Below are 144,179 nucleotides of genomic sequence, written 5' to 3'. Positions count from 1 at the left end.
GTATAGGTATATGTATTATATTTACATTTATTTGGATATTGTAAAAGATTTAAGCTTCATTATTAAAATACTATGTTTAATCCTAATCTGTTCGTATCCTTTTATATAATAAAATAATAATGATAAACTTATTATTATAGATATTGTATTTTAATTCAAATATATGAGATTAACTAAAATAATAAACAATTAAATAGATTTTTTATTGAATATATAATTAAAAGGACACTTGTCTTTTTAATACAGCGACATGTGTCGATTAAAGACACTACAATCTTGTTTTAGTTTATTAGTAAATATAAAAATTAGTAAGTGTAGTATTACTTTAAAATCGTGACTTTTAAGATAAGGTTTAATGCATCATTATTCTTAATGGAATGAGTAGGTTGGTATCTTAAATTATCACTTTCTAAAATTCAATCTGCACCGACAAACATAACTTTTACTCTTTTAGAAATCTAACTATGAATTAATGTATTATCTTTTTATGAGTTACTTGTAAATGAACTTAAGATTTAACATATTTTGTATTAGCTTTAGCTAGGTGATAATAATATAAAATTAGTTGTATGAATCTTAGTTACAAATAATCTATAGATCTACCATGAACATAAAATTTCATTGAGATCGTATTTATGTATCGATTCAATTATGTGCACTGTATGCATTCAAATCTCGTGCGTTATATGTAATGAATTTTTAAATTTTGTGCATTTTATGTATTCGACCAATAAAAAATTTACAAGTGGCACTTGATATGGTTGCCACATATGTCTAGATACATTCAGGATTTGAAAGTTCATTACATCCAATGCACGAAATTAAAGTTCAATACACACTATGACACTTCGTGTAAAGTTGTTTACATTTAAAATACTAATCCCTATCTGGACACATACAAGTATACAACGTACAACATTTGCAAATTAATCACATACAATGCGCATAGATTTTGTAATTGCGTGAGTGATCATATAAACTGCAGTTGAGGGTGATTAGCCTCTTAAAAGGTGTTTGGGTTAGGCATAATTAAAATTTCGTACATACTATGACAATTCATATAAAATTATTTATATTTTGAAGTATTAATCCCAATTTCATAATGTGCACTTTCTCATTTATAATAACAAAAACGTACCATTGTCATAATAATATTTGTGATCATTTACCAACTATAAGGTAATTTACTGCATATACAAAATATGTTTGGATGTGTATAAAAATTAAAAAGATGGTCTATTAATTACCATATTTCTTGTGTACATGGTCTTTTTATTTATTATTAGCTAAGCAACCCGGGTTCAACCTGGGATTTCAATAAAACTTTTGTTAATAATTTCATGATTCGTTCGTGTAATCCAAATAGACCTAATATTGAGTAAATCGGTTGCCGTTAACATCTCTAGGACTCTAACCATCTTTTCTAATAATTTTAAAAGAAAGTTATATGAAAATGTTATAAATTCTTTTGAAGGATAAATATTCAAATCTAGCAAGTTAAATGAGAAAGATAAACCTTATAGCAAGTGAGTCTTAGAAATATTAAATCAAATTTTAATTACACAAAACCGAAATGAAAACTTTAATGTTTAAAATAAGTAAACAAACCCATGAAAAAATAAATTACTTCGAATAGAACATTTATAGCCAATTAAAAACAACATAAATTTTTTCTTACTATTTATAACAATGAACCGAGTTTGTATATGAATGAAATCTATTATAAATATAAATGAAGGTAACATGAAACAAATATTAAAAAAACCTTACCAATTTTCAATCAATAGATTTCTATGAATAAAAAAATTATATGAAAATATTATAGATTCATTTGAAATGTGAAAAGATAAGTAGAATATTAAAAAATAAATAGAAAGAAAAATTAAAACACATGATGTCATAATTTTTATAAGGTAACTTAAGAATAGGATGTTAGCTTGCCACATAGGTTTTTTTCTAAAAATATCTTCTAAAAACAATTTTGTTTTATTAATATAAGAGATTATACATTTATTGGGTATAAACCCTCATAAATATATTATTTACAATTTTACATTCTTATTAATTTATATATATGGGGGAATTTTAATTCATAAAAAACATAGGGTCCATTATTTATTCATTATATATTAAGATATAATTAGTTTTCTATATTATTAGTTTCCATAATAATAATTTCCATGTATTAGGTTAATAAACTCTATAAATACAACCTCTTGTAATTCTCATAATCATAATCAAATACAATAACCTACAAGGTTCATAATCAAATTAAACAAAATCTTCTTTCCGTTCAAAAGTTTTGCATAGACAACAATGTGTTTTTTGAATTTCACGCAACTTTTTAATCTGTGAAGGACAAGGTCACCCGTTCTACCCTTCTCATTGGTCCAAGTAATGGAGGTCTCTACTCCTTTTGTCTACCAAGTTATCAACCTATCCAAAAATCTGTGTTCACCACTGTACAAGTCTCTCCGGACGTGTGGCATCAAAGACTGGGTCACCCTCATTCCAAATTATTTTCTTCAATGTTATCTCGATTTAATTTACCGCTTTCTAGTAATAGTTCTTTAAGTCATCGTACTGCTTGCTCTATTGGCAAGTCTTCCAAACTGCATTTACCATTATCTCGCAATAAAGCTTCGAATATTCTTGATCTTATATATTGTGATGTTTGGGGTCCTTCACCCGTCCCTTCTTTTGACGGTCATTCTTATTTTTTTGCTGTGTGTTGATGCCTTTTCACGTTACATGTGGTTCTTTCCCTTGAAACGAAAATCTAATGTCTATCATATATTTACTCAGTTTGTTGCTATGTCAGAACGTCAATTTAAAACAAAACTGAAATCAGTCCAAACCGATGGTGGGGTGAATTTCGCAAATTATCTCCTTTTTTCTCAAATCCAGGCATCATCCATAGATTTTCTTGTCCCCACACAAGTGAACAAAATGGCCTTGTTGAAAGACGACACCGACATGTCGTTGAAACTGGTCTCACTCTACTTTTTTAACTTGGTGTCCCATCTAAATTCTGGCACTTTGCTTTTGACACTGCAGTCTACCTTATCAATCGCATGCCCTCTTCAAACACAGCACGCACCTCTCCCTTTGAGTTTTTGTTCAAGCGAACACCCAATTACACTTTTCTCCGTGTTTTTGGTTGTCAATGATTTCCTCACCTACGACCCTATAATCCATACAAAATATTGCTCGTTATGTCCGCTTTAATGAACACTTCTTCCCATTTCGTCAACCCACCTCACCACCGACACCTACCTCCCAACCAGACGAATACATCTCATCTTATCCATCACCTCCACCTCCTACGTTCAACCCAGTTTCCGATGAGTCAGCTGCAAATGTTGATTCACCTCCTCCACCTGAGCCCACAACTACGCTCAATTCTCATGTCCAACCTGTACAACATTCATCATAACCTGCACAACTCGTCCATCCTATTCCCTCCTCTTTACCATCATCACCACCCTAGCCCACTACACGTACACGTCCTTCAAATCTTTGCCAAAATCCTCCTAAAACAAAATTTTTTGATCCATCTGCGAATCATACCTCCACATCTCTTTCCGAATCTGAACACCCTACCTTTGCTATTGCTAACAAGAACCCTCTTTGGCGCAAAGCCATAGAGGATGAATAGTCACTCGTGAGAAACGACACATGGTCATTAGTGCCACGTGCACCTGGAAAAAATGTAGTTGATTGCAAGTGGGTATACAAAGTTAAACGTGATCAACGAGGAATTATCACTCACTATAAAGCGAGACTTGTTGCTAAGGGATTTTACCAGCAGTCGGGCATTGACTACACCGACACCTTTAGCCCTGTTGTCAAGGCTACCACTATCCGGGTTGTTTTATCTATTGCTACAGCTAACCATTGGCCATTGAGACAATTGGATGTCCAGAATGCTTTCTTACATGGTGATCTAAAGGAAACAGTGTATCTACAGCAACCGCCAGGTTTTGTTGATAGGTCAAAAACCTGATCATGTGTGTTTATTGCACAAATCATTGTACGGTCTAAAGCAAGCACCGAAAACGTGGTTTCATCGGCTCTCTCAGGCAATTGGGTTTAGGGGATCCAAAACCGATCCCTCGCTTTTTATCTATTATGCTTGTGGTACAGTGCTCTATATGCTAGTGTACGTTGATGATATTATTTTGACAGGTAACAACCCTTTGGTGCTTGATCAGGTTGTTCATCAGCTTAGCCGTGCCTTTGCCATTCAAGACATGGGGCATCTGTCCTATTTTCTGGGTGTGGAAATCACACGCACAGGTTCAGATTTGTTTCTATCTCAATCAAAATATATTATAGATCTCTTGGAACGCGCAAATTTGTCCAATGCTAGACCAGTTCCATCTCTACTTTCTACATCTGTGGTTTTATCTAATGGTAATAGCACTGCTTTCTCGGATCCAGTAAAATACCGAAGTATTGTTGGGGGTCTCCAGTATGCTACTCTTTCTAGGCCTGATATCGCATTTGCTGTGAACAAAGTGTGTCAATACATGCATTCCCCGACTGAGAATCATTGGTTAGCTGTTAAGCGTATTCTTTGTTACTTACAAGGGACATCTAGTTACGGATTACGCATCTCTAGCAACTCCTCAACTCAGTTACATGCTTATGTTGATGCCTTCTTCAATGCTATTAATGCCTACTCTGATGCTGATTGGGCTGGTTGCCCAGATGACCGTCGATCCACAGGGGGATTTGCTATATATCAAGGATCTAATCTTGTCTCTTGGTCTGCTAGAAAACACGTTGGTTTGACACTGTCGCCGAACTACATGGCTTCAATCTCTACTTCAAGAATTTCACATTCCTATACAGACTACTCCAACATTGTGGTGTGACAATCTAAGCGCTACTTATTTGTCAGTTAATCCCGTCTTTCATGCATGCACAAAGCATGTGGAAATTGATTTTCATTTTGTACGAGAGAAGGTTGCTCAAGGAAATTTGTCAGTAAAGTTCATATCTTCACATGATCAGATTGCGGATGTTTTACAAAGGCCTTATCTTCAGATCGGTTCATGCTGTTGCGATCCAAGCTAAGAGTCGCACAATGGCCTTAGCTTGAGGGGGGCGTATTAAGATATAACTAGTTTTTTATATTATTAGTTTCCATAATAATAGTTTTCATGTATTAGGTTAATAGACTCTATAAATATAACCTTTTGTAATTCTCATAATCATAATCAAATACAATAACCTACAAGGTTTTTAATTATATATTTATGGATTAAAAATTTAGTATGTAAGAAGGATTTCACCAAACTTAAATGTGTGACAACACCACCTTCACTTTTCCCTTTTTATATATCTATAACATTATTTAAAATATTAAATTAAATTCTTTACGGTTTTGATATGTAATGTTTATGAAGATGAACAGATATTTAAAATGAGTGGGACATACACTCTGCAAATGTTCCTTTTCAGGGAAATTTAGAGGACTCCCACCAATATGGAATGAGAATGAATAGCATGAACATGTGTTTGTGATTGATACAACATACTCGTAATATACTTGGTTATTGAGTACAACCGCATGCAATTCTAACCTCATATGGTATCTTTGCACAATTGCACTTGTGTGCACTTTTAAAGTATCCGTGTGTAAATTTATTGAGATTTGAAGAATTTATGAACAGATCATAAATGTTTGATAAAAAATTATTCATTAATTAAATAAACAATAAACATAGTGTCCGTTATTAATTTATGTTTGTAAACGTTCAATAATATGTTCGTGAGCGTTCATTCATTTGGGTAAATAGAATAACAAACCCTAAAATATTATGTTCATTTCGTTTTTTTTCACTTTTTTTAATCGTTCATTAAAATAAATTTCTAATTATCTCAAGATGATTTTTATGTTTGTAAACGTTCAATAATATGTTCTTGAGCCTTCGTTTATTTGGGTAAATAGTCATTTTGACAACAAACTCAAGATATTGTGTTCATTTAGTTTTTTCACTTTCTTTAATCGTTCATTAAAAAAAGTTTCTAACTATCTCAGGATGATTGGATGGTAAAAAAAATTGCCGTGAGATATTTGACTCAAGAATCAAGATTGAAGTATTAGTTATCTTGGAAATGACCTTTAGAATATTAGCCATTTTTTTTTATTACATGAATGTCTAATATTGAAATCATTATTCAGAATGTCAGCTTAATAGTTTTAGGAGATGAATATTTGAAAATATAGAACTTAGATCGTAATGCTTATAATTATACGAGTACTTTGTTCATTGGCGTTGATGTCGCTCCTGTAATAAACTAAAAACACATTCTAAAAAGATGCCAATGTAAATATGTAATATTGAAATCATTATTCAGAATGTCAGCTTAATAGTTTTAGGAGATGAATATTTGAAAATATAGAACTTAGATCCTAATGCTTATAATTATACTTTGTTCATTGGTGTTGGTGTCGCTTCTGTGATAAACTATGAACACATTCTAAAAAGATGCCAATTTATAACTACAAGCGGCCTGAAATCTCCTAACCCGGAAATAAAAACAATTTCATTACAATTTTATTATCAAAGATTTATTCACCCCATCACGTTAAAGTAAATGTCAGTACACAAACTTCAAGCATAATTCGCATAGTGTGACAGACAACCAAATACATACATATTACAATGACTTGTGGAATATTTCGCTTGAACTCAGAACTCCCTATCGGGAAAGAGGTGAGGGGCAATCATTGACCAAATGAACAAACCTGCAGTTGCCCATGAGGTTATAATCCGGACCCACACTGAAGGCCACCCAACATCCACCAACCTGCCACTCTCACCAACTGAGGTTGACCACCCTGTAAGAAGCATTGCCGAGTACATGCTAGCAAGGGAGAAGATGATGTGGAAGAAAGAGTATGAATATGTGACAGGCTTGTTGTTCTCTTTCTCTTCATGTTCGTCTCTCTTGTCTAGTGGTAGCAACGGTTTCTCACCACCTGAAATATGGAAAGCAAAGCTCAGTTTCTGGTGCAACGAAGGGTAGTTCAAAAGAATCATTTCTGGTGCAACCATACCCTTTACGGTTGGATGTTTAATCCAACAGGAAAAATAGATAATATTTACAATTTAACAAATTTAGCTAAAAGGGAAGACGACAAAAGTTGCCCACAAAGTGCTACATACAACCTCCAAAATACTTTATGAAACAATTTCGAATATCATTGTAATAACACAGTTTCTATATTCATATGACACATCATAATTACTTATAAATATCAAAACAAAACAAAACAATAAAAGAGAAGAGAAAAGTGTATGTCAATGAACCAGATCACACCTTATCCAACCCTCCTAGTTGCAACTTGCAACCTCTAATGCCACATGATCTGTAGGGTGTTTCATGTTTCACCTTGTTCTTCAAGAGGACAACAATAGAAGCAGATAAACACCCCTTGACACTAAGAAATTTAAATAGATGGCAAAATGGGTGTGTTGGGAAGGCTGGGAGACCAATAAATACAGGTCTTTTCTTAGCACAGATCGAAAGCGAACAGGTTAATCCGCAAACACTGATAGTTGCAAAAATTTTAAAAGGTTTACGAGTTGTGAAATGAACCTAGATTATCTTCACAAGAGGTCATAAATTATTTTGTGCCCCCTTAAGATAACGAGTTTTGCAGCCAGTGTAAAAGTATCTTTTGACCCTTAAATAATCATACAAGCTTAAGCAGGCACCATATGTTAAGTAACCATTAAAAACTGATAATTGTGCCCACAGCTTGAAGTTACCGAAATCAGATGATCAGTTCCAAAACACAAATCCAAACACTGAGATTATGCATTCAAAACTACTTTTGACTTGCAACCATTTTGACCAAAGATGTAATTATACACAATTGACCTCTACTTATAGACATAACTATATGTGTTGACACTGCCATCTTATAAAAATATGCACAGCTAACAGAAGACTCTGAGGATGTGGAGAACGAAAAACTTTACCTGCACGGGGTGAGTCTGGCGGGGAAAGCAAAGCGGTAGAAGATCCAGCTCTCACGGCAGAGTAGACCACCGAGAGCACAGTTGTGAGCAACCCAACAGTAAGTGTTCCAGTGTTAACAGCTTTAGAATGATTGTGGAGACCATTGCAAGCATAATCCCTCGGTTCACTTGCAAGCCCACTATAGCAAAGATACATGCAGTAAAAAGAAATAACGGATGCTGGAAGAATGCTGCCACATACCTAATGTACACCAAAAGAATTTGTAAGATGACCATTACTAAATCAATATGAAAGAGACATACAAGCCATATCATATTGTAGACACGAACAAAAAGGGCAACTTCAGGGCTAACATGATACGAGGTAGCAACATGGGTGGGGTTGGGTAAAGGTTCAATACATGTATTTTTCGTGCGCGTCACTTTTGCCTAAGTTGCTTAAAATATGGATCTAGCGTGTTTGATGAGATCACAAAACCTATATTTATGCAGTTACATTATGCACTCAAGAGGTTGGTGATTAAAAATACACTTTGGGTGACTTTTTAACCAGTTAAACCCATTTGATCTGATTCATTATAGATAAAAGATATCCAATCAACTCACTCGTAAGTAAATGTGTTAAAATTGCCACCTCTACTCACAGTCTCACACTACTAATAGGGAATAAATGAGAACTTAATTATTATCTAAGTTATCTAACATACTGCACTGAAGTGTAGTAAATGAAAGAAAAAGAAACTATTTAGCAATAGAACAGAAAGGGGTTCAGAAACTCACTGTGGGATGTAATGTGATTATAGCAAACACGAACACAAGAATGAGGGTCATTACAATAAAGAACGTATTGAGACCACAGTCCTGCCCAGATGGGGTAAACAAATAGAACAGAAGTCCGGAGAACGAGAATGTTGCCACATAACACACGAGTGAAACAACAAGCAAGGCTGCATACCTGTATCATATACAAAATAGATTTAGGAATGAAAACAGATAAGATTAAGGGGACAACATAACTTGTTTCACTGTCCTTGTATGTGTAAAAGTAGATGCGGCAAGATAAGCAGATTGGTAACGGGTTCAAATAGGTTATTGCCAAACCATCGGTTCTTTTTGCAGGTCCATTCGGGACGTGTCAGTTTGGGCCAAAGCATTTTTGTATGAAGATTTTTACAAACATCAGATATAATATTTATATCAATAGTAGCTTAAGTTTTGTAAACATATAAACATCTAAGGAGATTTTTTGCATTAAAAATACACCCAACGTGACGTTAGATCATTTTGATTTCAGGTTTACCATTGTGAACCATTAGAAAAAAAAATTAGCCAAATCAACCCATTCATAAGTAAATGGGTCAATATGGCCACATCGATGTCAAAACATAGGATAAGTGTACTTTGACAGAAAATAGTAGGAACGAACCAGAACTGCTCATCATAGCCAACCCATTTGTCATTCCAGCTATGTACAAAGTCCAGCAAGAGCACCACTTGAACAAGGAGAAATAGCCCAGAGCCAATTTTCGATGTAGACTCTGCATTCAAATGGACAGGATCATACATACTAAAATCAAACAGATAAATGCCCAACTAAGATACTTGGTGGCTCCACAACTAGGTCCTATGACTTACAAGACATCAGTCACTACGAGGCTGTAGTGACTGGAAACTTCAGTACAGTTTTAATTATTCTTTCCCTATGAATTGCTCATAAAATATATTCTGGGCTAATGCCTAAATTCTGAGGGACATACTGGTTTAAGGGGGTTTTCGATGTGTGTTTTTTCGATAGTTAAAGATATTAAACGATCATCATATTAATCAACAGTTTATAAAACGGACGGCGCTACAAAATAGTGTTTGGATCTCATATTGCTTGAGATTGTAATAATCATACTCAGATGTTCAAATGTTTATCAAATTCTAACTATTTAAGAAACTACTAAACAAAATGACTGAAAATGTTATTTTCCTAAAATCAACAAGCAGTTAGTAAAAAGAAAATAATAGTGTCTCCGACTAAGATAAAGAAGGCGTAAGCAATTAAACGTATATTAGCTGTACGTAATCAGGTCTGATCATTCCACCCATTAATAGTCAGACAAGGAGACTTTGTTTCTCCAGACATCAGAAACTGACTATCAAACAATCAGTTCCAGAATGCATATCCAACTACACTCTTATACACTACACTGCACACAACCCCGACACTCAAATTGTACGAAAAGAATGACATATCCATGCATGTTTTTAAAAGATACATGAATAGAACAACATCAAGCTTATTACTAGAAAATATTTTAGCGATGCAATTACCAAAAACCAAGGGGTAACAGAGCAGCTGAAAAGGATAACGATAAAAAAAAACACTTTGTATCTCAGAGAGAGAACGGCTTACCATAAAAGCTGATGATCTCATTTGGAAGGAAAAACATAAGGATTACCAAAAGACACCAGCAAATGACTTTCATCATCCATCCACCATGGTGCAAACTATCTCGTGGGTCTTTTTGGGTTTTCACCCCAACCATTAGAAGGGATAGGATCGAGAAAAACAAAAAGTTCCCCAAACTAACTCGTAAAACAGCATCTGTCTCGAACCACTCCCTATCAGGAGTTTCATAAAAGTGGTTAATCCCTGCATAATGAACACCAAATAAGTTCACTGACATAACAAGAAATTTGTTCAGAACAAAAATGCAAAGGGTTCAGCTTATGTTGAATATTATCCTGTTTTGGCATATTTGTATCGACATGTTCTTAGAATGCTTAACAAATGAAATAATAAGTTTCTTTTGTATCTAATTACATCAATGGCCTAACACTGATGAAAACTGCCATGATTATATGTAATATAAAGATAGAGAATAAAAGGTCTTACAAGGGATCTTCTCCATTAGCGGTGCAGCAACTTCTCTTAGAATCCAAGCGACAATCAAAGAGAGAGCAAAGAGACCACAATATGCAATACGAGCAGACCGACGACTAATCCCGGACACAACAGTTTGGCATGCACTGCATGCGCATGATGCGCAGCAAGAAGCCAGGCAACCAGCTGCCCACATCTTTCCCTATCAACTCTATACAGCAACCAATATTCACTGAAACTGATCATTTAACAACAATCACCACACCCATCAAAGACCGTAAAAAATATTCCACATAAACAAGAAAGACAAACCCCTCAATAAATAGTAAGCTTAAGTTTGAAGTAGCTCCATGATGCACAAATACGTATCATATGTGTGTATCAGTATATGTAATGCAACACATTGTCAATATCTGATATGTACTAAAATTTTGGTATTCAACATCAGTCAATAATCGCAAAGATTAAATCGTCAGGTTACCGAAGAACATGTAAGAAAACTTAAGCATACAAATTTTACTCGAAAAAAAAAGACACGACAGAAATAAAACCGAAAACATCATAAAAATAAGTGCTTTAAGGAATATAATTGCACAAATATGAACTAAAAACCGCAACGCAGCTTGAAGTATCTAGCGCTACAAGGCTGCAATTTATTTTTCATTCAAATGGTAATGCAGTAATTAATTCAACATTAAAACAAGTCTCCCTGACGACGGATCATCGAGAACATGTCCGGTGAGTGAAAATCTTATTACTAATTTTTTCGAAAGCTAAAACACAGTTTCAAGTGTTCGGTTAGGCAATTACGCCTGTTTTAGTTTAATTTCACTAGAACAACACAGTTATTTTTTAACAACCCCAATTATTCAATTAAAATTACCTAATTATTCAAAAGTTTCAACTACAATTAAACTTTTAAAACATAATCTGCTTAGTATACAACACACAGATAATACACAATATATATAATTAGATTAGATATAAGGATCATGATGAAAACCCTAACCTTAGTAAAGCCTAAAACCTAATAAATAAAATAAAATAAAAGGAGAACTAAAAAGAAAGTACAGATTAATTAATGATTGATAATAATAATAAAGATAATAATGATACCTATTTGTTGATCTTGAGAACGAAATAATGAAGGATTATTGAGAGGATGGTCGGATTTCAGATGAGATTACCGCGTAAAAAAGGAAGTATATTTGACGAAGTAAAGAAGGTCTTTTTTTTTTTATTTTTAGATAGTGAGAATGCTTTTTTAACCAAGTTGGTTAAGGATAAGGTTAAGAAAGAACTAGCGGAAAAGAATAAAGGGGGTGGAATGGTAAGTGTTGCTAATTTCAAGGGGCGATTTCGTATACTCTGACTAAGCAGATGTTAGTTGGTGGATCCAACGGCTCGTGATGTTACAATCTAGGTTGTAGTTTTAAACGTATTTACACGGAAATAATTAATCCTCTTAACCAAATAGCTTAATAATAGGCCTAACTATGAGATGATAACATGTGAAAAGGGCAAGAATAGAAAAAAAGAATTAGTGGAGGATTATTAAACTATTTAGTTAACGGGATTTATCATTTTCCGTCTTTAAATTGTGATACAAAAAGAATTAATGGTGTAGCTCGTTAATAGTTTGTATATGATGATTCTATTTAGGGAAGTGATCTGTGCACCATCTGAATTTGACCATACACCATCAAACATGTTATATAGTATTGTACTGTACAACACTCTAAAGCACATTTGGTGGTGTACAGTTAAAAATAAATTGTGTATAGATTATCTCCCTTTTATTTAATATGTTATTTTAAGTGATGATTGGAATAAGTTTTAAATCTTTACCACCCTTAGCTAGTTTTGATGGTTCATGTTTTCAAGTATCAAATCCCAATGTTATCGGCGAACGAGTTTGATGGGAATGAAATTAATGCATTTATTTATTTATTATGGCTAGAAAGATCGACGATGTGGTAGTGACAGTTACCTGTGAAGATGACGACGAGTGGTGATGACAGCGAGTTGTGATAATAATTGATGTAAAGATAAATCTAAGTAGTAAAGATATTTTGAAGATTAGAAATAACAATTTAAGTTAATTTATTAAGAGCAGAACGGTCATTTCGTAATTTTTTTTTACCTTTCAACGAGATATGTAGTAGTATTGAAGTACAGATAGATATAGATACCATTATCAAACGGCTATCTATATTGTATCATCTTTGATTTTTTTATCTTTTAAAAGCATCGTCCCAATACACGTGAAGTAAAGTACTCGTATCATGCAATGTATATGATGAGTTTAACAGTTCCTTTTAACAGTAAAATTTAATGATATCGAATGTGAGAAAGTTCCGAATAAAGGTTTATCCTTGGTTACTTTGAAAACTAAAGGATCAGACGTGCAATGTGTTTTCAATGTAACCACAAAAGACCATCTAGTTAAGTTGACTTCATTCTTTAATTAATTACTACGGAGTATAAGGTCTGTTTGACAATGGGTTTTAGTGGTTTTTTAGTAACTTAAAAGCCTCAAATTTTTAAATATAAGTCTCTTTTACATGATAGCCTTATTTGGATATAAATTTAAGATGAAAAACATCAACCCAAAAAGTTCCTGAATAGTGTGACAATTGCATACAATAATTGAACTTTTGGGCCTTCCGTCAAGTTCATTAATACGAGTAATTTTTTTGAGATGTCCTTAGGAAAAAAGTATTTTCTTTACTACATAGTTTAACAGTTTTCTAATGATTTTTATATGAAGTTACTTGTGCACAAAAAGTTAACACCACTGATTTTGCACTCAACTCAATAATCCACTAATCCAACGGCCTTATAATGTACCAACCTACTAGCAAAAACATGTTCGATCTTTACAGTGAAAACATGCGGTGTTTCTAAAATCATCACTTATGGCGACGATGATATAACAAGAGACGAAGATGATATCCCTAGCGACGAAGCAAATGTTGCAGTTGTGTCACCACTAAGGTACCTTTTGAGTCGATCCAAATCATCCGCGGCATCAAGCATTGTTGGTCTAATGGATGGTGAATCTTGTGTGCACAAAATGCCCAATTTTAACAACTCCCCAATAGCTACTTCCCACATTTTCATCACGTCAACCGATTGGTCTCTAGTGGTTCGCACCAATGAAGAGTCGACCACATGTTCCATGTGTCGATGGTAGTTGCTTTTGACCCATTTGTGAAGGCTAAGCCCTTCGCAGAACATATCGTCCGTTGGTCTTTTTCTAGTCACTATCTCAAGGACTAGGATGCCAAAACTATAAACGTCTCCCTTTGTTGATGTGCTTGATCCATACCCATATTCTATACAAAAACATGGCAACATGTGAGCCTTTGGTGATCATTTTATGTATTTATTCATGCGGCTAAATGCCTAAATCTTTTTGTAACCAACGGTTTAATTAAAATGAGATGTAATGAGTCGAGTGAAGCTGAGCTAACTTGTTTGTGAAAAAGGACCATTGGAAGTACATGACCATGTCTTAAATTTTTCTTCTTTTACTATTATATAAAGTTTTATGTTTTGGTAACTTGACACCGGTCTTGATGATAACACAACTTATATAACATCACTAGAGAAAACTTTTAGTTGATTATGAAATAACTTAACTGCCACACGAAAGATGATGCAACGAGTTTAATGTTGGATATTTTTGTGAATTTGGACTAACTTGTTTAATATTTTGGAGTAAACCACATTACTGATTCAATCTGAAAGTGGTTCTTGTTTTCAGAAATTAAATTTGTATCCTATTCGTTTTGCAATATACCCCCAACATTTAATACATTTTTATGCACTCGTCCCATGTTATAAAAGACGAGCATGGTACCCGCGCAATGCGGCGACAATGATGGGGAAGACGGTCTAGTAGTGTCAGAGATAGTATAATTAGTAGCGGTGTCAAGTGGTGTAGGTTGATAATTGTGATAGTGAAATTTTTTGAAATATATGGGCTTAAAATGTTAATTAATTATTAAAATAAAGGTTTAGAGTGTAAATTAATTCATTGAGGGCAAACTTGGTATTTTAAAAAAACTCTTTCCATAGTGGATGTTTATTAAGGGTAATATAGTAATTTCGTATGTAACTATTTCTAAAAGTGAGAGGTGTAATAATTTTTATAAGGAAGTATAGATAAATTACACGTATCAAAGTGGATGATTTCCTTTAAAATGACGAGCGAAAGTATCCGCGTGTTGCGGCGGTGAGATAGTGGGGGTGATAGGTCGTGGAGTGATGTGATAAGTCATAGAGTGTGATAGTCAAATGCCTTAACCGTACGGGTTCTGCCATCAGATTTAAAATTTGCCGAAATTATATCGAATGACATATCTAATGAAAGAACATCAAAATTTTAGAAACACCCATATAATTTCTATAATTTATCGATGTACGCTTTTTAAGATAAAAGATTTTTAATGAATTAGAGAAATAAAATGCTTTATGAAGGGAGACAAATAAGTGGTTGAAATTTGAGGAGAGAGAGAAAAATGAGTGTTTGAGATTTATTCTATATTTGTGGGTTTTTAAGTACTTAAAGTTTGAAAAATGAAAGGAGTAAATGTTTTATAATGTAGTATAGATTTAGAGAGGTTGGTTATTGTAAAACAAATATTAAAGTAAAACAAAATCTTGACCCTTTGATCATTATTAAATTGATGCACGAAGATTCATGAAAGTATATATATGATACACGATAATTTTCATGATGCCCGCAGTTAAGAAAAAACATATTGTTTTACTTTAATACTTGTTTTATTTTACCCTAACACTTAGATATAGATTTAGATTACACAACTTAGTACAAAACATACAATTTATACCTGGTGGAATGTAGCCAATGGAACCACAAAGCATATATGCAGTAGAATTTCCTAAGTTTTCAGTCTCACCTCCAATGGTCATAACCAATCTTGCAATCCCAAAATCAGAAACCAAAGCGGTCATATCATCGTTTAACAGAATATTGCTGGGCTTTAGATCACAGTGTATCACCTTCACTGGAGAATGATGATGAAGATAGGCCATTCCTTCAGCAATATCACTACATATATTCACTCTTTGAATAAGACTTAAATCTGACGAAGCTGGCCCTAACCCTAGTCCAGAATTTGGATATAAATGACCGTCTAAACTTCCATTCGTCATAAATGGAAGAATAAAAGCTTTAAAATCAGGTAAACTACATGTTGTTATGATTCGTATTAAATTCCTGTTACAAGAAAATGTCTAATGTGTTAGCACTAGATTATATCCCGCGTATTACGCGCCTAACATATATATATATATAACTAATAAAAAACTAATGTTTCATGATATCTTACATTGACAAATTATAAATAAAAAATATTAAAATAATAATAATACTATATTTGTTTACATATAATTAAATGAGTTAAAGTACATGTAAAAAAATAATTGCATGATATAGATTAAAAATAAAAAATAAAAAATTTGGTGATCAATTATCCACACACTTAATCTTCATATTACATTTGTATCATTTTATTAACTAAAAAGTATTAAATAAAATATGTTGAAAATCATTTTTATAAGTTGTTTTATTTTTTGATTATTCTAAACATTATGTACAGATCAAAAATATCGTTTATTTAAATATCATAAGATATTAACGATGTAAAATTAGATACTTATAAATATAATTAATATATTTATTACGTTATATTATAAAACATATATAAAGTCATAATTTGATAGAAAAAAATAAACAAAAAGTGACTTTCAGAAATAATATAAAGTTTAGGATTACTTTTTATAATTATATCATTAAATTATTTACTTTCCATAATTATAAAATGTAGGAAATTACTTTCCATAATTAATTACAATATTTAAATTTATTATATTAAATTAAATTTAAAAAAGTTAAAAAAAAAATATATGGCATCAGCATTTTGATTTTCTAATTAAAAGTTGAGTTTTATTTAAGGGTCCAAACTTCCTTATTTTTAAACTAAGGATTCTTGATTATAATACTTTGGGAAAATGTAGTTAATATTAAGGTCTTTTAATATATTAAAACTACTTTAGAGGGCACCCAAGTCTAAAATACCTGTGACGAATTCGTTTGAGGACTTGACATTCTCTGTTGAAAGTTTTTGTGGAGTTTCGTGTTTGCAATTGAAGTACTTTTACTGCAATCTGTGTTCCATCAGGTAATGATCCTTTGTAAACTCGTCCAAAACCTCCTGACCTGAGTAGTCTCTGATTATCAAATCCATTTGTAGCCAATACGAGCTCCTTATATGTAATTCGTGGAAAACTATGTGTGGGTTCTGGTGGAGTTCTCATTATCTCTGGTTGGGTGTTAGAGCTCATGAATCGTTTCAAGTACTTCCATCCGATCAAACAACCGATTGCTGCGAGCAGGATCAATATTACCACACCAACATAGAAAAAGACTAAAAAAGTTGGCGAATTGAAGTACTTCTTCTTGTGAGAGCAAGTTTGGAGGTTTGACATGTGGCCACAGAGACGTCGGTTTCCTAAAAAGGAAAGACTTGTAACTGAATTGAAAATGCCACCAATGGGAACGGTACCTTGAAAGTCATTGAAAGAAAGATTCAAGAATTTGAGGGTATGTACATTGCTTAAACCTACTGGTATCTTTCCTGATAGACTGTTGTTAGATGCGTCAAACGCTTCAAGGCTTGTAAGCTTGCTCAAGTAGTCTGGCAGCTCACCTTGAAAAGAATTGCTCGACATATCTAGAATCTCTAAAGCCATGTAGTTAGAAACTCTAGGAAATATGGTTCCGGTGAGGTTATTGTGTGAAAAATTCATCTCCCTGATTGTTTCTAGCTGGCTAAGTTCACGGGGTAGTGGTCCTTGTAGGTGATTATGAGAAAGTTTCAAGAATATTGCATTTCGTCTCATGGCTGATAATAATTCGGGAGGTATGTCTCCAGATAATCTGTTGTGTGACATATCTACATTGGATAGACCTATACATTTTCCTAAACTAGAAGGTATTTTTCCGGAAAGCTGGTTATTATTAAGGGAGAGTGAACTTAGACCAACCAAATTCCCTAAGCTTTCCGGGATTTTGCCTGTGAAGTTGTTATGTGACAATTCAAGCTCACCCAAATGAAGAAGTTGCCCAAACTCTTCCGGGATCTCTCCTATCAAAAGATTGTGAGATAACCAAAGTCTATCTAGTCTTGACAATCGACTGATTTCTGGTGAAATTGTTCCGTTGAGATAATTGGAATTCAAGTTCAGATAAATTAAGCGTGAAAGGTTAGCAATGACTGGTGGAACTGAACCATAGATTCTGTTTTCGTGTAGCAAAATGTAACGTAAATCGGTACTTAGTCTCCCAATCGAATCAGGAAGGGTTCCTCCTAGGCCCATACCTCCTAACTCAAGCTCATTTAGCATACTACAGTTTGAAAGGGCAGTAAAAAAGATGTCAAGATTATTGTTTCTGTCATGGCTGACCATATTGTTATACGATAAATGAAGAAACAGAAGTTCTGTGAGCTTAGAGACTAGCATAGATGGAATTTCGCCCGAAAGATTGTTGAACTCGACATCAAGATTGTACATATATGAAGCATTTGACAAAGAAAATGGTATTTTACCAGTGAACCGATTGTTATACAAATTTAGATTCCATAGTTTTGGACAGTTGCCTATTTCTGGTGGAATATGTCCGATAAGAAGATTGAACGAAAGGTCTAAGTTTGAAAACAAAGTGCAGTTTGAGAATAACGAAGGTGGCATATGACCGTGTAATTTGTTGCTACCAAGATCAAGAACGGTGAGATTTGATAAAGAAGATAAAGATTCTGGAATCACACCGTTTATATAATTGACGTCAAGAAGAAGAACTCTAAGATGCCTTAAGGATGAGATGCCATAAGGAATGTTCCCATATAGCCCATTATCCGAAAGATTTATCGTTCTAAGGCCTGTAAGATTTGTGATAAAAGGTGACAACAGGCCAACGAGTCCCCCTCCAGCGAGGTCTATTCTTCTGACACGGTCTCCATTATGTCAATGGATTCCATTAAAACTGCAGACTTCAGTAGTCTCATTCCAATTTGAAAGCATTGACTTCGGGTCAATCTTTATAGCCTTCTTGAATTCCAGCAGTGTATCTTTATCCGTCTGAAGGGAATGTTGATGACTCATTTGGTCTCCCAGGACCACAACTAGATTTTCAAGAACAAAGAACATGAAAAAGAAGATATTTTTACGGAAGGACATTTTGAAAAGGTGCAAATATTTTGTGTTTATGCCTACATTCGATATAGTGGAAAGTACTTGAATTGCCACACTGTGGTTTGTGGGTGTCTATGTTAAAGTCCCGTTTAGTATAAATAGTTGATTTGGGCATGATTCTTACTATAGTTTTGTTGATGGTGGTGCATATATGTATGATGAGTAGATCTACACTATAATAGTTGGTGGAGAATGATAGCAACTGTGGAAATATGTTTACCTTTCAAATTTGAAGTCCATATTGGTTGGCTAACCACTATATGCATGCTTCAAATATGTCAATATGTGATTTTCACAATTCATATATTCATTATATGAATTAGACGTGGAGCCTCTTGTATTTGTCAAAAGGAGTAGAGGAAAAGAGAAACATGGAAAATGTGTTTTCAAAGTTTACAAGCTAGCCTATGGTGTAGTCAGGAGACTTTGACAAACACTACGCGCTATATAATAATACATGCATGTAAAGAATATATATCACATAGCACGAACACAAAACACCATCAAACATAATATATATTATAGATACAAAATTCTCTATCTATTTTTCCTTTCCTCCAAACTCTGTAAACACTGCAAAATTATAGTGGATTGTTTCTCGGCTTCTGTCACCCATGGTTTTTTCCCGTTTTGGGTTTTCCACGTAAATCCTTGTGTCTCTATTACTTTATTTCTATTTGGTGCTTGATTACATTTGATATATTAATTTCATTCCGCGTCAAACTAATATTACTATAAGCTTTTCTCGGATTCTTGGGTGTGTTATCACACACACGTTTACTACAATTGGCATCAGAGCATCCGGGTTTTGATATTAGTTACTGGATATAGTTTAACGAGTGGAAAATCATGTCTACAATGAAATTCGATATTCTATTGTTAGATCGAAACACCATTCAGATAGATTTACACAAGGCACTTGTGGGTTCTGCAAAGATGCCCACATCATGGACCGAAAAAGAAAAAAAGATGAAATATCTAAAAGCTCTATCCCAAATTCATTTGCACCTGTCAAAGGATGTTTTGCAAGATGTTTTGAAAGAAACTTTAACGGCTTCTTTATGGCTAAAATTGGAGCAATTGTTGATGACTAAGAGCTTACCGAACAAGTTGCATTAAAAGCAACTGTTGTTCAATCTTAAAATGATTGAAGGAGGTTCTTTAGCTGAACGTATTTCCACATTCAAGGAGGTTCTTTAGCTAAACAGGATCATACATATTACAATATTAGAATTAAACATATAAATGCCCGACTAAGATACTTGGTGGCTTCACAACTAGTTCATATAATTCACAAGACATCAACAACCACCAGGTTGTAGTGACTCGAAGCTTCAGTACAACTTTAATTATCCTTTCCCAAGGAATGGCTCTTCATAAAATATATTATGGGCTAATGCCTAAGTTAAATACTGGTTTAAGGGGGTGTCTCAATGTGTTTTGTTGATTGTTATATATATATATATATATATATACTAAGCGATCATCATATTAATCAACAGTTTATAAAACGGGCATTACAAAATAGCTTTTGGATCTCATATTGTTTGAGATTGTAATAATCATACTCTAGCAAATTCTAACTATTTAAGAAACTACTAGACAAAATGACTCTACATGTTATTTTCCTATAAGGCTATAAGCACCAAGCAGTTAGTGAAAAGAAATTAATAGTGTGATACAAATCCAATAGTTGAACTAAGTCACACTAAGTCAGAACTGGCGCAATCGAAGATAGGGCCAATTGAAGATGGCTGGTTTGGATTAGACCCATAATAAGGCCCATTTGAAGCTGAACGAGGGAAATCAAGGAGGGAACAAAATGGAGGGAAAAGAGAAGTGATGGGGAGTCATCCACAGACAAGTGGTGGAGGAGTTGGGTTTAATAACGGTTAGTTAATTGCTTATTAGGATTAGTATTAATATTAGGTTTATTTTCTGTTTTGGAGTCACAATGGTTTATATCTTAAGTTAGGGTTTAATTACCTTGTAATTGGAAATCTTTCCTTCTTGAATTGGGACTTTATTTCCAGTAATTGAATCTTTTGTTTGAATCTAATACTCAGTAACTATTAATTCGTTCCATTGTCGGAAAACCTTCAATCCTCACCATTTCAAATCCACACAAGTTATCTCATATCAACCCATCATTAATTGTTGAGCAACAATGACACCTTCTACCCGTAATAACCCAAATCCAAACAGTACCAATCCAAACAACCCAGACCCCGTGGCTGCTCAATTGGCAGCCATGGCATCGTCTATGGACTCACTACAACAAGAAGTACAACAATCAAAACGCAACAAGCCAAACAAAAAGAGAAATCAAGCAATTTTAATTGATTTGAAGATGAGGGTTCATCTGGTGGTAACCACCGTTACTACAGACCCACGCGGTTGGATTCTCAAAGCAGAAAAATATTTCCGATATTACAATGTACCGGATGAGGAACATGTGGATGTTGCAGCTATGCATCAAGAGGGTGATGCTATGGATCTCTACTCATGGCTCTCTACTAACGAGAATATTGAGTATTGGGAAGAGTTAGTTCGTACTCTCCAAAAGAACTTTGGTCCTGCCGAGTTCCAAAACCCCGACGAACATTTGTGTAGCATCCGATAAACAGGTACAATACAAGAGTACCGGCAAGAGTTTGCCAAGCGGTCCTCCTGGGTTACTAACTGGCCCGAACACTGCCTATTGGGGGTATTCCTCAATGGTCTTAAAGATGATCTCAAAGCTGATGTTAGAATCCACAAACTGAGAACTGTGTACAAGGCTATGAGTATCGCCATCGAGTTTGAATCCAAGGTTGTTCAACAAAATTTGGGAAAAGTCATCCTTCTGCCGCCAAAACAGAACAGGTACCTTCACAACAAGTGTTGCAGGCCAGAAATGAACTGAAGCCCGTCTTTATGATGTGGAAACATGGCCGGTACATACGAGGGGAATGTTTCCGATGTGGGGATAAATATGGCCCCGGACATCGTTGCAAAACAGGAACATTCAAACTTCTTGAGATCACTTAAGGGGGAGAAGCTGCGGAAAATGAACACGAATTTACTGGCAAACTAGCCAAGATCAACCTCCATGCACTATTTGACCAGTCTTCTCCAACAACTATGAAACTTCGTCGCATTTTAGACAAGGCAGAAGTTCTAGGTTTGATTGATAGCGGGTCCACACACTTCATATCTGATAAGTTGGTTAGTGATCTGAAGCTCATCACCCACTTTACTGCTCCTTTCGGTGTCCAAATTGGGAATGGTGATGTCCTCAGATGCAACCTCCTGATTTGCAAAGATGTTGTACTACAGGTGGCGGACCTACCGGTAAAACAAAACTTCTATGAATTTTCTTTGCTCTGGGAGCAGATGTGGTACTTGGTATTCAATGGTTAGCAACACTTAACACACTATGAATGGTAAGGAGTATAAGCTACACGGACTTCCACCAGATTGTCAACCAGTTGCAACATTTAGCCACCTAAGTATTGAACCATTCCAGATGCACACAACAAGACTAGGGGCCTCGTTTTATGTTGCTCGACTTGAGGACAGGCCGATTCTCCGGGCAGGATGCATTGATACAAACCCAATTGTAGATGCAGATTTGTGTGATAGTAGCAACCTAGATTTGATTAACTTTTTTGTTCTTAGGAATATCTATGTAATTGTTGAATAATAAGTCGTTAGGACTTACGTTTGTGTTTAATGATTACGTTTGAACTTCAATGTGACATCTGTTTATGTTTATTGTTATGTTTGTGAGTTATATTCTTGTTTTGGAGGTACAAGAATGTAGAGCCAAGGTTATAAGTGTCGTAAAACACTTAAACAATGGCTGGACGTTATGTACAAGTAAGACAAAGGACCAAAAGGGACGCTCCTCGTGCTAACGTCATCAACACTTTGAGTTGCCCTCGTGCTGACGTTAGCACGAGCTCAAAAGGGTTTTGGTGAATTAGGCTTATGGACTTCGTAATTAGGTCCAAGCCCACACGAATTGAACAAGTACAACTATAAATACACACCCTAGTTATGAATTAAGTAACGAACCGAAGATTGAAAGTCGAATTGTTGCTCCTGAATAATCCTACACGAAGAACAAATTCGTGTGACACCTTAGGTTGATTACTTACTCATTAATTGATCGTTCTATTTGGGGTATTGTCAGGAAAGCTTCTCGGGTTTTGGACTGTTGGCAAGTAATGACATTGGATTTAGGGATTAGACCATTATGTATAAACTTTGTTTAATGTTGTGTTATTTCCTTTTAACACCATTTGTTACCCCAAATTTCCATACCCTTTTAAATACCCTGTTCAACACAGAATTCATTACAACCCTCTAAGACCTCTTATGGTAGACGTTATGGTGCTTGCGTCATGGCGGTGAAGGAACGATTCTAGTACAAGCCTATGGTAAAAGATTATGCATCACGACTAGACTTTGAGTGATCATCCAAATATTCAACCCCAATAGTAAGTTAGTTGGAGTAGGATAGATGAAATATCATTGATTCGATTCTTCTGTGCTTAGTCGTGTTTTTAAGGCTTGTGTATTAATCAATTATTTTCAAACATTCCAGTTTTCATTTAAGAATAAAACTGCCTAACTATCTCTTTTCATTTTCATTAATGGTTGAACTTTTTTTTTTATTACTGAAATGTTGTTTCCATGTGAGTACCAAGGTAATTTGTGTTTTTAAGCTTGGAATTGCTCGAGGACAAGCAAAACTTAAGTGTGTGTGTGGGTGGGGGGGTGGGTGGGGATTTGATATGTCTTATTTTATACACATTTCCACAATGTATTTAGTTGTTTTTAAATGGATTTTGAGTCGTTTTCGTATACATTTGGTACGTTTATGGTATTTGTTAGTGTTTCAGGTTACTATGAGTATAATTCTGGAAGAAACGACAATTTTGAGGTGAAAGAAGTACTTACAGATGTTTTTTGAGACGCGTGGATAAAGATTGAACTCAAGTCAAAAGTCAATAATCAAAGATCAATAGTCAAAGGTCAACAACCAAGAATTAATTACTATTCCATAATTGGTTTTCATATTTCATGTATAAATAGGGTTGATTTCTCACTCTAATTGATACAACAATTCAATACAAATTACCTCTTTTTTCCAGCCGTTTTTAAGACCATTTTGGAGATATTTTCATTTATTGAATCATCTTTGAAGATCTCAATCACGATTGGATTATTTCGTTCATTGCTTTCGATTTCTTTCATTCGGTACAATGTTTTTTTAAAGATAAAAAAAGACTTTTAAAGTTTTATGAAAAACTATAATTTAATTGCGTTTTTACTTTCATTTTTAAAAAAAAAAAAAAAATTTGAAAACAAGGATTGTTTTCCTACTAAATACCCCTTGGTTTCTTTGCAACCACAAACTCACAAAGTCATCAAGTGAAATTAACTTTAATTTTTTAATTATGATTATGAGACAGTATTTAGCAAGTGTAGCAATTGCCGACAATAATTAAACTTTTGGGGTTCACATCAAGCTCATTATAATTATCATTTTTAGACATCGTTTGAAAAAAAAAAATTAGAAAAGAAAAAAAAACACCTAGTTTAACAATTTTCAAAGGGCGGCTTTCGAGTTGTAGCTTTACAAAAAATGCTAAATAAAACCCCTAGGGCTTCACTTAACGTGCATAAGTATAAGTTGTACATTTCCATATTAAAAACTCATCCCTGAATTTTATGGTAAATGTATAACTAATTAATACACCTTAACGAAAGCTCTTAGGGCTTCGTTTAGCCAAATGTATATAGGGAGTATGTAGTTACTAGTTACTTGTGCAAAAAATGTTAACACCTAACACCACTGATTTTGCAATCAACTCAATGAAAAGATAGTGTTTCTAAAATCATCACTTATGGCGACGACGGTATACCAAGAGACGAAGATGATATCCCTAGCGACGAAGCAAATGTTGCAGTCGTATCACCACTAAGGTACCTTTTGAGTCGATCCAAATCATCCGCAGCATCAAGCATTGTTGGTCTAGTGGATGGTGAATCTTGTGTGCACAAATTGCCCAATTCTAACAACTCCCCAATAGCTACTTCCCACATTTTCATCACATCAACCGATTGGTCTCTAGTCGTTCGCACCAATGAAGAGTCAACCACATGTTCCATGTGTCGATAATAGTTGCTTTTGACCCATTTGTGAAGGCTAAGCCCTTCTGAGAACATATCGTCCGTTGGTCTTTTTCTAGTCACCATTTCAAGAACTAAGATGCCAAAACTATAAACGTCTCCTTTTGTTGATATGCTTGATCCATACCCATATTCTATACAAAAAGAAATGGTTACATGTGAGCCTTTTGTGATCATTTTATGTATTTGTGCATATTGTGACCAATTATTTAAAAAACATGAGATGTAACCAGTCGAGTCAAGCTGAACTGAATAGAATTAGGTTGCTATTTTAGAAATAAAAGTTAGAGCCAAGTAAAATTTGTGAAAAGGACAATCAAAAGTACATGGTTATGTACTAAATTTGTTTTGTTTTACTATTATCATAAAGTTTTATGTTTTGCTAATGTGACACCCATTGTAATGATGCAACAACTTATATAACGTCACTAGAAAAAACTTGTGGTTGATTACAAGATAACTTAATTGCAACGTGACAGTTGATGGGATGCGTTTAATACGTTTTTATGCACTTGTCCTGTGTTATAAAAGACTATGATGCAAGATTGCAAGTTGTTACTTGTAAAAATATACAGTAGTTTAGTACAAAACTAACAATTTATACCTGGTGCAATGTAGCCAATGGAACCACAAAGCATATTTGCAGTAGAATTTCCTAAGTTTTCAGTCTCACCTCCAATGGTCATAACCAATCTTGCAATCCCAAAATCAGAAACCAAAGCTGTCATATCATCATTTAAAAGAACATTGCTCGGTTTTAGATCACAATGTATCACCTTCACTGGAGAATGATGATGAAGATAGGCCATTCCTTCAGCAATATCACTACATATATTCACTCTTTGAATAAGATTTAAATCTGTCGAACCTGATCCCAACCCTGGTCCTGAATTTGGATATAAATGACCGTCTAAACTTCCATTCGCCATAAATGGAAGAACAAGAGCTTTAAAATCAGGTAAACTACACGCTGTTATGATTCTTATCAAATTCCTGTTATAAGAAAATGTAGAATGTATTAGCATTCTGGATTATACTACTTTGGGATAATGTAGATAATATTAAGGCATTTGAATCTTTTAAATATACTTTAGAGGGCACCTAAGTCTATAATACCTGTGACGAATTCGTTTGAGGACTTGACATTCTCTGTTGAAAGTTTTTGTGGAATTTCGTGTTTGTAACTGAAGTACTTTTACTGCTATCTGTGTTCCATCGGGTAATGATCCTTTATAAACTCGTCCAAAACCTCCTGACCCGAGTAGTCTCTGATCATCAAATACATTTGTAGCCACTGCAAGCTCCTTATATGTGATTCGTGGAAATTTATGTGTGGGTTCTGGTGGAGTTTTCATTATCTCTGGTTGAGTGTTAGACCTCATGAATCGTTTCAAGTACTTCCAACCGATCAAACAACTGATTGTTGTGATCAGGATCAATATTACTACACCAACATAGAAAAAGACTAAAAAAGTTGACGACTTGAAGTACTTCTTCTTGTGAGAACAAGTTTGGAGGTTTGATATGTGGCCACAGAGACGTCGGTTTCCTAAAAAGGAAAGACTTGTAACTGAATTGAAAATGCCACCAATGGGAACGGTACCTTGGAAGTCATTGAAAGAAAGATTCAAGAATTTGAGGGTATGTACATTGCTTAAACCTACTGGTATCTTTCCTGATAGACTGTTGTTAGATGCGTCAAACGCTTCAAGACTTGTAAGCTTGCTCAAGTAGTCTGGCAGCTCACCTTGAAAAGAATTGCTCGACATATCTAGAATCTCTAAAGCCATGTAGTTAGAAACTCTAGGAAATATGGTTCCGGTGAGGTTATTGAATGAAAGATTTATCTCTTTGATTGTTTCTAGCTGGCTAAGTTCACGGGGTAGTGGTCCTTCTAGGTGATTATGAGAAAGTTTCAAAAATATTGCGTTTCGTCTCATGGCTGATAATAATTCGGGAGGTATGTCTCCAGATAATCTGTTGTAGGACATATCTACATTGGATAGACCTATACATTTTCCTAAACTAGAAGGTATTTTTCCGGAAAGCTGGTTATTATTAAGAGAGAGTGAACTTAGACCAACCAAATTCCCTAAGCTTTCCGGGATTTTGCCTGTGAATTTGTTATGTGACAATTCAAGCTCACCCAAATGAAGAAGTTGCCCAAACTCTTCCGGGATCTCTCCTGTCAAAAGATTGTGGGATAACCAAAGAGTATCTAGCCTTGACAATCGACTGATTTCTGGAGAGATTGTTCCGTTGAAATAATTGGAAGTCAAGTTCAGATAAATTAAGCGTGAAAGGTTAGCAATGACTGGTGGAACTGAACCATAGATTCTGTTTTCATGTAGCAATATGTAACTTAAATCGGTACTTAGTTTCCCGATGGAATTAGGAAGGGTTCCTCCTAGGCCCATACCTCCTAACTCAAGCTCATTTAGCATACTACAGTTTGAAAGTGCAGTAAAAAAGATGTCAAGATTGTTGTTTTGATCATGGCTGACCATATTGTTATATGACAAATGAAGAAACAGAAGTTTTGTGAGCTTGGAGATTAGCATAGATGGAATTTCGCCAGAAAGATTGTTGTACTCGACATCAAGATTGTACATACTTGAAGCATTTGACAAAGAAAATGGTATTTCACCAGTGAACTGATTGTTATACAAATTCAGATTCCAAAGGTTCGGACAGTTCCCTATCTCTGGTGGAATATGCCCGATAAGAAGATTGAAAGAAAGGTCTAAGTTTGAAAACAAAGTACAGTTTGAGAATAAAGAAGGTGGAATCTGACCGTGTAATTCATTGCTACCCAAATCAAGAAGAGTGAGATTTGATAAAGAAGACAAAGATTTTGGAATCAAACCATCTACATTATTGAAGTCTAGAAGAAGATTCCTAAGATGCCTTAAGGATGAGATGCCATAAGGAATGTTCCCATATAGCCCATTATTCGAAAGATTTATCGTTCTAAGGCCTGTAAGGTTTGTGATAAAAGGTGACAACAGGCCAACGAGTCCCCCTCCAGCGAGGTTTATTCTTCTGACACGATCTCCATTCTGGCAATGGATTCCATTGAAATTGCAAACTTCAGTAGTCTCATTCCAATTTGAAAGCATTGACTTCGGGTCAATCTTTATAGCCTTCTTGAATTCCAGCAGCGAATCTTTATCCGTTTGAAGGGAATGTTGATGACTCATTTGGTCTCCCAAGACCACAACTAAATTTTCAAGAACAAAGAACACGAAAAAGAAGATATTTCTACGGAAGGACATTTTGGAAAGGTGCATGTGTTTCGTGTTTATGCCTACATTCGATATAGTGGAAAGTAGTTAAAATGCCACACTGTGGTTTGTGGGTGTCTATGTTAAAGTCCTGTTTAGTATAAATAGTTGATTTGGGCATGGTTCTTACTATAGTTTTGTTGATGGTGGTGGATATATATATATGATGAGTAGATCCACACTATAATAGTTGGTGGAGAATGATAGCAACAAAACCGGAACATAAGAAGTTGACCCAATATTTTTTGATGTCAAATTGTAGCCACTTTTAGAGCTTTCATGAGGTTGAAACCATTTGTTGAGGAATTTTTGAAGATCTTTTGTGGCCATTGGAGTATTGGGTAAAAGGGATATATTCTCAAAGGACATTGTGATATGATGTGTTTATGGGAACAGGGTTAGCCCATTTGGCTAGCTAAACGGCATTTTCTCGGTCCTAAGGACATAGCTAAGAAGGGTGACTCAAGCCAAACAAACTGAGTCCAATTCAATGAATTGTTTGTGTGGCTGTGTAATAACTTTGTAGCTCGTTTGGAAGCTTTTTAAAAACTTTGTACCATACACCGGGTGAGCAAAACCTAACCCATTGACCAGAATAGTGAATGATTCGAGCAGGTCAACAGACTCAACAATAATCAACGCCTCAGGAACATGATTCCATCGACTTGTTAAAACTCACTTTTACTAAGCTAAAATCATTGATTAGACACAAAACTTGTAAAATTTGGCAAGTTATAATACCAAGAATCAGAACAATTGGCAACTTGAGGCTATCAATATCAGTATTCGCATTAGTAAAAACTTGCCTACCCAAGAAAAGGTCGAAATAATTAGCCAATTAGTGATTAAAATGGTAAATATATGTGGAAAAATGATACCATGGCAAGTTGTAAGATACTTTAAAGGCACTTGGTGCTTATAGATGACCTTATCAACATTCAGTGCTTGTTTAAATGCATATGCTTATATCTGTTTATTAGGTTAATTTGTCATTTAAAACTAAAAAGTATGTTAAGTATATAATCAAGAATCGATATAAACGTGCACAAATGGTGATTAATGGTTAATAATTTTATCGAAGTGGGCTTCTCTTTCTCACAACAAAAGGAAGAAGATGCAATGTATCCTCTGTTAATAAAACGGGCATTATTATTTGTTTTAAACAAAGCAAGGACAAACTCGATCACTACCGTAACAATAATACAATATCATTTGCGGATTGAGATCCTCTAAAGTTAAAACCCAACTTTATTGGTAAAGTTTGCATCTTAACCTTTGGATTAAAATCAAAGATCAAGATTCAAAAGTCATATTTGAATCTTGACCTTTGATTTTAATCTAAAAGTCAAAATATGCTCAACTTACCTATAAAGTTGAATACAACTTTAAAGGATATTCATCATTTGCAGCCTTAAAGAAACACCATATCGACGTAGTCTTGTCCTTCAGTAGATGTAATAAAGAATTAGTATATATTAACCAAAACTATACTCTCAATAGTATCACAACATTCATACAAGGTTGGAAAAAATAAACACAAAGAAAGAAAATTACAAGGCAATGCTAGTTTTACTAATGACACAATTTATACTGCAATCCCTATTTCGGGTCAATAATTTCTTTGTATTTTAGGTGAGTCCTGTAAAGAACCCTAAATAAACATGTGGACCACTATAGAATTTTCAGCTTTCCTTTGGAAACTGTTTGTTTTACATGTTGTGCATGACACAGTGCCTTTTGAGTTCCAGTCAAGCCAGAACATGAGTCATCTTCCCCTAGGGTTACGGCAAAGTAAAGATAAACGGTGCATAAGAAAGCAAGGAGTGCAAGGGCTGTAAGTAGAAATTGATGACGCCTAACAACTGTTGAAAAGTTGCCCAACTCGTCGCTTTTTGAGAGCTTTCTAAATGAAGGCGAAGAAAATGCTGTTTGTGGCCTTCTGTGGGGTGAATTTATTACACCGTCTATAACCATAGTTGTGCAACTGAGAATTTGATAGCAACAACACCAGAAACCAATGCCCTAGTTTGATCAAGTTGACAAGATGAGGCAAGATTCAGTTAGATTTTCAAATGGACAACATATAACACCAATAAGAGAAACATATTTTTGGTTATAGTTTATCTTTAACGGTTCAAAAGTTTTTTTTTTAAAAATAGCTTAGATGAAAATGGGCCAAATGGGTTGAGCAGGTTAATAGTTCCCCAAGTGTACTTTTACCGTATAAAACCTTCTAAATCATTTTAGTTAAGAAAGCTAGATTATTGCTGAAAAAATATCACTTTTGGAATCAGAACCAACCATTAACTAGTTATATAAGATTTATATATTTTGGACAGCATGTATATATCAGGTCAACCAGATCCAAACTTCAACTCGTATAACTTTCTCATCTTGACCCCTTACCCAACCCACTTGACCCGCCCATGTTGCCATCTCTAAAAAATATATAAATTTGGCTTGTAACTTGGTGCGAATATCCAAACAAGAATAAGATATTCAATGATTCAAAGGGACCAAAAGAATATAACAAGTTGCAATTAAGTAAAGGGCACCAAGAATGCAACTAGACAAGTCATCATTGAACTTAAAACAAAGCAGTTATATAAATTTCAGAAAGTAGATGGATTTTATGGCTAGAAAGTAGATCTATGAAAGGGAAATGACAAAAAGTGCAACAAAATATAGTAAAAGAACCTATAACAGTTAGGTATACTCTATGCCATACTAGAGTTTTAGGCTCGTTTTTGAGGCATTGTTCACGTTTAAGGTGGAGAAACATGGAAGACACGATCTACAAAATCTGGAAAATACTTAAATACATGTTTAATGCAAAAACTTTAGTTTATAATTGCGAAATCACTAAAGTAGACAAGATCTACTTTGATGGAAGCCTTCCTATTGAAAGAAATGATCAGTTTCTAGTGTTTTAATTTTTTTTTTAATAATTTAGGTCCGAAACAACCAGACATTGAGAATATTAAAGTCCATGGTCGCATTTTTGAACTTGAAAACCACTCATTTGACTTTGGCAAAGTACACAACTGATTTCTTCCGGTGTAATAACTAAAGAATGCAATGCACTACATGAGATGCCAATGTAAAATCGGCCAAATATTTGGGGAAATAATCCAAACGAGTGTTGTAAAAGTCGGCCAACTTAGCAGATTCCTAGTCGAGTAATTTTACCTTGAAGGTCGGCCGATTCAAGTTGGGCAAAATCCGAGTAGAAAATCAGTCAACATCAGAAAAAAGGGGTCAAAATCCATAAAAATTGGTCAAGATTGTTGAATCTGCTGCTTGATCTCTTAGATATTACACAAACTACCACCATCACCATGTTTCCTAATTTACAATTCTTAATAAACTATCACCATGCTTCCAGTTTTACATTTCTTATCAAACTATGACCCACTTATTTGTAGAGATTTCAGCTATTTTGCAAAATATTTTAGATTAATTTTATTTTCATACATATATTATATTTTTACAGAGAAAAAATTCCAATCCAGGTACTCCCTGAGCCGGAGAGTACTCCTACCTCGGACCCAATCAAGACGAGTCCGAGTTGAGAGTTCTCCAACCTTGATCCAAACAGACCTAAACTTTGGTTTCTACTTTGGTTTCCTTCAATTATAAATTATTCTCCTTTGTCTAATTCATAAGTCCCAAATTCATTACTTTTCTTATCATATATGGTTTATTGCACCAAAAAGTAACGAACTTTCATTAAAATTGATATTGTTCTAACTATCAAATACTAAGATCATTGTCTTAAATATCGAAAATGCCAAAGAATCCCTCTACCTTAGGGGCAAGGGTGTAGTCGGCAAGTTTTATCGGCAAAAAGGATCGGCTAACATCGGCTCTTTGGCAAGCCTATAGCACATGCATCGGCTAGTATCGGCTAGTTTTGGCCAATGCTAGTGAGCGTTGGGAGCGTTTGTTGTGAACATTGGGACCCTTTTTTTTTTTTTTGTCTTTTCCCATCGGCTAGTTTCGGCAAGAATTGGCTAGTTTTGGCATTACACCATGGTTTTTGGCAAGGAATTGACAAGTTTTGGCAAAAAATCAGCAAGTACACATGGCATTCTCCTATAGGCCAAAAACTTGCCAAAAAGCCAAAAATTGGCACTACACCCTTGCCCCTTAGGGCACAGTTAAGACTGTCTACATCTCATCTCGAAAACTAAAAAAGATAAGATTTAAATCATCCTATGTTATCAACTTTTTTTTTATTAAAGTTACTAAAGTATGTTGCATACATTCGTAATATATTAAAAAAATATATTTGTAACATCAAAAAAAAAAAAAGTTCATTACGTATATAACGCGTATTAAATTCGCATCCATAAATCAACAATAATGATAATAATTAATCACATTAATCGGCCTAATCAAAACAATGTAAACATAAATATGAGAGATCTAATACCTACTTTCAAAATCAGATGAATATAATGACAAATTTATATCTATATCTACATATATATAAATAGTTAAATACTTTACAAAAATATATGATAATGCCACAAACAATGAAGGAAAAAACGTACCGGAAAAAAAAAAGAGAAAAATTGGCGCCTGAGATAACGGATCGGGATGATAGATAGTTCCTACCTGCCGATTAACTGATTTTTATTTTTGTTTTTTTGTTTTTTTTTTTTTAATTTTGAGAAAGAATAATAGAAGAGCGCGATTGGAGGAAGGATATAAAAAGCTAGAATGCTAGATGCAGCTGGCTGGCTGGCTTCATATGTATCTTCCTCGATATGTAAATATAAAAATATAATAATAAAAAAAATAATTGCAATTTATTTTTAAAAAATAACATATTTTTTTAATTAAATATGATTAATTAAATCAAACTAAAGTATTATTGTTGTTGGATTAAAACTCAATTGATCAAAATACTAATAATACTAACTACTATGATCAAATTGTTAATATATTTTGTCTATATGAGACACGTTAAATAATACCTCCAATTATTTAACTAAAAAGTAAAGTAAAAGTGAATTAACTTTCAAGAACGTCTTCCGTGGTATATGGAGGAGGTTGAGATGTAGACACTTTTACCTTGCTGGGCATAAGGATCGAACCCACAACATTTGTCTTCTAACCACTGATCCAACCAAGTTGGTTTTAACTAAGCGGCTTCTATTATACGATTAAGATTATTAGAATGTGTTATGTAGGTGCGGTTGCCTGGTTGGCTAGTAATAGCCAAACCCAAGTGACCAGGTCACTGTGGTACCATTATGTGACTACCTAGTCTAACTACGCTAGGTTTAGTGTGATACGAGTATCAGAGAATGTAGCTTACATGGTTCTTAATACTAATATGATTCTTCATAATGATTATTATAAAGCTTTTGTGAATATATCTGTTTATTATTGTATTATATAAAGAATCAAAAAATGTAAAATAATAGCCAGTATGATAATATTTTTTACTATAATAAATATAATTTTGTTAAAGTAAGAATAGAAGTTGATGCAACTATAACAAAAACTCTAGTGCAAGTGCACGAAATATGTGTGGCAGAATAGTATCAACTTTTGTTTGAATTACGTCATTATAGCATAGAAATGCAAATCCTTCAAAATTTCCACTAATTGAAGTAAAAGACTCGACACATGTTATGTTTCCACACAAGAGGGAATGTTAAATAAATATGGGACCAACATTTCTTGTTTCCTTGTCTGTCTCAATCTGGTTTAAATTCGACTAGTGATTTTTAAGGGATGCGCACTTTTTATTTAACTTAACATTAATGACGCCTTGTAAAACATGTTATGTTGTTTCGTGGTATTAGCGCATTCATGATTAAATGAAGTTCTTTATTTTTGATGGCTTAAAGCCATGTCACCATCCGGTTCTTTTGTGTAGCTGGAATTGTATGGTTTGAGCCTCTGGCGAGTTACGTATCAGTCTAACGTATCAACTATCAAGGTCAGGGTCGTGGCCGTTTTCAAAGAGCTCAATGCGCAAGCAGAATGCCCTATGTGTTATAGTGGTTGGCGCGTGAGAGTCAGGATTACTTTAACTTTCTTGGATTTTCACACCTTCGTATGGTTTGTGGAGTACTGGTTGTGAGTTTTGGTTAATTGTCTTTGTTGTAAGTTTTATAATGACCTTGGTCAGTTGTTTCATGTTAATGTAGATGTAAATCTAGCTTCTTGCTATATCTTTTTTTTACTAGCTCGGAGTGTTTTAATAAAAGTTCTACCACTGAAATATGATAAGGAGACATTCATAGAGTTGAATGAATATATATTATTGCACAAGTATAAACAAAATTACAATATGTATTATTAACTCTACTGTAATGAGTAATCCTAACTTTTATAAAATACGCATTATGACCAACATTCTTAAATAACAAGAAAGATGATCCAATTGAACGCATTACGATTTACGCACATCAACAAGGTGAAAGGCCGGATATTTTGGTCATGGAGTTGTTGTAAGTCACCATTAGGGAGTTGCTGGAATCATATTTTGGGTAAGCAAGATCCTTCATCAAGTTATTAATAGACCGACTATGCTTGATGGCACACATAGTTTGCATTTACTAAAACAGTGCTTAAGACTGGGAGATGACAGTGCTGCAAGCGTTGTATATTCAAGGGCCGGAGATCATCGTCAACTGAAAGTAAACTCCGCACCATGTTTTCAACCCGATATCTAAAGTTGATATCTAACACTGTGTTCTTTAGTTTTTGGAAGGAAAGAAAGGAAAGATAAAAAGATTTCAAAACAAATTGTGTTCTTTTCTTTTTTTTTGAGAAAGGAAAAGAAAAGAAAAGAAATGAATGGATTTATTAGCTAATTTTGTTTAACAAATCTTCCTCCCAAAAATGGAATTATTTGAAAGGATGAAAATTATACCCCTTCTCTTCTATTCTCTTCTTTTCCAATCTTTACATATCCTTTAAAATAAAACTAGAGAACACAGTGTAAAGGTTGATTTCAAATCCACTCATGATTTTATGTCCTTTATATTTAGCTCATAACTGGTATTAGGCAAAGTTTAACATCATCATTAGCAGAAGCTTAAAAACATCATTGCATTTTACCGTGTCAATTAGGATGATTATGGAACAAGTTTGTGTTGGATTCTTGATTGTTTTAACAATGAATACTAGAACTACTTAGTCTAATCTGTTGCATAACTGGCAATGGAATAACACATCAGAAACCTAATTGCAACCAAATTGACAGTCTAAAACATAGCAATTGCAAAAGTGGAATAATAATTGATGTTTGTGCATGGATGCAAGTTGCCAACAAATAAAAAAAATAAGATTCTTTTTTCACGTAATATGATACATTTGATGTATTAGTCCACTTACTTTTCATGCAATACTATTACACACGATATTTTACAGTAAAAACACAAAACAGGATGCATCATCCATATAATTCTAGCTTTACAAATTGACCAGGAATAGAAAGAGGGATATACACTTACGGTTCTTGTGAGCCATCCTCGTCATCAATATTTTCAGGCTCCTGAAGCATATTCATAAGCATATCAACCTGGTTCTGAAGTAATGTATTTTGTCGCTCAACATCTGCACGTTTGCTCCGTTCCTCAAGCAGCTGAAGTTGAAGGTGTTCAAGAACACGTGAATCCTCTTCCAACTGCTCGTTAAGTCCATTAATCTCCCTGTCCTGTTCCGTTGAAATGTACATTGAGTTGCAAAGTTTTACATGGTACAAATTGCATTACAGGGTAAACAGCTTTGGTCAAAATTCTAATTGGGTATCCAGTTTTTTTTAATGGAGATAAAAGGTTTTATGTCATAAAGTAACAACCTACTTATCCCAAGATTTCAAATCGGTAACTACACACAGATTGTCCTCGCCATGTAATTGAACTCAGTAAAGTGCTCCATTTTCAAAATTTACCATCTAAACTTTGCCAAGTGTACTCCAGTTTCAAGATTTACCAACGTCTAAATTTTGCCAAGTGTAACGACCGAACTAGGACATATCAAAATAGAATTACCAATGCGAAACATTGAGATGGGCACAGTACTATTTTAAATCATTGCCAAAAAAAAAAAAAATTCTAAGTTTCAAAGTTTTCAATTCAAGTTAATGTGCTAAATGATTTGCAAGCGCCAGGTCAGAGGTAAAAGTAAAGATGGTCAAAGTTACTGACAGTTCATCCCTCTCTCACTCTAGTGCCATGTCAGAGAGAGTCAAAAGTCAACATGGTTAAAGTTACCGACATGTCATTTGCTCTCCCTCCCTCCCCGCGCACACAACAAAAGGATGCTAGTAAGTTTCAAATTCTCATGCTAATTCATATGATCAATGGGAGTTATTTAATTTTCTTCGCTTTTATGGGTAAGAAACCATGGTAAAAAAATGAGGTTTCCCGTCTTGGAGGGTCCTGTTGACTCACATGTACGCGTTCTAACTACGCTACCCCATGATCGTTTCCCAATCTTTCCTCGGCTATCTCTGAGATTGTATCTAGTGGGAGTCGAACCTGAGACCTCATGAAAAGAAGTTCAGGATGCCGCCTTAGAGGTGGTTGGGGTAAGAAATTGTGGTTCAACTACTTAAAAACTAAGAAGTAATGCGCATATAACTTTTCGCCAAACCCTATTTCAAGTGCTCTGGGTCAGTTTTCTGCGGTTAGCATTGCTCAGGCGCAGACCGTGACTACGCAGAGACAGAAAATGGTAGAAACTTCGCTGATTTTCTCATAAACCTTGATTCGCTACGCTCAATAGGAAGGCGGAATAGCTTAAATTACGAGAAATTGTTTAGATTCGAGGCAAAAGCCTTCTCCATATCTACAAACCATGAAGTATAGAACATCAATCCTAGAGGGGTCAATATAAGAAAAAATTTCAACCACAGCTTAGGATAGGTTGGGCTGCCAGCGTCCATTAAAAACAAATTCTTACTATATAAATAACTTATACTACAAAAGCATGCTGAGTAGATTGTAGAACAAGCAATTTGTCGCATATCCCTTTTGGCGACCTTTTATTATAACCATTTGACCCGTTAAAATGTAGCTTAAATCAACTCCTTCAAAGAAATGAGTTAAAACTAGCATCTCTAATGACTTTTATAGAGGTGGCAAGTGGTTATTTCCTTGAGACAAATGAAAAGAATTCAAACAATCGAAAAATAATTTACCAATCAAATTATTCAACAATTCAAATAATTTGTACAACATATTTATTCTCTTTAGTAGTTTAGATTGGTATGGCCATATGGTGTATTCAGTGGAGCTAGAATTATGGCAATTGTAACCTAAGTCCTAAGGGTGTTTACATGTTATAACTTATGAACTATAACGAAGACTTTATTCTGTTAGCTTGTTTATATGAATAACCGACAGATAATTGTATCCCTATACATTTATATGGAGGTATTAACTTTGACCCATTAATCGAGCAATTAATTTAACCCGGTTTATAAATTACCTCTAATGATTCAACTTAAATATTTGGTTAAGATAAAGTGGGCCAAATGGGTTATACAGGTCGAAAGTGACCCAATGTGCATTTTAATGCTTAATTGCAACCTATTAATAAACCAGTTTTTGTAATCATGTTTGCAGGTATTACTATATTTGAAGGAAGGCATCTATTCAAGTCTTTACTGAATTCGAGGTGACCTGGGAATAGTACCTTTCTATTCATTTCTTGTACCGCGATTCTGCGCATGCTTTCAACAACATCCACATTTACAAGCTTCCGTTTCTTACCAATAAGCCATCCACGAGGGTAACTGGCAGAGTCAAAGTCCGGCGGGGGAAGTAAAGATTCTGATGTGGGTCTTCTACCATTCAAATCCATTATAGGTTCCAGAGGTTCAAAGAGAGCCTTACGTTTCTCAGATAGAATTGTGGGCGGGGTAGATTCTTCCATTTTTTCATCCGTGAGTTGCTCATCCTTAGTTTCAGGTGTCTTATCAGCACCATCTGCTATGTCCTTGTGCAGATTTTTCGCACTAGCTGAAAGCAGAAACTGCTAAATCAACTTGAATCATTAAGAAATGGATATTGATATATAAAACACATATTCTATGAAGCTCGTACAACTATTTAGCATATTGTATCATTTCCACTATTATTTCATCAGCTCACATTAGTAAAGAAGTCCCACTAACATTTACATATCTTCTCAAGACATATAAATAGTTCCGACAAATATACGTTGTGTTTGTTAACATAACATGCAAACATGTAGCCATACACGATCATACACACAGGGTAGCAGCAAAAGAGATGCAACACGAACAGAGACAGTGATCAAGAAAGGAAGTGACCTACATGCACAGCCATACTAGCTAATGAATGCTTCTAGTTTGACATTAAGGTTTTAGAAACAGAATGTGATATATTGATATGTAAAGTGGGGCCACAAGGCAATAGCGCCCTCGGACATATACGGTCCTGTTATCTAACAAGGAATTAAATTCCTACCAAAGAAAAGTAGAGGAATAAAGTAAGGCCAAATTCAGAAAAAGTCACCCATAAAAACATATTTCCCATCTACCAAACACACATAAAATACAAAATTCTTTCTTGGTAATAGCTTAGCAAAAACAACAATGCCAAGTCAAACTGTATGGGCCTAGGTAACATCCAAATACTCGTACAAACTATTCAATTCCAAACTACAATTTCTTGTTCATACACATTTTGACTGATTCCAATTCTGAAAAGCTTGTAATTAAGCTCGAATCATCTCCGCCTATAATAATTTATATGAAATGAACGAACGTTTCAATGGCAACTACCCAAAAACAAACCATGTACGGCTAATTTATACTCCTGTAAAGTTATCAAAGTTATATAAAAATGGATAAACGGAAAGGGATTCCGGTTCAGGCAATCCAGAAAGACTCGAGCTTAAGGCTACGATAAACGCGGCTGAACCAGTATTCCTGTGGCCATTATATGGACTCTTCATAGTTACATAAAATCTAATAATACTACGAGTAATAGATAAATAAAATGGCCATTCTATTTGAAATTCTTTGAAAACTGACCATCATTGAAAATTCAGATATTTACACACAGATCTACTTACAGTTGATTGAAAATCTTTGAATGAGGCTGAAAATCATTCACAAAAGTCAAATTATTATGCTTAATATTACTAACAAATTCTACTCTAGAAAACATTTTCAAAATTACTTTCATCACAATAAACTTGATATCATTCACAAAACTACTCCAAATGAATATAAAAACCTTGATTTAAATTTAAGTCTAAAGTGAATTTGAAGTTTTCTAAATTCCGCTCAAAATAATTAATAAATGATTTTAATCAACATCAACACAATTTCCTCAATTTTAGCTACATATATAAAATAAATAAATAATAATAAAATTAATATAAAGATTACGTATCTCAAATAAGCTCAAAATAATTACAACCAATATCTCAAAAATGCTCAAATTAATTCATAAAACTACTACAAATTATTATTCTCACAAGCACTTAAAATATATTTTGAAAATTACTAAGTGATAATATTCAAAAATAAGCTAAAAAATAATTGCAAAGGGAAGAGAAGAAAACAGTTAAAAATAAATTAATAAACATTTTAACCTGATCGCCGTCTGGATTTCCAGAAAACAGGTGTAGAATTGACGGTGGTAAATAAGTTATTTACTATATTAATATTATTTTCAATCTCCTTTCCATCTTCTTCCATTAAATTCAGTCACGCTATTTGCACCACCTAATTTGTAGTATATATTCTTTTAGTAGAAAACTGAAACCTTGAAATACACGCGCACACACATATATATACAGACTGTGTGTATATATATGAGAGAGAGAAACAGAGAGAGAGAGTTAGTTGGGTGTGTAACGTACAGATGTTGTATTCTCTCTCTCTCTCACACAAACCACATGACAAATGGACGATCACAGTGAGATTGAGGGTGTATGGATGGTTAGGATTTAACGGTTTTGGTCCACGGTGGATTCTGTGTTGTGTTATTTTTATCTGCCTAGTTGTTGGATTTACTAACTACAGGGTGTCTTTTGGAGAATATGGACGTAGAGTTTTGATCTTTGGATCAAAGTTAAAGTTCAAAATTCAAAATATCATTTTTGAATTTTAATTTTTAACTTTAATTTAAAGGTCAGGATTAATAATTTTACTTTAAAGTTATTTTTAACTTTAGGGAAACTTTAGGGAATCCCAATTAATGGACGAATTGACGATCATGGTGAATATAATATGGTATTAATGTGTTGTTGTAAAAAAAAAGTTTGAGATTTGGTACAATTGAATGAAAAAAAGTTAGAAAGAAAAAATAAAATATTTATTTTGGTTGGTTATAATGAGAAATGTGAAAGAAAATGAATAATTTATAAATGATGGAGAATGAATAAGAATGTAAAAAATATATATATATTTTTGTTTTAATAATATTATGTTTAATTTTAAATTTTTAATTATAGTTTAAATTTTTGTTTTTTTCTTATATGTTTGTAAGAAACAACAAAATTTATAGTTTTTTAAATACTTGTTTTTTTTTATAAAATTTTCTTTCTCTTTAATTCTCTTCTATCAAAAATCCCTTAATATTTTCTATCACACCCCTTAATATATTTTTTCATTTTTCTTATAGTTGTTAGTTCCGAGAGATGATCTTTCCTCGTATATTTTGCATCTAATAGTTTTCATACTTATCTCATATGTTGATAAGATATGTCAAAAAAAATATATGATAAGAAGCCTTTACTCCTTAAGAGTGTTTGTAGTGGTTCATACCACCACACCAGGTGGCAATGTTTTAAAAACCGGTATTTTAATCATACCGGTGTGAGAAAAATTTATGGTATTATTAGTATTATCGGAATTACCAAAAATACCGACTGGTACGACTATTTTAGTTTAGTTTATTATTATTCTATAAAAATTTGTTACAATTTAACGAAAATAGTTATAAAAAAAACAATTATAATTCACTCGAAAATAATAATAAATAAGTATTTCATAACATAATAAGGTTTAAATTACACAAATAACAAAAACTAACATTAAAGTATCATAAAAAAAATATTTAAAAAAATTCAAAAAAAAAAAAATGAAAATACCGGAAATACCGGAAATCCCGACCGGTATGAAATAGTGAAAATACCGGGATTAAAATACCGGAGTACTCTCAAATACCGGTAATACCGGCCGGTATATAGCAGTATTTAAAACATTGCTAGGTGGTGTGACACAGCACCACACATACCACCCAGCAACTACATCACATCCGTAACAATAATCATACTACAACATGAAGAAAAGCAAGAAAAGACACGGCTAATTGTCAAGGTGGAAATGAAAACGTTGGAAATTCAACACCATGAGGACGTTGAATATGTAGTAGCTCCATAGTGGAAGTTTGTCCACACGATGCAGGGACTCTAAGAGTCTAAGGTGGTGTTTGGTACAATGGAATGAAAATGGTGAAAAGGAAATGAAAAAAACTTCTTATGTTTGGTTGTAATGGAGAATGGGAAAGAAAACCGAGAAGTGAGATTCGATTTCATTCCCTCCATTCTCTATAAATTGTAGAGAATGGATGGGAATAGGAAAAAAATTTTGTTTTTTTGTTTTTAATGGTGTTATATGTATTAAATTTAATATTTATTTGAACTTTTGTATTTTTAATATATTCATTCTCTGTTTGTACCAAACGACAGAATCCATTTTCTTTCCAAATACGCATTCTGTTTCCCACTATATATATTCTCTATTAAATTTCCATTTTCTTTGATTCACTCGTACCAAACACCCCTAGTATTAAAAAAAAGTACAAATACAGAACGTTTTTATATATGATACTCACTAAAATAAAAGTATTACGCTAAATACAAATTGGATAATATTGTGGTGGTAGTTGAGACAATCAAAAGATATTTAAATTTCTAATTTCAAACGAATTTCCAATGTATTGTTAATGATAGTCTTTAGGGTTGTCAGTATCAATTAATTGATGCATTAAAATTTGTATTTTATCTTACAAAAAATCAGAGCGTTTATAGTTATGCATATAATAAGCTGTTAATGATAACACTTAGATATGTTATTATTATTTTCCTTCAAATTAAGATAATAGTTTAAGGACTTGGTTTTAATTTAACTTGAACAAAAGAATATACTACTCCAATGATGTCCTTGGGGCTTGGACATTACATTCTAGAAGTCCACCCGCTATTCTTGAATTCATGTTTTGTTGACTTTTCTATATTCTTTTTCTACTATACCCGTGTGAAATTGGTTAGGGGTTTTCGTCCCTTTTAAATTCACTCAATAAAATTTTATTGGGTGAAATTACTCATGGAGTTAATGGCTTAATGCAGATTATGTTTTATTTTAAACATGACATATATAATGTAAGCAAAAATGAACAAGTCAAGTGCGTCAACTGGGCTACAACGCCCCAAAATTGTCCCATATCAACTTCCCACGTACCAATAACTATTCTAGTGACTCTTTACCCAACCGGCCACATATCGGATTTTGAAACACAGGACACAAGCAATAGAGAATATTCATAACACAAACACACAAACTTCCCACTTTTTCAAAAATATGATTTATGGCATTAGTAGAAAAATGAAGGGATATGATCATGTGAACTTTTGTCAGCCATCTCGCTAATAGCCTACAAATATCAAACCCCATCCAATTAATATATTAAATTCTTTTCAACTCCTTTCATGTGCATACATGTACCTATCCCCTACCCCCTTCCATCTATTTAGTTATTTTCCATATGTAAATATCCTTAAGAACCCATAAAAATTAGGGTTGAAGGTATGACCTAATTTTCGCCGATTGCGCAAGGAATGCATGGAGGATCTTTCGCCTGATCTTTAGGAGTGATATTTTCCAAACATTGATCGTGAAATGTATGTCCACAAGGAAGAACCGCAACTGGTGGTGGTGCAGCAGGTTGAAATACGGCACCTTCTGACGTTAAAGCAAGGTCCCTCTTGCATAGAAGACACTTGTATCCAGTCATTTTAGGAGTTGCATCAGGATCTGTTTGTATAATAGAAATCATTACCATGATGATAGTATGTTAAAAAAAAAATTTGATTAAATCAATCAGTAGCCACTAATGGTAATAGATAATCATCAAAGCAAAGGTCACCTACTCACCTTAAGAGTTGAACTACTTGAACATTTTATAAGAAGATATGTTTCAAGAATAGAGATTGGGCAATTTATATTGAATGGAATATACTCGCACACATTTTTCCTAATAGGAAATAAAGTCACAACCTATGGTTGGTCGGGCATCTTCTGTACCACTAGGCCAAAAGCCTGTTGGTAAAGTAAGTTTGAACTTGGAGAGAATTTATTAAGGACAGACTTCTTGTAATTTGCCAAGCAAAACACTATACAGGGGTAACATAGGAATCTATGTAGTTAACCTGACAGAGTCGTCAACAAAGCTAGTACATAGATAGTACAAACGCATGAGCTTATGCCATATGAAGAAGTTAACACCAGATTGATGATAAAGAAAAACAAACAAGGACATTAATAGAGGGGACAGTCAAGCAACCACCACAGAGCAGTAGTCTGAAGGTGCCAAGTTCCTTGGTGGAAGGAAGATAAAAATTATGTCACAGGCCTGTATCAATATTTCAGTCTAGTTTCTAAATTTTGAGACTCACCATTGTTGCTGTTGATGTAAACTATGTCCCTAATGTGATTATAAACCTTAAATCGAAATCAATAAGAGCTGTGGATGTAGATCATTCACTTTTGATCAAACCATGTACATTCTTGTGTTTTCAAAGTTTCTGTACTTGTTTTAAATTTCCCTGGCCATTATTCATGTGTGCTATCCATACATACTTTTGTAATTTCCAAACATCACTTATGAAATAGGTTTAAAAGAAAAGAATTGGCTGACGGGAAACACTACTTGGTTATAACTTATAAGTAGTCCAAAACTATTATTAATGCATACAAAGATCCTATATCGCCTTATTCAAAAATTTAGATTAACAATAAAAAATATATAGTTTTGTAATAATAGCTATAGCATTACTTCGTTATAAAAGAAAAAGGCCTAAAAAGTGTTTCCGACTCATCCCCATCTGGCCTGGTCAGTTTGAGTTTGTACTTAAAATGAGCCATTTCAACTTTCAACCCCATCATGCCACCCTCTAGATATGGTGTAATTTTGGATATGACCAGATCTATTGTGTAACTAGGTAATAAGAATTGGGAATAAATATCGTAGGATTGTAGAATCTCTTCCATTGTATTCTAGATGGTTCATGGATCCTCAAGATTCTTGAGAATAATGTGGCAGGAACAAAATAATCTTTTGTTGCTCAAATGAAAGATGTCTCTATTGTTTGCAACATTCAAGTGTGAGAACCCATATATCCAGGATAACAAACAATAACGATTAAACTATAGCTAGTGTTTTCTATTACTATTTAATATCCAAAACCTTATGTCTAGTGTTTGTGTTTTCCTTGAACATAACTTGGTTCAAAGAAGTCTCAAGGTAAGGCCAACTATTATCATAGAAAATATAAGCTTGTGATGATTCATGATTATAATCAAATCAAGCTAATTGGATCATGTCACATTCCAAGATGCATGCTAACATCAAAGTCATGAATGCATTTGTCCATCTTCTGCTCAATTTTACTATCCTTGACAACTTAAACAGAAGTTTGAGGGAAATATGAACACTAGCAATAAAGTTGTCAGGAAACACACTCAAAAGACATGTGCTCAAGACTCTTGCATACGTTCAAGCTCAAACTGACACAGGGAGGTCAATCTTGAAGAGACCCCATATTGTGCAAGGGTACACGTACACCAGGGGTGAATCATGGGATGCTAAGGACATCAATAACTTCTTAAAAAAATGTAGAGCTACTTCAAGTCATTTAACTTGGAAGCGAAAGTAAGCATATACAGCTACTCTAAACTTAACTAACACTCTTTCAATTTGGATGGTACAGGAAGCATACTGAGGTGCAAATATGCATTGTCCCATCAAAACTATGATCGTTCATAAAAAGACTCATGAAGAAATTCTACAAAGAAAGTTATTTATGAAGTTTTATGTTTTAGCATCCATGTGTTTAAAAGAATAAACTACAGAGTGTGTTCTAAGCTTGTTTTGTGTTCTCCATTGCTTAAATCTTTTAATATATGCCTCCTATCAAAAAAGATTTGAACTTGGGAGCATATAAACAAATTTTTGTAAAATACAATAGAAATAAAAGATAATATGCATTAACAAAGAGACCTGTATAAACAATAAGAGTGGTGCTGGGCTTAGGTATCCTCATTAGTCATAACCCATCTAATGATGCAAAGACCATATGCAATAAATATATGACCAAATTATGTGACCTCACTCTTCTAGACTACTCTGTAGGAAAAGTAGGCTTAAACTAGTACCCTAGAGAGGATATGAACGGTGTCAAAAGGTATTAAGCTTACTATTGTATATATGTGTGTTCTTAGCAGCTATCCAAAAGCAAACTTAAATGAGAATATACAAGAGAAGCTCGTAATCAAGACTACAGTTGTAACATCATCATAATTACCATCAATAAAGAAATCATATAGAAGGAAACTTCAAGGGTGAGACAAGTTTAAAAGTGAGAGACGATAGTGTACCTGTCCATTTAACATGAGAAACAGCAGGAGCAGTTGCTACAGGAACACGAGGTCTAAAATGTGGTGGTATAGAAGGATGCATACGAGGAGCAACACGACCTGCTACAGAACCAGCAGGTTGTGTCTGTGATGCACCTGGCATAAAACGATGAACATGAGCAGTTGTTACCGGATTAGTACGAACTGTGGAGGATGGATTGAGCATAGATTGATGAATGGGTCGCACAGTCATGGATTGCTTTGGCACAGAATGATGAATGGTTGGATGTCGTATTCTCTGACGCTGAACCCAATCGGAAGCTTGATGGGGTACAGCTGCAGTTCTCTTCAGATGTGGCCTAACAGTTGAAGCTGGACACATAGAAGTGAAAGGAGAGTAAGGTAGCTATAATTACAATCTTATGTTTCTCAGGGAAACTTGTAAAAGTTATATACTTTCAGGTTCTTGTTTTATCAAACTGCACACACACACACACAGAGAAATTCAAATACCATTGGCTAGAGCTGCTCCTCGAGGATCCATAGGAAGCTGAGTCATTGCAACTTGAGATTGACCTACATAGAACACAAAAAATAAGTATCAAATATGTAATATCACCAGAAGGCTATATCTGGTTATATCCACCCAGTTACTCATAAATGGGTTGAATTAGCGATTGTGTATATCTCTAAAGGGTCAAATGGATAAAAATGAAAATACAAATCATTAGCTAAAAATGAAAACTCAATGTATATTTTGGTTTACTTCAATAAAAGAAAATTGAAATAATAACATTATAACATTTGTTAATCAATATCTGTAAAAATAATACCCATCTGAACGTGTACAGAAGTAACCATTAACCAACCAGACCAACCCACCCATTTTTTTCATCCCTAACATAGCCCTTGAGAGCCTAGGGTTTATTACCATGAGCAATAAATGGCTGTTGATAATTCAACGAGAAATTAATGGGTGCTCCATCAACTCGACCTGTTTCCGAAAACAAAATCAATAAACTACAAAAATCACCCCCAATGATATTGACAAAAAGATCAAGTAGTTGTACCGGTAGAAGGTCGAACAACATGTTCCGGCAGGCAAATGGATCCTTTGTCTGGATATTCACATATCTGACCTGAATATACAAAACATAATTACTTGCCACTGGCACAAATAAGGCATACAGGATAGATCCATATGTAAGTAAAACTAAACTTTATTCAATTGATTATTAGGTGTGACTAAGTGACAAAAGTCATTTTTCTCAAATGCTAGATAAAAATAATTAAGACCCAACGCATGGTTTCATTTCAGATCATCACATCAGACAATAACCCTAACGATAATCTTGTTTCCACGAAAACCAAGCCACATATTGTTAAAGTATACAGACCTCAGTTAGCAATCATATATGAAGAACTGTACAAAATAGTCAGTGTTGGATACCTGTACTAGTTGCCTGCAAGCTTGTGCCCACAGAAGATAAATGTCTCTGAGCAGCTTGAAAGCTATTTTTCCCACTGAACTCAAACCCCAGACTTTGGGGTAATTGTTCGCCACTGGAGTTTAACCCACCGCCGAGCCAAGGAGCTGGTATCCTCTGAGTGACGTGTTGTGAGATATGTTGTCCTGCAAGAAAAAATAATAACGAGAACTTACTGCTTCAATATACAGAGTTCACATAGCAATGATGTATTTACAACTTGTAAACAATCGTTGATGTCATGATACCTGTACTAGTTGCCTGCAAGCTTGTTCCCACGGGAGAAAAATGTCTCCGAGCAGCTTGAGGGCTAATTCTCCCACTAAACTCAACTCCCAGCCTTTTGGGAAAAGGTTCATCAATGGAGGCTGGACCACTACCGACCCAAGATACTTGGGGGGCAGCTGTCCTCTGGGATAACAGAGGGGTAGGCATGGCATTTTGTGATATAAATTGTCCTGAAAAGGGGAGCGTAAAAAGCGTATTCTACAATAATAAGACAATCTAACGGTACTTACAATGAAGTACCACAGATGTTGTAATATGACAATATATCATACAATTATCTAGCTTACCTGCATTATTCAGCTGAGTAGAATTCATGGAACTTTCTGATGATAGGCTGTTGGTGGTTCTTGAACGAATATTTTGTGGCTGCTCGGAAAGCATACAAGAGGCCAACCATGAAGGCTTGACAAATTCTGGCTTAGAAAAACGATTCAAGTTGTGTTGACGGGAATTATAGGACCGAGTCAAATTCCCCTCAGGAGTTCCTGAATGCACAGCTTGATTACCTAAAAACGCTCTATAATCATTCAAATTAACAGAACTTATATTCCTGCCATGCTGCATAGCATTTTGTTGCATTTGTAAAATATGATGAGGGCTAGAACCCATCCCCCTATTTAGAGTACTATGTACTCCAACACCATTTTCACTTGATCTCATTCCATCCACATGAATAAATTGATTAGAGGAGCCATTATGGTTTCTCTGAAAACCCATAGAATCAGCGTCTAAAGGTTGACCAGTAACTTGACGAGCAAGAGCTATCTTTAACTCATTTGAACCCATCCCACTACTTAGAGTACTATGAACTCCAGTCTCATTGGTTGTTAACTTCATTTGATCCACATTGCTAAACTGATTAGAAATGCCACTAATGTTTCTTTGAAAACCCATAAAATCAGCATCTAAAGTTTGAGTTGCAAGATGACGAGCACGAGCATACTTTAACTCAGCTGAAGCTGCTTCTTTTAGTTTGTTGGATATCTTTTTGTTATCCGATTGAGCTCTAGAAATCGCTTCTACATCCCCACCAATTCCCAGGCTCAAAAAAGTACCCCCAACCTTCCCTTGAACCCCACATTGACTGCTATCAAAATTGACATTGGTTCGAGTATGTGCAGCAATCTCTGTAGGCTGAAATCTAAAAGATGAACTACTAAAATCTCTAACTACTTGTGCTCTATTAGAATTTCCAAAACTTGATTCTTCACCAAATGTGCTAATATAACCAGCAGACGTTGGTCTCTGCCCTTGGTCTATACATTGTTGACCCCACCCCATATTCCATTCAGGTAATAATGAAACTCCTTGGATATCCATATTTGCGGTATTTGGACTCGGGTTAATTTTGGGATTCTCAAAGCTATTAGGGTTTGTTATTCCAATACTTTCGGGTATCCCTTGGGGAACAGACTGATGAATATCCTCCCAATCGGGAATTGAGAGCAACATATCGTCAGTAATTTTTAGAAAATCAAAATCGTCTCCGTCAAAATTTCCATCACCAAAATTCATACCACTAGCCGCCTGTACATTCGTATCAATGCTGTTCGGAAAATCATCAACTTCTTCGATTTTTATATTCGCATAAGCAGGTCCCTTCCCCTTTTCATTTGTTCTGCTACTCCCCAACATCAGATTATTACTCTGCCAATAACCCTTACAAAAATTAATCACCAAATAATCAATATGCATACATAACAAAATAATGCAAAAATTTTAATCAAAAGAGACATAGACATCAAATTCACAAACTGTGAACCCTAAAATTATCTTTAATTACTAAAACAACGCATATACTATGAAAACATAAATACACACATATTTATCTCTCAAATAATCAATATACACACACATATAATCCATCACCAAAGAAATAATTGATACAAAAAATATAATCAAATTAGATTAAAAAACAAGTAAAAAAGTCACCAAAAACCCCTAAAATCATATTTAAAAATAAAAACCCTCATGAAAATGCATAAAGTATGAAAATTAAACACCAACCAAGTCACATGATAATGATGAATGTAAACAAAATTACAGTTACAGTTTAACTTAATAATGACGAAAACCTAAATTTTATATTAAAAAAAAAATTCTTACCAATAAATAAAATATCATTCAACTGATACTCCCTAACATGTATATGATTTCAACTAGTAAAACAAAATTATAGAATTTACAATTAAATAATTAGTAATATTAAAATATATCGATACGGAAATACGTACATATACATATAGATACAGAGATATGTATCTATCTATACACATAATCAGCAATCGGAACAGCAAATATAACTAATTTCAACTTCAAAAAAATTACAAAAATTCACAATTAATCAGGAATATTGAAATATACAGATACATAATGAGCAATCGGAACAACAAATATAACTAATTTCCTTAATTTTTACCTTTTTATTTATATAATTAATTCACTGAATTTACCTTTTTATTAAGAACACTAAAAATTTACAGATAATGAGATAAATAAGCACATATATATATATATACATATTAATATAGATAAAAAGATAGATAGATACAATATTATGTATGAATAATATAATAATCAGCAATCGGAACAGCAGAGATAGGTAATTTGACGAATTAAATGGAAAAAAATTTACAATTTAATTCAATCGGGAATATTGATATTATGTAATGGAAGATATTTGATACAGAATATATATTGTAGGTATGTGTATATATTATAGATAGATAAATACAGAAATATGTATGTATATATATATATAAAATTATAATTTGATTAATAGTAGAGTGAAAGAAGTGGTGTTGTTACATACTTGTTTCTATGGAGTGATGAGAGAGAGAGAGAATTAAGAATTTGTTTTTGATGATCGGGAAAAAGAGAGAGAGAAAGAGAGAGGTGCTTTTTTGGCGCTTATAGGGCTGGGAATGAGAGTGTTTTAAAGGGTTCGGTCTCGGGCCCACTAATTGGGGTGACGTCAGAGAACACGTGGATTGATTACCGGCCCTGTTGCTGACGTGTCATGGGTTTCGGAGACCATTAGCTTGTGACCAGGCGGTAGTAGTAGGAGTAGTGTGGATGTGGAGAAAGCAGATAGATTTATCAGATTTTTTTTATTAAGTTGTCTATGACAAATTACATTGTTGACGAGTTATCGCCTTATCGGTCTATTGAAATATTCATTCACCTTCTTTATTCGAGTACAGACTCATGGAACAAAAAAAACATATATGTATATATATATATAAATACTAAAACGATAAAAATCCTAGCTTTTTAAAACTCTCTTTAATTTAAACTATTTTTAAAATTTGACACATAGAATAAAATCATATGTGTCTATCTCTATAATTTTTCACAATATTTATTTATTTATGCAATAAAATATGTAGAAAATAAAATTATGAAATTAATAAAATTGATTTTGTTTCCTAAAAACCAACATTAGTTTCATATATAGATTACATAATTATGTCGACACATCACATCATTGTCATATTTTTTTTAAAAGTTGGTTTTTGATTTCATCTTCAAATTCTTTTCGACTTTAATATGAAAAGTAATTGGGTTGTTCAATTTTATATGCTTTATATATCATTATATTTCTCAAAAAATTTATATGCTTTAATGTATTATTATATATTAGTTTGTGTTCATTTTTATTCTTTTTACGTAGGTTATTTTAAATAGCCGTACATCGTGCGGGTAAAAAACCTAGTATATATATATATATATATATATCAAAAGTAAGAAATAACCTCTCGTTCTGATATAAAAGTTTGAACCCATAACCATTTTCGCCTGATTACTTAAATTTTGGATACGTGTGAAGGTTGATGGACTTTTAAAAAACCAAATGAAAGTATGAAACAAAGAAAATGACATATGGTCAAAGTTATCAATTGGTAACTAAACTCCGTTTAACTTAATAAAATACATAATTATAATATTCTTACGTAATTGGATACATAATTAACTTACGACATTGGCAATGTAAACCTCAAAAAAATTATAATATTCTTACGTAAATAATTCATATTATAACTCTTTTTATAAACTTAAACTCTAATGTTTAATATGAGTGAATACTTCAAAATTTTATAAATAAATGTCACATTGTATATACATAGGGTTGTTTAGGTTGAGATAACTATGTTAGAGTGTCGGTTTAAAATTTTTGAAAGACTTAAACGGGGTTGATATTTGAAGCTAGTTCACTAAACATACTCCGTATATATTGAAGTAAGGGTTGGTTTAGGTTGAGATAACTTGCGCAAGTGCAGGCTTAAATTTTTGAAAGATTAAACCGGGATTAATATTTTGGACTAGTTCATTAAACATATATAGAAGTAAAAAAATGGAGAAAAAAAAAGGCAACTTGCTTATGTTGTTGAACTCCTAGTAATAAAAAAAAATGTAGATGTTGATGCGAATACCAATAAGGGTACTAATGCAATAAAACATTATATAATAGTATCTAGTCTAAAAGTTAAATACAAAGTCAATTGGAAAAAAAATGTTGATACCCTGAATTTTTGAGGCCCAAAAACGATCACTTAGTCCATTTTATCAGTTGGGCTGCCCTAATGTTAGACGGGTAGATAAAGAAATTTTCAATTAATATGTTGTTATTATGTATGGTAAAAATGAATAATTTTTTTTTTTTCAAATAAAATTTATGTTTTTTTTTCCAAACATTTGGTCGGGATACATATAATGGTGAAATATTTTACGTATCATAGATAACGAGATGTTAACCATGTATTGTTACAAGTATTAAGAGGAAAAAATCATAAGACTTGTCATCTTTAAGGATTAAACTCAAAACCTTGAATAAAACTGAGGGTTTACGACCATGATTCACCGGTGGATCTAGTGTAGTAGTAGGTAGTTATTTTTGAAAAATATTTAGAGCTTCTATACAAGTATTTTTAGGACCTACGTAATTTTCCTTTTGAGGACCTACCTTATGTGCTAAATGAATATGGACTGAGCTTTTTTATAAACAAAGTAGCTTCTAATTTAACCATTAAACTAGTTGTTGAAGAACAAAGCAAGCTTCAAGCTTTAATGGAGGTTTTGGGTTAAATCTTGATGAAAGATATGACACAGCTACAGAGGAGAAAGAAATAAAAAAGAAATTTGCGAGTCAGGATTTTCTTTGATTATATTTTCTTTAAGTCCCTTTAAGTTTAACTAAATGTTCATTATAACCCCATTCTCTTTATCATACACTTTTTCAACCATACTTTTTTGATCGAGAGAAAAGAAATATTTATAATAGGATTTCACAAGAAAATGTTTTATGACTTTCGACTATTTATATAATAATAATAATGTATGTGACTCTTTTTATGTAAACTATATAGAAATTTTCAAGATTTAAATATCTTTAAAAAATAAAATAAAAAGCATTTAAATTTGAGTAACAAAAACTCATAATACATGCTATCGAATATTGATGGTGTTAGTATCAGCCAACCCGACCCGATCAACCAATACAAATTTTTTCGATTTAAATAAGCTGAGAATCAAGACCTACCTAATTTGATATCCTAGATTCGCCACTGTCATGATTGACAAATAAATATTATGTTACTAAAAGTTTTCTTCACCGAAGAAAAAACTTTCATTGAGAAAGTTCAATAAAAAATTTTATTCAGTCTCTCAGTCTCTATCTAATAAACAAGAACCTATGTACTGAACTACCCCGTAGTTGTGGAGTAAGGTGAATATATAGAATGAGTTATACTTTTCAAAAAAATGTACTGAACTACTGAAGTGCCCAAGAAACTCCACATGGAGGGCCGAACATTTCACTCTCACAAGAATCAGAAACTGGGCCTACCATTGGGCCTGCTACTATCTCTCTAAATCCACTTATTCCATTAAAACGAATTGACATAGTGAGCCTGCCAATCTGCTAATGCATTGCCCAAAGCATTTTGTTGCCACATAAAATAAGAAGGATTTGATTGATAAATCTAGAGAGAATATGAATTATGTTGTAATCTCATTTCTAAATAATTATCAGGTTCCGTAAGTTGCTGGTAACTTTGGTCTAAAACTTTAAACCTAACAATCTTATATAACTTTAGGATTGGTTTATAGATTTTCTAAACCCACCAAAAGGGAAGGTTTTAAGTAAGGATTATTATTTGTGAATGCAACTAACTATGACCAAATGTCTATGTTATGTAAGGATCTCGTAAATTGTCTATGCAATGTAATCAACCTACAAAATATGTATAAGTAATGTAAGTTACCGGCTAAACAGGTCATAATGCTTACGTGCCACTGCTGAATCACCCATTTAATCAAACATTACTGCTGACTTGGAAAAAATTACTTATGTGACCCTGCTGACTCATCTTCGTTGGCGGCATTCACATATCCGATGAGATTTTTAGGATCTTCGACAAAGCCAACAACAAAATAGATCGAACTGAAAATGAGAAACAATAGTTCCATACGTTGGCAACCTTATCTATTTTTGGATCTGAAATCATTTTCATCATACAATTTGATTTGTTGGCTAGAAGTGTTAGTAGGATCGCATGAAGTTGAAACAAGCAAACAACGACCTTTTATTGTTTTCCGGGGAGTTAAACCACATCGCACCATCTCACCACCGGCCTCCTAAAACCCATCGGCCACCACCATCGCAATTTCTGGTGAACTCAACTTTCGGCAGTCGGTCGCCAGAGAACAAGTTTTTTGGTGGTGGAAATGATGGTACATATATTTGTATCTATTCCGTTATAGAAAATAATTTGTTACAAATAAGTGAGTCAACACTCTATGTAAGATTATATGAATAAGAGATAGCCATGTTTAATTTTCAAAATTAATAAAAATTAAATGGTACCAACCTTTTTAGCAAGTCACCCATTATATTTTTTCAGACAATTTTAGTAGTTAATTACATAAAATAAGTATTTTACAAGATCGTTACATGACATAGACATTTTGCTATAATTAGTTACACTCAGAGGTCATAATCCCCCTTAAGTATAGCAAATAGCATAATATGGTGGATTAATTTCCACTTTTAAAAACAAGCCTATATATCAAACAATTAATTGGTAATCAAACCTCTTTTTCTTTCTTTTTTTATTTTTAAATTCCCATACCAACAACCAAACAACCCTAAATGTACATGGGTCAAGTATGGTTTCATGTAACACCCGTCATTTAAAAACTTGGATTTTCAAAAACTTTGTCAAACGGCGTTTAAAATGAGCGGAAATGATCACTTCTAAAATCTGTCTCATCCGTAACTGATGGTACCTTTAAAATTGGTGTTACCACTAGCATCATCGAAACGATAAAAGTAAATCCAAGTATTGGCACCAACATGAATGCCCATTATTACAAATCTGAAACATAATCCAAAATAGCCGAAAACATAAGGCTAAAAGAAAGTCTAAGCAATTAATGTCTTTGCTAAGCTTCTTTATTCTTTCTACCCAAGTCTCACCAAGCTAATCTTCACTTAGCTCAAACTTGATTATCCTGAAGGCACAACATTTTCAAAGATCAAGTCTTAGCTATTAAATTAGCTAAGTAAGATAACATGAAGTTGAAAACATTTGCCAATTAAATATATTAGCATAATCTGCATTTTATGTTAATATCACATATATACATAAACAACATATCATACACTTTAAGTTCATCATATCCTAAAATGTGCCTACACTTTCTTTCTTTATTTCTTTGCTAAGACATAGGCTAAGTGACTTATACCACTTACATAGGAATGTAGGGTTGTGTGTAGGCGGTCATAGACCATACATGGAGTCCTCACACCCGACATGATGGGTAAACCATAAGGTGATCCATCGGCGTCGTTAAGGAAAGACAAAGTCATTTCCAACTGAATAAACAATTTATGCCTTTATGCAATGGTGGTTAGTTACTCTACCCGGAATACTCAAACGTAACTATGCCACGAGGGGTATCATGATTCCCAAACCACGTGACCACGTACGCACCAGCCCCGAGGAGCTAGCACAAGTTAAGCTTAACACAAAACTTTACATATTGCTCGAGACTTTAATCTTCATATTAGTTTAGGTTACACTTTCACCTAAGCTAATCACATATCATCTTTTACTTTAGGGCCCTTAACGTGCACGTGACATGGCAATCCTAATCATAAGTCTAGTGATTAGGTGTTCAAGCCACACATACAACATATAACATAATCAACGCATCTTTCATAACCATATAACATATGCATAACAACAATATTTCATATCATTTATACTTACCTCACACCTTGCAACCTGCATCAATATGTAATTCATCATAAATGGTAAGTACATTATCCCTTTGTAACCTCCCAATCTCCCATAGTCACCCATAAACATAAAACGTGCATACATATTCAATTGGAAGGTTTAACTTATGAAAACGTGTTTTGTTGTACCATCAGGTGATGAAAGATGTTATCTTACCTCGGTACAGCTTACCAACCAGTTATACGAATCTTACAGTGCTTGCTAAGTGCTCCCGACTACCTAGAATTAACATAGGTTCGATTTATGAGTATAACGAGACTAAATTGACCTACAGTCTAAATACGTGTCGCATACCCTTTAATTACCATCATTCCAAATAATAGTCTCTTTTTTACTATTACCCCAGGAATTAGTCTCCTTTAGTCTATTCTCAACTTTTTTTCTATTTTTAGACTATTACCCTAGGAATTAGTCTCCTTTTTGACTATTACCCCAGAAATTAGTCTCCTTTTTGACTATTACCCCAGAAACGGGTTTTACACCATAAAAGACTCTTTTAATACCTAATTGATGATTTGGCCTCATCAATTGCCCCTTGAACGAATTATTAACAAAAAGGATCGTTAGGTCACATTAAACAACCAATCCTAAAATCTAAACTCAATGAATTAACCACAGATGATTATCAACAACCCCATACATTCTTCAAACCTTAAGACCTGAATTAAATCCATAAAATTGATTCTTATGATCACAATTCAAAGGGAAATCATCTATATTACCTGCACTTGACGTAGGGGACTCAAGATTTAAACAATCATTGATCAAAACGGCACGAAACGATTGAATCTTTGCTTGGAGAGGGGAGGAGATCGGCTAGGGCTTTTCTCACACACACGTCTAATCTGATTTTGTGATAATTAGGGTTACCTAATTACACTTAAAACCCTGTCCATTAACTCTTAAAGTTACACTTAGGACCCCTCATCTTCATAACTTACTTTCTTAGCTTAAATCTTCCACCGGGAGTCTTAACATTCTAACAAGCACTTAACTACTTGACTTTACTTCAGTTACTTTCGTTAATCATCACATTAATCATATCATAATAAACACATAAGCATTTATTCACATATTCCCATATAGGGCACATACACATAACAGACTGATAATGCTCAAATTATACATATTTATTTGAGCGTTTTCGTGCTATTTAACGTATAAAATATGACCCATTTGAATGTAAATTAATGTATTTTAGCTACTTATAATTTGCATATGTGTTTTTGTAGGTTGCATTGAAAATTGATGAAAAATGCACAAAAAAAAAGAATAAAAATGTCGTTGCACTGTTTTTGCCATAATTTATTCATTCGGACTCCGATCGAGACGATTCAACTTTCTACGGATTCAGAAGATTATTATCTACAAGTTTCATGTTGATCATTTTCAATGAATTAGCCACCATAATCACGTTTTGGAAGATTTAAGCACGAAAATAAAACATGAAAGCGACATTAATCACCTCGGCCCATTCAATTAATATTTGCAAGATTGAATTGAAACTTCACATTTCAATAAGCACGTTTCGGATACTATTTGGTGCAGAACCTTGCTATTCACTACTGTATACCTATACTTTTGTCAGATGAATTCATGGCATACATTTGAAGATTTAGACTATAAATAAGGCTTGCATGCAGATGTTCAAGGTGTGCTCAGGAGAAGGTTCTCCACACCATTACATTTAGTATATCTTGAGCACAACTTTTTCACTAAAAACAATTGTACTTTTGTTCGTTAGTATTCGTTTGTAAAATCAAATTGTTTACGTTAAACTCTTAAGTTATTCTCAAATTCAAGTTTAGTTCATTCGGTTAATAATTGTGGGAAGATTTTTCGTTAAAGTTACTTGTAGAAGTAATAGTAAATTCGGTTTCGATAAAAATTAGTGTGCAAAAAGTCTCATCAATTTAGTTAAGATTCACGAAGATTTAGTTTTAGTTGTTGGAATTACTTTCAAATTAATTGGGTAGATCACAAAGGTTACGTGGAGAAGCCGTTGGGATCTCATTTTGAGTAGAAGTTAATTGTCCGTAATTTACCATTTCAAGGTTAGAATCTCATTTTAACTTATTAGTTTACCAATCGGATAGTGACAGTCTGATTGTAAACTGGGGGTTGAATGGTTACAAAAATCAAACAAACTCTTTTCGACAAAAATAGTTAAAAAGATCAATTGTAGTTTTCAGTCATTTAAAATCTTTCAAAAAGATCAATTGTAGTTTGTTAAGCAACGTGACAACTCGGTCACAACCCCCCAATTTTACACTTTCTTTTTTTAGACTAAATTTAATATCGTTATTAACTACTAAACTAATTCCTTTGGACGATCCTGGACTTACTACTAGTTATACTATACGCGACAGGGTACACTGCCCGTGTGTGTAATATAATTATTAGTACATCCTTGTTTTATAAATTTAAAACTTGGGTGATTTTTACGAGCAAAACGATTTAATAAAATATGCACTAAAATTCACGCATCACGGACCTAACGTTAATTAACAGAAAGTCAAATAGTCAAATATAAAACGTTTAGGATGTTACATTTCAGTTATATGGGTTTTCATCAAAAACCGTCTCCAGACCCAAACCTACAAACACAGACCCCACACCAAAACCATGCTACACGCGGCCCGAGATCTATATACCCGGATTAGAACCTAGCCTAAAAGTCAGATTCCCGGTTTCCCCATCAAGGCGAGACTTTATCATTACTAACAAGTAACAACTAATATAGGTCTAGAGTTGCGATGACTTTCAATCAAGTCTTGGTTCGGTATCATCCAGGACCTGACCCACACCTGACATGTTGCAATCCGAAATAATATGTTATGACGGACCCTAGATTCCCAGTGAGCAACACAATTATCAACTACCCACGTATCAATTAATTTGAGTGACAAATCTGTTGTTTACATGCATTTTGAGTGGTAATTTACCCTTTTAAAAAATAAAAGAAATTTCCCTTTTACATACATTTTCAGCGACAAATTTGCCCTTTTTAACCTAAGTTATAAATTGTTATGGTTCACTTTTCATAGTAGTGACTTATAATTAAACAATATATTTTAAAACATTTTAAAAAAAAGATGGTTTCGGTCTTGATTAATTTTGTTCTAAGTCTTTTTCACGTTTAAAGTTCAAATGATTTTTGAGTTTATAAGAATATTGACATTTGTTAAAAAAAAAAAAACCTTATGATTTCGGTATTTGATTAATCGTTTGTTTTCGAGATATATGATTCCGTGTGAAACTGCATCAATTAGGATTAATATAAATAGAGATTTTGGTTAATGTAAAATTCAATTGATTATCGAGTTTATAAAGAAATTGACATTTGTCAAGAAAACTTTATAGTTTCAGTTTTTGATTATTCATTTGCTATTGAACCATTTGATTGCATACGAAAATGCATCGATGGAGGCGATTGTAATCTTGTGTATGCTCAAAGTGAGGATGAATCTACAAGAATGTATGCATAAGTATTTATATATGGAAAGTGATATTACTATAACAAATTTTATCAATCTACAACAAATCATGCATAATACAGTATGCAATAAACTAAAGAATCAATTCATAACGTTTTTCTAACACCCCGCGTGTTTTGACCTTTTGCAATTAGCTAGTTTTCAGTTTTCACCGTGGATTCGTGGAACGTTTCTACTTGACTTTTGTCTATATAGAATTTTCATGTCACTTTTTACGTATCATGTATTAAATACTTAAATAGCATTAAGAAATATGTTTAATTGACTTTATATAAACTGTATATACTACTGATCATTTGATGATTTGAAGAAACTAACAATTCACCAACTATCTCAACCAATTAGACCCCGTTGACTGCATGTTAGTATTCTGGAAATCAAGCAAGCATGATTTGGAAGCCAGCTAATCGACTATGTTTAAGTCAATAAATACTCATCTGTACTTTCTGTACGTGTGAACTCAAATATTCAATCACGCGCGTTTGTTAAAATTGTTTTAACTTGATGTTGTTTTTTTTTAAAAAAAGTATTATTTAGTTTAGGTAAAAGTTTTGAATTAGTATTTAAATTAAGGGGAAAAGAATATGAGGCTGTTAGTCACCTAATATAAGTTGGGTAAAAAACTCTTCACATACCTTTTTTTAAACCATAAAAATCATGAGAGGCCAAACATTTATTCGAAATATTAAAATATTGGTATGTGAAGGGTTTTTCACCCACGTTAGGTGCATAACAACCCCATATTAACTTTTCTCTTAAAATTATACTGATCAATTTTTTTTTTCTTTTTCTATTCTAAGTTTTTTCTCTGAGATATAGGCATATAGCCACTATAATTGCAAATGCACATTATCCCTTAACTGACACGTATATATTTACTTTAACATAAATGAATTACGAGTATATATTTGAGGCACGATCATTATTTTGATGTCGTGTTTTCGATAGTTGGTCAAGTTGGGTAAATCTTGACCCTTGATTTAAAATTAAGGGTTAAGATTGAAGGATCATCTTTTAATCATAGCCTTTAATTTTAAATTAAGGGTCAAAATTGATCTAATTTGACCCATTAAGTTACTTGTAACTTGAGAGAATCTCTTCCCCCTTATTATGCATGTCTTGATCATTTAAAATGGATAGAGTTCTTTTAAAGTTGCTTAAACTTCTTTTAAAGTTGCTTCAACTTTATATGTAAATTCGGAGCAATTTGAACCATTAGATTAAAATCAATGGTTGAGATTATAAATTCAAGTTTAAATCTTAATATTTGATTTTTAATCCAATGATTCAAGTTGTTTTAACTTACTTATAAAGTTGAAACAACTTTAAAAATTTTTTTATCCATTTAATATATTATTTTTAAGAAAGTTCTTACTACCAATAATTCATTATTATTCTAGTAATTTATATTTATATTCCTTCATAAAAATTTATGTTTTTTTTTTGAAAATGTTGAGTTTTTTCTATTTTTGATTTTACCCTTTTTGTCTTTTAATTGTCAGCCTTATCTATTTCATTTCACTCTCGTTTAAATATATTTGTGTCTTATTTACGGCATACATAATTTTTAAGATATCTTAACTACTCTTTACATCAATTAACTATACTGCTTGATAACACTACCATCACCAACAGTCGCCATCACCATCATACCGTCGATATTTACACATAACCAAATAATTTATATATAACCAAATGACATCGATCATTTTCTTCTAGTATACTAAATAACATTAAAAAGTATATTTAATTGACTTTACATATATGATGTACTACTGATCATTTAAAAAATCGAATAATTCACCAACTATCTGTCTATCTCAGCGAGTTAGACCCCGTTGACTGGGAGTAGTATTCTTCAAGTCAAGGGCATGCATGATTTGGCATTTTGGTGGCTAGTTAATTGTCTAAGTTTAAATTAATAAAATATGTATATATTCATCTATAGGTGTGAATTTGACGATTATAAGCTGTCCAAAACTTTCAACACGAACTTTTGAAAAGACTGAATCTTGAAAGTTATATATGATGTATAAATGTTAACCAATGATGCAAAAATACGAAAGAAAGGAAAAAGTAAAACATCAAAATTGAACATGAATTATATTTATACAACATGAACAGGGGTAATACCTTTATACCCAAAAGAAAAACATGAATTATATCGAGTAAGATGATCGGTTTACTAGAAAGAACCAAATATATATTCATTTGATTAAACCCCCAACTTATTGACGCTAATATGTCTTGGCAATAAATTCATTAATTAATCATTTTGTCACAAAAACAACCGTACCTTATCTAGTTGACTAGTTGAGCAATACCATATACTTCAAGGCTAATTGTAGAATATGAATTGTCTTAGAATGCATTAACTTTTGAGGGCTCTCTTTATCCTTATTATTTTTTTCTCTCGTCATCGTATTTATAATATACTAAAACTTATGTGAATGTACAAATGTTTTATGCGTAAAATGTTCAAGATCTTATAACACAAAATATTTTTTACCATTCTTTCATTTTAACCCCTTAAACTTTATATCTTTTAACTTTTGTCCCACATTGAAGTTTTCGTTTGTATTTTCTTGATACTAAATTTTGGATTATCATATTTTTATTAAACAACTTTCACACAGTACGATTTTACATTAATTTTCATCCGTCTTTTTATATATCTAATGTTTTTAATATATTCCTAAAAGCCTATGTATATGTTTTTTTTAATATATTACTAAAAACTAATAACTTTTTTCAACTTTACATTTTAACCCCTTAAAGTTTTTATTTTTTCACTTTTGTTCCACATCAAAGTTTTCGTTTGTATTTTCTTGACACTTAACTTTTGAGTTTTTATGTTTTCATCAAATAACTTTCACACAGTATAGTTTTACTTTTAATTTTCATCCGCCTTTTTATATATCTAATGTTTTTAATATATTCCTAAAAGCCTATGTAAGTGTACAAGTTTTTTATGCATGAAATATACAAGTTTCTATAGCACATAATAATTTTTACCAGTTTTCAATTTAACCCCCTAAAGTTTCTATATTTTCACTTTGTCCCAAATCAAAATTTCATTTTTATTTTATTGACACTTAACTTTTTGGCTCTTATGTTTTACCAAGAAAACTTTCACACAATTATGGTTTTACTTTTAACTTTTATCCGTTTTTTTTATATATCTAACGTTTTTAATATATAATAAGTTTTTATCATCTTTACGTCTTATGTTCATGTAATATTTACCAATTTTCATTTCTCCCTAAGGTTTCTATCTTTTAACTTTTGTCCCACGTCAAAGTTTTCGTTTCATTTTCTGGACACTTAACTTTGGGTTCTCATGTTTTTATCAAACAACTTTTACACAGTTACGGTTCTACCTTTAAACATTTGATTTTTTATATTTTCATGTCTTTTCATATATAATAAATTCATGTAACATTTAAAACATTAATATAGTTATTGTTTATATTTTTATATATCTTATAATTAATTTTTTACATTTTTTTATTGTTATTGTTATATGTTTAGTTGTCTTGTATATTTTAAATTTCGGTTTAAATATTTGACATAAATCCGGGTCTAAAATATTGTCGTGTAAAAACGTATCCCACAGCAACGCGTGGGTTAAAAAACTAGTATATTCAACTACAGCAGTACCCACCATAACTTATGCTACCATTTCGTTTCATTTCACTTTCGATTCACTTTATTTTTAACTTAATTAAACACAAAAGTATATAAATTTAACAACATATTTTAAAAATAATAAATGAATAGAAACCCTATATATCAACGACGGCTTAATTATTAGATACAGGAACTAGCAGGTTACGACTTGACATAGGACTTACACCACCACTTCTTCATCTCTTTAGAAAAACGATCGAGGAGGTATTAGTTTTCTTCAGACGGTAGTTCCTCTTATTTCACAAAACCAAAGCGTAAAGCCAAAAAACAATAGGAAACCATCTTAATAAATTTCCCACACTGTAATACAGTACTGTTTTAGGCTTTTTTTTTTAGCACTTTTCCTAGCTCAATCATATAACTAAAGCGCCGTTGTTGATTTTCTTAAGACTCTCTATTCACCCCATTTTAGCAACCTTTTGGGATGCATGCTTCACATGATATCTCTTTAATTTCGAATAATACATGCCTTCTGTAATAATAGAACACTCACGTCGATCTTTTCCATGAAAGTGTCACTTAAATTAATATCCTAACCAACTTTCTTAATGCAAATTGAATATTTATTTACTAAAGTACTTAAAGCACATACTCTTTTTTTCGACCTTTTAGCCATATATATGTATTTACTAAAGTACTTAAAGCACATTTGTCTGTCGTGCAATATTACACGGGCCGGCACCGTCGTTGAGTGTAACAAAATGGTATTGTTATTACTATAAAAGTAGTGCAACAATTTTAAGATTGTCAATATGTAATTACTTCGGCTTATATGAAGAGTAATTTGCAATAATTGTTTATTACTCCAAACTTACATTTTACGTATCAGACGATAGGTATAAGTACATACTCTTTTTTTCTTTTTTCGGTTTTACTCTATTCGGGGACATTTAAATACTTTGACAAACTAATTAAGCAAGCCAATTACTTTACTACTTTACTATATGGATTATATCGATCTACTTTATTCTAGCACGACTATCTCTTTGACCAAAGAGTTACAAAAGCCATAAAATGTTACTAAAATCCAAATCAACTCCAAATGTTAAATAGCCTCATGACATATGAATTGAAATAGTAAGAGAAAGTTTGGCCTTTACCCGATGACGATCTATAAGTTTTCTCAGTGTCGGAGGGTGCATCATTTGGTCCCTTAAGGTTGTATCGACCGTCACAATTAGCATGGACTTGTGATGCTGTGATGGATGTTGATGGTTTTATTTTGGAGTTATCTTGACCAAAAGTTTTCTCAAAGTCAGAGGGTGCATCATTTGGTCCCTTAAGGTTGTATCGACCGTCACAATTAGCATGGACTTGTGATGCTGTGATGGATGTTGATGGTTTTATTTTGGAGTTATGTTGATCAAAAGTTTTCTCAAAGTCGGAGGGTGCATCATTTGGTCCCTTAAGGTTGTATCGACCATCACAATTAGCATGGACTCGTGATGTTGTGATGGATGTTGATGGTTTTATTTTGGAGTTATCTTGACCAAAAGTTTTCTCAACGTCGGAGGGTGCATCATTTGGTCCCTTAAGGTTGTATTGACCGTCACAATTAGCATGGACTCGTGATGCTATGATGGATGTTGATGGTTTTATTTTGGAGTTATCTTGACCAAAAGTTTTCTCAAAGTCGGAGGGTGCATCATTTGGTCCCTTAAGGTTGTATTGACCGTCACAATTAGCATGGACTTGTGATGCTGTGATGGATATTGATGGTTTTGTTTTGGAGTTATCTCGACCAAAAGTTTTCTCAACATCAGAGGGTGCATCATTTGGTCCCTTAAGGTTGTATGTAATATAATTAGTTTGGCCTTGTAGTAGTGTTATTGATGCCGATGGCTCTCTTTGTGGTGGTGTTTTCTCGGTTTTAGAGGGTGCATCATTTAGTCCCTTAAGGTCATTTGGTCCCTTAAGATTGTATGTGATATAACTAGTTTGATCTTCTGGTAGTGTTAGTGATGCCGATGACTCTTTTTGTGGTGGTGTTTTCTCAACGTCAGAGGGTGCATCATTTGGTCCCCTAAGGTTGTTTTGTCTATAAGTTTTTTTAGATTCAGGAGGTGCATCATCTAATCCCTTGAGATTGTATCCACCGCAATTAGTTTGGACTACTTGTGGTAGTGCTTTTGGGTTATCCCGGCTATAAGTATCCTCGCCTTTAGACGGTGCTACTTTTGCGACTCGACCATAAGCAGTACTCTTGTACGCTTCTCTGCTTGTTACCATCTGAATTACTCCTTTAGATGCATCTGAAAACAAAATTACCAAATAATTATATAAATGTGCTAATGTACGAAGAAAATAAGAACTTAAATTATATAGTACCTTGTAAATGTCGAGCATGATATGCTTCAAAAAGGGCAGAGAGAGTTAGGAAAAAGAAAGCGAATTTCATGAGGGGCATTGTAAAATATCTTGAGTATGTTCAAAGTGTATGTGAGGAATGAATCTACAAGAGTGTATGTGTAAGTATTTATATATGCAATGATCCAATAATAAGAAGTGAGTCAACTTATAACAACCTATTTACAGAGTAATTGAAGTATTCATTAACAACTTTTTTTAACACATAACAACCCGCGTATTTTTACACTATGCAGTCAACGTTTTTCACCATGGAATTAATGTGTCTACTTGAGTTTAATTAAGAACTTCTATGTCGTCATTTTTTATAATTAGATGTCACTTTCTTCAATTCATTTAAATAAGATGGTGATAGAAAAAGAAGAAGATTAATTATAGATTTCACATTGCATTATTTCATTTTAATAAGTGGTCAAAAATATAAAACAGTAAAAAAAGTTACTATAGATGAAACGGACTTAAAAAAATTACACTAGGTGGATAAAATATTTGGGCTGCCATAGGAGGCATTACCCTCGGTAATCGGTATCTAACCTTTAGATCTGCCCCTACTATTCTAGTAATTTATATTTATGACAAAGTGACTATAAGTATGTCCACATTGATCGTTACAATGTCAACCGGATGTATTAATAAGTTAGACATTTGTTCGATCATACACATTGAGGTTTGTCGCTTTCTTTTTCCTTCCAAATGTGATGAATCTATAGTAGTATATATTACAAATAACTTACAAATGCGGACACCATCATGTGGTTGTCACTAAGTGGAGGTAAATTGTTATAGTTATTAAATGCCTTATATGAAGTAATATAGAATATGTGCATGTAAGTTAATTCATTAAGATTTTAATTAAAATCTAATATACATATTAAATAATTAAAAATGATTAAAGATGAGGTGATACCAAACATAAGAAAATTGCGTATGGTTTTAACTCCCAAATATGTTGATTTAGCTATTTTGAATAACACCAATTTGGTGACACGTAAGATAAAAGTTGATGTGGCGAGTTTAGAACTATACCACATGGGAGCTCGGAGATAGATATTTATAAATAATAAAACACAAAAATCATGATTAGTTATTTAAGTAATATAAATAATGTAGATATAGATATCCAAACCATAAGTTGTTATTTTGAGTAATATAAATAAGATAACTACAAAGATACCATAAAACCACAAATTGTTAAGAACTAAATAGATAGCCATCGATCATTAGCTTCTTAACTTTAGGATATGAAAAAAATAAAACATCAATTTGGATGAGATGGCTTTGGTCTACTCATATTTAAAGTGAGAGGTAAGAGTTCGAGTCTTGCTGTATACCAACAACCTACGAATGACACGTAAGAAAAATATGATGTGGCGAACTTTGAGATATGTCACATCATCGCTTAGAAAATGTTGAGGTTTTCAATATATATATGATTTGACCTTTTGGTCTTTTAATAGTCAATCTTATTTATCTTATTTCACTCACGTTTAAATACATTTATGTCTTATTTACGACATACAATTTTCTAAAATATCTCAATTACTTATTAAATCAATTAACTATAATGCTTGATGTTATTATCATCGCCAACGGTAGCTGCCACTAACATTTATATAAAACCAAATGACGTCATTTTCTTCTAGTATACTAAATACTCGTAAGTACTATATTAAAAAGTACTATATTTAATTGACTTTATATATATGATGTACTACAGCGAGTTAGACCCCGTTGACTGGGACTAGTATTCTTCAAGTCAAGGCCGGGCATGCATGATTTGGTAGTTAATTTTCTAAGTTTAAATTAATAATATATATATTCATCTATAGGTGTGAATTTGAGCTGTCCAAAACTTTCAACACGAACTTTTGAAGACTGCATTTTGAAAATTATATATGATGTGTAAATGTTAACCAATATGAATATATGATGCAAAAATACGAATGAAAGGAAAATTAAAGTAAAACATAAAAATCGAACATGAATTATATTTATATGACATGAACAGGGGAAATACCTTTATACCTCAAAAAAACCATGAATATATAATGTCGAGTAAGATGACATGTTTATTAAAAAGAACCAAATATTTTTACGACTTATAAAATATCAACGACAACTTATTAGATACTACAGGACATACGCCACCACTTCTTCATCTCTTTAGAAAAACGAGGAGATATTAGTTCTTCAGAAGGTAGTTCCTCTTATCTCAGAAAACCAAAACGTACGTAAACCCAAAAAACAATAGGAAGCCATCTAAATTTCCTATACTGTTTTAGGCTTTTAGCACTTTTCCTAGCTCAATCATATAACTAAAGCGCCGTTGATTTTCCTAAGACTCTATTCACCCCATTTTAGCAACTTTTTTGGATGCATGGTTCACATGATATCTCTTTAATTTCCAATAATACATGCCTTTTGTAATAATAGAACACTCACGTCTTATCCATGAAAGTGTCACTTAAATTAAAAATATTATCACTAACTAACTTTTGTCGATCTTCTAGCATCAACATATAGTAATAATGTTTTTGGTGCAGTAAAAGAAAATAATAACTTTTCCTAACAATACCAATCTTTAAGATGTCAGCTGGTATATCATCATGCATTTCTTAATTACTCATATATGGATGATCTACTACATGCATTTTAAAAGTTTTAATTTTCAAATTTTAATTATTAAGTAGTACATTTCAATTTTACTTTTGTATCTAATATTCTAATCAAACTTCTTAATGCAATTAAATTGAATATTTATTATAAATCAAATTAAATAAGAAAAAACAATAAGTTAAGTGTAATGTAAGAAAAAGTTACTGTTATTACTATAAAAGTAGTGCAACAATTTTACATATCTCTGTCGATAATTAAGTACCACTATACGTACTCTTTTTCTCTTCTTTCGATTTTACTCTGTTCGGGGACATTTAAATACTTTGACAAAATAATTAAGCAAGCTAATTACTTTACTACTTTACTATATGGATTATATCTACTTTATTGTAGCACGACTATCTCTTTGACCAAAGAGTTACAAAGCCATAAAATATTACTAAAATCCAAATCAACTCCAAATGTTAAGTAGCCTCATGACATATGAATTGAGATAGTAAGAGAAAATTTGGCCTTTATCCGATGACGATCTATTTGGGTTATCTCGACCAAAAGTTTTCTCAACGTCAGAGGGTGCATCATTTGGTCCCTTAAGATTGTATCGACAGTCACAATTAGCATGGACTCGTGATGCTGTGATGGATGTTGGTGGTTTTGTTTTGGAGTTATATCGACCAAAAGTTTTCTCAACATCAGAGGGTGCATCATTTGGTCCCTTAAGGTTGTATGTAATATAATTAGTTTGGCCTTGTGGTAGTGTTATTGATGCCGATGGCTCTCTTTGTGACGGTGTTTTCTCGCTTTCAGAGGGTGCATCATCTGGTCCCTTAAGGTCATTTGGCCCCTTAAGATTGTATGTGATATAACTAGTTTGACCTTCTGGTAGTGTTAGTGATGTCGATGACTCTTTTTGTGGTGGTGTTTTCTCAACGTCAGAAGGTGCATCACTTGGTCCCTTAAGGTCATTTGGTCCATTAAGATTGTATGTGATATAACTAGTTTGACCTTCTGGTAGTGTTAGTGATGTCGATGACTCTTTTTGTGGTGGTGTTTTCTCAACATCAGAGGGTGCATCATTTGGTCCCTTAAGGTTGTATGTGATATAACTAGTTTGACCTTCTGGTAGTGTTAGTGATGTCGATGACTCTTTTTGTGGTGGTGTTTTCTCAACGTCAGAAGGTGCATCATTTGGTCCCTTAAGGTCATTTGGTCCCTTAAGATTGTATGTGATATAACTAGTTTGACCTTCTGATAGTGTTAGTGATGCGGATGACTCTTTTTGTGGTGGTGTTTTCTCAACGTCAGAGGGTGCATCATTTGGTCCCTTAAGGTTGTATGTGATATAACTAGTTTGACCTTCTGGTAGTGTTAGTGATGCGAATGACTCTTTTTGTGGTGGTGTTTTCTCAACGTCAGAGGGTGCATCATTTGGTCCCTTAAGGTCATTTGGTCCCTTAAGGTTGTATGTGATATAACTAGTTTGACCTTCTGGTAGTGTTAGTGATGCCGATGACTCTTTTTGTAGTAGTGTTTTCTCAACGTCAGGGGGTGCATCATCTAGTCCCTTAAGATTGTATCCACCGCAATTAGTTTGGACTAGTTGCGGTGGTGCTTTTGGGCTATCCCGGCTATAAGTATCCTCGCCTTTAGATGGTGCTACTTTTGGCGGTGGTGGTACTTTTGCGACTCGACCATAAGCCTTGCTCTTGTATACTTCTCTGCTTGTTATCATCTGAATTACTCCTTTAGATGCATCTGAAAACAAAATTACCAAAAAATTGTATGAATATATTATATTCGATGAATAAAAAAAAAATACTCGTATGAAAAAAAAAACTTAAATAATATAGTACCTTTTAAATGTCGAGCATGATATGCTTCAAAAAGAGCAGAGAGAGTTAGGAAAAAGAAAGCAAATTTCATGAGGGCCATTGTAGAATATCTTGATGAGTATGCTTGAGGATCGATGAAGCTACAAGAGTGTATATGCAAGTATTTATATATGCAATGACCCAATAAGAAGTGAGTCAACTTATAACAACTTATGTACAGAGTGATTGACTTAAGTATTCATAAACAACCTTTTTTAACACATAACGCCCCGCGTATTTTGACACTATGCGATCAACGTTTTTCACCATGGAATTATTGTGTCTACTTGAGTTAAATTAAGAATTTCTTGTCATTTTTTATAATTAGATGTCACTTCTTTCCATTCATTCATAATAGGATAGTGATAAAAAAAGAAAAGATTATAGATTTCACATTGCTTTATTTCATTTTAATAAGTGGTCAAAATGTAGAACAGTAAAAAAAAATACTACAAATGAAACGGACTTAAAAAATCACTAAAATGAAAATGGAGGTCTTTCTGTTTTGAGAGTATTGTTGAAGGGTGGAATTGTCTCAAGTTAATCTCAACTAGAAAGGTAAAATTAAGAAAATGTTTACCAATAGATTTTATAACTAATAGTCAAAATTTAATGTTCATTTTTGAATTTTAATGTTTGATTTTAATTTAAAGTTTGATATCTTTTCAAATTCATCTTTATGTACTAACTTGGAGAGCTCTATTCTCTAACAATTGTTGAAATGACGTCGGTGGAAGTTATTGTGACCATGTGGGTGTAATTGTGTAGAGTACTTGGTAATAAATTGTGTTGTGTGAGTGTCCGGTTAAATATATATCACAGATTTTTGTTCTTTCTAATTAAAAACAAAATCATAAATAGAATTGAAGAGCAACGTACCATTTAATCAAATTATATATTAACAAAGACACACCAACTAACCATCTTATAAATTACGCAGCTGCAAAAGGAATTAAGTAAAGCATTCACGTTCATGGAATAAAAGTAAGGAGGGTTCGCTCTAACAGTTTCGATAGCATACAGGCCCCGATTTAGACATGTGCAACAAGAGCATAAGAACAGGGCCCTATTTCACTCTTTTTTAGTTTTATAAAAAGAAAGCCCAAACATTCGGTTACTAACTCCTTAAATACAATACATATACTAACACCCAAATAAAAGGCATATAGTTTACGGATTATTATAATTAGTATGTGTATAACAACTTTTAAACTACATCCTATAATTCAATCTTCATGTAGTTTACACATCCACACGGAGTACAAGTTGGCATTTTTTTTGTCTACCGCGATCTACTACTCCGAGGCATAAGCGGAGTACTCACGTACAACCGAGAGGGTGAAGTCGAACAGAATTAATTTCTCAATCACCATTCTTAAGACAACAACAAGACTCAATCTCTGCAAACGGGGTAGAAAGAGGTGAGATGTAAACCGTCTTGTCTTTACCGGCCAAGAGGTAGATACTGCTTTCACAAGAACCTCCGACCAAAAGAGAAAATAGCATAAGAGTGTAAAAAATTTAATAATCATACATGTCAGTTAGTATCACCTTGCTACATTGATAATAGGGAAAGATAATGGACATCAATCACCATTATTCTAGTAGAATTTAATACACGGGGTTCAATCGTTTATTTTAAATATTAAAAATTTAGCATGTGATGATAGGTTTTTTTCATCTAAGTTGGATATCTGATAGCCTCACACTCACTTTTTTCATTATTTATTTATTGCCTTATTTGATCAGGATGGAAGAACAACGTATCTAAGTTTACGACTCAAGTATATCACATCACAATTTCAATTATGAATGAAAATTATAATAACATACTAATACGGTACTCGTAAAATATGGCGGTGGTTGTGACAACAGTGTGATGGTGGGGGCATTGTTGGTGGGTGGGGTCGAGTAGCGTAGATAATAGATGTAAAAGGTTAATATTGGAGATATTTTAAAATATAAATGAGATAGTGTAATTTAATCATCAACATTAAGTGGGTAGTATATGTGAAAATATTTTAAAGGTGATAGGCGAATATATTACTATACACAACTTTTCAACAATTTAAAAAAAAAACTTGTCTTTTTATTAGATAGTATATATAATGGGTATTGAAAGTTTTAAGAAAGTTTTATCCGTATTACTTCCACATCTACACTACATTTTTATTATAAAAGATTTGGTTCCTTTCATGATTTTTGATCAATTAAGTTGTTGATAACATAAAAATGAACTTTTTATACACTATTTTAATAATGATCTCTACTTGGAATACTTATAATATATATTTGAAACATATAATACTTTTAATGAACTTAATTTAAAACATCTACATTTAACTTTTAAATACATACACTGTCTTTTTTACATCAATTACTTTTACATTAATAATCACATTGTTACCCCCGACATCCTTTACTGTCTTCACCGCCATCGCCACTACACTGTCGCATAGCTTGGACATATCATTATATGTTCAAATGAGAATTATGGTTGCAACTTAATATTCTGTTTGGACTAATATTGATTTATTTTACATAGTTTTATCGAGAGATATACTTTAAAGAGATAAGTACACGAAAATGTAGGTAGTTAAGTACAAAAAGTTATAGTGTGTTTGAATTACTAGATCTCTTATTGTGTGCATGAATTTAGTAAAAAATTTCAAATCATGTAACATGACATACATGACAACCTATATGAGTTGTCACGTGCAAGTTTTCGATTGGTCAACCATAGTTACATGATTTGAAAATTTTTAGCAAGTTCGTGCACACAATAAAGATTATGATAGTTTATGCACACTATAACTTTTCGTACTTAGTTACCTACATTTCAGTGTGTACTTAACCCTATTTTAAACAATACCTTTAATCTATTTAAAGATAAAACCATTCAGTGCTATATATTTTGTATATATGAGTTAACACTTAGCATATATCAAGTTGTTATATACTTCATCCGTTCCATTCGTTCGTTTAGAAGCGTTCAATTTTAGATTTTCAAAGTCTAGATTCATTTATAAACTTTAACTTTATATAAATTTTTTGTGTTATATATATATAAATCTTGATAAAATTTAGACCCATGAAAACACCTATAGAACACAATTAATAAAAGTAACTTTCATTAAATATTATTGTATTATTTAACACGTAACATTAGTAACATAAACTTGTTTAAGGTCAAAACGAGAAAAATTAGATTTTGAAAATGTTTATGACGTACACTTCTAATGAGATGAATAGAGTATTAGCAAGAATATTGGCCATTACATCTGATTACGTACTATACTTTGAAAGTATTAATCTGATAGACAGTTTTTTGTCCTCAGTTGTAGGCTATCAACGTAACTTAACATCGAATAAACAGCATTACTTCTAATTTTACATGAGTAGGATTAAAAAAGATGTATAACATCTATCTTATTAGACCCAGGTAATTTGAGGGTGCTACATTTGATAGTAGTGGTGTTAAATACTCTAAAATTTAGTAGTCTTCATCTTCATAAGTCCCAAAATACTCTAATGACATAAGATGGCAGCCACAAAGATGCAATGGAGTACCAACCATCTTCATTTGATAACACTTTAGTATATGACGAATCTACTGGCAGACTTATTGGCTTATATCTTCCATAAGTCGTTTGACCCCGTGCTGGTGCTACTGATGGTGATGGTGGTGTTTTTGGGTCATCTCGGCCATAAGTATTCTGGCCTTGAGAAGGTTCATCATTTGATCCCTTTATGTTGTGTTCATTATAAGCAACGTGGATTTGTGCTTGTGTAACTGATGATGATGTTGTTGCTTTTGGGGTATCTTGATCGTAAGTTGCCTGGCCTTGAGAGGGCGCATCATCTGATTCCTTCAAGCCGTGTCCATTGTAAATATTATGAACTAGTGGCTGTGCCATTAACGGTGGTGCTTTTGGGTTATCTCGGCCATAAGTATCTTGGCCTTTAGAGGGTGCTACTTTTGGTGGTGGTGGTGTTTTTGGGTTATCTCGGCCGTAAGTATCTTGGCCTTTAGAGGGTGCTACTTTTGGCGGTGGTGGTGCTTTTGGGTTATCTCGGCCGTAAGTATCTTGGCCTTTAGAGGGTGCTACTTTTGGTGGTGGTGGTGCTTTTGGGTTATCTCGGCCGTAAGTATCTTGGCCTTTAGAGGGTGCTACTTTTGGTGGTGGTGGTGCTTTTGGGTTATCTCGGCCGTAAGTATCTTGGCCTTTAGAGGGTGCTACTTTTGGTGGTGGTGGTGCTTTTGCGACTCGACCATAGGTATCCTGGCCTTTGGAAGGTGCTACTTTTGGCGGTGGTGGTGCTTTTGGGTTATCTCGGCCATAAGTATCTTGGCCTTTAGAGGGTGCTACTTTTGGTGGTGGTGGTGGTGCTTTTGCGCCTCGACCATAAGTATCATGGCCTTTAGAGGGTGCTAATTCAGGCGGTGGTGGTGCTTTTGCGACTCGACCATAAGTAGTATGGTCATTTGACAAAGTAGATGATGGTGATAAGAGTGCTCCTTCTGGGGTTACCACCATTTGAATTACCTTGGGTACCTTAAATGATTGTAGTATAGTTACATCTGCAAATAAAAGCCATTTGTTAAGATTTACCTTTTCGAAAATGCTTAATTGCCAATTAATTAACTATAATAGATATAGAAGGTATTGACACTATCTAAAAAGTAGATTAAGTGTTTAAGTACTACCTTGTAAATGTCTAGCATAATAAGCTTCAAGAATAGCACAAAGAGTTAGAAAAAAGAAGGCAAATTTCATGGTGGTGATAATCGCTCTCTTCTTTAAGCTCAAGTGAGGATGGAATACACTAGAGTAGTGCATCCATAACTATTATATATATATATGCATCATGCAATGATCAATGAGAATATTGTCAACTAAGTTAATTGACTATACGAAAATCAAAACGCCCACTTTAAGTACCCGCGTGTATTGGCAGTCATGTTCAAACCGCATACAATGGAATGTTTCAACTTCATTTTACTTTATTTTTATTACTATTACTATTTTGAATGGAAGTTTATTAAATAAAAAAAGTTCCAACGGGTTGAAAATGATTCAGCTCGAGATCAAAAATACAATCAAGTTACATGATAAGGAGAATGTTTTTAATCACTAGTCCCGCAATATATATATACCCATGCATCTACTCAAAATCCATAAACTTAAGGGGAAAAAAAATACTTGAGATACATTGAAATCAAATTCCACACAATTACCATCATCGGTGACGGAGTTATATGATGGTCAAGGGTGGTCATGCCAACCTCACAATATCAATAAAACTTTATATTTGTAGTACTATTTTTATGTATTTATATAGTTTTAAAGATAATTAGAAATTTCAGACCAATATAAATTAATTCTATAGTTTGATTTTACTCTGGTTAGTATCATAAAAACACGTGCTCGTTTCCGTACTTCCATAAGGTGAAAAAAATAACTACCGATGCATGTCTTCTTCGCCAAAGTGATATGCATTCCATCAACTTCACTTTATTAGTAACTCCACTATGAAAATGGTCATTCATTTTTATTGTGCTTTATGTATATTAATAAGATAATGGAACAAAAAGGTAATACACAAAAATATATAGTTATAGAAATCAAATAAAGTAAGAAGCCATATAATTTACGGTTAAAGGTGATTGCAACTTATCATATAGTGTCATATAAATAAGTGCAATTTGTTTAGGTCATACACGGACATATACCCCCGTGAACCATTAAAGCATGTTTTGTTCATGGAGTGAAGCTACATTTCACCATATTAGATAAATATATATATATATATATATATATAGATACGGATTATAGTTAAAAATGAAATAATGAAATAGATATAAAGATAAAACAAATAGAATAATTTTTTTTCCTTCACTAAAAATTATTCCGAATCATAAAATTATCGTGCATCTATATATACTTATGTTTAATTAATCCTTGAGAATCAATATTTTATCTTATATTAGTTATATATAACCTTAATTAATATTTATTTTACGATAACTAATCCCAACATATATATTTAGTTAATTATCATCAATCTACTAACTTATAAAAAAAAAAGGATTGTTCAAGCTCGAGATGTTTGTTAGTTGTTACTATCTTACCAGCTGAAAGATAAATAAATAATTTTAATGACATTACCATAACAATAATTGTTATAATTAAACTGATCAAGCATTAAAGCAATGAATGAAAACGATGTCATCTGCTTAAATTAAAAAGGATTTACTACTAACTTGGCATTGTGCCATTGGTTATGAGATCGATTAATAAAATAAACTTCAAGTTTCTTAAATAATCAAAAAATATAATTAATGTTAATTATTAATTTAATTTAAAAATACATTTAATTATTATTAAATCAAGTTTATCATATTAAAATGAAGGGATTTGCTAACTAGTGCCCCTAGTGCATTAATTAAGAAGCATTTAATAAACTTGTTGTTTCCTTATTAATCAAAAATTATATTTAATGTGTATTAATTCAACCTAACAATTTTTATTTTTAAATAAACAATTAATACATATTTTCATATTTTAGGAAAGTTGGACTTCATTAAATGCTTTATTAAATGTTTCTTAACTAGTGCACTAGGTGCACTAGTTAGCAAATCCCTAAAATGAATTATAAATACTATTTTTTTTTATTTTGAAAAACTTGGAGTTTATTTAATGCGCACTAAAATCAATATCCCCGATAAAAAGTTCTCTTTCCCAACTCGGCTAATATGTCAAGAGAGATACATCGCTATGCATCCTTGTCTTGAACTTTTACTCATATATACCGCTAATTTGCGAGTCATTGACCAGATCAGGAAGCTCTTCTCTAAAGTTCGACTAGGTTCCCTTACATCCATGTTAGAGCAGATATCAAGTCATATTAATTGAACCATATAAAAAACTACTCTTTTCGTCTCATTTTAGTTGTTCACTGTTGACTTTTAAAGTCTTTTTGTCACAACTTTGAACTCGAATATATTTGTTTATATTTTATAACACTTAAATATAAAATAAATAAATAAATTAACTTGATTTAACAAATTAACTTTTTAACTTTTAAATATTATAAAATACAAACAAAAATATTTATCGTCAAAGTTGGAGAAAAATATTTTAAAAGTAACAACTAAGTAGGGATGGAGAGACTAATTATCAAACATTATTAGTTGTTTTATCTCAAATTTTAGACTTCTTTACATAGCGTCATAAACATATAGATGAACTCTGATAGAATATACTTATTCTGTTTGTCACATTTGCAACCGAGTTGACCTTTTAACCCATTTGACTCACTTCATCCGAATTGAAGCTATTCCTTTATTTCACACATGTGGCCCTTTAGAGCTTAAACATATAATTAACTGTACGTCAAACCATTCACAAGTAAATTGATTCTACGCCTAACATATATGATACACGGCTAGCAATTCATTTTGGACTCGGGCATATAATTGTGTAAGAGAAAAAGACAGTACTACGTACTTACGATCAAGATCCAACTAAACTTTGTTTGTTGCTATATATATATATCCCAAACAATGTATTGACTTATCGTAAATTCGTAAGTTTAAACATATATCCATACTGGACTTAATTAAAAATGGCTAAACAGTCAAACTGAAAAACTTCATTCATTTTTCAATGATGGAATATCGGAGAAAATTCTGTATAGATGTTAATTTTGAACTCATTTATATGCATGCATCAAATTAACATTGTATAAACATCACTTTTTGATTTCATATCAATAGGATCAAATAAGATGTATAGCATCTATTTTATTAGACCTACATAATTAGTCAGATATCTATTTTTTTTTTTCCAACAGTAACAATAATTAATATTTTTGAGCGGTACGTAAAAGGTTGTAGTCTTGGATCTTCATAATTAGTCCCTGAATACTCTAATGACATAAGATGGCAGCCACAAAGATGCAATGGAGTACCAACCATCTTCATTTGATAACATTTTAACATCATTAGTATACGACGAATTCACTGGCGGACTTATTGACTTATCTCTGCCATAAGTCGTTTGACCCCGTGCTGGTGCTACTGATGGTGATGGTGGGGCTTTTGGGTTATCTCGACCGTAAGTATCCTGGCCTCTAGAAGGTGCTACTGTCGGTGGTGGTGGTGGTGCTTTTGCAACTCGACCTAAAGTATCTTGGCCTTTAGATGGTGCTACTTTTGGTGGTGGTGGTGCTTTGACGACTCGACCATAAGTATCCTGGCCTTTAGAGGGTGCTTCTTTAGGGGGTGGTGGGGCTTTTGCGACTCGGCCATAAGTATCCTGGCCTTTTGAGGGTGCTACTTTTGGTGGCGGTGGTGCTTTTGCGACTCGCCCATAAGTATCCTGACCTTTAGATGGTGCTACTTTTGGTGGTGGTGGTGATTTTGCGACTCGGCCAAAATTAGTATGGTCATGTGACAAACGAGATGATGATGATGATAAGGCTACTTCTTCTTGGGTTACCACCATCTGAATTACCTTGGCTACTTTCAAGGATGGTTGTATAGATACATCTGCAAATGAAAGCCTTTTGTTAAGAACTTAAGATATATACCTTTAACAATTAAGTAGTAAATGCAATTGCCAATAAAGTAGAATAGATATAGAAGGTATATACATGATGTGAAAAGTAAGGTAATTAAGTGGTTAAATATATACCATGTAAAGGTCTAGCATAATAAGCTTCAAGAATGGCACAAAGAGTTAGGAAATAGAAAGCAAATTTCATGGTGGTCATCACTATCTTCTTAAAGCTCAAGTGAGGACGATGGAATATACTATAGTGTATCCATGAGTATTTATATATACAATGATCAATGAGAACATAGTCAACCAATAACTTATGTATTATTACTCGTATGTAATTGACTATTCGCAAATCAAAATGCATAACTACTTTCTAAGTACCCGCGTATTTCAAACTTAATTGCTAGTCAACTTTTTTCACCATGGAATGTTTCAACTTCATTTTATTAGTTTCTCCATAGTGAAAATGGTCAATTCATTTTTATTGTGTTTTGTACTTTTATGTAATTATTATTATTATTATTATCATCATCATCATTATTATTATTATTATTTAAAGTTAGTTTTGATTCAGACGTGTTGGAGGCAACTTTAACAAGCGATTTGTTGGACCTCCAACCTCCTGCTCATGAAAAATACCTTGAGATGAGAAACTTAATACTCAAACCCAAAACCTTGAAAAAAAACTCACATTCGAGACTCACATAATGAACCAAGAAAATATTCCTGACCAATTAATCAATTAACTAACGTATTCATGATTTTTGTATACTTATATTGCATGTATGTTATTATCATAATATTTACTTACTTATTCTAACATTATAAGAAAGAAAATTAAAGTAACACTACAAAAAAAAAAATTTAGTTACTTACATGTTTAATTTGCGTGAACAATTTATATAAAATTTTCATGCTAATAACTGCTTAAAACTATATTAAACTAAAAGGTCACATTATTAAATGCGTAGAAATAAATATAATAAAGTATAAAAGTCTGCACTTAAAAGTGTAAAAATTTATTCACGCTAAAAAATGTGAAGTTTAAAAATCCAAAATTTTAAGTGTGATCCATATGAACTTTCATATTTAATTAGTCATGTACACAACTTTCATTCATTCTAACTAATTTGTCACACATTTAAACATGAATATATGATAAAAATGTGTGAACAAATAACTTATTTTTTTTTAGTAACAATGAATTTATATTCAATAGTTATTCAATAATTAATAGATCCAAATGTAGTTTTCGTAATGCGTGTAAAAAATGAGACAAACTAAAAAGAAAACCTCTTCATAGCTTCAAGGCATAGGCATTTATCAGTCGATTTATGGTTCATTACTTTAACCACATCGATCATTTCGTAATGTTTCATTATTTAATCTATGTATATGTATTATGTGATTGTGTTTATTAAAATCTATATAACTAATAAACTTTTTTGACTTTATATTATACGACTGATAAATTTAAGGCACTATTGTTTAGCATATCATTGTAACTATAATAATCAAAGAAAACACACTAAACTCAACAACTACATCCTAGATCGACTAAATGCATGTGTTCTTTTAGTCAAGCTGCATATTTGGTAGCTAGTTGGTTTTTATTAATGCATATTACGCATGCAATAGGTGTGAATAAGATAATTAAATTAAACTGCTGACAGAAACATAAAAATGAAAAATAAAATAAAAAAGACGTTAATACATAAATAAATCTACATATGTTACAATGCGACTAGCCGACTATTACTTAAAAAATTAAATGAAAATTGATTGTTTTTGATTTGAAAGTGCATAAATAAATGTGTTTTTGATTTGTACGTTTCATATTTTAATATGATTAAGGCATTTCTCGATCAATAACATCTTCATTTCATTACATATATACTCTTACATCACCCAAAACACCTTTAAGAACATTTCCTCCTAATAAGACATCTTTTAAACCTCATCTTCAAATATTTTATCAATTCCAATCTTTTTAATTTAACGCATAACTGAAACATTAATCAATAAAGAAAATACTTTGTATATTTTTATTGCAATGTTAAATAAATCTAACAAATTGCATTAAATATACAAATAAGAAATAGACAAATCAGTCTAATTAAGAATAACATGTATTTATATCATTTGCATTTGATATATTTGGGTTTCTCGCATTTGAGGTCGTTGAGTTACTTTTGTAAAGTCCAACGAGTCATGCACAAAAATGTTATGGTGTTGATGAGCGTCCATTTTGTGATTATTTCCCATATCATTAGGTCATGTTTCTATCCTTAAATGAGTTTAGAAATGTGAACTTTTGATACTTAATGAGATGACATGTTATCATAGGTTCACAAGACAATGCAAGTGAAGGCAAACGTATCTACTCAACTTAATACGAAGCCACAAGACATTTGGACGAAGACTAGTGATGTGTATTTTTCTAATCTTAAATTTATAAACACGAAATACCTAGTTACTGACTACTACACACTTGCGGGCAGTGAACCCGTTCGTATGCAATATAGTTGACTTGGTAAACCGAGGTCGAACACAAGGACTTATTAAGCAATTGTTACAATAAAGTGATTCAGATTGAAAAGGAGGTTTTTATGGCCGAGTTGCCACGTTGCAAAAGTTAGTTGAAAAGTCAATAATCCTTGAGGATTAATCGAAAAAATAAATTTAGTTGTAATTTATTACTCAAGAGATTTAAAAGTCATTCGTCTTGACCTCGCTCAACAACATATTCGATTGCACATAAATGAAGTTCAAATTCAAATTAAGTTGATAAAGATAACCGTGACAAAATAAAGACACAAACTGGTACCACCAACGTTTGTAAAATCATTTAAATCACCTAATTAATCAGTTCTTTTGTAAAAGCTGGTACCACCAACGCTTAAAACAATTTCCCTAACCAACTAGTTTGTTTGTCTATCGAATTAACAATTGTACCTATGTGAAGATATCGTGGTACCACCAACCGTTATACAACACGTTGACAAAAGAGCTCCTTTTATTAAATGACATTCACTATCATACCATGAACTAGTGATAATTGTTTATAGGCAAACAATTAATTGAAAATCACATATATATTCGACTAGTACCACTAACGAAGAACATATATGCCACCAATGTCAAATAATAATTAATAAAGATTTAAATCATCAAGATCTTGACACAACGATAATTGAAATCAACTTTGAATTATAAAATTGTGCAATCCTACATATTGTATCACTACATCAAGACGGATGATAGAGAATTTAGCTACTCATATTGAAATAAATAAAACAAACAAGAATGGAAGAAATCATTTTATACCAATCGATTGAAGAAAATTCGGTAGCAACAATGATTCTGATCCGAGTTAGACTGAAAAGATAAAAACCATAACAGTTTGTTTGCCTTAAAAATGCTGAAATCAAGAGTATAGCTATGAAAAACCCTATTCAAGTTCATCCTTCTTTTTTCTCTCTCTATAAAAATCGTTTACTGCAGAATCAAAGCTAATTATATATATATAATTCGCGTGTAACGGTCGTTAGTTGAGTAACAGTCGTTAGTTTTATTCTTCCCGTGTTACGGCCGTTACTTGGCTAACGGGCGTTACACTCCTTCACAAATCTCATGGCCGTTAGTGGCTAAACTGCCCGTTATAGGGATTTCAGAAACTTTCTTAGTAACGGCCGTTAGTTGAATAACAGGAGTTACACACTTCAGAATTCGTTTTCTTCGTCTTTCACTTGATTTCGACCGAATCTTTCTCCCGTTTCTTCCATAAGTCAACAAAACCAACCAATTCACTCGTCTAATCAATTTCCAACTTGAAAACACTTAACACACCCTCAAAACATCGAAAGTTTGATATAAAATTATAAATATAACGAATAAATGGTCCTAAAGTCATGTGGAAAATGGTATAAAATATGACACATCAACTAGCAAGTGGAACATGAAGAATTTGAGGTCGACGTGGAGCAAATGACCATGTGTTAGTATTTTGGGCATAACTTCTTCATATGGACTTCGTTTCTGACAAGTTATCCACAGAAAGGTGAGAGAAAGATCTACAACTTTCGTGTTGAACCTGAAGCCTTCAACACCGCTCCCAAGCCTCTAGCGTCGCTGTAAGTCATCCTGAAGCTTACCAACGCCGCTGGGAAGGCTTGAGCGCTGCTAGAACTTACCCAACGCCGCTCGTAGTAGGTCATCTAGCTAGGGCTTTTCCCAAATACCTATAAATACCCCCTAAACCCTAAGAGTCGCAACTCACTTCATCCAGATGACTTTTGGGGTTGTTTTAGGATATTTTCATCAGATCTAAACTCTCGTAACACCTCCATATCATCTGGAAGATCAAGCATCAATTCAACAACAATTCAACGTAGCCGCACTTAATAATTCGGAGGGTTCATCAATTACTAGGAGTGTGTTCGGTGGTGGCATGTGCGTAAGTCACAGCGGCAAAAGTGACCAGCAGTAATTCGACATCAACAATTCTTCGCCTCTTTAGTTTGATCTCCCTTTTTATTGTCCTTTACTTTTATTATTGTTATTAGGTTACTATTGCAAGACAATTTTATTTGACAATTATTATGGATTTATTTATTTTAATGATTGCTAGGTTTAGTTTTCTTGTCATAAGTAGCTAAGTAGTTTTGCATCTATTTGGATAATGTGATCATGTCGTGATAGTTTTCTATATTAGATTGTTGAAACATTTCTATGCTTGTCGCAGATCCATGGTTATTGAGTCAGACAAATGTTATTAGTTTTCATATACAAACTTATTTTACTTATTTGTTTGGGTCGAGTTTGCGCTAAGGCCTTAGAGTCATTTAATTCGTTTTGTGAAACATTAATCGGTCTATAATTAATGTGGTCTCTTGACTTGTAACCGAGCGGGGGATGGTTAATTAATAATTTGACTCAACTGAACATGTGTTTTATTAAATTGTTTTAGTTGATCTGGCGAACAAAAACCGAATCCGGGTGACTAGAATAGTTAGTGTCAAGTGACTTTTAGAAACCTAGAAGAATCTCAACTTACATAGAAGATAAAGTCATAGTTACAAAAGTCAGATTTTAATGCATAACAATGAATCTAACAAGAATCTGTTTATAGGGTAGTATGATCAGTCTAACGACAATCCTACTAAGTAGTTTGGTGAATCTAACGAGAATTCGAATGTGAGAAGAGTTGTTCAACATATCTAAACTGTTTTCTAAATGATCATGGCATATGAACTGTTCCAAGTAAATGAAAAGTTTTAATTATTATTGTTTTGCTAAATTAATCAATTAATGCTTTTAATATTTTAGTTTTAGTTAAATCGTGACAAATCCCAAAATCCTAGAATCACATCTAGCTACTTTCTTAGACATAGTCCATGCAAACGATCTTGGTCTTACCTATTTACTATACTATGAACGAACGAGTCAACTGCCCGTGAGTGAGTGTAGTAGACAAAATTAACCTTGAAATTATACATTTAAAACTTGTTAGGAAAAGTAAATTAACATTCTCTGTATATTAGGTGTCAAGATACATAAATGTAGTTTTTAAACATCTTGTTTTTTTCCATACAAAAGGGATTAGCAGCGCAGCTTGTTGTCGTTTGCCTTTTATTCCTATGTAAAATTTTAGATGGAATGAAATTTATAAGTGTCTAAGGATTGAGATTGCAATATCAAACAAGTTTTAAGAGTTTTAAGTCAAAACAAAAATACTTAAGAGGTTTATATACACAAGTATACATATATAGGTGTTATCGAATCACCTCCTTTTAAAAAAAGCTATATACAAAATGGAGAAATTTTTTGGGAAAACTCACTCCCTGGCATCCAACAAAAAACGTGATTTTTTCGATTTTGACGGATCAATGTGTTGTTAAACACTTAAATAATGATAATTAGTTAAGCACTATGTTAGTTTTATGGAATTTTAATGCATCAAAATGATATTTTTTAGTGTTCTCACCGTTCTTATTTTAAAAGTGTTCTCACCGGAGTGTTAACTTGTATATATGTATATACATATATATATACATATATATATGCTAGCTAGCATGATACTCGCGTAATGCGACGATGGTAGTTATGATGCGCGACCATAGGTGATGTTGAGTGGTGTAAGATAATGTAAGTGTAATTAATGTTAAAGCAATTAATCTAAAAGATAGTGAAATTTTAAAAAATTTCTTAAAGATATGGAACCCCATATCAACCATAAACATTGTGTTTGTGGATGGAATCTCATTTCTTTGTGAAATACTGAAATAAGGGCACTGGTGCTTGGGTCATGAATAGTTGAGTTTGCTCAAGTTATTAGTTTCAAAATTTTGAACTTTCTGGCACATATGATTTATCTTATAATAAATTTTTTATCGTTTCATTTTACTCATGTTTGTTTTCCTTACACAACAAATTTTATAAGTCTCATAGACAAATAACTTCAAGTGTTCTTTTATCTTTACATACAAACAAAGGCTTATTTTTCTTGAGTTACAGATTTAATCCTTGGTAAATGTATAAAACATTGTGTGCTTTAACTCTTAATTCTGAAATATGTCTTTAGTTGAATTTGATTATATTGTTAGTATAGCTTCTCTTTTAAACATTTAGACTTTTCCATCTTGTTTTTTTTTCTATCACTAGCATGGTATCCGTGCCTTGCGACGGGATACCATAGAAAAGCCTTGTTATGTCGTTTGGGGCTGAATGTGAGAGCGGCGACAATGTTTCCTTGCGCGCGATGAAGAAGCATCAACAAATGGTCCTTTTTTTGCCATTCGAGGAGACATACAATGTAAAGAAGATCGAAAGGTTTATATACTGATGATGGTAGGTGATCACAATTAAGTAGGTGATCAATAGTCTGTTTATATAGTGACGATGTTTCCTTGTTACGTTTGTTATTTTGAATTTTGAAATTATATAATTGATAAACACAAATTAAATACTTACCATATGGAATGTTTGACTATACCTAGGCTTTTCTGCCTTTGTCTTTACGACCTTGGCTCTTTCTGGATTCTATCTGTGCACATGGGAATTGTGATCAAGAACCTAGATGGACTTTTGATTTTGACGTGCATAACTAATTGCATATACTTTACTAAATGGGACTAATTGCATACTTAGTTACTTACCAAAGGGGACGTTTGTAACGTGGGGGTATAATAGACTTTTTCCCCCTGTAACTTTCAACAGGGCTATAATTTTTAATAGGTAATATAGAAGTATAGATATTTGTATTTATTCCACAGTCAGTTATTTTATCATGTTTTCATATTTAACATTTACATCACTATTACTTTAAATATCATGAATTATGGTATCACCCGGGTGCTTCGGCCAATGTTCAAATATAAATAAATGCAGAATAAAAGTATCACTTGGGTGCTTAGGCCGTTGCGGCGGTAAGATGATGGGGTGATAGGTCATAGAGTGTGATAGCCAAATGCCTTAGCTGTACGGGCTCCACCCTCGGATTTAAAAATTCGTCGAAAGTATATTGAATGACATCTCTAATGAAAGAGCATGAAATTTTAAGAACACCAATATAATTTTTATAATTTATCGATGTACAGTTTTTAAGATAAAAGATTTTAAATGAACTGGAGGAATGAATGATTTATGGAGGAGAGAAAAAAAATGATTGGTTTAGATTTGAAAAAAGAAAAAGAATGTTAAGTAAATATAGAATTGAAATATGGGTATTTTGAGAAAGTAAATATTAAAACTTAAAATGTAAACATGAGAGATCTGTTTTATAATATAGTAGTATAAATATATAGATATAGATAGATATAGATATCATGAATGGGGGAGAGAGAAAAGACAAAACCAAACGACGGTTGGGAGTATGTCACATCCAAAAGATCAAGGAACAAATATCCGATGAATGAATCGCAAAGGAAATCGTCGGAGGTAAAGTTCTATGTGTCTGATATTCCGGATGGATGCAGACCATGGCATTTGGCTCCAACTTTTCGGGATTATGGTGAGTTGTCAGGGGTCTATATTGCTAGAAGAAAGAACAAGGATGGGGAAAGATTTGGGTTTGTAAAGTTCAAAGGGATCAAAAATAGCAAAGAACTGGAAAAGCAACTCAAAGGAGTGAAAGTGGGCAAGTTCACTCTTAAAGTTAATATCGCGAGATATGCTCTAGAAAACAAAGAACAGGAGGAGTTTTTTAGGAAGGTACCAGGCCCTGAACAAGTTTCGAAAGGTCGACCATTTAGTCACGCTTGGGCGAAACCCTCATCGTTGGGGGTGTCCTTTAAAGATATGGTAATGGGCAATGCTGCATCAGATGCATCGGCGAAGGAGAAAGTCTTAGAAATAGATTCAAATGTTGGAGCCTTAAAAACTCTGCAGGATCGGGCTGTGGTGGCGAAATGCAGTGATTTTGGTACTCTTAAGAAGATTAAAGATCTCTTATTGGGGGTAGGTTTTCTTGAATTCGATTTGTCCTACTTAGGTGGTCTAAGCATAATCATATCCTTCTCTAACAAGGAGGTGGTTACTGAGTTCATGTATAAAGAAAAGGTCTGGAGAGAGTGGTTTTCCATGGCAGACACCTGGGTCGGCTAATCCTTTCCATTTGAGAGGATAGCTTGGATTAACATCATGGGTGTTCCTCTTCATCTGGCCAATATGGTGATTCTCAATCGGATTGCTGGTAAGTTTGGAAAGGTGGTGGCACCGTCGCTGATTAGAGAAGAGGTGCTCAACCGGTCCAGGTACAAGGTCGGGATCTTGGTTGGTGAAGGGAAACCTCTGAATGACAGGGTGACCCTTAAGTGGAGTGATAGATTATTTCGTGTTTGGATCTCTGAAGACCCATCAGATTGGTGCCCGTGGGATTTGGAAAGTTTTACTCCATCACCGGTTACTAGGACAGAAAATAATCAGACCGGTGAGTTAGTCACGCCCGTCGAGATGGTGAAACAATGCAGGCAAGAAGTCGATGAGGTCGAACATGGGGAATTGAGGCAGGAGAATGAAAGGTCTCTGCATGGGAACTCGTTAAACTCCCTCAAGCATAATGATGTTAATATGGATGTGGGCCCCAATGGGAATTTAATATTTGTTGCACATGCTGGCAAAAAAGAGAATTCAAGATACAAAAATAAAAAAGAAAATAAAGGAAATAAAAAAGAAAATAAGGGAGATTCTCTTAAGGAGCCAGGCTTTGGGAGGTTGTGGGCCAAAAACGTTTTCATTAACTCAACCAGGCCCAACAAACGGCCCAGACCAGAAGACTCTTTACAATTAGTTGAAGAGAGAGGATAGGATGGATGGGCCTAACATTATTGTTGCACCTGTGAACACCGAGGATAACGTCCCTGTGGTGGACAATATGGCTTCTCCACTAGATCAAAATATTGCACCAGATGCTCCTGCCACAACTGGTAATAACGACACACCAGATGATGATGCTAAATATTCTATGGAAATCGATGAAACAAAAGCTACAAAGAAGATGGGAATCATGGTTGGAGTCAAGCTTGGTGGCCTCGAAAGTCGAATTGAGGAGGCTATCGCTAGTGAAGGTATTAATCAAGTTCTCCAATGAATTTTTTGTCCATTAATATTCGGGGGATGGGGGGAGATGGGAAAGCCAATTGGATAAAGGGTATTAAGAATAATGAAAAGGTTAATTTCTTGGCGTTTCAAGAAACTCAATGCTATGGTATCTCAGAAGTGATAATTAGAAAATATTGGGATTTCTCGGATATGGGTTGGGATATAGTGGAACCGTTGGGGCGGTCTGGGGGCCTTGTAAGTGTTTGGGATTCTGATGTTTTCAAGAAAACGAGTTGTGTAAAGGAAAGGAATTTTTTGCTAACAATTGGAAAGGTCAAAGGCTTAAGAGAGACGGTTAACATTATGAATGTGTATGCGCCTCAAAGGGTGGACGATAAAATGAGGTTATGGGATCGAATTTTGGATCTAAAGAATAATTATTCTGGTTTGTGGTTTATAATTGGTGACTTTAATGCTGTGAGGGTGCCGGAAGATAGAAAAGGATCAAGTTACAACCATAGGTGTTCGCGTCTGTTTAACAATTTTATTTTTGAAGCTGATTTGGAAGAGTATAGTATGAAAGGGAACAGATTTACCTTTCTGGTAGAGGACGGGGAACGGAAAAAGTTCAGTAAAATTGACAGGTTTCTGGTGGGTAGTGAGGTGATTGCTAAATGGCCCGAAGCATGTCTTAGAGTCTTGCCAAGATACCTGTCTGATCACAGCCCATTGTTGTGGACGGTGAGGGACACGAATTATGGCCCGAAACCATTCCGGTTTCTAAGTTCTTGGCTGGACAGAGAGGAATTCAAGGAGATTGTCCATAAGGTCGTGGATTCTTTGAGTTATTTCGGTTATGCTGATGTCAAGCTAATGATGTTGTTCAAACATCTTCGCTTGGAAATTGTTAAATGGAGGAATGATATGAACGATAAGGAAGGGGAAGAGAAAAAGAGGTGTCGTCTTGAACTAGAAGAATTAGACGCCTTGATGGAAGAAAGAAACCTGGAGGAAGAGGAGGAATGGATTAGGACGGAATGCAAGAGGAAGCTCATTGAATTCGACTTGTATAAGGCAAAGGATTTAAAGCAAAGATCTCGTATTGTGAAGATGAAAAAGCGCCTGGACCTGATGGCTTCAATTTCAAGTTCATTAAACGCTTCTGGGACATTCTGGAACGCGACTTTGTTGTTCTTTTTAATGAATTTTTTGTCTCAGGTACTATACATATGGGGTGCAGTTCGTCTTTTATAGCTTTGATCCCCAAGAAGAAGGACCCGATTTCCTTGGATGATTATCGCCCGATTGCTCTGGTCGGCATTATTAACAAGGTGATATCAAAGGTTTTGGCGTGTCGGTTGAAAAAAGTCCTTGGAACGGTGATCTCTCTCAATCAGACTGCCTTCCTTGGTGGCAGGTGCATCATGGACGGGCCTCTTATTCTCAATGAACTAATCGCCACGGTTAAGAAGAGAAAAGACAAAGCCTTCCTCTTCAAGATTGATTTTGCAAAAGCTTATGACAACGTTAATTGGGGTTTTCTTATGTCTATTCTTGAAAAGATGGGGTTCCCGAGCCTATGGTGTAAGTGGATTTTTGGCATATTATCATCTGCTCGGTCGTCAGTCTTAGTGAATGGGTCTCCCACGTACGAGTTTCAATGTTACAAAGGGATGAGACAGGGAGACCCTATCTCGCCATTCTTATTTCTGGTGGTCATGGAAGCCTTAACTGTCCTAATTAATCGGGCTACCAAGAGAGGCATGTTCCATGGAATTTGGTTGGCCAATGGTTTGTCTATCTCACACCTGTTATATGCAGATGACTGTGTGATTCTTGGAGATTGGGACATCACAAATTTGAAGAATATCATCAGAATCCTGAGAATTTTCCATTTGTGTTCCGGATTACATATTCATATGGGCAAATCTAGTTTGTTTGGAATTGGTACTACAGGGGATGAGCTCAATGAGATGGCTGCTGTTGCTAGATGTGATACTGGTACTTTCCCGGTTAAGCACTTAGGCATCTGGATAGGTACTAATATGAATAAAGCATCCAGTTGGTCTTTTTTATTTGATATATTCGAGCAACGGCTGTCCAAATGGAGAGCCAATAGTTTGTCAATTGGCGGAAGGGTTACTCTTATTAAATCTGTGCTAGAAAGCCTCCCCACATATTATTTGTCACTGTACCGCGCACCTAAGAAGGTTTTGGATGGCTTGGAAAAGATTATGAGGCGGTTTCTATGGGGTGGATCGGAAGGTGTTAAGAAAATTAATTGGGTCTCGTGGGATAGGGTAACTTCCCCCAAGTAGGCTGGTGGATTAGGCCTTTCTAGTCTCAATGATTCGAATCTGGCCCTACTGTCTAAATGGTTAGCTAGATTCAAAAACGAGAAGGACAGCTTGTGGAAGGAAGTAATTACGGTGATTCATGAAAACAAGAACAACTGGAGTGCTCTCCCGGTTAACAAATACTTGTCGAGCAACTGGAAAATAATTGTCAAAGCAATTGAGTCTATTAAGGTAGCGGATACGAGCCTGAACAAAATATTCAGAGGCATATGTGGTAATGGAAAAGAGATCAAATTCTGGCTGGATCTTTGGACCGGGGATGAGGTGTTCAGAGACAGATTCCCTGTACTTTTTCGGCTTGAGAAATACAAGAATTGCAGGGTGTCTGATCGATATGATGAAAACTCTAAGGAGTTCTCGTCTCTTTGGAGATGGAAAAAACTTCTTCAATCAACCGAGGAGATGACGGAATGGCAGGAACTAGGCACTCTTTTGAATGGTCTGAAGCTTACAGAATCCATCGACAGATGGATATGGCAAGGAAAGAATGATTCCCAGTTCACTGTCAAAGCTGTGAAAGATTTTATCCTTAGCTCTCGTGATTATAGCAACAGGTATGTCCTTCGTTGGTCCAAATGGATCCCTTTAAAAGTTAACATCTTCATGTGGAGAGTTGGTATGAATCGTATTCCAACCTTAGAGGCTCTTAAAGACAGGAATTGTGTTTTTGGAGATGGACTGTGTGTTTTATGTGGGGAATATGAGGAATCGGTGGATCACCTCTTTTGTGGGTGCGAGTTGGCTAACTTGATATGGACTTTCATAAGCTCCTGGTGCAAGGCTTCTCCATTCTTTGTTTTCTCGATAAAAGATCTTATTGAGATTCATGAAAATGTGGGACTTGGAAAGAAAGAACAAAAAGTGGTTAAAGGCATCGTCATGGTAGCGTGTTGGTGTATTTGGAAAGCAAGAAACGAAAGAAGGTTCTCAAATGCCCAAATCAAGGTCGAGAAGGTTATTCAAGGTATAAAATCTTTGACTTTTCTTTGGTACAATAATAGAAAGAGAAATGTAAACATTTGTTGGAATAGTTGGTGTAGATTTAGCATTATTTAATTCGTAAATATGATGTAAGTTGATTAGTAACACCAATTTGGTGCATACTTTGTTAATGAAGTTCACCTTTAAAAAAAAAAATATCATGAATTATCATAGTATCCTTAAGCCAGTGTTCAAATATAAATAAATGCAGAATAAAAGTATGAATATAGATTTTGTTTCGTAGCTATATAAACCATTAACACCTGCGCGGCTGCGCTTAACGGAAACACTCTAGTCTCTTTACAAATGATCCAATAAATTCTTCAACAAACCGTAAGTCTATCTCTATATCTGTATCTATATATCCATATCTATATTTATTTCTATATATCTATATCTATATCTATCAAATTTCCTCCATAAATGTTCAATCATGCTATCCTTATCTCTCGCAATGTTTCAATTCCGCGTTTCAATCATCCAAAGTTAGTTAATGAATATCGCTAGGGTTTTCGGTACGTCGTATCACCTGTATTTATAGGTCGGTTTGAACCGTATGTATAGGTTTTTAAATTCATTATAATAAAGCAAGAATATATTGAATTCTATAACTGTAATTTAGTCTATCATTTTTATTCAACTGTATGTATAGGTTGGTTTGAACTGTATGTATAGGATTTTGATTCATTATTATAGAGAATATATTGGCATTTACTAGTGTCTAACTAATTATATTGGCATAATGGTTTTGCACGATTAGTGTTATTTGAGATCCGATGTAATTAATGGTTTTGTTATACAATTTCATAGATTAGGGCCAAAAGTTTTGTTCTTATGTATCAGAATCTGGTGGTTGAGATTTACAGTTTCGATTAGATGTTGTAACTTTTATCGAAGTATTTGAATCTGTGACAGTGTTCACGAGTTGTGTTCATATGTAGAGTTTGGATTCGTGTAAAATTCTTATTGGTTGTGCCTGTATTTTTTTTTTTTTAAATGTGTGCATTTTTTATTGTTGGTTTTGGATACTAGCAGAATTGAAATAGATTTGATAAACTTTTATTCTTTCTTGCTCAGAAAGTGATTTCTGATTTTTAATGATATCGTGTTGGATAAATTAACAGGTTATGGGAGCATATCTAAGCACGCCTGCAACTGAAAAATTTTCCCTGGATGGTGAGAATGAGAACCTAAAATATGGGTTATCGTCGATGCAGGGGTGGCGTACATCGATGGAAGATGCTGTAAGTAACAGCCCATACTATTTTCTAGCTATCCAAATCTGTTTTTGTTTCTATAAAAGAAGATGATAGATTTGCTAAGACGATTGAATTAGAAAGTGTGTTTATGTCTCATGTTTTGGATACTTAAGTTATAATATATTTAATGTAAATCTCTTTTTGTTTCTATATAAGAAGATGATAGATTTGTTAAGACGATTGAATTAGAAAGTGTGTTTATGGCTCATGTTTTGGATACTCAAGTTATAATGTATTTTCAAGTAATGTAATTGTTTGTAGTGCACTAGTGCTGCATGATAATGTGTTAAGTTTATATACTTTACAGCCGTCTATCTTCCTGCTCTCAATGATCACAGCCTTATATCTAGTTATGTTAGCTATGAAATTGCATTATCTTTGGATAAGTTACTCAAGTTGTTGGTGTTTTCTTATTAGTATTAGTAGGGTGTACAGCTGATGCATTTGATTTGTGTCTGCAAGTTATGATTGATTATAGTCACTCAGTGTTTTTTTTTCTGCTTTCTTGGTATGATGTGTTTGACAGCATGCCGCTTATCTTGATTTGGACTGTTCAACATCTTTCTTTGGTGTTTATGATGGCCATGGAGGTACGATTACGAGCTTAGCACACACATATCTGTGTATTTTATAAATCTGTACTAGGTAACATTTTAGCTTTTGAAAGAGTGAGAGTATTGAAATGAATCTAATAAACTGTTTTGTTCTTTTGAACTTCCTGCACGACTGTCGTTTTTCGTTCACCGAGTCATTTCTCAATTCATCTTTTGGCATTGGTGTCCATCATTTCAAGCTTCTTTTCTTTCACAATGCCATTTTAAAATTAAGAGCGATTCGTATAGTGGTTAGTTTCACTAAGATGCTTATTACAGGATTTCTGTATTTTTCTTTCATTTAGCTAAAAGTGATACTTGTTTGATGCTACTTTTGTTCTATTCTAACTTCACATGGTAGTGCATTATTGTCAATATTTTGTCTTTGTACTATAATGCAACTTTGTTAGAAATAGTTGGCAAATAATAATCCATCTACATGCCTTTGTCTTATAATTTAAAGGCCATCTGTCATACAGGACTATGCTGTCAAGGACTTTTTCCTCATTCCAAGATTAGATGACTAGGATATGTAGTCAGTCAACGAACAAAAGAAATTGATATAACCAACTAATCAAGTAAATAATATATTCAGACAGTGTTGGTCGTTCCTTAATGCTCACATACATTTAAAGCTGGAATGACATTTTTAGAAAATGGCAATCAGCCAAATTATTGGTCGTATAGTAGAAATGAAAATACTCCTTGGATATTTATAGAAAACAAGGCACATAGTTTGAACTTTGATTTGATTATGCAAAGGCACTTGATATAGCTGCAATAGAATGTAGAATCAAGCAAGGATACCTTCTGATAGTTTGCACATTCATGATGTATCATTGAGCCTGTGGAATATGAAGAGTTGTTATACTAATGCCATAGACGATGTAAAAAGGAATATATATATTTTTGTGTATGTAGATTAAGAGTGGTTTTGCTGTAACAAAATCAAGTGCATACAATCGATCAAAGTCACTGATCGTGTAAACACTAGTAGAAGAGCACTGATGTGTAACTTCTAGTGATCTACATAGCTAGCATTAAGAATGTTGGTAAACATTTAAACATCACAAGTCGCAACTCTTTGGTGGCTTCATCGACATTCTTATGATCTTCCTGTGTGATGAATAAGCATGATCAAAATTGAAATTCACACATCTCATCTGTGTTTTTGTTAATAACAAAATATTGTTTAAAGGGTATATACTAAGCCTTTAAGGTTGCAGGTCAGGCTGTCTCTAAGTTCTGTGCGAAGTACCTTCACCAACAATTGATCAAGCATGAAGCTTATGCTTCTGGTGATATCGGCATTGCTGCTCAGAAATCCTTCCTCAGGTTATAAGATTTTCTTTTATTTTGCAGATGCTTCATTTTATGTGGATCTCATTTTGCTTGGGCCACTTCCTAGTTAATTAAAATTGGAAGGCATCAGTACCACTTTCTATTTTATTTGTTACCTTGTGAATGCATTTACTAAGCAACTATAGGCTGTTACTGGACGTGTCAATATGGACCCATTTATTTATCATTGCGTCAATTTGTGTTATGTTAAATATCGTAACGGCTTCAATGGATTAAGTCGTGGTATTTAGAAATGAGTTGTAACTTGTAAGTCACCCTAAGCGTTTTCGAATGCATGGGAATTTTCTACATCACTTAATTTAAACAAGTAGATTGTTATATTGTTATACTAGTTCTAATACTCGTACGATGTACGGATTTGACAATATATATATATATATATATATAGGGAAGTGATCGATATATCTATCAATTAAAATCACACGATTAAGGTTTTGCATCAAGTTCTAATTATAAAAACCATGATAACTTTTATTGTTAATAATTCACAAAGTTACGAACATGTTTAGGTTGAAAGTTGAAACAAATATTGAATAATCTCTACAAAACAAAACAAAATAGTTATGATTTTATGAAACACTAAACCAAACTCCAAGTTTACCTTTTTTATATTTGTTCGAATAAAAGTAATTAGCAAAACAAAACACATAGTTATGTTGTTTCATTATGTAACTAAAAAAGGAAAACATAACAAACCAACTTTTTCTTGCTATCTTGCGTCTAGAAACCAAAGGTAAATATCTCATGAGTATATACATTTAGGTTAAAGTTATTATTTAAAAATATATTATATTATGATAATTATATTAGATAAAGATTATACAAATCTAAAGATACAAGATGTTCTAATTAAACGATCGATTACAAAGACAAGTTTCAATCAAGGATTACGCCACATGTCGTGTAAAGAACCCTTTAATCCTGTTTTAGTATATTGGTAGATATTCCAAATTAGTTATCTAAAACATCCAAAAAATAGATAAAAAAGTGTCTGTTATCTTCACCCGCACTCAAAATTACCCGTTTTGATCTGTCACTCATCCCACCAATCCACCCATTTCACCAAGTCAGGATGTTAAATCTGCTTATTCTTTGATGACGTTTTTTAAATCTCGTCTATTATCAGAACAAGTTTGCATCCTTATGTAGAATGGATGAAATGATGTGTGGACAACGTGGGTGGAGAGAGTTAGCTGAATTAGAGGATAAAGAAGATCAGATCGGTGGTATGATAGATATGGATGGAATAGTGAAGTCCCCTAATAGTGGCGAACTAAAGGATAATGAAGATGACTGGTCTGTTGAGGAGGTACTTTCTTTGCAAGCACCTTATAACTTTACATGTAGATGTATCACTTTTGATTGATATGGTCATTTTCATCTCTAATGGGTCAGATGGGTAAAATAAAAATTAAAAAATATAGCTTAAAAGGAAATGCGTGTTATGGGTTTAAAGCTGCTCAAAGGGTATATTCATTGCTTAAAACCTTCTAAATAACTGTTTTTTATGAACCAGGCTAATGTTATTATAATATATTATGCCATCCTACTCATTTATTAAAGAATAGAGAAAAAGTGTTTCAGGTCCGCTGATTCAACTGGATTCAACATGTATGATACTTTACCTATCTTGAATTGTAACTTGGCTGACTCACCCACTTTTCCATCTTTCCTGATAACCATCTATTTTGTTTTCACTTGATCTTTGCATGCCATGTTTACATATTTTTTTAGAAACATTTTGTTAAAAACCCTAATCCTTTCAAATCCGATTCTGGTAATCAGTCTGGGTAACGCGCCAGAAACATGTCTATATGGCGAAAAGTATTTGCATAAATGGATTTGCCAAATATATTTCTTTTCTGCAAGTTCAACGTTTGAAGTTTGTAAAATGACAAAAACTCGCAAGTTGTATTCTCAAACTCTTGAATCATGGTAGATCTAACATTTTCGTTGTGTTTTTGCTATGGCTGAATCGTCTCTTTTAATGATTCAGGGACCACATTCTAACTATCAAGGGCCGACTTGTGGTAGCACTGCTTGTGTAGCAATCATCCGTAATGACCAGCTTGTTGTAGCCAATTCTGGTGATTCTCGTTGTGTGATATCTCGGAAGGGTCAGGTAATATTGTTTGTATTTCATGTAACTTGAAATCTACTCAGAGGTGCCAATAAGGGCCGTGACTCTTGCATTTTGCCACCTCTAAGTTATAGGATAGCCTTTTAATTTTTACGCTTTATATCATCTTTGTTTGCTGTTATGTATTTTTGCATGCTCGACTATTTTTTTCATTGGCATTTAGCATTTGACTATACTTGTTTTTGGGCTTCCTATATAAATGATTCTAATTCTAATATTTTTTGCAGGCACATAATTTGTCAAAAGACCACAAGCCTAATCTTGATTCTGAGAAAGAAAGAATAAAAAAAGCTGGTGGTTTTATACACGCTGGCCGAGTTAACGGGACTCTAAACTTGACTAGGGCTATAGGTACTTCTTATATTCCAATTGTATTCCTATACTTGTTACTAAAAAGATTCTTGCAAATTAATGAGCTGCTTTTTTCTTTGGTTTATACTTCCATCGTATGTTCAGGTGATGTGGGAATGAAGAAAGATAAATCTCTGCCTGCTGAAAGTCAAATTCTAACTGCCAATCCTGATATAAACACGGTGCGTGGTATCAGTATGCGATGCTTTAATTATCTTGTGTTTTTCAGTTTCATAAGTTGCTTGTATTCTTCTGGGAAACTGTGAATAGGCAGCTCATTTACTTCTGGGAAACATGATACATGACTATACCAATTTGACCCATTTACTTATGGACGGTTTTGGTTGTGTGCTATATTAAATGGGTCAATGAAAGAACATTGCTATACAAGGAGTTGGTCAAACAAGTCAAAAGTCACCAAAAGTGTTTTTAAATGCGTGCAACCTCTTGAACTACTCTATACTAAAAGAAATTTAAAAGAATACATTAGTGTTGTGGCATTATATTTTGGTGGTCATCTTTAATACACAACTATCTATTAAATTCACGGAAAAGGGACAACAATATGATTACAATTCATCATCCAACTCTTCCCGACCTTTTTGACCCGCCTAAAAATTCGGCCATTCTGATTTGAATCTATTTGACCTGCTATACACATTTTCCAATCATTAATATTCTATGATGACATATGGCACTTACTTGATCTTCCTTTCTCTCTACAATTATTTAATCAGGTTGAGCTTTGCGAGGATGATGATTTTCTTGTTCTTGCCTCTGATGGAATATGGTAAGCTTTTCATTCATGTGTTTGGTCGTCAATATGTAGTTATGTTGCAATACTAGTTGAACTTGTACTTGTAATAAAAGGTCACTGAACGGGAACCATAAATCGAATAAATCTTGGATTAACTTCACCGACGTTCTGGTAACAAACAAACACGAGTACGTTATTTTACTTTTGTTTTTTGTTGGTGCTACATAAAATCAGTCATTACTCAGTCGTGAGCGACGGTAAAATGTGCAAACTTTGAACAGGTTTTCAACTAGAATGGCTCGTATAAGGTTTAAAGGCTAAAAAGTTGGGTAATTGAGAACTTATCTAGATCTTACAAATGTACTTTTTTGATGTCATTCAAGTTCACTCATTTATTTCCCGCTAATCTTATTTTTCATGCACTTAAAACATTTCCTGATCTTGTTTCTTTAGACTATCTGTAATAATGTTATTCTCTAAAGTCAAATTTTTACTGTACATTATGGGTTTAGCTGAATACAACGCACAACCGGTATGATAATGATATCTTTACCTCTTTTACAGGGATTGCATGTCAAGCCAACAACTGGTTGACTTTGTACAGGAGCAATTGAAAACTGTAAGTGCATCTCTACACACATTTGACAAATATTTTAGCGATATTTAGAGGTGGCAATTGCAACCATTCGATGATGAGTGGGTTATCCTGGGTTGTGTTGTATCTTAAATGGGCCAATGGGTTGCAAGTCGCCCAAAGTCTATTAGTTGCACCCCACCTACAACATCTTTTTATAGATATATTTAAATTATAATGGTAATACTATTGTTCTACAATTATAATTCGCACATTAATTTGTTGTTGAAAACTTCAAAAATGGACAAAAAGGTGCTCATGGGTCGGCCCCTACCCATATCTTATAAGTACTAAAAATGACCTGTTTCAACCTGATATCTTCTGATCCATTATGTTACCAGCCCAACTTGCAACCTCTAGTTCTGTTGTAGTGTCGCGTACTTATGTTATGGCTTCTTGTGCATTAGTGGAGCCAAAAACAAATCCATTATAGCCTGCTCGAAAATACGAACTGGTTTTACATTTTCTTTTGGGTACTGAAGTTTATTAACTTTTACTTTAAGTTGAGTTTTTATTATCAAATTTTAACCACCAACATCATCACTGTACCTGCTAGCCTGTAAAACTAACCTTCCATAAATCATGCAGGAAAGTAAGTTGTCAGCAATCTGTGAGAAGGTATTCGACAGGTGTTTGGCACCCGCCTGTGGTGGTGAAGGTTGTGACAACATGACAATGATTTTGGTTCAGTTTAAAAGTATCCCCAACTCTGCTTCTTCTACTTCAAAAAACCCTTCAACTGATGCATCATCTGAATCACCTGACAGCATAGACAAAACTGAATGAAGATAGTTGTAAACTCTATAGTTTAACTCAACATGTAGAAATTTCTTATCGATGGCTTTTAGGGTAAACTTGTGCATTTGTACTTATAAGCATCCTTTTAAGTGATCGATTACAGAATCTGATAGTGAAATATAACATTCTTTCACTTCGATAGGTTACAATGCTTGATTGTGTATAAATCATTTTTTTTTTGTTATGATAGTGAAGCGTTTGCGTCATGTTGGTCAATACATGGATTATATTGTTGATCCTGCTTGGGCACATCACACATGTCTAGGAAGACACCATTCTTACCCTGTAAGTTGGTTTGTATTTGTTCCAAGTTCAATTTTTACACTTATATATTACTCATTGTTTATTAGGGGTTGTATCTATTATGTATGCATGAATGGGTTTTGGTCACTGACTCGTCATTTGGGCATATACGAGTTCTATATAAGAATATACCAAGTGTTTGTAGGTAAACTTTATGCTTTTTTTTTCGAAGGCTAGAAATAAAATTCCGATGGGATAGATCCATTCTCAGTCAGGTCTATTTGTTAACTACTCTAAGTTCGCTCATATAGTGTGACCATACTTTATAGTGGACTTGCGATTACACCAAGTTGTTGTATTCATGCCGAGTGGGTAGGAGGAAGAAATTAAAATTGTTTAAAATTTCTTCATGTCTAAGAACTAAAGGGTAGTTTAATAATACATACATACATACATGCATGCATTATGTTGATTAATTTTGTTTCTCCAATATTATACTTTTCCGATCAAGTTATATTAGAGAGACAAATACCAAGTCTTTCAAACCCTGGAAAATCGTTTCATTATACAATTTTTCTTCCATTTTGCTTTCAAAGATGTACTATTCTATCATTTTCGATCTAAATGGCAACAATACCAATATGATACTCAATGTCTCAAACTAACCAATCAAAAATGCCCACGTCATCCATAAGCATCTCTAGTATGACCACCATCGATAACGACCCCCCAAAGCCCATTCCTCTATTATGTCTCTATATTATTATATACATACATTCAAACAATACTTGGTTTTCTCCATTGTTGACTATTTCTTCACTCAACTTCTTTCACATACACATAATTACTTATTTCAATTCAAAATGTCCATTTTCAACTTTTTGTAACTTTGATCCTTATTTCATACTTTCTTGTCCACATTTTCACACTCCAACATATACATACATATATAAATCAGATTATGCATAGACTAATTCATTACTTACATCAACAACTTTGTTTACACACATAAAAGTATATATTAAGAAATATATAAAGTTGATAACAATGACAAGTACATCGGGAATGATCAATGGTCGTGTTTCATCTTCGTCTTCATCTGCGTCTTTGTTTCGGAAACTGAAAAAGTGTCGCGACAACAAGTTTAGAGCTAGTTGTGTTTCCATGAACCATGTTGCTACTTCAGACCCATATAAGATACTAAGGATTCAACCTGGCGCTTCTGAATATGATGTCAAGAAAGCTTTTAGACAGCTTGCTTTGAAGGTACGTAATTCTTTTGTTTTAAATTAATTTCTTAATGAATCTAGAGCCATTATATCAATTGTTAGATCCTCTTGTAAAAAACTACTGGATATATGTTACAAATAATGTAGTTTTTACATAAGGATATATTTTGTTAGATACCCTCATACACATTATTTTAGTCTTATTATGAAAATAATTCAGACAAAATGCTGTCTATAAAACTCAAGGAATATTCATGCTAAATTTGCAGTTTATTCTTCTTGTCGGTGCTTAGTAATTTTATCTTTTGGTATCATTTGAACATAATGAATAATACTGTATGAAACAAACAATATTAAAAACTTCTGTAATTTGATCAAAATTGTATTATTAATTCAGTATCATCCGGATGTATGCAAAGAAAACGATGGTGGAATTCCGTTTCAACAAATTAATGAAGCTTATGATGTAAGTTTTTCTTTTCATACATGATTTAAGCTTTCTTTAAATATTGGGATAATGGGATGTCTATTCACACGCCTCATTTTTCGTAGCAAACAGTGTATGTATGCCACGTATAGGGGATTGAGATTCTCTAAAATTAAAACCTAACTTCATAGGTAAAGTTGACATTTAGACCATTAGATTAAAATCAAAGGTCAAAATTCAAAAACCATATTTAAATCTTAACCTTTGATTTTAATTCAAAAGTCAAGATGTTTTCAACTTTATAAGTATACACCTTTACGTGGTATACATCAGTACATGATTTTTTTTTATACATATATGGGGTGTTTCCCTAGCAACATCCGATTGTTATTGTATGTCTTTGATTGATTAAAAAATTAGTAAACCTATGATGTGACAAGAGGACATATATTAACAAATACATACAATTATAAGATATTTTCAAATTTCAACCGGGGTAAATATGGTTACATTTATAGTATAAAGTTATTGTATGTATAGTATCTAAAGTTGATAATAGTAAATTTAATTATAACTTTAAAGGATTTTTATCCATTTTTAAAAATATGATTATAACCATAGTTGTTGATATGAACAGATGATAATGAGTGACTTGAGGGGTGAAACAAGTGTAGCCAAACTGGATGATGAACCTTCGGATGATTCGCTAAGAGGAATGGATGATCCGGATTGGGACATGTGGGAAGAATGGATGGGTTGGGAAGGAGCAGGCATTCGTGATTATTCATCACACATTAATCCTTACATCTAATTAAATCAAATCAAACTTATTGTCTACGAGTATAAGCATCAAAATTTGTTTAATTGATATAAATATACCACGAAATTTGATATCCACATTCTAACTTTTAAGCTACTTTCCTTGTGGATTTATAATCCATCTCCCAAAAACTCGATTCCTTCTATCATATGTTTCATATAGTCTACAAAAGATAGAATGTGGTTGATGAAACTCACACCCCTTTGTATATACCAAAGTTTAGTTTCATGTTTTCTTTTGTAAATTATATGTAAGGTGGCACATATATATCAAGTCAAATGTTTGATCATTTGTTTTCTTGTTTGACTACTGGAGATTTTTTCAAAATGATTTGATGTATACAGGGTTTTGTTAACTTATGCTTAAGGCACAAATTATGGCCCTAAAACACAAGTACTAGTGATATCTTTAATGAATTCATACTTCTTTGTAATATGAAAATATTAATTATGAAATTAAACTAATGAACATTTAGATCCATTTCTTGATTATTAGGAAATACAAAACTCATTATATGCACCATAACTTGTAGCCCACAAGCATAATTTAACAAAAAACAAAATTTAGATAACATGTTTATTCTCGAGACACTGATGAACAAAAGAGTATTTGTCACATGGTAAACTTTGGAACACATATAGCATATGTTTATGTACATATTTTAAAGTTGCAAAATGTTGTCGACAATTATTAGGGGATATGTATGTATTATATGAGGATAGCTTTTTATGGAAGTAGTGGACGAAATGTACTGAGAGCAAATCTCACATTCTTCATAAAAATAATGTTGCAATCAAGAGCTGTTTTGGCCCACATTTAGGCTACCAAATACGTATGATTCAAATGCTACCAGTTTCTAGTTCCTACACTGGTCCTAAGTAAAGTTGGTTCATATTAATTAGGGGGTAACTCGGCTAATGTTACCATCATCTTTGTTAGATGATATTGCTCTCACAAACCATAAAATCCATGGGAGGCTTTTTGACATATGTAAAAATTGATGTTAGTGAGTATGTGAGAGTAATATCTTCTAACAAAGATAATGTTAACATCATATATCATTTTCCCATTAATAATTGGGTTCAAATGTTCAATATACATCTAGATCCACTTATATTTTTCTTTTCTTTTTCCCTTCTACTGCAAAACGTTAGTTACATTACATAATTACATGGATTATTTCATAGAAGGCATATGAATGGAATATCAGCCACCTCCAAATAAACTAATGGTTAACATATTAATGTTAATTTTGGAAGTGCCCAATGAAGGATTTGGAAATGTCCATAAAAATACTTGGTCATGCTATGTAAATTAGAATGAAAATTTGTCCCCTTGATAACATATATAGAGACAACCTTTATTCGTTTATTTATGTTAGATATGCTTGAATTGCATGTTTCACCCACAACATTGACAATTTAAACCAATAGATCAGATTAATGGTGATTACAAATTACCTACATAATTCACCCACAATAAAAATGTACCAAATACTGTGAATTGAAAGAAAAGTATAATCTATATTATCTTATAAAGCAGTTTGCCCTTTTTTTAAATCTCAAAAGATGATTTGAACTACCTAAATTATCTTCCTTCTTTATTCGCTAATTTAAACATCTCTACCTAATATACCTATAATACCCTTAAATCCCAACCGCTCATTTTTTTCTCTCCTCAAATCTCAACCACTCATTTTTTTTTCTCTCCTCCATAAATCATTTTATTCCTCTAATTTATTCAAAATCTTTTATCTCAAAAATCGTATATCGATAAATTATAAAAATTGTATGGGTGTTCTTAAAATTTCATGCTCTTTCATTAGAGATGTCATTCGATATACTTTCGACGAATTTTTAAATCCGAGTACGGAGCCCATACGGCTAAGTCATTTGGCTATCATACTTTATGACTTATCACCTCTATGACCTATCACCCCCACCATCTCACCGCCGCATTGCGCGGGTACTATTGTTCGTAAGTAAAAATGCATGAAGAGGCATGCCGCTGAGTTCCGTTAAAAAAAAATGCCATGACGAAATCATTTATGTAATTAAATAATTATTAAATCAATCCTATCATAATAAGACAAGCATTATAAACAAAAGAAATAACTCCAATGAAATAACTATTATCCAACATTTAATCGGAATACGATATTAAGTTTAATGAAGTCTTTTACGTACACCAAAATGTTTACCATAAACCGTTACGAATATTTAAAGAGAAAAAACTTTAAGGCTTGCAAATTCAAAATTTTAGGTAAAATTGAAAATGACTCTTTACCGAACTAGCTAGTGATAAATAAAAATTCAATACGGTTATAGTTATAGTTATTTTATTTTATTGTTTATAAACAAACAAAGATTAACCAAAGGTGGGGGACTGTAATCCGTAATCACTAATCAGTAATCGTAATCGTAATCCTGATTGGGGAATTATACTACACGACGTCGTTTCAACAAACTCCACCATAAGCAATCAAATCAAGGGGAAGGACCCCAAAATATCCGGGTCCTTTAATTCATTCTTTCTTCCTTTCAACCTATAGATACACAAACCTCTGTATCTATACCTATACATACACAAACCTCACTGTATATATCTATCTTATCAATATATATATATATCAATTAATAATAAGCAAGCGGTAAATAAAAATACCTTCTCTGGATACTTCTGAACACCTCATTCATTATATAATTATTACTTCATTCATTCACAAAATATAAATTTCATTTATTTCAATTCAATTCATTACATGCATCTGTAAGTTTATTCACACTCTCATCATATATTTGTATCTATATTTTTTTTATTTATTTTCGAATTAATTAATTGTTTGATTATATATTTATTTTGCTAATACTTTTTTTCCTACAGCTTAATTGTTTGTTTTTGTCTTCCTTGATACATACAGTGAGTATATCACTATATCTATACATTTATATGTATATATATATTGCCTGATTTTGCATATATATTGTTTTATATATAAATTTGCATAGAAACTATAGTTTTTTTCAAAATTAAAGTTTTTAATAATTTAGCTGAATTTATGTGTTTGAATGTTAGTAATTGAATTGGAATATACTTTTGGTATATAATATATGCATTTGGAGTTTTGGACTATAATAGAAATTTTATGAATTTGGTTGCAAATTATTACTAATTGATTACAATTGTTTTCGTAATAATATATTTATTTATTCTGCACTGTATTGTGGGTTTGCAACAATTGCTAGAGTGTAAGTTACGTGCTGTTAATCTGTTATTAAGTTCGTTCACATGTATATATAGTGACGTAGGTTCAAACGAGAAGAAAAAAGTAGTTGAAAACACGTAAATGAAACGCTATTTTATATATGTTTTAAACGTGAATGTATTTGAGAATATTCAGTTTTAATTAGATATATCTAGATGTTGCTAATTTCAGGTTCGTCTTATAGGGTTAAGTTATGAGATACTCATTTAGCAATTAGGAAATGTTTGGTTATTATATAAAAAATTTCCTTGTAGACTGCGGGTGTTGATGCGTTAGATACGTGTTTTTGCAGGTATGGCAGACCTAAAAGAGCGGCTGCTCCCACCAAAACCTGCATCAGCCACAAACCTCAGAGATGCATCACATAGGCCGTCTGCATCTGGACGTCAGCCATTTCAAGGGGTGGATGTTTTAGGTCTCAAAAAGCGAGGCCAAGGTTTGCGTTCATGGATCCGAGTTGATGCTGCAACAGGGGAATCCCAAGTTATTGAGGTTGACAAGTTTACGATAATGCGTCGTTGTGATCTCCCTGCACGGGATCTTCGGTTGCTTGATCCGTTGTTTGTGTATCCGTCAACAATTCTGGGAAGAGAGAAGGCTATTGTTGTAAATTTGGAGCAAATTCGGTGTATTATTACAGCTGATGAGGTTCTGCTTTTGAATTCCCTTGATAGCTACGTGTTGCAATATGTCGTGGAACTTCAAAGACGGTTGAGAGCTGCAGGGGTTGGTGAGGTATGGCAGTCCGAAGGGTCGGAGTTGAATAGACGTATGGGAAATGATAGATTCGTTGGGGATATGTTTAGGAACACGTCACCTGACTATTTGCCGTTTGAGTTCAGGGCTCTAGAAGTTGCGCTAGAGGCTGCTTGTACATTTCTGGATACTCAGGTTTGTTATATTACCATTAGCTCATATAGTTTCAAAGTACTTTGGTGATGCTTAATCTTTTTTAAGACTAGAAGTCACGATCCTCTCTTTATAATGTTTACCTGTTTTCATAAGAAAAAGATCTCATATGGACAAGTAGGACCTATCAGAGGATGAACAAAGCTATAGATACTAGACATAGATGGTGAGGCATTTGTTTAGTTTCTAGCCATGTTGTAGAAAGAACATAGATGTACTGCTAGATATATATCTCAAATACATGTGATGGCTGAAAGAGGACTGGCAGTCTCTTGCTATCATGTGCTTGAGTAAATTTTTTGTGGTCCATATGTACCGCAACACGTCACATATTTTTTATTTTTAACTTGTTAAAGCTCTAAAAAATTGTTTCCTAAACTAAATTTGTATGCTACCGCTGATCAACTTTTTTGCGTGAAAAATTGTTTCTGAATTCGTCAGGCAGCAGAATTAGAAATTGAAGCGTATCCATTGCTAGATGAACTTACTTCAAAGATCAGTACTTTGAACTTGGAACGTGTTCGTAGGCTGAAAAGCAGACTTGTTGCATTAACTCGAAGGGTTCAGAAGGTGAGACATTGTCTCTATCTACCTTTTTTATATTACCTTTGATAGAAGTAGCGATCCTGACATATTTTTAAGTAAATTGTTGTAATTTGGGTATGTTTTATCTCCAACGGGTCAAATGGTTTAAGCTAAATAATTTAACTAAAATGGTAAAATGTCATCCTAAGTGTATCTAAATGTATCGAAATTTTCCAAATCACTTTATGAAAAAGGGTAGATTATTTCTGTCGGATCATAGTTTTGGTAATTTATTAATTCTGAAAGACTGAATACAATGTGTTGGTTGGAATAACCAGCCCAACGCATTTTAGCCTGTGTTTCAATTACATGTTTTGAACTTTTGATCTATAAGACTATAAACCATTACAATATGGCCTAGTGGAAATCATTCCGCCTCTCATACAAGTGACGCGGGTTCTACCCTCCTCTAGTGCATTGTATTGGCCATAGAAATGGCTGGAACCAGCCATGGGCATAGCTCGGTTAGGAAAAATGGCTAGCCATCCCGGGGTAACCCTTAACCAAGGGGAAACTTTATGAAAGGAACTTCTCATCTGTTTGCTAACCTGTTTACCTGCCTGAGTTTTTACCTTCCCATTTTACCACCTCTAACGTGCACTGGCACCTCTGACATCTGTGTTGTCACTTTTTACTTGAGGGGGCAATTTTGATATATTTTCTGATGAATTGGCTGATTTGGGTTGTACTTTATATCTAACTCGTCAAATAGGAAAAAAAGGATATTTGAAGAAAATGATTTAAATTGGGGCTAAAAGTCTACAAAATGTGCTTTAAATTTAATGCATAAAACTTTCTATATCAATCGTCCAAGAAGTAGAATTATGCTGAAATAATATAGTAATGTAATCATATTTGGCAACTTTTGTAAAATTTAACGGTTTAGATAAAAGACGTTTCAAGTCAATGTAAACAGAAATTAGGGTTTTTAGCCCAGACCAGTTGTTCAACCTGCAGCCTCACCAATTTTGCCACCTAAAAATTTTGGCAATTTCTTGAATACAGGTACGAGATGAAATAGAGCAATTAATGGATGATGACGGAGATATGGCTGAAATGTACCTCACTGAGAAGAAAACCCGGATGGATTCACTATTTGATGGCGCGGAACAATCTCTGATGGGATACAGGTCAAACGATGGTGCACAATCCATTTCTGCCCCAGTTTCTCCAGTTTCATCACATCCAGAAAGTCGAAGGCTTGAAAAAACTTTCAGTATTGCAAGAAGTAGGCACGATAGCATGAGGAGTTCAGAAAGTGCAAACAAAAACATTGAAGAACTGGAGATGCTGTTGGAGGCTTATTTTGTTGTCATTGATAGCAGTCTCAATAAATTAACATCAGTAAGTAGTGCACTCTTAAGACTAGACGTAACAATGTCTACCTATTTGCTTATGAATGGTTAGTTAGGGTTATAATGTTATATTATAGATCTTATGGATCAAATGGGTAAAAGAAAGTTTAATAATACCATGGGTCAGAGGGTGTCAAAATCCATCAATAGTGTATGTTTAATGGTCACAACCTACAAACTGCTTTACTCAAAAGTCAAAACCTAATTTTTTTACTCATGTAGTTTTTGTAATCATATTTAATACAACAAAATAAAAAATAATGGAGTGTTTTGGTAAATTTTTCATTTATACCTTTTACCCTTATCTCTATATAAAAAATGCTTTTCTTAATGAATTATTTTTGTAGTACATTTCATTCTAAACCATTTTATTCCCACAATAATCTTCCAGACAATAAGCGTTCCTGATCAACCAGGCCCGAATCAAGAAATTCCTCATTATCATTTTGACTCAAGTCGTCTATTTTAGCACCTCTAATTCATCGTGGTTTACATGTATTGTTTTTTTCATTTGTTTGCATATCTATTAATGGACTTTCTTTTATCCCGTACCAGCTGAAGGAATACATCGATGACACTGAAGACTTCATCAACATCCAACTGGTAATTTCCTTTTTTTATGCACCAGCTCTATGTACTAGGAATTTAATATTACTAACCATACACATCTAAAAAATGCTGACTTGACTTTCCCCACTTACCGGGAAAGACCATAATTATCGTATTATCTTTAGGACTGAATAGGATAGTTCTATTGGGCCTCTAAAATGAATTTTACAACTCCAGTGCCCTGCAAATAATGATTTTATTGGGTTGAAATAAGTAGATTTGAGGAAGAAGCTAATGAGTTGCTGCAAGAAAACGATTAGTATTATTAATGTGTATATAGTATAGCAGGACTGAGAAGGTTACCCAAGTACTTCCAACTATTGTCAACTGATTATCTGATTAATTTCTTCAAGTTCGGATAATCTTTCTGAAAATATACGTCCGAAATTCCCGTGGTCCCATTCCCTATGAAATACCTAGAGAAATCTAACATGTACAATCTAGAGACCTTAAAGAAGGTAATATATCATTTTGATATTATGAAAATTATGCTTGATTCTCTCCGGAAAACAAAACTAGTAACTTAGACCTAGAACCTAAACCGTTTTAGTTATCTTCTCCCTACTGATTATTCACCCAATTTTATATTCATGAGCTGAATCAAAGCCATTTACAATTAGATGTGTCAATCTTTTCTTTTATGGTTTCCTCCCTGCTAGTGATAATTATTTGAACCGCAGGATAATGTCCGGAACCAACTTATACAGTTTGAGTTGATACTAACTACCGCAACGTTTGTTGTTGCCATCTTTGGAGTGGTGGCAGGCATATTTGGAATGAATTTTATGATTCCGTTGTTTGATAATACGTCGGCATTTACGTGGGTGCTGGTGATCACCGGGATTACGGGGGCCATCATTTTCAGTTCATTTTTGTGGTTTTTCAGATATAAAAGGCTCATGCCATTGTAGATGCTTTATTGAATGGATTGTTCAAGTGTAATTGTTATCACAATCAAAAGGCTTCAATATTTTTGAAGTTAAACTGAAGCTCTCTTGTAAAGAAAATTCGGCTCGATGAGCTTGCAAATCAATTTATACATGACCTTTTTTGGTAGAGAGTTTCTATCCTTAACGTGGGTGAATGACAGTCAAAAACACGAAAGCTTGTTCTGTATACCTATTTCTATACGTGTTAAGTTTGTTGACGTCCGGGCACACAACTCAGTAAGGGCATTGCCCTAACCCCCTAACCTAAATCGACCCATAGACCCCACAAAGGGTGCTAACCCATGACCCTGCTAGGGGCGCTGCCGTTAGGATCCTACATAGGGATGTCGATCCCGTTGACCTTTGCTATTTTGGTTTCGGTTTGATATGGTTATAGTCTTACAGATAATTCATTGATGGGCCTAACTCTGGTGATTGCACTTTTGGGCCACTGAGTATACAGTCTAAAGCTCTAAAGTGATCTGCATGATTTCCAATGGTTTTTTATAATTTGATGCAACAAATAGGTGAATACTGAAGTGAATAGTTTACAATGGACTAATGGAGGATTTCTCAAATCTTGAATTCCTACACCTACAAGGATTAAATTAGACACATGTGGAAATGATTTAAGTTATACACGATGGTCCGATTTAAGTACAATTATTCAGCCTATTATAGTATTCCAAGACATTTAGTTTATGGATAATATAGTTTTATAGTTTTAATTATAAAATTACACTTATAAAACTGAATTATATTTAACAGAAAATGACATCCTTGAGGCCAATGAACTTTGGTCTTGTGGCAAGGGAAGGTAAAAGAATTTGCCTCCTTTGAAGGTCGAATACTCAAATTTGGGCATGTATGTTTAATCACTAATTTGAGATTTTGAGGTGTTACCATGCATTTGGCCTATAAAGAAAATGACATCCCCGATATCCTAAACAACTTACACGCTGTCACGCGGTATTTTTATTTTGCACAGATCTATGGGTTTTTGCATTTAGGAGGTATTAAAATAAACATTTTATTTTACTCCTTTTACTAGTTAATCAACCCGGGTTTAACCCGAGCTTGTTAATTAAAATTATAAATCTAGTAATCAACTAACACAATAATTATATAATTAATAAATCAACTAACACAATAAAAAAATTTTAAATAGAAATGACTACCGCATTAAGTAAATAAAAAAAGACATTTTTTTTGTAATATTATAAAAGAGAGATGTTTTTTTCTTTAAATAAATGATTAAATCTTTTATTTAAACATGTAAAGGGCTATTTCTATTTTATTTATATATATATATATATATATATGACATCATAATTAAATAAATAAAAATTTAAGGTGAAATATGGATTTGCCACATTAAAAATTTTTTGTAAATAATTATAAGAAACAAGATAGAGATAAAGATTTGTTTCGATTGTAAGTTGTAAGTGACTAAGTGATGTCCTATTGAAATGGTTATACGAGAGATGAAATTTAAGTTCAAGTCTTTGTGTCGCCATCTAACTCTACATTTTCATAGTACCTTTTCAAGGCTTCAACCTTGACTCATACATCTTTCTCAATATATATTATGGGTGTATATGACTTTATAAAAAGAGTATGATTTTGAGTGGAGTTTGTGATCTCTTGTATGACCCGGCCATAATCCAACATCAAGTCATCAAAAGAAAACCTAATATCTATATATATAAAAAAAAAACCTTTATTGTGAAATTCGAATCCAGTATCTTATGGTATTATGGAGCCTTATCCTATCTCACCAATACCAGTTTATGACGAAGAATGTATTTATTAGTTAGTGTTGTTTTAATCAAACTTACATATCAGTTTCAACGGTCAACTGTGAAGTCGCACACTTCATTTTATTTTTATTTTTTTTATAAAAATAGTCAACATAAAAGACATAAATAGTAGGCCGTGGTCGGAACGGCAGTTAGACATCGAGTTATTCGGTTGACCAAGTCTTTACACCACATAAGTCGCCTTCCAATAACTTTCAATTATTTAATGCGTATTTTTTTTATGCATATATGTAAAAACTAGTGTTTAGACCCGTGGTATTTTCAAAATATATAATCAAAACTGAAAAATTAAAATTCAAGTATATTAAATCCTTATGACCAATATCACAATTTAATCAATACGAAACTAAAGAAGAAGACATATGAAAATTAACTCTATATAAATTTTGATTCCAGTTTACCTTTTTCTTTTCAACTTTAGTTAAATAATAAAATAATAATAAATTTTTGGAGTCTTTTTTTATTAATAATATCAAAAAAAAATTAGATTATTAATAAGGAGGGATGATTAGACGGGGGGATTATGGGTGCTAAATGTACCCTCAACCTCCTTTTTTAGTTATATATAGATTTTTGTACATGTTTTTATGGATTACAATAAAACTAACATAAATTTATTTTAAGGTTTTGATAATTTCAATCGTAAAGCCTGTAATGTAACTAATTATTACTAGTATATGGATTGATGACGATTCATTACGATTAGATGTCATCTGTGTAAATAATAGTTATAGTTATTAGCTATAAAGTCTCATGTATGCACATGAAAAATACTAAATTAACGATGCATGAAAGGTGTATCTATCGTTAGGATCTTCATACTATTCTGTTTCATTTTTTTTTCAATAACATTTGTGTGTTTATTATTCATTTATTCATTAAATGTTTAAAAACGCCAGTCTTCGAATTATCTGAAACAAATAATTATTTTAGATATATGTTTAAAATAAAGTCTATTTTATATAAAACTAATGATATTACTTTATATATAAGATAGATATATTTATCAATATAATTTAGCTAAATAGCTATATACTAAATTTATTATTATGATATATCTATCTATATACATATTAAAAGAGTAGTTAAACAAATGATTCTAAAGCCTCTTCAAAACCAAATATATGCTTAAACATTGTCATGTAGGATTTATCCTATCTGTAATTCTTATAATTTTTCATAATATTTTACCATGTAGGATTTATCCTATGTGTAATTCTTATAATTTTTATAATATTTTATCTCATATATTTATATAAATTAATTATTAAAAAAAATAAAAATAGAAATAAACATAAACATAAAATTAAAAAAAAATAGAAAAGAGACAATGGTGAACAATTCGTCAACTTTTTAGGAACATATTAACTTATTTTAATTTTAATATTCAGAGTAATCTATAACCAATTACACAAGTTCTATAACATTATCAATATAAAAATTAGTATACATATATTTATATAAATTAATTATTAAAAGAAAATAAAAATAGAAATAAACATAAAAATAAAAATAAAATAGAAAAGAAAAGAAACAATGGTGAACAAATCGTCAATTTTTTAGAAACTAAATTTATTCGGAATTTAAGTGTACAATCTTTAAGACCATATTATCTTATTTTAATTTTAATATTCAGAGTAATCTATAACTAATTTAAAATATAACATTACTTTCAATTATATGTATGTAAATTGTATCAACATAAAAACAATACCATCCAATATATTTTGGATCACCTTAAACATTATTAGATATTAGACCCGTATCAAATACACAAGTTCTATAACATTATCAATATAAAAATTAGTATATGTAACAAAAAATACTTATACCTTAAAATATAAAAATATATTTGAAAATTATTTGAAATATTCAAATGTAAATACTAATTATTGAATCATATCAAGATTGTATGGTGTAGCAAGTTTTTTTTTTATGCAAACTATTCGAGATACGCAATATCTTAACCTTGATTACATAATTTACTGAGTTCTCATTGATGTCTTGCAAAAAAACAAGTTCGTTTATGTTAATAATGCTTATTCAGAACAATAAAAGTAACAGTTGGTTCATGAGTTTTCAGTGATTTCGTATGTTGTAATTTTATTTGTAGGGTTCGCTTTATAAAATAAAAAGAAATAAATCAACTTTAAAGATACCGCACATCGTGCGGGTAAAATACCTAGTATGATATATAACTGTATCTATCTAGAGTATTAGATTTCTTAAAATTCAGCACTTTTTTTCTACCCAAAATACTCCTACTTAAATATAAAACCATTATATACCCCATTTTCCCTCATTCTCTCTAATCATTACACACTCTCATCGATTTTCAATCACCTTCCGTCGCCGCTCTCCTTCTCCACCGCCTCACTCGATCTCCACCACCGCCTCCCTTTTATATTGTCATCACCTTCTAGCCGCAGCAACGCGCGGACACTATGCTCGTACTCTATAGAATATATTGGCTTTTCTATTTCTAGAAATTAAGCATTTTTTCAATATTCCCATTATACCCTTTTCCCCCTACTTAAACATAAAACTCTTATATACCTTCTTTTCCTCATTCTTTCTAATCATCATTATACGCTCTCATCGACCTTGTATCACCCTCTGCACCGTCCTTCTTCTCCACCGTCTCCCTCAATCTCCACCGCCACCTCCATTTTATATTGTTATCACCTTCTAGCCACTGCAACGCGCGAACACTATGCCCGTATAACCAATAGTACAATTGAAATGTTAAAAGCCTTTACCTTAATTTCTCAACTATATCACTTTTTCGTAAAAATGTATGTATATTAGTATATGTAAGTACAATTTTATATATTTTGAAAGTATTTAGAAAATATATAGGGGAAATATATATGTGTATGATATAAGTAATAAATATTTTTACATAGATTGTTGAGATGTTTCTTCGAGACTCCTTAATCGTGGCATGAATAAGTGGCAGAAATTATTCCTTTCAGGATGGAGATGTAACAAAGAAAAACAAAACAAAAGGTAAAGACAAAAGTTGGTATATTATCATTTTCACTTTAACAAATATGGCAAATTACTTAACATACAAGGATAATGGGCTAATGGCTAACCTTTAACAACTTTTGTTTCATCAACCGGTCAATTCATGTTGTGTTTATCGATTAACATATGTTAAAAAATTAATTAAATTTATAGCATTCAACGTATTGATGTTTTCAGTTTTATCATAAAAAAAATACATTTTGGGTTACTATACTCTATAGACTAAAGTTTTAAGTTTAGAATATTTCTTAGCCTTACGGATCCAGTGGTCGTTTTAAAAGCCTACAACCAAGCAAACTAGATAAAGATGAACTTTTAGGGTTTTTTTGGTAAATTTTTTACTCAATGTACGTTAAATTGAAAATTCATAGTACATAATAATTGTTTGATCGAATAATAGGTTCCGTTTTAACAAATGTATATGATTCAAATGTCGATGCACTCTTCTTATCATGAAATGTTGAGTACTATATTCAACATTAACTAGTCAGTTGTCTAAATCGAATTCTCTCATATCTATATTGAAAAGGCTACTATGATAAAAATCTTTATAAGCCTCCCTTCTATTATTTATATTATCTAATAAAACAAATCACCTTTTTTTTCTTAAAATTTCCGTCTTTGAAAAACCAAAATTACCTTTCATCTTTAATCACTAATTTAAACATCTCCATCTAATATACCTATAATACTCTTAATAAAATAATTTACAGTATAGATCCCTACCACTAAAATAACTACAAACTATCTTTAACATCAATTACTTTAACCACCATCGTCGCCTCCATCACTGTTCCCACTGCCGCCCCCACCACCGTCACCACCACCACCTCCGCCATCACTACCCCCACCGCCTTTGTATTACGCGGGCATAAGTCTAACTGGGATTATTAGGGGATGGATTGTTGGACACTTAGGGGCAAGGGTGTAGTTGGCTAAAACCATCGGCAAAAACCATTGGCAAATTCGGCAAATCGGCTACACTATAGCACGTGAATCGACAAGTTTTGGCAAGCACAATCGGCAAGTTTTGGCAAGGAAGATCGGCTAGTTTTGGCCGATGCATATTAACGTTGGGAGCGTATGAAACTGACCGTTTTTTTTATGTTTTATCTGGAAGTGAACATTGGGAGCGTCTGTGATGTTTTTTTTATTTTTTTTCCTTTTCCAACTTCTATATATACATACACATATTTATCACATATTTACCATCTCAAACAACAAACATTTATACTATCATCAAACACCAAACTATCAAATTTCATAAGGAATACTCATTTATATAATTCCTGAATTCTCGTCGTCGTCGTCTTCTGGCGGCTTCAAGTTTTTGGCGTCTATTGCTCTTGCAGCCTTAGAAGAAGACACTGCATCTTCTTCTGCACGCCCACAAAGATATATTTGGAGAGATCGGCACTCGGCTCATGAAAGATTGATGAACATGTACTTTGTGGATGAGCCGATGTTTGAGGACGATGTCTTTCGTACAAGATATCATATGTCGAGGAGGTTGTTTTTGAAAATCGTGGAAGATATCACTGCAACATTTCCATGGTTTCGGTCTTCGGCGAATGCGGCGGGTGTTAGAGGGTTCTCGGCGATTCAAAAGTGCACGTGCGCACTACGGCAACTAGCGTACGACAACCTCGCCGACAACTATCATGAGGGGTTGTCGTTCTCCACTAGAACGGCTCGTGAGTGTCTAGACAATTTTTGCATTGCCATAAAGTATCTTTATGGTGAAGAGTATTTGCGTTCTCCGACTAGCCACGATGTTGCGCATTTATATGAGGCGCATGAAGCCCGACATTATTTTCCTGGCATGATCGGTAGCAACGTGATATCACCAGTGTACATCAGGGATCCTCCTAACAACATTCGTGCTACCGACCCTAATTTTCTCCATCACTTACGTAACGAAGAGACGCATTACATGTTACGTTGTGATATTACGAAGCACGTGGGAGATCTAGATATCGATATTTAATGATCTTGTTTTATTTTTTTTTAGTATTTGTGTGTTATGTTTTAAATAAATGTAATGTTTTAATTAGTTGTATTGTGTTTTTTAAGTTTAATAAAAGTTTAAGGTTTGTTTTGTAAGTCTTTTTCAATTGGCAAGAATTGGCACTATAGCATGTAGATTGACAAGTTTTGGCTAGTTTTTGGCAAAGTTTTGATTGGACACGCGGCATGTTATCATTGCTAGAAAATTTATCAATCTTGTCAATTTGTCAATCTTTTGGCACTACACTCTTGCCCTTTGGTACTTAGTATTTGGCAAGAAATGAACCCCATTTATTGGGGGAAAAGCCGGGTGTCTTATTGACCAGTAGATCATTAACGGTATAACAAGTGAACATGTAAAGTTTTAAAATGTTAATATAATAAATACATTTTTTTTTTAAAAAAAGATACAAAGTTAATAAAATGAATACATAAGATGGAATGAAAGAACGTATTGTCTCATACTCTCATTGTAATTCCAGCATTCCACTATGGCAAAGTGACAGCAACTCCTTTCTATGATTGAAGAATAACAATAGAAACAAAGAATGTAGGCAAAATACAACTAACCCATCTCTCATATGTAAGTATGTAGCTGCACAACCAAAAATACCAAAATAAACCTAAAACATTTGATCTAAACAAGCAAGCACCTAATTATATACAAATGCAATACTATCAGACATAACTATACCCAATCTCACATGAATTGTTTTTCACCTATCTGTAAACTTAACTTTTGTAATCCAATAGATAGATATATAAACATATTAACCTTTTAACTTGTTTTAAAAAAGTCTCAACTTACATTTTACCAAATTTTAATCAGCATTATTCTTCTTCTTCCTCTTCGATCTTGACCTTGCAGTCAATTTCGAAGGCGGTGAAGGAGAATACTCAAACGGAACAACGGGAAGCTCCATTTCGCCTTTCAAAATCTTGACAATGTCTCCAATATCTGGTCTCAACTCGGGCATTTTTTGTAAACAAGCAAGAGCCAAGTTCACACACAAACTTGCTTGCGTCTTGTTGTAATCGTCTTTTAGTTTCTCGTCAACTAGTTCCAACAAATCGCCTCCTTGCGCTAACTGCCTGCACCAACTTATCAAATTCGCCTTTTCAAGTTTCATCGGCGAAGACAGAACATGTAATGGTCTACGACCCGAAACAATAACAAGAATCAACACTCCAAAACTGTAGATATCAGCCTTCTCGACCAAGTATCCGCAACCACCATACTCTGGTGCCACATAACAAAGCGTCCCCCTCATACTCGTCGTGCTACTTAACTCGCGACTAAAAAGATCCCCACTGTGCATTTCAGCGTCGTTTTTTGAAGTCTTTCGGAAACTTAGTTCTGTTTTATGATCATTGCTGTTTCGTTTTCGTTTCTTTTGAAAGATCTTGAGTTTGAAAAATCGTCGTTTGATCTTCTTTTCGACTTTCTTTTTAGTCAGTTCATCAAGATGTTCTTCTTTCCACCATTCTTGCATTTTCCTATGTTGTTTCCATCCTCTATTCTCTTCATTATGACCACACACTTTGTTCTCATTGGCATTGTTCAACCTGTTTAACGAACTATTGAAATCGCGGGTTTCAGAGTTCTTATCGTCGTCCCAATCTGGATTCGCGGACGGGCAAATCTGACTCCCGATCCATTCTCGTACATAATCTTTCGAACTTAACTCACCACTTCCGTCTTGCTTCCACCACCAATCTTTCCCCCATTGCTTCTTACTAGTTTTTTGATAATCAGAACCATTTAAATTCACTTCCTTGACACAATCATTTTCTAAATTACGCCCAAAACCTTCATCGTAATTCGTAAACTTATTCTTAACCCACTCTTCACTACCACCATTTTCAACATAATTACCATTTGAAACCTCCTTACCTTTCTCATTTATAAACCCAAATCCTAACCCTAACCCCAACCCTGAACCTAACCCGGCCCGACTACATAAAACTTTACTACTAACGGGTGTGGATGATGAAGAAGCTTGTAAAGCAAGAGCAAAATCTACCTCATTACAGGTACTACTATCTTGGGGAGTCCCAATGGCCGGTGATTCAGTATCACCGGCCCTGGGCCCAGCAATAGTACCTGATAAATCTTGACTAAATAAATCAACCTCAAAATCCGGATCCATTTTAAACCTCGATAACCCGAAATCCGAGAGCTTCGCTCGGAATTCGGTATCTAGTAAAACATTACTAGGTTTCACATCTCCGTGAATCACGGGTGGGTCACATTCATTATGTAAAAACTCCAATGCTTTTGAAATGTCTAAAATAATATCAAATCTTTTTTTCCAACTTAACCCATAATCCGAAAACAATAATTCTTGTAAGCTTTTATTAGGCATATATTCATATACAACCAATCTTTTTCTTTTATAAATACAATATCCTAATAAAGAAACAACGAACTGCGAATCCAGTCCACCTAGGATTCGCAGTTCGGTTTGAAACTCTCGCTCGGGGTCAGATGATTCTGACTCCGAGTCAAGCAGTTTCACAGCAACTAACTTTCCGGTTTTCAGTATACCTCGGTATACTGTCCCGGACCCACCTTTACCAACATAGTTTTCTTCATGAAACCCATTTGTTGCAGAATTGAGCTCTTTGTAATCAAAACTACGCAGTTTTAATAAAATCGGACATGAATTATCAAGTGGGCTAGTTCGAGATGGGTGTATCAAAGTGTACCATAAGTAATAAAATAAATATGCAATTCCAAAAAGTATCAAAATGGAAGAAAAAATTGTGATTATGAGAAAAATGAAAGTAGTTTTGTGTTTTGTGTTATGTTGTTGTGGAAATGAATTAGGTTGTCTTGAAGGCATTGTTTGTGTGTGTGTTGATGTTTGTTGGGTGTGCACAAATGAGAAAAATTTTAAGAATATATTTGTAGCATAAATATATAGATATAGATATATAAAAAGGGTAATTAAAAGAAGTTATTTGGAAAGAATGAGTTTTTTTAATGGTTAGATGGGATATCCGGTGAACATTTCTGAACTAGGCATATATCGATATAGAAAGGTTAATTTTAGCATATATAGATATATAAAGGGTGTATGTAAATCTAGTTGTGTAAGGTTTTTTTGTGCAATTTTTTTTTTTTTTTTTTGTAATGTAGAAACTAGAAAGGTTTGGTTGGTATATGAGATGTTTGAAATGAAGAGAATGTGTAGTTGAGAAAGATTGTTTTGTTGGTGGAGGGAGATTAAGAGAGGTGGGGGCCATTTGGGTAATATATCTTTTGACTAAAGAGAAAGGAATTTGCAGGTAAAGAGAATGACTTTTTGGGGAGAGATGAAGAAAAACAATATATAAATAAAAATTGGAGGGAACATAGTGACAGATGGATTGCAGTACTAGTGGTTTTAATTTGTAGTGGATATTCTAGTTTAATTTCTTTTTGAATTTTTTTCAACTTTGAGTACACGTATTAAAATATTCCTCATGATTACAGAAATGATAATAATTTCATTTTTTTCAATCAATCTAACATTTGGTATTACAATATATGTAGCGGACCGTATAAGTCAATAATGTAATTTTATAGTAAAAACATCAAAATAAATAGCACGATTATCACATGTAATATGATTATGTAAACAATTTACTATTTTTCAAAACATAATTATTTTAACCGTCAAATAAAACAATTTATTGCATGTTATTTATAATTTTAAAGCCTATGAATAGTCAAACTTTTTTATTGAGAAGTGAAAACGGTTAAGTTAAATAAAATACCTTCTCACATCTTAATTTTTAATATATATCACCTAAAAATTAAAAATCACATGTTGATTTTAAAATATATTTAAAAGTTATGATATGAGAGAGATTTTCAGCTAGCTTGAATGTATAATAAGACCATCTTCAGTTTTTTTATATGTATATGATCAATATTGTTTTTTTTTTATATTTTGTATGTTGTTTGTTGTCATTAATTTTTTAATACCTTCATTTGGACTCACTTTCATTGAGAGTTTGTTCAAATGTGAAGTTGAAAATCGAATAAGAACCAAAAAATTTGATCCATGGTTTCCATTCCTACCCTAAATGGGTTTGAAGTTGAAGCAGACGTCCAGAGGTGTCTTTCTTGATGAAATGAAAGAAATGTCGTCCTATAATTCATAGTCATTAAGTGGAAATGAAAGAAATAGCATGGAAATGAAAGTAATTCGTCAAGCTATGAAAGAAGAGTTTCATTGATGGCCTTCTAGGAAATAGACATGAAGCCAATCTCTCATCTCTTCGGTGAGTGATCAATGCATAACCCTGGTCGGAAGAGAACTTTGTTCGAATTTATTATATAAACTTGTATAATGCATGCGCAACATGCGAGAGTAAATATATTTGTGATGTACGATAACTTTTTATGATGTTTCTTGTAAGTAATTTAGCAATTAAGAATAATGTAATTCGTTAATTTACCTTTTCTAAAACTTTAATAATTCATCGTAAACCAAATTATGAAATTGAGTTGGTCCTAGAAAAAAAAAAGAATTAATTTAGTTTCAAAATTCAATTTCTGTTTGTTCTATTAGATTTTATTCCATATATTGAGTACCCTGGTCCCTGGTTATGAATATCAACATTCCAAAAGTTTGACTAATTCATGATGCATCACTATGTTGTACTACAAAGCATAAATAAACAAAAAACCGTGTTGTATTTTAGAAGCGAGGATATCCATGTGAATGTGATGGATGAATGGTGACTGGTGTGGTCCTTTTACCGTATGGTTTTAGCTTTTGAGTTTGTTTTTTTTTCTTACAACAAATTTTAGTCTGTACAAAATTTATTACGTAATATAAAATTGTATCATGCAGGAATTGTTATAAATGATAAAATGTGTTATAAAAATATCACTTCTCTTATAATATAGTTACATTATTGATGTAAACAATAAATGTCATAAATCTTTCAAAAGGATATTTAAATTATCTAAAGAAGAGGTTGAGAAAATAATGTAGATATCATTCTACCACCAAATAATAATGAAAGTATTAACAGTTTGCGACCTACTGTATTTTGTTGAGGTTGCATTTTTTAATCCCTCTTTTGCATTTCATTTGGTTCGTGTTGCAACATTTTAAAATAGTTACGATTCTTAGTAATGCAATGAATTAATTAATTGAAAAGGAAAATCATATACTTTGCGAGATGTTACACAACAACATATTCTTGATCCCGAGGGTAAAAAAATTGGTTGCAAAATTTCAGTCAATTATTCGAGGGATAGGACACCTGACTTGTTAGTTGTTACCAACAACCAAACAATGGAAAAAAGACGACCTTATAGGACATATGATAATGATTCTCATTAAAATCATATATACCATTTATCTATATATAGTCTTTTGTAAACTTGTAAATGAATTTGTTTACGTTTTTCGTTCACATGTAAACAAATTGCTATATATAAGGTTTTGAAAAAAAAAATTTATCTAACAACCTATAATTTTATAATGATTCACATGTGAATAATTTAAAAAAAAAAAAAATGTTTTCTAATACATAATTTAAGAGTTTTTATAGTTTTTTAAAGAAAAAATAAAGTTCTCCTAAAAAAATCCTCGTACATATATTAATTGTATGATGAATATAATGAGGTATTGTGAATGCTATAAGGGCAAAGGGTGGAGTCGACTTATTTACTCGGTAAGTTGGTTTGACAAGCATCAGCTCTTTGGCTACCTTGAAGCATGTGTATTGGTAAACATTGGCAAGTTGGATCGGCTATATAAATCGACCACATTTGGTCGATCCTTGTGAACGTTGGGAGCGTGCTATGTGACCGTCTTTTTTTTGTTCTTGTGCCAAAAACCTTTTATCACCGGAAACCTTTTTTTTTGGGGGGGGGGGGGGGGGGGGGTTCGATTTTGAGGCTAATCCTATGGTTTTCTTGCCTTTTATTGCCGGAATCCATGTTAGAAAAACTTGTCGATACTCCTAACATACAATACCCTTATTCCAATGAGATCTGAAACCCCTTTTTGGGGTTTCCGGTAGTTGTCGGCCAGAAGCCCAGAAATGTTCACTTTTACGGCCAAATAGTTGTTTAGCTTTGGCAAGGGTGTAGTTGACACATTCATTGGCTACTTTTCTGGTGACCCCTTTTTTGGGGTTTCTGGTTTAATCGGTTTTTCGATGGCCCATTTTTTGGGGTTTCTGGTTTATTCGGTTTTCCGGTGACTCCTTTTTTGGGGTTTCTGGTTTAATCGTTGCTGCATGTGATCCGGTGACTCCTTTTTGGGGTTTCTGGCGGTGTTGTTTCGGTTTTCCGGTTACTCCTTTTTGGGGTTTCCGGTTTATACGGTTTTCCAGCGAGCCCTTTTTTTGGGTTTTCCGGTTAACTGCTGCTGCTTATTCTTGATTATATGTATATTTATTATATTTACATTACCGTTTATTGCATGTTTGTGATTAACTTGGTAGTGTTAGCTTAACGGTAGTGTTGCCGGATTTTTCCTTGGTAGTATTGCCGTCTTTTGTTCCATTAAAGCAATAGGTAGCCGGAAAAGTAGTTTTATGCCGATGATGATATCGTTGAACAATTAGGTTGTCGGTGTTACGTTAGATGGGCGATGATGATACAAAATGTTCGTAAAAAAGAGACATGGAAAATCCGGGACATATCTTGGCGAGGTAAACCTTCGGGTTGACAGCCATGACGTCTTCGACTTTCGAAATTCCCGACCCCAAAATTCTGAGTCCAGGTATCACTTGTTATTAAATACGGTCACTTTTTCATATTTTTTTCCCCCAACCTTTAATTTTTCCGGCATTGGCATTTTGACAAGTTTTGGTTATTTTTTTTGCACTACACCATGTGATTTTGCTACTTTTGGTTCTTTTTCGCTATTTTTTTGCAAAGACACGTTGCGACGTTTGATTGGCCGAAAACTAACAAATAACTAGTCAATTTGTTAAGTTGTGGCACTGCACCCTTGTCCTTAAGTGTAATACAATAATAACACATGATGCAATTGGTTGATAAAATAATTAAGTAATTTATATATTTCAACATATAAACTTTGTGGAAAGCAGAAGCTTTGGACTTCCATTAATATAACATTCTTCATGACTAAAAAATCATACCATAATTATGAAAACAATTAGGGTCAGTGGCATAAAAAATTCTGCTTAGCTAAATTGGTGTTATCAATGACTCAATGTAGTACCAGGACAATTTTGTCTTCTACAATTGATGTCAAAAGAATATCATGGGATCCTTTTTAGAGTGGTGGTATCCCCTTTTTTCCATTATACATCATCTTTCATTATTATGTTTTATTAAGATACTTTACATAAGTTTTACTATGAGTAAAACTGTGAAAGAATAGTCTTACGTCAGCGGCGGAACTTGAACGACGTTATTAAAGGGGTCAATTTTTTTTTGAGGTTTTAGGTTTTCTCTTTTCTACATCTATGTTTTGCTTCTGAGGGGTACAAAAACACATAAAAAAAATTTATTTACCCTTAAATAATATATAATTGCTAAATATGGTCCAAAATGTTGGAAGGACCAAAACCCCCTTTGGTCCTTCATATCTTCCGCCACTGCTTACGCGTACAAAAATCATAATCAACTACAACCAAGGTAATATATTGGTTACACATCCATGTTATTTCCAGAATAAATTTCATATCTAAAATCTTCATATAGTTAAACATCTCGAGAGTGGCTAAAGAATTGAAATACCCATGTTTTACATTTGAGTCTAAAGACTTGTCATTTCCGGTAACTAAAACATAAAAAATCTTGTCCTTTGATCCGTTTTACAGTTATCATTAATCATCTTGTTTAGTAATCTTTTTATCATTCATAATAGGTATGTTTTCGAAAGCTATATAAATATGTAATACTTGTATTATTATTAGTTTATTACCTTTTTACCATCTGTTTTACAGATTATTGCCTTAGTCATAAACAGTTAAATTCAAGATAAATTTACTAATACAACAAAATGGATTCTTATCGACCCATAAACATAATGCACTAGCCGATACAACACCGGTCATGCCAAAGGGTCTGGCTAACAAGTGCTTAGATCAATCGTAAGGTAACTATCTAGATGCTTCAGGAATAGCCAACAAAACACCATAGTAGGGCTTCTATTAAACTTGTCTTGCATCAACTACACATGAAGTGTTCAATTAACCAAATTTTATAATATAATAAATAGTATAATTGACATATACTGTTCAAAAAAGTGAAATGAATAAACCAAGAATGAATTTTAAAAGCATAAATCACAACTTTTCATTTAAAGGGTTAGTACTATATACTCCTATTGATTCGGCTTTTGAGTGTGGTTGATTTGTTGTCTAATCATTTTGGTTTTTCAAAATGAACTACCAAAGTTTTGGCACATTTGATTTGTGGGTTAAAATGGCTAAGAAAAAGGAACCCATTAAAAGCCAACAGCGTGGCTCCTTATACTTTTTTATAAAGCTTCTTTAATTTTGCATGAAAGGTACTAATACACAGAAGTATCAAAAGTTATCTTCAATTCTTCATCATTAGTTGCATCTAATTGACCATTTAATTGTAAGAACCAAAAACAAAATTTAAAACAATATATAAACCGACAAACAAGGAGGTTTTTTCTATTCAAGTTATCGATCTGCGAGAGAAATATATATCTATCGGTCTCACCGGGTTATTTTTTTTCCCACTATTTTCTAACTTTTATCCTAGTCACCCCAATATGTTTTATCATACAATGTTCGAGACCACTGATAAAGATAGCCAGTCACCTAATCATTATACCACTTTAAATATTGTTTATGGTTTTGAACTCTAAAATTTTAAAGTCTCTAAGTCCTTAAATATCAACCCATTTATCAATGATTGATAAAACTAAAGAGATTTCGTAATAATTTGATGATTTAAATTTATGGAAAATGTTATGTACTGCAAACATCAGTCTCCTGCTCTCACATTAATTTTCCAGGTGATGAAATAAAACTCAGCCTCCTCCCTGAATGTCAGGTGAAATAGCAGATAAACATTTGTTGTTAACAGCATATAAGACAACCCCTTAAATTTAAACACCAAATGACAATGATAACAAAGTTAGTTTGATAGTTCCATTTAGGACTAATTTATCTGTAAAAGCATACAATTGGGCAATCCCAATAATTAGATCCAGTTAGATATGCAGAAGTCCTATCATATGTGTATCGTTCCCCACCATACTGTAATACTATTTTGTTACATATATAGACTGCCCATGCTTCCTCTGTCAAACTAACCCATACCCCAAAAATGGATTAAACGTATATCCCCTCCATTCACAAATACGGAAATTTGTAGTAAACTAAATATTAGAAGAGACTCTAATCACTTACATATGGTTTCAGTTGTGTTAATTTAAAATCTGAGATCTAAAGAATGAACCAAGTCTTAAATAGAAAAAAAGAAGTTAAATCTCATAACAATCATTTACTATTGAAAAAAATATACTCTCTGTCTCTCTCCGTCCCATATTAAGTGTCATATTTTGACTTTTTGATTCTTTTTCTATCAACTTTAACCGTAAATGTTTTTGTTTATGTTATATAACAATTGATATAACATATATGAATAGATTGAGTTTTTAAATGTACTTTTCATTAATATAACTTTCATCAACTAATCTATAACACAAACAAAGATATTTATGGTCAAAGTCAGAAGAAAAAGACTCGACCAGTCAAAATAGGACAATTAAAATGGGACGGAGGGAGTACAAGAAATTTGTTATCACCTTATCGGTCATTTATCCATCAACGGGTCTCATGACAACATGATGGGTGTAAAATGACAAATGATAAATCATCTTAAAAGTTAGACTAAAAATTATCTTAAAACTACTCGTATAATAAGGTGTGAAATAGTTAGGAGAATTATTAGGCAATTAGTTTAGGTTCCATGTAAAATTATCCACTAATAATCATTCCTAATAATTCTCCTAATAATTATTAAGAGAATTATTAGGAGAATTATCTTAAAATTATTCACTAATAATCATTCTAATCTTGCTCTTGATTTTTCTACATGTCATCATCAAATAGTTAGAAAAATTATTAGGCTATTGGTTTAGGTCCCGTGTAAAATTTGTGGCACCTACGGTTGTCAATGGGTTGAACCAAGGTTGAATCACTTTTCATTTACGTGGTCACAAAGTTTGTACGGGTATAGGATGAACCTCCATTGTAACATATACTAGAACTAGATTATTGTCCCGCGTAATACGCGAGATCACATATTTAATTAGTGACAAGTTATCGTTTCACAATATCATACATTGACAACCATATATAAAAGATGTTGAAAATAGATTAATTAGTACCATGGTGCCAAAGTTGTAAATTAATTAGTATCTTGTTGTTAATGTATGTCTTTATATAGAAAAAAAAAACATAAAATTTCATGATTTTATGTTTCTATAAACAATTAGTAACACTTCAAATTATTGTGTCAAGTGATAGTTTGAAATTCAATATAAACAAATTTGTTTAGCGGAATATAAATAAAAGCTCTATATGGATTTGACTTCTCTTTAATTAGTGTAACCATATTAGTCATTTTTTACAATTTTCACGTAGTTTAATGTTTATATAAATATACATATAAAGAAAGTTTAACAAAACAAAAGTAGTTAGCATTTGAACCACTCATGTCTGAGATGAAACCCAGTATTATTGAAAACCCTCTTAATTATCCACTCATACAAACTTCGAAAGTGTGATTTATACCCTGATGGATTTTCTTAAGGTTTAAGACCTTGCCAGTAGCTCATCTTTTGAAAGTTTACTTTTTGTATTTATAGTTAACCTTTTGAAATTTTTAAAATTAGTTTCACATCAATATACATTGAGGTTTCGGATTATGTATTTATAGTTAAATTTTTAGAAATTTTCAAAATATTTTTTTAAAATCATGGTTGAATTTTATTATTAATATAATAATATTTGAAACAAATATTGGATTTATGTAACAAATTTAAAAACTAAAATATTTAGGAAATTAAAATCTTAAACTTTTAATATTTACTTTAATTAACATAACTTATGTAAAAGCTAATTATAATACAATAATTAAGATTTGAAAGTTCATAATATAATCTTATAAGAGACCCTAAATTTCAACTTCTAGATTTATTAGGAAAAACATATAATTAATAACTTATTAAAAAGTGTCAAGTAATAAGTTTTTCAATTTGATAGGATCAACAACATAAGCAAATATTAATTAAATGAAATAAAATATTTCAATTGGTTAATAATTATTTAAGAAAGTCGTATTTTTGTATATATAAAAGTAAAATTATATTTTCTGTATATTACGCGAGACAATATAAATAAGCGAAATAAACACAATAAGTTTTAAGAATAACATATTTATTAGTTATAGATAAAACATGTTAAAATACAATTGTATTGTTATTTAAAGTTTTATTTGCATCAAAAATGGCTAGTGAGATATATAAATTTTGGTATAATGACAATGTAATGTTAATACATCTAATACTGGTGAATATAATAATATTCAAAATTGCTCTTTAGTGTAGCTGTTTTCTATAATATGGTTGTTATATATTTGTATAATGACGATATAAAAGTAAATATAAACAAAACACTTTATCTACTATGATTAAATTTCAAACCAACTCATTTAGGTGGGTTGGCCACCATGACATCATTGAGAGTCTGTTGTCTTGAAGGACACATGTTCAATTCTTGTCGTGGATAAGACTGATAATGATAGCTAATCATCGATGCAAAAAAACTCAACATTGAGGTTTCGTAGGTACCAATTCGGTACACAGGATCAAAGGGTTCCCTTCGATCTACCCTGTGATTTAAATGAAATTTCAAAAAACATATTATCTTCTTATTTATATAAAATCAAATACTCGATTATAAATCTTAAACTACATTATGTATCTATTTAATAAAATAACATATTTATTTTATGTGTTTTGTTCAAATAATCTAACTTTCAATAATAAATTAGACAATCTAACTTCCATATTTTTGTGTTTTGTTCTAGTATTTTTTCGTATTTTATAACTCTTTTTTTAATTTTTTTTTTCTTGTAATATTTTGTCAAAATATAAAAGGTAATTGTTCTTGTATTGAAATTTAAATATGCGTACGAAATTAAACTAAGTTAATAAAAAAATTAAGGCTTGTAATGAAAAATTCAAACTCATTATGTTTTTATAATTATATATCATGTATTCAATCTCTCTATGTAAATAAGAGATGATAATTTCATAGGTGACATTTTTAGTTTTTTTGTCACATTAGATTTTTAATGAAGTGCCATATTTTCCATTTAAATTGTTATATCTATGTTGCCATGTACAATCTTTATCATCAATTTTGATCATAATCATTAATCATAATCCTAATCATTAATATTTAATTTTCCATTTTATAAATAAGTACAAAGATTATATACATTATACTACTTTTTTTTTAATTAATTCAATGATAATTATCTTTTATCAAATAAGATTGTTTATTATATTATGTTTATTTTTTGAAAAGTATTTATTATATTATATTTAATAATTATATATCATGAGAAAGACTTTTATGATTTAAATATTTATGTTTCATTAGTCTTGCTTTTATACTTGGCGTATATAATATATTCATAAACTATAATTTTATTTTATTTTATCAGTCGTAATCTGATAGTACTTTACCATAGCTATGAATAATAATGTAACTATCAATTATTGTTTTTATATTTATGTTCTCAATTATCCCGCACAACATACGAGTTTAATCTAGTATCTAGTATATATAGTGAATGACATGTTTTTTCTTTTATTAATAAATTAATAGTTATCTATATTAGTTAAATAATAGTCGAATAATCTAAAAGACCTTTAATGTATATAGTATAATTGTAAACGATTTGATAACTTAATAATACGGTTACAATATAAACTCATACATGCATGAGTATATATATTAGTTCATTATGTTTACACATTACACTGATCGATTGATCTATGGCTTCCTAGGTATATACATACTTTATTAAATATACAAAATTTAATTATTTCAAATACAAGGACTAAAATTGTGTTTTCTTAATATTAGTGATTAAATATTAATGATGGAAACTGTAAATTAGTGATGAAAAACAAAAAAAGTGTAAATTATCCAAAGTAGATGGACTAATGTTGTGTTTACTTAATATTAAATTTGGTAATGGTACTATTATTTAGATCTAAGGGTTATAATCAAAAGTTTGAACTTATCTAACGGTCCTTGTTTCTCCATAAAAGAATTTAGCATCTTGTTATATATATATTGGTAGATAGTACCATTGCAATGTATGATGGTCGATTATTTTTTCAATTTCAAATTATAATGTAAATCAAATTTAAAAGTAAAACTCATGGTGTCCGCCTGTTGGTTTCGTCAAATGCTGGTTTTGGGTTATATAACACATCGACATAATTGTGTTTTCTATATGTTAATATGAAACTAATTAACTACATTGATTTTCATTTGATAAGGTTGATAGAAAATAATAATTTTGCTTTTTTTAAATATTGTATATAGTATAATATAGATAACAATCAACGTCTTAAATATAGTTTCAACCGGATATTTCTATCAAATGTTTTTTTTATTTGAGTAAAAAGGTTGGACGCAAGTAAAAGTTATTTTGTTGTTTTTCCAAAAAAAAATTATAAATTACTTGTAAATGTTGAGATGTTTAACATACATACTCGTATTTTTTAAATGAGTCTGTGCTTGAGAATTCTTTTAATGATAGATTACCAAATTTAACCCCTCAACAATAAACCTTACACCTGAAATCCGTAAGGGAAACCCCCACCATAAGTGGAATTTATATTGTCAAATGAATATTGAATTATTTTGCCAATATATTTGGCAAATAATATGTAAACTCTACACTTTCCCGCCACAAGGGTAGTGGACCAACGGCTAACCTTTTTTATCGCTCAATGGACCGATTAAAAACACCTCTACATTTTATCAGCCATTTTCCCCCTTTTTTTCAGGCCAAAATTTCCCCCCAAATTAGACTCTCATCAAAATCTTGCGCGTGCAAAACACCATTTTTCGTCTCGTTTATTTGATACTGATCCTTATCGAACCAAAGAAAAAACCCATGGCAAGAAGCTTACAAATTTAAGGTATATTGATTCCGGAAATTTGATATGTACTTTTCTTTACGTGTTTGTATGTCGTTTTTTTTATAAAAAAAAAAAAAATTGATAATGGATCTATGTTCGTTTATGTATAGATACTATTATACAATATAATTTGAATTTATACAACAATGCATATCGTTTAAATGTTTATTATATCTTCGGCTGAATTCATGATTAATAATACAGGGCAATGTGAATTCGTGATTTATAAGTTGGCGTTCATCGTATGGTCTTAGAATTCTGCATTTAATTTGTATTTAACGGATGTTACCAAGATTTCATGGTGGTATCGTTGTTGGGTAGAAACGTCTTGAACGTTTCCCTATTAAGGATTGGACCTTCGTTCTCCCATCTTCATTTCACAAAGCGTTTGATTAATGTTACAAGACAACATAGGTGACCAGGTAGAGAGCATCTATTTTGCAAGGTATAAATAAACCGGAAAATAATTTGACAAGTATCTTGTATTATTTTTTCGGTGTGATTCATTAACTTGTTAAAAGTGAGACACTTTCATTCTAAACTTTCGATTTACTTTTGAATTTAGGTTGAATAATCTTGAATTGAATTGTATATTCATCAAGTACTAGCAAGATGAAGAGATTTGGGTTCAATGTAGAAGGAGCGAACAATACTGGTCCTCCACGTCCTACTGCATCCAAGTCGATAAAGTTAGGAATGAGAAGAGGTGGGGAAGGACTAATAAACTTTGGGCAAAGTTTAAAAACTGGAGTGACGCGTGCAGTGTTCTCGGAAGATCTCAAAGTGTCCGAGAAAAAAATAATCGATCCTCAAGACAAGAATCTTCTGATATGGAACAAGTTTTTGGTCTTATCTTGCATTCTTGCAGTATATGTGGATCCTTTATTTTTTTACATCCCAGTTTATAATAACAAAGAGAATTGCTTAAAAATACATAGAAGTTTAGCACACTCTATCACAACTGTGAGGACCATAGTTGATATAATCTACATTATCCGCATTGGTCTCCAGTTTCGTACAGCATATATTGCACCATCGTCTCGTGTGTTTGGGCGTGGTGAACTTGTAATAGATCCTGCACAAATAGCAAGGCGATATGTGCAACGTTATTTTTTAGTTGACCTTCTATCTGTGCTACCGTTACCACAGGTTGAGGTTTATAGTTTTCACTCTTTATCTATCTTATTGATTTTTATAATTTAGTGACATCAGTTGATGGTTTTGTGCAGGTTGTAGTTTGGAGATTTCTTCATAAATCAAATGGTTCGGGTGTGATGGGTACGAAAAAGATTTTACTGTGGATTGTAATTGTGCAGTACATTCCTAGGTCCTTCCGTATCCTGCCATTGTTTTCAGAGCTCAAAAAGACTGTGGGTGTCATTACTGAAACAGCTTGGGCTGGTGCAGCATATTATTTGGTTTGGTTTGTTCTTGCTGGACATGTAAGTTTTAATTTTTTAGTTCCGGGCTACAAAAGAGAATGAGTAGATTATGATTAGCCAAAATAGTTAATTACGACAGTGATAATCTAAATTCTTTAAAAAAAAAAAACAATCGAGGAGGTTGTGTGCACAAAAAAAGGGATTTAAGTGTAGTAATTTGTTTGAGCTGTTCGAAAACTTGACCCGTACCCGTTTTAGCTATAAAATTTTGGACCATCTGATCAGTTTGGGATGAGAGACAACCCAAATCGGCTATTGATAAGTGGGTGGTTAAATTTGACACTTCTACCTGCTACATTAGTATTTAGTATAGGTTCTTCAAGAATTCTTTATATCTATAAAATCTATCATCAATAAAATGGGAAAGAGCTATGTATCATTAGTCTAGTTGAAAGGATACCAACTCTAGATACAGTCTATGCATGCTGAGTTTTACTTTGATGTTGAAATATCTGATTAAAAGTGATATAAAAAACAGATTTTCGGGGCATTCTGGTATCTATTAGCTGTAGAGCGTAAAAGTTCATGTTGGGAGCAAGCTTGTATCAAGGAAAATAAGTGTGAAGTAGAATATCTTTACTGCGGACATCAGAAGACAGACGGGTATAAAGCCTGGGCTCAAATAAGTAAAGCCACTCTTGATGAACATTGTGTTGAATCTGAGGCCTATGGAGAATTTGATTACGGGATCTACTTACAAGCCGTGCAGTCTCAAGTTGATTCATCTGAACAATTTATATCTAAATACTGCTACTGTTTATGGTGGGGCTTAAGAAACTTGAGGTATTTTAGTTTTAATGCTTAAAACAGACAGTCTTACAATTTTGATGCTATTTCAGGATTTTCAGCACCTATGATGTTTTGTGTAGGTGGTAATAGGGATGTTCAGTGGGTTGGGTAATGGGTCTATTATTATTAATTAAATGGGTTAGCCTAAATTGGAACCTCTAACACTGTATTATATCTTCAAACAAGTCAAATTTGTAAACTATAAATTCTTAATTTCACTGGCATGTTAGTCTTTCCAGTTCACTCGTTTTTGATTTTTCATAATCGTGCAGTACACTCGGCCAGGGACTAGAAACCAGCACCTATGCTAAAGAAATCATTTTCTCAATCATAATCGCAATTTCTGGGCTCATTCTCTTTGCTCTTCTCATCGGCAACATGCAGGTTAGAAAGTGATGCCAATTCTTTAGTCAAAATGAGTAGAGGTGGTAATATCGACCGTTCACTTATTAAATGTGTCTATTCATGATATGCTTATCTCTAACGGGTCAAACAAGTAGAGTAAAGAAAAGTAGATAAAAAGATAGGTCAAATTAGAGGAAAGGCTTCTTAATGTACAGTAATATTCAATGCATAAGATCTTCTAAATCATGTTTTTTAGTAACTGGTCTATATAAAAAGATTTATATTTTGGTAATCACAACACATTATATTGTTTTTTTTTAATAGACCTATCTCCAATCACTTTCGGTTCGCCTAGAGGAGATGAGGATCAAAAGGAGAGACTCCGAACAATGGATGCATCATAGGTTACTTCCTCAGGAGCTTAAAGAAAGAGTACGGCGTTATGATCAGTACAAATGGGTGGAAACAAGAGGCGTGGATGAAGAGAGCTTGGTCCAGAGTCTACCTAAAGATCTAAGGAGGGATATCAAGAGACACCTTTGTTTGAATTTAGTCAAAAGGGTACGTAACTGACTATTTTAAGAATTTAAGATTACTTTAAGGGATTTCATTTTGACCCACTTGAACTTATAGACAACCCAAACGCCACATATATACCTACTCTGTGGATCATAGCAAACAATCATTCCTGTTAACCTTTGCAGGTGCCACTGTTTGCAAATATGGATGAACGATTACTTGATGCCATATGTGAGCGCCTAAAACCAAGTCTCTACACAGAAAACACGTACGTACTAAGAGAAGAAGACCCTGTTGATGAAATGTTGTTCATTATCCGTGGCAGATTAGAAAGTGTCACTACGGATGGTGGCAGAAGTGGGTTCTTCAACCGTGGTTTCTTAAAAGAAGGCGATTTTTGTGGTGAAGAGCTTCTAACCTGGGCTTTGGATCCAAAATCAGCAGCTAATCTGCCACCATCTACTCGAACAGTAAAAGCATTAACAGAAGTAGAAGCATTCGCATTAATTGCAGATGAAGTGAAGTTCATCACAAGTCAGTTCAGGCGTCTTCACAGTCGACAAGTTCAACACACATTCAGATTTTATTCACAGCAATGGAGAACATGGGCTGCAAGCTTTATACAAGCCGCATGGAGAAGGTATTCCAGGAGGAAGCTCATAGAACTTCATCGGCTGGAGGAAGAAGAAGACGATGAGGATTATCAGGATTATTCTGCAGATGAGGATGATGATGATGTAAATGAAGAAAGTGCGTTGATTAAAGGGCGTGCCTCATCGTTTGGTGCAACAATGTACGCATCAAGGTTTGCTGCTAATGCTATGAGACGAGTTCAGAGGAGACGTGGTATGTCCACAGGGTTTATTAGTCTTCAAAAGCCCTCTGAGCCGGATTTTACAGTGGAATGAGATGATCAATTTTTTTGTTCTACTTGTGGATAGAAATTTACATGTAAGTTAACAGATTTTTGACTTGGTGTGAATTATGTATGTTGTACCTGTTTTTTGATGTAGTATAGGACGACCCTGAAACATCAACGGCAGCTAATTGAATCTGTGAGAGTGAGGAAATATGTACATATACCGCTGCGTTTTTTATAGCTAAAACTTGAAGAGTAACCAATGTTGTTTAAGACTCTTGTTACGAGGAAAGTCGGTAATGATTATGGATCATCTCAGGGTTTCTATAAATGAATGTACTATATTATGTAAGTTGGATTGAGTTTTCATAATTCATGATTTGTGGACATTTCTGATTTCACATGATATTCTTTATATATAACCTGACTTAAAACCAAGATGATCTCAAACTTTCAAAGATGATTGATTTCAAGTCCTTATAAAAGATTTGAAGCATAATGAATAGCTAGACACTTCCCTTCTGAAGGCTATTTCTAGATCCGTATCCCAGGAGATCAATATTATAATACCCAATCAACTCACAGATAGTCCAATGCTTTCCTAGCATATTATACATCAAGGTGAACCATTTGATAGAACTTTTACTATCTTGGCATAATATAGATTATTCATATACATATGTTCTCACTATGACCTATAGGAGGTGTTTTGACAGAAATGAAAGATGAAAAAACTATAGAAAATAATAAAAGGAAAAATTGTGTACTGATATACATGTGAAAATGCTAAGAAATTATCATGACTAGGCCAGTTCACCACCATGCCTCTTGAAACGATCTCTTTCATTTTCCTTGTGTTTTTATTGGGCTCAATTCAGTTACGCCATGCTGAATATAGCTCTAATTCAACATCTTCCTCCCACCATGTTGCAGTCTGCAGAAGAATGGAAGGAATTATATAAATGTAACAAATTAGTAGATCCGGGAACCCATAGCGGGGTATTGGCTGTACAAACTTATCATTGCAGAAAAGAAAGTTGGTAGAGCCTGCAGTCATAACTGGGTCTTGGGTTATACTTTTGGATAAAAATTAAAGCCTTACCAAAATTAGAAATAAGTGAAATGAACCAAATTGGTCAATTTGGTCAAAGGTTGCTCAAATTGTTCAAAGCGCATGAAGCCTTATGAATTGTTGTAAGAAAATGTTGGTTGTTACAAAAACAGTATCATTTTTTTAATCATATCCAATAAATTATTTATTAACATTCAAAAACACTAAAGACGAACACGTGATTGTGGGTTTGCCTGATCTGACCCGATCCGTCTTGACCATCTCTAAAAGTATCTTTTACCCGTTACTTAACCTGCCTGGATTGCCATTATGTCACCTCTAAGGTTTAGATACGCTCTACAATAGCATAAAGATAGCAAATTTCTTCTAAAAAGAAAAAATCATGGTACGCACAAGCTTGGTGTCGGTTTGTCCCTTAGCACAAGTGCTTATAAAGACAGGGGGAGAGGGTTGGGTAAAAGATGTATTCGCTCTCTCCCAAGAAACTTGCAAATTTGACATTTAAAAAAATGTTTGGATATGTGTCAAACGACTAAAATACCCTTCAACAGAACTAAAACTAATATCTTGTGGATCACAGGTTTATAAGTCATTATGTCCATGATGGGCAGGAGAATAACTTAGCCTGGAAACTATCTAACCTAAAAAAATATTGAAAGTTTTCATAAGGTGGATGGCATAAATTGAATCTGTTAAAATGCCTTGCCATTTAACACACACACACACACAAAAATAAAAAATAAATAAAAAAGAGATTTTGTGGATTACTATAGAAAATAATAATTTGTAAACTGATGATGATGGGAAATGACTATTATAGTCTGAAACCTTTTAGAAAATCAGAAGGGTGGTTCAACACAGCCAAAAACAGACTTTAGCCATCAACTCATTTTTAATGATGATAATGGGCAATGAATAATTTAGCCAGTAAACCTTCTGGGATACTAAATATGACCATTTCATCGGGTGAAAAGAACAAATTAACAAAATAAGTTAACAGGAAAGCAGACCTTGTATCCTCTGCGAAGGAATTCAAGTTGGCTTCCTTGTTCCTCCTTCAGTCCAAGGACCCGCAATAGTTCTTCCTTGGTCTGCACAAGTCAAACAACTGTGTCAACAAATCCAAGTTGTGATAGAAGGGTATTCTCTTTTTGGCAGTTAACATTCTTTTAGTTAGCAGTTAGTAGTGTTGTTCGTAGTATAAGTAGGTGCTAAACTGCTAATAAACCCATGTTGTGCCAGAAGCATATTTTTTTTTTGTATAAATAGGTGCATGTGCGTGCTGTTAGAAAGCAAAGCTATCAGTTAAAGTTTCCTTCTGTTCTGTAACTTAAAATTTGTGTTCATCAATAGATGTTTGGAAATTTTGTTAAGATTCTGCGATTTTTATTTCAATATTTTGTTTTGTTTTGTAATACAATACTCAAAAGAATGTCTGATAACTCACATGTTCTAAATTTAGAAAATGAGACACAACACATGCTTACCTCGTTAAGAGTGAAGCGGGTTTCACTTTCTGCAACACAAGCAAACGAATTGTCCGATTGCTTAAGCATCACCTGCCAAGGCCCTGCGTTATGTTTTCAAATTAGGGATATGCCGATATGGTAAAACCAAGGTAGCTAGATTATGTTAGGATTCATAGGTAACACAATCTCATTTTATGCATTTGTAAAAATGACTTGTTTTTGACCCATTACCCAAGAGCTACCCCGTCCATCATGCCACCTCTAATTGAAATTATAAACAAAAATCCCCAAATATGGGGTTTTCAGGTGCGAAGGAGGAAGGGGGCAAGTAAAACTTTATCATATGAAAGGAACTATGTTAAAAGATCACATCGAAAAAATGGTCAAAAGAATGACAGATGATGTTTGAATCACAATTTCACAATTTCAAGAAAGACATACGATATCTTATCTGAATAAACTTGATAAACAAAACTTTTAAAACAAGTTATAATCTGGTTTATGGTATCAGGCTCCAAAGATAACTAACCAGCTCAGACCAACACTTTCCAAGAGGATTTAGTTATGCATTAATATTAACACTCCCATAAAAATAGATCTTGCTGTCATACGATTGGACAGCTATGTGACATATAAAAAAATAACCATTAGTATTGAAGTTCTTACAAACTTCTATTTCATTAAAAAAAATAACAGGGTGCGAACCCCTCGGTGGCTCCGTTACTATTAAAATATCACATGGAAAAATACCAACAGATGACATGTGAGGCATTAGTTTGCAAAATTCTTACCGGGATATTGACGAAATAGTGCCCCTGTGTAATTCAAGATATATGGTGCTACTGCCACTGTCTTGCATTTTAAAGTAAAAAGTCTATCAAAGTAATGTCAAATAAAATGAAAAGAAATGTAAACCAAATAGATATAATCATAAGAGCAGAAGAGGTACCTTAGAATAATCTCTTATTCGAATATAAAAAACCGGAACAAATTGAGAAAGAAATCGGTAATGTAAATCTTTGGGCGGAAAACCAAAAAGTCCAAGATCAGCTCTGCCAATTCCAATAGAAACAAGTACGTTAAAGAAGGTAGAATTAATGACATGTAGATATTTATCTATAATAGGGATTTAATCAAGGTTACCGCAATGTCTCAAGCTCCAGATTAAATAAAAGGGCAGGTGTTGATGCACCAAATGTTTCCTGCATGGCATGCAAGAAATGAACAAGAACTTGACGACAATTCTGGAGTAAGTAGAGGTCGCAATTTCTACCAATTTACAAGTGTATTGATCAATTTAAACTATATTGTAAATTTTATTCTAGCATGGCAAACAAGAATAAGAACAACCAACTTAAAGGGAAATGATCAAGGGGGTCACAGGTTACCCAAAGTGTACATACAACACACTAAGCCTCTAAATAGCTTTATGTATTTAAATTATTCAGCCAAAAATGTTTTAATAACCAAAATCAGCTACTTAATTGATTATAACAATTTAAGTTTTTTGCAACATCAGCGTCTTGGTTCACCCTGATCCATTTCGACCTGTATTAGCTGTTTGGGCCTATCACCATGATCCACCCATTTGGCTATTTCCAGAGGAAGAATAATCTAGCAAGGAGGTCAACAGTAAGTAACTATTTAAACAACCAAGTGGCCTTTGACCCAATTGTGTCAAACCAACATTTCAATTATCATAACCTCAAGGTTAGTGCTTGGAGACTCATACAGGGACAGACTTATCTCCCCAGAGGCATTTTCTTCTGAAACTTTGTAGTTAAAAGATACAGTGTAAATGGAGTGCATCTTTATGAAAATTTGTTAACGCTAGAGTGTGTGAGGTTGCAAATTTGCTACTTCTAACTAAAAACACATGGGTGACTAAATATAAGGATTTTCTGTCTAATACACACACACACACACACAAGCCTTTCTTAATCATTTTGTATGGGCAATTTCCCCAAAATCATAATAGATATTATGTTACATAGAGCAACATGGATCACTTTGCAGTTTCATAAAAAAAAGAATACACATCACAAACATATGGCTAATCTGCAAAGTTTTGAACTGCCAAACGTTTCATATCCACATGGGAAGACCCAAAAATAAAATACACAACCATACCATAGCTAAATCTCATATACTCAATTAGTCTCCATATAGAGTAAGCTCTTAGTTTTTTGATCTAAGGATATGTTGTTAACACTAAAAGCACTTGAATTAGATATTTTATCTACTAATTTACTACCCTTATAAACACTGCCCCACCTTTGTTGAATAACATAAAAGTTTGATATGCGAATAACCCATTTTACCCTCATCCCTACCAGCCAAATGAATGTTTTAAATAAGATCCTATTTTTGGGTAAGTCAATGTCCAATTCAATACCCTTTTTACACCTTAAAAGTAAACAAAGCTAATCGTAAGGTATAGGTAATTGATGTAAAGGGGTAGTGGAGATATTTTGAATAAAATAAGGAACTGATGGTGTAATTTAATCAATAAGGGTAGTTTGGTAAAATCGTATATCCCAAAATTGTGATTTTCAACAGGGGGTTGTAATCATTTTACAGAAGTATAGATAGAGATATAGAAGTGTATAGATATAGAAGTATATATATACAAGTATAGATTAGGATCAATTTAAACCTAAACAAATTCCTATTTTAAATAATCATTTATCTTTTTATAAATAGTTTAAAACTACATACTAACAGCCTAAAAGTACATTAAAAATTGTATGCATCTCTCTTTTACCGACTCATAGTAACATCAATTAAATCGAGAAAGTACTAGAATTTGTTGTCACCACTGCATTGCACGGGTATAATGCGTACAAAATAATTATTGTCAGTCCTTGTAGTACTGGACACATGAAACTATACCAGATTAGACAAGAACTCGATGACAAAAAAGGAGAGAGTAAGGACAGAGATTAGAGATGATATAGGCAGTTTGGGTAATGAGCAGAAACAGGTTAGCTTAAAAAGGGTAAATCTTAATATTGGTAGGGTTGGGCTGGACAGCAAACTATTCTTGTACCTATACATTCTTGAGCTCTATAGATAGTTACTTTATGAATTATGATCACAAAACATGTGATAATAACATACTAGTTTTACTTTTATAGAAGCAATTTCAAAGGCTGTAAGCATTTACACACACTTCAGTTCACTTTCAACTAATCAATTCATTTGACCCATTGCATTTTTAACCAACTTTTTATAGTTCACACCTTTGACACATTAAAGATAAAATATAACATGAATCAACACATATCTAGATAAGGATAATCAATATAAAAGATATTACACCCTACCAAATATATCTCGATGGTAGCAAGTTCACGGGTGCTGCAACTGATGAATACAAAAAGAGTTGGTGGTGTGTCAGACTCCCACCTCCCTGTGTTCATAGAACGTGTCAATTATGAAAATAAGAATTAAGTCAAAGGTTGTTAATCAGTAATAGAGTCATTAAACACTCACAAGTATATATTTCTACATAATAAAAGTTCTCACATTTTAATGTACGCTTTCATAGGACTAACCTTCATTTTCATCATCAAAATCAAAATCAAGTGTGTTCCTTACAGACCTAAAGAAGGAAGCAACAGGACCAGTGGGAATATCATCCAAAGAACCAATAGTGATCCCATCAATCTAGAAGAAAAGCACGAACATTTGATTACGTGCAATTGTTGCAATTGCTTTTTGTTCTTTAAACATATTCAGTGAGAGAGTTTACATATGATTTCTATTTTATAATGCTACTAAATATATTAACTGCAGCATGTGCAAATAAATACTGAGAGGAGAAAGGACTAATTAGTTTACTCAATTACCAAGTCGATAGCTGATTTGAATATTTCTGAAGCTCTACGCTGTTCGGGCTTGTCAGGGAACACCTGCATCAAATAATAAGTTTGGCAAACACATATCTTAGACAGCTGACTTTGAGGTGGCAATTTAGACTCTTCACATATGAACATGTTTCTCAATAAAGGGTCAATTGTAAAATACTAAAAAATAGCTTGAAAGGAATGGGGTTCAGATTTCGTAGTGTGTTCTTAATGCAAAAACTTCTTATATATCCTTTTAGCCAAGAGTTAGGTTACCATTAAAATGATACCATTCTTTTAATCAATATATGGCATATTGGTTATGTGTAAAATCTAACAGATGAGGACATAAAGTGTTTTAGGCCCAACCAAAACAAAAATTACCCATTTTGAACTGTTACCCAACCAGCCCATTCTTGCACCCCTACTAGAGGTATCCAATGAAGAATAACATCTTTAAAACAAGTGCAGTCTTACAATGCAAGCTCGTGTATCCCTTTTCTCTTGAAGCTTCCTAACAACAGCCAACGCAAGTTGAACATTGGCATCACTAAACTCATCTGAAGATCCCTTCACAATTCATATAAGGAAGCTGTTTTACTTAAAAAGGAAAAAACTTTCATTCAACAGAACCAGCAAGAAAGCATGAAGATACCTTATATGAAGAAATACTGGTAGGCAAAGGCCTGTTAACATGAAAGTACCCAAAAAGAAACAAAGTAAGCATGAGTTTTATCAAAATAACAAAAACTGAATAGGGAGCCGATTACAATAATAGAGTATTCTATGCTAATGATCAAGTCATTGTTTCTTCAAAATCTGAGCGCACATTCATACAAGTACAATTAACAAAAGACTGATTATGTTTATTGTAACCCAACCGGCCCCATGCCCTAAAAGTTTGTCGGCCGAAAGAGCTTATTCCTGCGCATTCAAAATATACAGCTTTTTTCGGAAAATATACTACAAACACAAAGTTAAGTATGCAATATGCCATAAACAGATATACAGATACTTTGTAACATAGGTTGATTAGCAATTCTATCATATATGGGCTTTTCTGACCTTATAATTTCTACGGTAATATCTACGTATACGTATGTATGTATGTATGTATGCCTGACATAATAGTCAATCTAATTCAATATCCACAATCACATTTTCCATAAACATATCTAAAAATCACTTATCCTTCTAACAATTTCAATCGAAAAAAAAAAACAAGAATGCCCACAAAGTGTTTGACAAAATGCTTGAAAGAGAGAGAGAAAAAGAAGGGAGGAGAATTACGGAAAATCGATTTCGAGCCGAGTTTTACCATCATCAAGAGCACATGCCAAAGAATTAGCAGCATCAGTGACAAGAACTTCATATGATTTTGGTTTGTAAACTGAGACTCCAAGTTTTCTTGAATTTTTTTGAGTAGAAGAAGAAGAAACAGCTTCATTGTTGTTGTTATTTGTTGTGCATTTTATGGAGAATTTTTGGGAAAATGGTGAAGAATTGAAGTGGGTGTGAAGTGGGAAAATAGAGATATTGTGAATGTAAGTAATGAAATGGTTTTTCAGAGTGTGAGAATGAAGAGAAATTGAAGAAGAAGAGGAAGAAGAAATAGAGATTGACATTTTTTTTTAAGGAGAGGAAGAAAGCAGAGGGGAATTTGAGGTGGATATGGAGGGAGTAGTGATAACAGTCCCAGGTGTGATGATTCTAGGAGAGAAATAAAAAAAGAAGGTTTTTTTAATATTTTATTTATGTTAATGTTTATATCTAACAGAGTTGAGTGCAAAAATCCTCTTGTAGTTTGTCTTTTTGATAGTTTTCATTTTCGCCGTTAATTTTTAGTAAAATCATTCCTATGGGTTGCATTCCGTCTTTGTTATTATAACTTTGTCATTAACTTTTTCACATGCAAGTCACACGCAGGGCATTTTTTGTTTTTGACCTATCTTCATCTTCCCCAACTAACATCGTCATGAGTCTTTTAGAATTAAGTGCAAGAATGATCCATGTGGGTTTATTTTTGCGATTTTCATCCCCGTTGTTAACAAACCCATGAGAACTTTTCAACTTCAACTTGGATTTGAAAATAAATTAGGTTTTGGACATAAATTTGAGTTAAAATAGAGATTATCTCGGGTCTTCATATGTAGATATTTGCATTTGAAGGTGATGGGTTAGATCCTTATATGTAGGTATATATAATTTGATTCGAGTTTGTTTTGTTTTTGAATTAAATTTTTGTTTCAGCGTAGAAAATGAAAAGTTCTCTTGGATTTGTTAACGACAAGAATAAAAACTGCAAAAACGAGGGACGATTTTTGCTCTTAACTCCAGAAAACTCATTACGTGTGTGTTGTTTGAGGAAGATGAAGATAAATAAAAAAAAAACATAAATGTTTCTCACATGCAAGACATCTAAGGGACAAAATGCAAACTATAAAGACGATTTTGGCCAAAATTTAACGAAAAGGATGAAAATTGACAAACCACAATAACGATTTTTGCACCTAACTCGATTAAATATGAAGTTATGAAAAGCTCAACGAGAGACCATTTCGAAACACTATTTCAATCTTTTAACGGTTTAGCGGTTGATTTTTTGGGGTAATGAAATTAATAGGCTAGTACATATGGGCCTGTTACGTTGAGATATGATGGGCTCATTTGGCTGTGCCGCTGT

At 33.0% G+C, this 144,179-nt stretch overlaps 14 protein-coding genes and 2 pseudogenes across 20 annotated transcripts; 6 read left to right on the top strand and 10 right to left on the bottom strand.

Annotated features, from left to right (window-relative positions):
• Positions 1 to 6,543: 6,543 nt before the first annotated feature.
• Positions 6,544 to 12,112, bottom strand: LOC122607277 (serine incorporator 3). The gene is made up of 7 exons (XM_043780213.1): positions 11,989 to 12,112; positions 10,885 to 11,110; positions 10,402 to 10,641; positions 9,427 to 9,538; positions 8,781 to 8,955; positions 8,001 to 8,241; positions 6,544 to 6,994 (listed from the first exon to the last, which is right to left on the bottom strand). The coding sequence occupies exons 2-7, from the start codon at positions 11,066 to 11,068 to the stop codon at positions 6,705 to 6,707; spliced, it is 1,242 nt and encodes a 413-aa protein (XP_043636148.1). The 5' UTR covers positions 11,069 to 11,110; positions 11,989 to 12,112; the 3' UTR covers positions 6,544 to 6,704.
• Positions 12,113 to 13,673: 1,561 nt separating this feature from the next.
• Positions 13,674 to 19,102, bottom strand: LOC122608530 (annotated as a pseudogene).
• A 5,935-nt stretch (positions 19,103 to 25,037) lies between these two features.
• LOC122607261 lies at positions 25,038 to 28,613 on the bottom strand (annotated as a pseudogene).
• Positions 28,614 to 30,075: 1,462 nt separating this feature from the next.
• On the bottom strand, positions 30,076 to 33,354 carry LOC122607810. Its single transcript, XM_043780861.1, has 2 exons — positions 33,179 to 33,354; positions 30,076 to 30,644 (listed from the first exon to the last, which is right to left on the bottom strand). The coding sequence occupies exon 2, from the start codon at positions 30,594 to 30,596 to the stop codon at positions 30,294 to 30,296; it is 303 nt and encodes a 100-aa protein (XP_043636796.1). The 5' UTR covers positions 30,597 to 30,644; positions 33,179 to 33,354; the 3' UTR covers positions 30,076 to 30,293.
• Positions 33,355 to 35,920: 2,566 nt separating this feature from the next.
• LOC122606813 (protein HEADING DATE REPRESSOR 1-like) lies at positions 35,921 to 40,442 on the bottom strand. Its single transcript, XM_043779675.1, has 3 exons — positions 40,221 to 40,442; positions 38,289 to 38,614; positions 35,921 to 36,303 (listed from the first exon to the last, which is right to left on the bottom strand). Exons 1-3 carry the CDS (start codon positions 40,324 to 40,326, stop codon positions 36,097 to 36,099), a joined length of 639 nt encoding a protein of 212 aa, XP_043635610.1. The 5' UTR covers positions 40,327 to 40,442; the 3' UTR covers positions 35,921 to 36,096.
• Positions 38,573 to 50,921, bottom strand: LOC122606811. Of its 5 annotated transcripts, XM_043779672.1 has the most exons (10): positions 50,857 to 50,921; positions 48,332 to 49,703; positions 48,005 to 48,214; positions 47,720 to 47,902; positions 47,340 to 47,408; positions 47,201 to 47,263; positions 46,783 to 46,845; positions 46,291 to 46,641; positions 43,448 to 43,668; positions 38,573 to 38,627 (listed from the first exon to the last, which is right to left on the bottom strand). In XM_043779672.1, the coding sequence occupies exons 2-9, from the start codon at positions 49,677 to 49,679 to the stop codon at positions 43,448 to 43,450; spliced, it is 2,508 nt and encodes an 835-aa protein (XP_043635607.1). In that variant the 5' UTR covers positions 49,680 to 49,703; positions 50,857 to 50,921; the 3' UTR covers positions 38,573 to 38,627. The 5 variants fall into 5 exon arrangements, with proteins under 5 accessions (XP_043635607.1, XP_043635605.1, XP_043635606.1 ...); XM_043779670.1 differs by lacking the exon at positions 38,573 to 38,627 and having other exon boundaries at positions 43,204 to 43,668; XM_043779671.1 differs by lacking the exon at positions 38,573 to 38,627 and having other exon boundaries at positions 43,204 to 43,668; positions 48,332 to 49,691; positions 50,857 to 50,890.
• Positions 50,922 to 68,968: 18,047 nt separating this feature from the next.
• On the bottom strand, positions 68,969 to 70,468 carry LOC122607259. Its single transcript, XM_043780197.1, has 2 exons — positions 70,371 to 70,468; positions 68,969 to 70,272 (listed from the first exon to the last, which is right to left on the bottom strand). Exons 1-2 carry the CDS (start codon positions 70,447 to 70,449, stop codon positions 68,969 to 68,971), a joined length of 1,383 nt encoding a protein of 460 aa, XP_043636132.1. The 5' UTR covers positions 70,450 to 70,468.
• Positions 70,469 to 73,729: 3,261 nt separating this feature from the next.
• LOC122607126 (extensin-like) lies at positions 73,730 to 79,177 on the bottom strand. 2 transcript variants are annotated; one of them, XM_043780045.1, is made up of 3 exons: positions 79,088 to 79,177; positions 78,490 to 78,942; positions 73,730 to 74,775 (listed from the first exon to the last, which is right to left on the bottom strand). In XM_043780045.1, the coding sequence occupies exons 1-3, from the start codon at positions 79,164 to 79,166 to the stop codon at positions 73,898 to 73,900; spliced, it is 1,410 nt and encodes a 469-aa protein (XP_043635980.1). In that variant the 5' UTR covers positions 79,167 to 79,177; the 3' UTR covers positions 73,730 to 73,897. The 2 variants fall into 2 exon arrangements, with proteins under 2 accessions (XP_043635980.1, XP_043635981.1); XM_043780046.1 differs by lacking the exons at positions 78,490 to 78,942; positions 79,088 to 79,177 and adding an exon at positions 75,097 to 75,212 and having other exon boundaries at positions 73,730 to 74,970.
• Positions 79,178 to 88,570: 9,393 nt separating this feature from the next.
• Positions 88,571 to 92,508, top strand: LOC122607256. The gene is made up of 4 exons (XM_043780194.1): positions 88,571 to 89,642; positions 89,714 to 90,760; positions 90,878 to 91,816; positions 92,486 to 92,508. The coding sequence occupies exons 1-4, from the start codon at positions 88,571 to 88,573 to the stop codon at positions 92,506 to 92,508; spliced, it is 3,081 nt and encodes a 1,026-aa protein (XP_043636129.1).
• On the top strand, positions 92,080 to 99,933 carry LOC122608705 (probable protein phosphatase 2C 60). 2 transcript variants are annotated; one of them, XM_043781799.1, is made up of 11 exons: positions 92,080 to 92,166; positions 92,958 to 93,077; positions 93,619 to 93,682; positions 94,912 to 95,020; positions 96,197 to 96,356; positions 97,044 to 97,169; positions 97,415 to 97,538; positions 97,644 to 97,720; positions 98,276 to 98,328; positions 98,860 to 98,914; positions 99,518 to 99,933. In XM_043781799.1, exons 2-11 carry the CDS (start codon positions 92,961 to 92,963, stop codon positions 99,713 to 99,715), a joined length of 1,083 nt encoding a protein of 360 aa, XP_043637734.1. In that variant the 5' UTR covers positions 92,080 to 92,166; positions 92,958 to 92,960; the 3' UTR covers positions 99,716 to 99,933. The 2 variants fall into 2 exon arrangements, with proteins under 2 accessions (XP_043637734.1, XP_043637733.1); XM_043781798.1 differs by lacking the exon at positions 92,080 to 92,166 and adding an exon at positions 92,360 to 92,374.
• A 575-nt stretch (positions 99,934 to 100,508) lies between these two features.
• On the top strand, positions 100,509 to 102,735 carry LOC122608222 (chaperone protein dnaJ 8, chloroplastic-like). The gene is made up of 3 exons (XM_043781307.1): positions 100,509 to 101,236; positions 101,597 to 101,665; positions 102,264 to 102,735. The coding sequence occupies exons 1-3, from the start codon at positions 101,018 to 101,020 to the stop codon at positions 102,435 to 102,437; spliced, it is 462 nt and encodes a 153-aa protein (XP_043637242.1). The 5' UTR covers positions 100,509 to 101,017; the 3' UTR covers positions 102,438 to 102,735.
• Positions 102,736 to 105,020: 2,285 nt separating this feature from the next.
• On the top strand, positions 105,021 to 110,225 carry LOC122607531 (magnesium transporter MRS2-1-like). The gene is made up of 6 exons (XM_043780520.1): positions 105,021 to 105,215; positions 106,004 to 106,602; positions 107,062 to 107,190; positions 108,211 to 108,549; positions 109,116 to 109,163; positions 109,850 to 110,225. Exons 2-6 carry the CDS (start codon positions 106,006 to 106,008, stop codon positions 110,078 to 110,080), a joined length of 1,344 nt encoding a protein of 447 aa, XP_043636455.1. The 5' UTR covers positions 105,021 to 105,215; positions 106,004 to 106,005; the 3' UTR covers positions 110,081 to 110,225.
• A 644-nt stretch (positions 110,226 to 110,869) lies between these two features.
• Positions 110,870 to 116,935, top strand: LOC122607255. The gene is made up of 2 exons (XM_043780192.1): positions 110,870 to 110,915; positions 116,217 to 116,935. Exons 1-2 carry the CDS (start codon positions 110,870 to 110,872, stop codon positions 116,933 to 116,935), a joined length of 765 nt encoding a protein of 254 aa, XP_043636127.1.
• A 520-nt stretch (positions 116,936 to 117,455) lies between these two features.
• Positions 117,456 to 120,157, bottom strand: LOC122608216 (putative receptor-like protein kinase At1g80870). Its single transcript, XM_043781303.1, has one exon. The coding sequence runs from the start codon at positions 119,799 to 119,801 to the stop codon at positions 117,777 to 117,779; it is 2,025 nt and encodes a 674-aa protein (XP_043637238.1). The 5' UTR covers positions 119,802 to 120,157; the 3' UTR covers positions 117,456 to 117,776.
• Positions 120,158 to 131,765: 11,608 nt separating this feature from the next.
• LOC122607978 (putative cyclic nucleotide-gated ion channel 8) lies at positions 131,766 to 135,390 on the top strand. The gene is made up of 6 exons (XM_043781059.1): positions 131,766 to 132,302; positions 132,383 to 132,595; positions 133,074 to 133,378; positions 133,657 to 133,768; positions 134,054 to 134,290; positions 134,434 to 135,390. Exons 1-6 carry the CDS (start codon positions 131,766 to 131,768, stop codon positions 135,154 to 135,156), a joined length of 2,127 nt encoding a protein of 708 aa, XP_043636994.1. The 3' UTR covers positions 135,157 to 135,390.
• A 346-nt stretch (positions 135,391 to 135,736) lies between these two features.
• On the bottom strand, positions 135,737 to 143,224 carry LOC122607452 (protein LPA3). Its single transcript, XM_043780428.1, has 12 exons — positions 142,787 to 143,224; positions 142,152 to 142,182; positions 141,974 to 142,066; positions 141,500 to 141,562; positions 141,206 to 141,317; positions 140,975 to 141,060; positions 138,792 to 138,850; positions 138,598 to 138,700; positions 138,440 to 138,500; positions 137,667 to 137,749; positions 137,190 to 137,270; positions 135,737 to 136,041 (listed from the first exon to the last, which is right to left on the bottom strand). Exons 1-12 carry the CDS (start codon positions 143,119 to 143,121, stop codon positions 135,982 to 135,984), a joined length of 1,167 nt encoding a protein of 388 aa, XP_043636363.1. The 5' UTR covers positions 143,122 to 143,224; the 3' UTR covers positions 135,737 to 135,981.
• Positions 143,225 to 144,179: the final 955 nt, after the last annotated feature.

Source organism: Erigeron canadensis, chromosome 7, assembly GCF_010389155.1.
Source record: "Erigeron canadensis isolate Cc75 chromosome 7, C_canadensis_v1, whole genome shotgun sequence".
Lineage (NCBI taxonomy): Eukaryota > Viridiplantae > Streptophyta > Magnoliopsida > Asterales > Asteraceae > Erigeron > Erigeron canadensis.
Note: the sequence above shows the minus strand (reverse complement) of the source record. Positions and strands in the feature narration are given on the sequence as shown.

Coding starts and splice junctions, on each gene's coding strand:
- LOC122607810 (XM_043780861.1), bottom strand. CDS start 30,596: ATGGTTATAGACGGTGTAATAAATTCACCCCACAGAAGGCCACAAACA.
- LOC122607531 (XM_043780520.1), top strand. CDS start 106,006: ATGGCAGACCTAAAAGAGCGGCTGCTCCCACCAAAACCTGCATCAGCC. Junction 106,603..107,061: donor GTACATTTCTGGATACTCAG/GTTTGTTATATT, acceptor TGAATTCGTCAG/GCAGCAGAATTAGAAATTGA. Junction 107,191..108,210: donor TAACTCGAAGGGTTCAGAAG/GTGAGACATTGT, acceptor TCTTGAATACAG/GTACGAGATGAAATAGAGCA.
- LOC122608705 (XM_043781799.1), top strand. CDS start 92,961: ATGGGAGCATATCTAAGCACGCCTGCAACTGAAAAATTTTCCCTGGAT. Junction 96,357..97,043: donor ATGACTGGTCTGTTGAGGAG/GTACTTTCTTTG, acceptor TTAATGATTCAG/GGACCACATTCTAACTATCA. Junction 97,721..98,275: donor CCAATCCTGATATAAACACG/GTGCGTGGTATC, acceptor TTATTTAATCAG/GTTGAGCTTTGCGAGGATGA.
- LOC122607126 (XM_043780045.1), bottom strand. CDS start 79,166: ATGACCACCATGAAATTTGCTTTCTATTTCCTAACTCTTTGTGCCATT. Junction 78,943..79,087: donor TTATGCTAGACCTTTACATG/GTATATATTTAA, acceptor TTTCATTTGCAG/ATGTATCTATACAACCATCC. Junction 74,776..78,489: donor CGGTCGAGATAACCCAAAAG/CCCCACCATCAC, acceptor GCGCAAAAGCAC/CACCACCACCACCAAAAGTA.
- LOC122608216 (XM_043781303.1), bottom strand. CDS start 119,801: ATGCCTTCAAGACAACCTAATTCATTTCCACAACAACATAACACAAAA.
- LOC122607259 (XM_043780197.1), bottom strand. CDS start 70,449: ATGGCCCTCATGAAATTTGCTTTCTTTTTCCTAACTCTCTCTGCTCTT. Junction 70,273..70,370: donor TCATGCTCGACATTTAAAAG/GTACTATATTAT, acceptor TTTTGTTTTCAG/ATGCATCTAAAGGAGTAATT.
- LOC122607277 (XM_043780213.1), bottom strand. CDS start 11,068: ATGTGGGCAGCTGGTTGCCTGGCTTCTTGCTGCGCATCATGCGCATGC. Junction 8,956..9,426: donor GGCTATGATGAGCAGTTCTG/GTTCGTTCCTAC, acceptor TATATGATACAG/GTATGCAGCCTTGCTTGTTG. Junction 6,995..8,000: donor GCCAGACTCACCCCGTGCAG/GTAAAGTTTTTC, acceptor TCCATATTTCAG/GTGGTGAGAAACCGTTGCTA.
- LOC122606813 (XM_043779675.1), bottom strand. CDS start 40,326: ATGGAAGAAGATGGAAAGGAGATTGAAAATAATATTAATATAGTAAAT. Junction 38,615..40,220: donor GAAATCCAGACGGCGATCAG/GTTAAAATGTTT, acceptor TTCTGCTTTCAG/CTAGTGCGAAAAATCTGCAC. Junction 36,304..38,288: donor TACAAGAAATGAATAGAAAG/GTACTATTCCCA, acceptor TCAACGGAACAG/GACAGGGAGATTAATGGACT.
- LOC122607452 (XM_043780428.1), bottom strand. CDS start 143,121: ATGTCAATCTCTATTTCTTCTTCCTCTTCTTCTTCAATTTCTCTTCAT. Junction 138,501..138,597: donor GAATAAGAGATTATTCTAAG/GTACCTCTTCTG, acceptor TTAAAATGCAAG/ACAGTGGCAGTAGCACCATA. Junction 136,042..137,189: donor TCCTTCGCAGAGGATACAAG/GTCTGCTTTCCT, acceptor ATTCTTCTGCAG/ACTGCAACATGGTGGGAGGA.
- LOC122607256 (XM_043780194.1), top strand. CDS start 88,571: ATGGGGGGAGATGGGAAAGCCAATTGGATAAAGGGTATTAAGAATAAT. Junction 90,761..90,877: donor TCTATGGGGTGGATCGGAAG/GTGTTAAGAAAA, acceptor CTAAATGGTTAG/CTAGATTCAAAAACGAGAAG. Junction 91,817..92,485: donor GGTCGAGAAGGTTATTCAAG/GTATAAAATCTT, acceptor CTGTATGTATAG/GTTGGTTTGAACTGTATGTA.
- LOC122606811 (XM_043779672.1), bottom strand. CDS start 49,679: ATGTTGGGGAGTAGCAGAACAAATGAAAAGGGGAAGGGACCTGCTTAT. Junction 47,409..47,719: donor CTTGCAGGCAACTAGTACAG/GTATCCAACACT, acceptor TTGTATATTCAG/GTCAGATATGTGAATATCCA. Junction 46,642..46,782: donor AGGAGCAGCTCTAGCCAATG/GTATTTGAATTT, acceptor CTATGTGTCCAG/CTTCAACTGTTAGGCCACAT.
- LOC122607255 (XM_043780192.1), top strand. CDS start 110,870: ATGACATCCTTGAGGCCAATGAACTTTGGTCTTGTGGCAAGGGAAG. Junction 110,916..116,216: donor TGGTCTTGTGGCAAGGGAAG/GTAAAAGAATTT, acceptor AAATTTCATAAG/GAATACTCATTTATATAATT.
- LOC122607978 (XM_043781059.1), top strand. CDS start 131,766: ATGAAGAGATTTGGGTTCAATGTAGAAGGAGCGAACAATACTGGTCCT. Junction 132,596..133,073: donor GGTTTGTTCTTGCTGGACAT/GTAAGTTTTAAT, acceptor TATAAAAAACAG/ATTTTCGGGGCATTCTGGTA. Junction 133,379..133,656: donor TGGGGCTTAAGAAACTTGAG/GTATTTTAGTTT, acceptor ATAATCGTGCAG/TACACTCGGCCAGGGACTAG.
- LOC122608222 (XM_043781307.1), top strand. CDS start 101,018: ATGACAAGTACATCGGGAATGATCAATGGTCGTGTTTCATCTTCGTCT. Junction 101,237..101,596: donor TTAGACAGCTTGCTTTGAAG/GTACGTAATTCT, acceptor TTATTAATTCAG/TATCATCCGGATGTATGCAA. Junction 101,666..102,263: donor AAATTAATGAAGCTTATGAT/GTAAGTTTTTCT, acceptor TGATATGAACAG/ATGATAATGAGTGACTTGAG.